Source organism: Lates calcarifer, linkage group LG15, assembly GCF_001640805.2.
Source record: "Lates calcarifer isolate ASB-BC8 linkage group LG15, TLL_Latcal_v3, whole genome shotgun sequence".
Classification (NCBI taxonomy): domain Eukaryota; kingdom Metazoa; phylum Chordata; class Actinopteri; family Centropomidae; genus Lates; species Lates calcarifer.
Window position 1 is genome coordinate 8893807 of NC_066847.1, and position 121896 is coordinate 9015702.

Below are 121896 nucleotides of genomic sequence, written 5' to 3' on the forward strand. Positions count from 1 at the left end.
ATGTATATATTTCTTACTCTAAGTTAAAAAGAAAAAAAAAGAATCCTTCTCTGATCTGTGTCATCGGAACAATTTATTGGTTTGAGCCTGTTTTTGACATGTAATCACTGTTTTTTTATGGTTTCTTTATGGTAACATTTGACTTGTCTCATTCAGTCAGCACTCACAGCTTAAGTCATTATTTTATAGATTACATCTCAGATAGATTACATTTTGACTGGAACAATGACAGGGTTTTAACATTTCAGTACATTGTAAGCAAACTCCTGCTTCATACTGAAGAATAAATACATTATGGTTATGTGCTTTTTTGAGCTGCAGGCACTGTGCTGATATAGTCATACAGTCATTATTTTTTGTATTAGTCAATTATATCCAATAGGGAAACACTGTTTTATTCCACTTCATTTCTCTATCAGCTAGAATTATTCTCTCTCTTACTTTTATTTTGGTAAAAGTTTGGGTCCATTAACTATTAGGTGAAAGTTTGCTCCTGTACCTCTGGTCAGATTGCACAGGTACACAAACACCTCTATATTTAGATATGCGTGAACATAGCACCTCACAGGTGTGTATTTCTCAGCACCTGTTACCTGACAGGTAAATTCAGATATGAGTGCTGAGGCTGTCTCCAGAAACAAATAATAATCTTTGCAATTTTTTTTACAAGGCACATTCAATGGGTAGAAAGCAATGATGGTGGAATTACTCAGATCCTTTCATAAAGTATTAGTCACAATACTAGATTTTAAAAATACTCAGTTACAAGTAAAAGTCCTGCTTGGTATTACTGGCAAAATGTACTTAAATTAGTGAAGGTTAAAGTACTCAGTATAGTTCAATCACAGAGCCCCCAAGGTCCCAAATTTACAGCATGACCTCATGTAAATCCCAGAGTAGCTCTGCACAACTCCAACTAATGAGTCACATAAATGAAAATAAAAAAGACAAATAAATCTGATTTACAAGAACTATGACATGTTTACACAACAAAGTTCATAAAACCTTCAAGTGAAGACATGGACTGCCTGTCCACCTCAAGATTTAACTGCTAGCCTTTACAGCTCAAGCCTTAGGTGTGGATGTTAGTATGCACACAGACTATTCTCAGTGGACTCTTTTCACCTGTCTGGATGTGCATAATGTATCATATTAAGTATAAGTCAATTTTGTAAGTAAAATGATACCTGTCACATCAATGTAGAGATGTAAAAGTATAAAATTTACCTTTGAAATATGGTGGGTAAGAAGTATAAAGTAGCATAGAAATACTCAAGTAAAGTACAAGTACCTAAAAACTGTACTTAAGTACAGTACTTGAGTAAATGTAGAATGCACTTTGACAAATGACACCAACTCAAAACAATGTGAATAAATACATGGCAGTGAGAACAAAATGAGTAAGTATTATTCATTATAATGAAAAAGTCTAATGATACAAGTTTGTTTGGAGAAGTAACTTCAGAATGACATGGGCCATATGTCACCATGATATCCTCTGGCTAGAACAGATATAATTCAGAATAATCAGTACACACTGGGCATATAAAGGTTACTCAAATGAAAAAAAAAAAAATCTACTTTTAACTAAACTATATTTATATTGTTCTGCAGTTCAGATGGTCTCAGAGTGACAAAATAATATATTTTATGTCTTTATATTCAGATACAAGAGATGGTGAAGTGATGATTCATTTAGATGTTTTTATAGAAGTACCTCTGTGTCCTTCTATGGGTGAATAAGAGCAACTTATGTTACATTTGATGTAAATAATTTTAACAGAGAGACAAGTTCACAGACTACAGTATATAATACTTCATATATATAACTCTTTATTTGTTGTACTTTTTCATCCCCAGTATGAAATATGGTGTTTGAACAGTTGAAAATGTTGGTTTGTCTGTCTGATGTGAAGGTTGAATGGTGGAGTTAATAGCTGGCCATTGTGTTGTGCAGCCAGTCAATCTGCACACACACCTAAAGATGGAAAGACATTAGTCAGTGTGTTGCAGTGTCACTACATCAAACAGTGTAATATTTTCTATATGTTATATTTTTAGTTGATGCTGTGAAATGTTACCTTGGAATAGATACCACGGCCATTCATATTATAACATCTTTGGGCCCAGGACACGACTCCCTGCAGCTCACCATTACACACAAGAGGACTGCCAGAGTCACCTTGAGAAGGAGAGAGAATTACTCACATTGTAAACATTTACATTACCATGCAACAAGGTCATACAATGAAGCAAATTTTAATTAGAGAGAAGTGAAAACATGTAGTCCACTTTGAAAATGTAGAACTAGAAAATAGCAGAGATGCAAACTGGGCAGGACTCCTTTCCTCCCTCCGGGTGCCCAGCACAGAATATGGTGTGGTCAGTCATACCAAGGTAGAAACAGTAGTCATCAGGCAGGATAAAGATGTCCACACACTGCAGTATAGTGTCAGGGATCAAGGTTTGTCTTCAAAATGTTACTCACTGGAGCTCATGCTGTTGCTCCAGCTAGATACTTTGCACATGGTGCCAACGGGGGCACAGCTGGTGGGCAGAGCCACGGGCTGCACGTACCAGTTCAGGGTGGCAGGCTTGCTCAGCTTGATCAGCATGATGTCATTGCTGTTGTTGTAGGAGTTGTAGAAGGGGTGGCGGATGACACGGGAGGCACGGATGAACTGCTCGGTTCCCTCATTGACCCCGATGATGTGCTCGCCCAGACGCACCTCCACACGGCTAAGAACAACAGAAAGGCAAAGGATAAATGCTAAAAATCAAATTTTTAGCTGTTTAACCCTCAGGAAAATAAGTCACACCTGTAATCTTGGAAAACAAGAGGACTGTGCTTACGACATGTAGCAGTGAGCAGCAGACACAACCCAGTTCTCACTGAGCAGGGCACCTCCACAGAAGTGGTAGCCAGAGTTCAGAAACACTTGATGGGGCTGAGAATGAGGTGTGCACTCATAGCCACCGACAATCTTGTCCTCTCCCGTGACAGATGTAAGACAGACAGGATGAGTTATTAGTGTCTTGCAGTAATGTAAATACACAAATGTAAACAAGATGTGAAAGTCAGTCAAGTGCTGTACCACACAAAGAACAAAGACCAGAGACCACATGTCTGCAGTTTGATCCTGTTAGTTCATCTGAAACCCTGTTTTATAGCAACTCCGAGCAGCCCGATTGGTTCAATTATTGCCAAATCAAAATAAATCAAAATAAAAACGCAAAACTTGAAATTGAAGCACTGACCGTCAGAAGTAAGTGGTTTATTCTAGGTGATCGACCTGTAAGTACAGGAGTCACAGGCTTGTGGTCCAGTAATATTCAACTCAATCAGGCTAAAACAGCTGGATTATTCACATAATGCCTGCCAGCATTAAAAGATCTAAGAGTACACCTTATCTACAACAAGCCATGTCATATTAAAATGAATCAAATCCACTCAGAGATCTGAATTTCTGAGTCTGAATAATTACTCTGCTGGAAAATAAAATGGGAAATTGCACTTAAGTACAGTACTGGAGTAAATGTACTTAGTTACAGTGTGCTACTGGTAGAAAGCACTTTGTTACAAGAACACTTAATATCTTATATGTATAATTAAAAGAAACAGAAGCGGGTAAAAAATGCTAGTGGAAGAGACAAATGACACCAACACAAGGCAATAAGAACAAGATGAGAATTAAAAAGTATTATTTTAAAAATGATTATACCACAGCCTAATGATATAAGTTTGTTTGGAGAGGTGACTTAAAAATTACATGGGCCATATGTCATCATGTCATCCTCTGACTAGAACAGATATAATTCAGAATAATCAATTCACACTGGGCATATAAAGGTTACCCTGATCAATCTAAAACTAAACTAAACTTATATTGTTCTGCAGTTCAGCTGGTCTCAGAGTGACAAAGTAATATATTTTATGAATTTATATGCTGTTACAAGAGATGGTGAAGTGATGATTCATTTAGATGTTTTACTGCTACTTTTAGTACTTCAGTGTCCTTAATATCAACTCAGGAGAAATGGGTGAATAAGAGCAACTTATGTTACATTTGGTGCATTAATTAGGCAAATAATTTTAACAGCAAGACAATAAGTTCACAGACTATATAATACTTCATATATATAACTCTTTATTTGTTGTGCTTTTTCATCCCCAGTATGAGATATGGTGTTTGAACAGTTGAAAATGTTGGTTTGTCTGTCTGATGTGGAGGTTGAATGGTGGAGTTAATAGCTGGCCATTGTGTTGTGCAGCCAGTCAATCTGCACACAGACCTGAAAATGGAACAACATTAGTTAGTGTATTGCGGTGTCACTACATTAAACAGTGTATAGTATATTTGCTATATGTTATGAAATGTTACCTTGGAGTAGACACCAGGGTGATCCTTCTCGGCACATCCGTAGCCCCAGGACACAACACCCTGCAGCTCACCATTGCACACGACGGGACCACCAGAGTCACCCTGAAAAGGAGAGAGAATTACTTACATTGTAAACATGTCGTCCACTTTGAAAGTGTAGAGATAAAAAATAGCAGAGATGCAAACCTGGCAGGAGTCCTTTCCTCCCTCGAGGTATCCAGCACAGAACATGGTGTTGTCAATCATGCCGGGGTAGGAATTGTTACAGTCCTCATCAGACAGGATGGGGATGTTCAGACACTGGAGCTTGTTACTGTCAGCAGCTGCAGCAAGAAAACAAAAGTGTGAAGTGGGGGTGGATTGTTAGAGATTGCAGGCAAATTATTTTAAAATGTACATGCAGACACAGTTTCAGGAATCTAGGTTTGTCTGAAGTAACTGACGCCACTCACTGGAGCTCATGGTGTTGCCCCAGCCAGAGACTTTGCACATGGTGCCAGCAGGGGCACAGCTGGTGGGCAGAGCCACAGGCTGCACGTACTGGTTGAGGGTGGCGGGCTTGCTCAGCTTGAGCAGCATAATGTCATTCTCAAGAGTGTAGCGGTTGAAGTAGGGGTGGCGGATGATACGAGAAGCACTGATGTACTGCTCGCTGGACTCAGAGACTCCAATGTTGTGCTCTCCCATACGCACCTCAATACGTCTGAAAGAGATAGAAGACAGTATATGCTTGTTTTCCACTTTACATTTTTTCCCCCATCAGGCGAATGAGTAAAATATGTAGAGGGCGCTTACGACATGTAGCAGTGAGCAGCAGACACAACCCAGTTCTCATTGACCAGGGAGCCTCCACAGAAGTGGTAGCCAGAGTTCAGAGACACTTGATGGGGCTGAGAATGAGGTGTGCACTCATAGCCACCGACAATCTTGTCCTCTTCCGTGGCAACTGAAAATAGATGTAAGACAGACAGGATGAGTTATTAGTGTCTTGCAGTAATGTAAATACACAGACACATATAAGACATAAAAGTCAGTCAAGTGCTGTACCACACTCACAGGCGGCTCCAATGAGCAGAACAAAGACCAGAGACCTCATGGCTGCAGTTTGATCCTATCACTTCATCTGAATCCCTGTTTTATAGCAACTCCAAGCAGGCTGATTGGTTCAATTATTGCCAATCAAAATAAAAATGCAAAACATGAAAGTGAGGTACTGATGACTAAACTTAGGTGGTTCATTCCAGGAGTCACAGTGACTCCATGCCAATATGGCTGGAACAGCTGGATTATTCACATAATGCCTGCCAGCAACAAGAGATCTAATCTACAACAAGCCTGTGTTATATTAAAATTAATCAAATCCATTCATAGATCTGAATATCTTTTCTTCAAGTCTGAATAATCAGCTGGAAAATAATACAGTAATTCATTGCATTTTTCTATTGCTGTATGACAGTCTATTATATTGCCACTGCTAAATGATAAATTGCCCATAAAGCGATTGTGCAATTAAAAAACAATTGAAACAGGGTCATTTCATCTATAAAAGTAAGGACAAATCATATTAAAAATCCAACCGTCAACTAAAAACATACTGTCTATGGTGGATTTTAAATGGATGTAGAATCTTCAGACTGTGATTTCTGAGGAGTCAAGAAGCTGTTCCTTTTACCGTCACTAATATCCATGAGATTCATGCATAATTATCAAACTGTGGCAGCTCAGTTGTAACATCTAAAAAAATCAGATACGTCTCAGGATAACTCAAACATCACCAACAGCAGATCTGCTCTGTATTTTAGGATATTGTGCAGTTGTTTGTAGGGCTGTTGTTTATTATGAAGCCAGGTATAAGTCTTTGTATTGATTTTAATTCTTCAATATCAGTTTTATTGTAACACAAATGGTTGACTCTGAATGCGTTTTTATTAGGTTATACTTTTAGGAATAAAATGGAAGTGTCAATTGTCAGTCACTTGAAAGAAGTGCCCAAATAAGTGACTGTTAATATAGTAAATGTGTAATTGAGTGATTTCATGTCTTGGTGTTGTTTGTCTCTTGTCACTTCCCTGAGTCAACTTTTTTGTTTAAGGTTTTCTATCTAAAGGCACATGGGTTGGTTTTCCTGTGAAAGCCACAATCAACAGCTGTGGCTGTGAACTGAGCCATCTGCAGAGCTGCAGCCATGTATGTGGAGCATACTCTGCAGCAATGTCACATGGATTTATTAGTTTAGAAAAAGTCATAGCAACACAAAACTGTGAACTAGCCAACGCAGATACCAAGAGAAATCATAGTTTTTCTTCCTCAGATAAGTGAACTAATTTGAAGGACATACTGTCAGTTATGCAATCAGAGATCAATCAATCCATGTTATATGAATAAATCTTTTAATATTAAATGAAGAAATTTGCAACATTAAATATTTAAATGCTTGTTTCCCTCATGCCCCCTTTTTAAGATTGCATTTAACTTTCTTCTTAAAATGTTTATGTGATACAATTTAAGATATACAGAATGTGAGTACAGCCCCACACAGCCAACAACATATTTGCTTTTCCAGTACCCCGAATTACTTTTTCCAGGATCCTGGAATCCTGGATCCTGATTGGTCAGAAATATCAGTGGGAGGTGTGTTCAGCAGGGAAAGAAGGCAGGTAACGTTCTATATAAACCAGGGGTCCAGGTGAAGCCTCTCATCGACAGGATCACACAGCAACCATGAGGTCTCTGGTCTTCGTTCTGCTCATCGGAGCTGCCTGTAAGCATTTGTGTTTCTACATGTATTTATTAGTTTTAATAAGTGGATGATAAAAACATTCACCTGTTTGTTGACTCTTTGGTCCTCTGTGTGTTTTCAGTTGCTACCGAGGACGACAAGATCGTCGGAGGGTATGAGTGCAAGCCCTACTCCCAGCCCCATCAGGTGTCTCTGAACTCTGGCTACCACTTCTGTGGAGGCTCCCTGGTCAGCGAGAACTGGGTTGTGTCTGCTGCTCACTGCTACAAGTCGTACGTCACTCCTTAATATCATAAAGACAATGTTTTTCATACAGGAATTAATGTGCTTTTAACAAGCATCATGAAACTCAGCTGCCAAAAATCCTCTCTTTCCACTCCAGCCGTGTGGAGGTGCGTCTGGGCGAGCACAACATCAGGGTCACTGAGGGAACCGAGCAGTTCATCAGCTCCTCCCGTGTCATCCGCCACCCCAACTACAGCTCCTACAACATCAACAATGACATCATGCTGATCAAGCTGAGCAAGCCTGCCACCCTCAACCAGTACGTGCAGCCCGTGGCTCTGCCCACCAGCTGTGCCCCCGCTGGCACCATGTGCAAAGTCTCTGGCTGGGGCAACACCATGAGCTCCAGTGAGTAACATCTGCACTTTTTTCAGGGCAACATTTTTTTCCTTTTTTAATTTGTGTTAAACCTTTTTTTTTTTTTTTAACCTTTTTCATCCATACTTTGTTTTACACATTGTAGCTGCTGACAGGAACAAGCTGCAGTGCCTGGACATCCCCATCCTGTCCGACAGGGACTGTGATAACTCCTACCCTGGAATGATCACCCAGGCCATGTTCTGCGCTGGATACCTGGAGGGAGGCAAGGACTCTTGCCAGGTATGTAATTCAAAGTTCAGGAATACAGCAACTATTGTATGAAATACTTGGTATGACTTGTAGAGTTTAACTGAACTTTTCTCTCTCTCAGGGTGACTCTGGTGGTCCCGTCGTGTGCAATGGTGAGCTGCAGGGTGTTGTGTCCTGGGGCTACGGATGTGCCGAGAAGGACCACCCTGGTGTCTACGCCAAGGTATAACTACGCTGTATATAACAAACAATATAGCCATTTGAATTTTAACTCTAACATTGTGTAGGCAAATTATATTTACTGCTGTCTGCCTGCACTAACAAACCTCTCTGTCTCTGTTCACAGGTCTGCATCTTCAACAACTGGCTGGAGAGGACCATGGCCAGCTATTAAGTCTGATCCTGCGACCACCATCTTACTCTGCTGCCTTTCTTCCATCATTCTGACTCCAGCATTGTTGTAGAGTTTTGAAAAATGTGCAGCCATTTTCCATCTGAATCAATAAAGTCTTACATCTTGACTTTCAAATTATGTTTCTCCGTTTTTGCATTCTTCCAACATCATGGTACACAAGTGACAAACATTGTCATGACAAAAATATGCTATACAATATGTTGCATGCAGTAGTTTAGAATGAAACTAATGTCTTGCACAGATAAACAGGCAATCTGAGGAAGAGCATTCATCATTTGTTACATAAATGACTTAAAGTTCATCCTTAAAGAGACACAGTATGCCACTTAAATGCTTATGATGCTTCAGCTAATGTTCAAATTAGTTTAAAAGCCTTGTGTCAGGTTTCTATTTGTTTTAATCAGAATTACCTAAACCCTTGTCAAACATAATCAACTTTGCAAACAGCCCATTACCTAAAGAGACTCAGATCAAGTCAATCCAATTTATTTATGGAGCAAACAGCACCACTGCAGGGAAATTAAAAAGATAAACAGACCAACAAGAATATATACAACATATAATAAAGACACTGTCGTGTTAATAATGGTGAGAGAACAATAAGGCAGAAAATGTCAGAAATATTTCCACTGACAAGCATCTGATGCAGACACAGAGCAGATAAAAAACACAGACTGAGTAACCACAGTGTGGACATAGAGACCAGATGACATAAATAGTTGTGGAAAAATACAAAGGAAATGATCACAACAGACAGAGACTGAGACTGTGATGCACTCTCAGTTAAAATGTGACAAATGTGATCATATCAAATTGAATTTAGTAGCATGTTTAGCAGCACAATAAATTACTGTATGTCATAAACTGAGTCAAAGTAAGAACATCAAACTGGATGTAACCAGTAATACTTCTTTTATTCCTTAACTTATTCTCTGCTGACAATGTTGTTTACATAAATTAGGCAAAAGAAAGTGTATATATTTAAATAGCTGCTCTAGGTAGGAGAGCTTTGCCTGCAGTTTTCATTTGTGAAGGCCAGAGTTACACAGTGAGTCAGTCTGTGAGAGGAGCTCCACCTGGCACAGCGACTGAGGCTGAGTCAAGGTCAGGATGCTGATTACAACCTGCACCAAACATACTGTACTGTACTCAAACCAGGCCAGAGCAGCAATGCATCAAACAACAATAATGCACACATTTTCATCAAAGAACTGCAAAATCCTTATACAAGAGTCCTATTAAAGCTATGAAAACCATACTTTGACAGAATTTTAGTATGGCACAGTTTTTTCCATCAGAACACACTAAGGGTTTTGATTGGTCAGCAGCACCAGGGGTGTTGCATAAGGTCAAGCAGTCAATAAAAACCAGCATAGGTTCAGGAAAATCTTTGCCATCTACTGTCAGCCAGTCATGAGGTCTCTGATCTTTGCTCTGCTCCTTGGAGCTGTGTGTAAGTATGGACCACATTTAGAAAACATCAAGATTTAGAGACCATCTTCAGGCTGCAAATCAATTACGTGACCACATTTTTTTTTCTCACAGTTGCAGCAGAGGATGATAAAATTGTTGGAGGGTACGAGTGCACGCCTCATTCTCAGCCCCATCAAGTGTCTCTGAACTCTGGCTACCACTTCTGTGGAGGCTCCCTGGTCAATGAGAACTGGGTGGTGTCTGCTGCTCACTGCTACAAATCGTGGGTGCTACTCAAACATCGCCTGCAGGGCTACAAAACTCCTCACAGAATTAACCCTTTCCATTCTCTGCAACTAACTGCTTCTCTTTCAGCAAAATGGACATCGTCCTCGGTGACCACAACCGCTGGTTCATGGATGGTAATGAACAGATCATTCCTGCAGCCCGTGTAATCCCTCACCCCAACTACGAGTCCTGGCTGATTAACAACGACATCATGCTGATCAAGCTGAGCGAGCCCGCCACCATCAACCAGTATGTGCAGCCTGTGGCTCTGCCCACCAGCTGTGCCCCTGCTGGCACCATGTGCACAGTATCTGGATGGGGTGTGACCATGAGCTCCTGTGAGTATCAAAACACTGTCTCAATGCAGGGTGTCTGTACGTCATTCCTTTTTTTTCACCCATTATTTGTCCTTTTGTCTCTGGTTCCATATCCCTATAGCTGCTGACAGTAACAGGCTGCAGTGTCTGGACATCCCCATCCTGTCTGATGAGGACTGTGATAACTCCTACCCTGGGATGATCACTGAGGCCATGTTCTGTGCTGGATACCTGGAGGGAGGCAAGGACTCCTGCCAGGTTTGTGTCCTTGCTTTTGCAAAGTGGATAAAGCATTTATGTCTTTTGTAGTACCCTCAACACTAAGTTGAGACTTACACTTTTATATATGTGAAACTGCTTGGCTCTCCCTCCCTCTCTCAGGGTGACTCTGGTGGTCCTGTTGTGTGTAACGGGGAGCTGCAGGGTGTTGTGTCCTGGGGCTTTGGGTGTGCAGAGAAGAACCACCCTGGTGTCTATGCTAAGGTAAAAAAAAAAAAAAAAAAGTTTCCCACAGCAATCATTTATTTCTCTCTTATGACACAGAGATATTCTCGAATCCTGAGTGACATAGTTTCCAATATGCTTTTTCCATTTATTTCTCCCTCTCTCTTGCATCAGACCTGCATTTTCACAGACTGGCTGCAGAGTACCATGGCTACTTACTGAGCTCGGTTCAATCTCACCTCTGCCACAGCTGTCCCCACACTGCAAAATCCAGACTCAATGAAACTCTTGCTTGTTGAAATGGAGATTGAAAATAAAATAAATCTAACACCCAAAATTTTAGTTTGTTCCTTCATCTTGTATCACTCTGTCTCTCTGGTCTGCCTGGCAAACTGTCATGCAGAATAAAATGAGGGGAAAATGTACTTAATATTACTTTTATATTCTATAATTAAAAATCATGTTTTAACACAATGACACCATGTTGTAATAACAGTCCAACAACAGATAAAACAGGGCAAAATTATTTAAAAAATGTGTTAGACCTAAACAAAAATGTCTTTAGCAATCAGGAACCACAGAAAATAAAGAAGACCACATTATCTGCTGCACTGTAAACTGTGCTACAACACCTTTGTATTTAAAGATACACAAACAACGTCACAACGATATACAGGCATATGTAAGCTTTATAACTTCTTTTTAAGATTCATAATAACAATAAAATCTTGATGTTTGCTGTATCTGTTGGTTTTTTATCGCTCATAGCCGCGGTGAATTGAGCGGAACTGTTCTTCCCCTGTTCCATGACCAAGTCGGACAGATTTATCGACGCACCACCAATGTCAAACACAGCACTCTCCACATTGACATAACTGACCTGAGCCCTTGATCTTGTTTTGAGGTAACTGCCTAATTACCTACACAGAGGTTAGTTTGAGGAGTTTATACGCTGTTTACTCACCCGCTGTTGTAGTTTGGTTTCCGTTTCTTTGTCGCGGACTCTCGCCGAGGAATCTGACCGGACAAGATGCGCCTCACGCTGCAAATGTTGATCTCTCACGGCCGGGTGGCCCGGAAGATGGGTATGGGTCCACAGTCCCGGATCAACATGCTGCGGAACATTTTGACAGGACTGGTCCGACATGAGAGGATAGAGACCACGCTGGCCAGAGCAGATGAAGTTCGCTTCTATGCCGAAAAGGTAACTAGCTGGCCAGTAAGCGAATGTCACAGTATGTAATCTGTTCTAATTAGATAAACAAAGACAGCATAAACTTATACATACTTATACTTACTTATAAATACATATTTAGTTTCAAATGTAGGTGTTGTGAAGTATCAATTCAGTTAATGGTTACATAACAAGCAAAGGCAGATAATTTGAGCTGACTTCATTAACATGTACTGTTCTAAACAAAAAACTAAATCCACTGACTGCATGGTCTGCAAGTGAGTAAAATATATAAAGAATCAGAAACCACTAATAATACAACCTTTCAGATACACAAACAAAATTCAAAATAGACTTATCAATCTCATGGAGGAGGCCTCGGAACCCCTGAGACCTCCTGCTCAAAGTTTTAAGGTCCCTGGTCCTAGTGAGACAATCACAACTCCACACGACAGCCTGATTTTGCTCTGTCCAAAATCCGTCCCACAATGCCTTCTTCTATCTGCACTCATCAAGATTATTTTTGTATGAAAGCAGTCTCATGTGTAACATATTCAGATTTTAGTTGCTCTCTCCTGCACACGTAATAAGTCTGATTGCATGTGTTTTCTTGTTTGGTTTTTCCCAGTTGATCGACTACGCCAAAAAGGGAGACACAGATGAGAAGGCGATGAAAATGGCCAGTTTTTGGCTGACGGTATGTGTCTGCAGTTTCTCAGCTGTGTGAACTTACAAGCTCTGTTGTCCTGAATGTAAAACAGTTGTTGTGAAGTTGTTGTGTAGTTTGCATTTGTTTCTTCTCTTCAGGAAAAGGATCTGGTCCCAAAGCTCTTCAAGGTCCTTGCTCCGCGGTTTGAGACTCAGTCGAGTAGTTACACACGGATGGCACGCATTCCCAACAGAGCAAACCTGGACAGAGCCAAGATGGCCGTCCTGGAGTACAAAGGCAACCCCTTCCCACCTCTCTATCCTGTGAAAAAGGAGAATGAACTGACTCTCATCAACCAGCTGCTCAAAGGCTACAGAGAGGACAGGGCACAACAGCTTACTTCAAAATCATAATTCATACCATTGGTGTTGGATGAATGGTCACTGAAGTTTGATGGTTGGCTGTACTACAGAGTCACTTGCAGATTGTGCCCTATAGAGACTGATGTGTTTCTTCACCAGAAGAACATTTCAAAAATTACAGAAGTCAAGTACAGTTCTGTGTGAGAACATTTGTGTTTAATTATGTGTTAATAAATGTGATTTCGTAACAGAAATAAACAGATTTTCACTTTATGTTCTTGAACCCTAAATTATCCAGGTTTGTCCTGTTGATCAGCTAACAAAAGGAAAAAAATGTGTTAAATAGTGCTTTTTCTTAAGTTTTAGCAAATATCAGGACATCTGTACTCAGTTGATTCAATTTCTGACATATCTGAGATTAACAGCACCAAAATTCACACCTGTTGCAAGCTAAAGGACCAATTTGTACTTTTCACAATCACTACATAGCCAGCATTAGCATTAACAGCTGTTTACTTACCAGTCTAGAAGAAATGTTGCAAGTTCAGCATCAAGCTTAATCTCTTCCAGCTGCCTGCAGGGGTGGAAAGTGACCTCTACTAAAGTTAGCATGCTGACCAGCTAGCCCATCTTGTCACTTTCCAATAGCGACTCGCTGTGGCGTCCAGACTGCCCTGAAGAAGTAGTGTTGCTCAGAGGGTGTATTCTAACCTTGTATTAGTGATGATGGTCACTCGTTAAATTGCTTAGCAACCATCACCACCACCTGCTCCAGGCAAAATACCATGTTTGGTGGCAGAAAAAATAACACATAGCCCCTTTAAAGGTAATGGGATTTTTTTCACAGCAAACATTTTGACTTGTTACACAATAAGAAGCACAGGTGTTACTAATAAGATTAACAGTGATGCTGTCAGTGTGACAGTGAACCAGCACGCACAATACCAGGACCTTGAAAATGAAGGGATTGAGTAAAATTCCACTATCGTTTATTTTATTATTGACACCTGTGCTTTTCCTACTGTGACATGTCAGAATGTCTTCAGTGGGAAAAGCCCTGAAAACTTCTATGTCATTTTGTTCTTGCAAACCAGTACATAAACCCTGAAATGAGCAGTGCTAGTTTTGTGAAGCTTATGTTTATTTTTGAAAAAGGGATATTTTGACTTGTAGCAGAAAAATCACAGGTAACTTCACTGCAAGTTACCTGTGATTTAATGTTGTTAACTACACCTCTGCTGTTCTCTCAGTGAACACCATCTGGATCTGCACGTCTGTAAAAAAAAAAAAAAAAAAAAAAAAAAAAAGTCTTAAAAATTACTGAACCGAATTCCCTCAAAAAGAAAAAAAAATGCCACAGAAGGTATTAAAGTCTTAAATTTCATCTATGAATATTTTTTCTCGCCTGCCTCAGACACTAACATTACCTTTTTTAAAATGTGGTTGTGGGCTGTCAGGAGACGTTATACACCTCTAAGCTAAAAGTGGGATTGTTGTGACAGGGAATGGTGCTGCATGAGACTGTTTAATCCCTTTTTTGTGTGTGTGGAGTTTTAAGTCAGCACCATCAGACCTGTAGCAAATACTGTCACTACTGCTAACTGCAGCAGCTAGGAAGCTCTTTGACTCTTAATGGGCTAGGGACAATTGCAGCAACATTTTTAATTACCAGTGATTATTTTCTAATTGGTTAATCCATGCATAAAATTTCAACTATTTATCTGGGTCCAGGTCATGTTAATTGATTAATTTGATTACTGGGACCTATTGTTATATACAGCTGGGAAGTGCTGTCATTCTTTCTGTCATTCTTTGACCTAATGATTGAGAAAAAGGCGTTCCAATGTGTTCTATGGTGAATAGGTCTTAAAAAGTCTTTATCATTCAATTTGGTGAACACTGCTGCTGAAACTTTTTACAAGTCAGTGTCTGCAGTGAAAAAGGTCTATTATGCTGCACTATATTGTACAATGTTTATGTTATTTTGTCATCCCGGTGGACAAATAATAGAGCTTTGAACAATATAATGCATTATAATACAAAACCACAAGCCAAGTCTCATCAAAACTGAAGTTGAAATAGATTTAGATTTAGAAGATAGCATTTATATATTATAGGACATCTGTATTGGATTGCATTAAATTTCATGATATTAGATGGAAAAGGACTTATGGGATAAAATAATTTACAAGTTGATCACAAAAGGAATCCAATACATCACAAATTGTTTCCAAGCAATGTAAGAAGTTTGAACTCTTCCTTTTAAAAACTGAGGCAGCGATTAGGCTGAAAGCCATTTGTAAATTTAGACTCTTACTGGAGAACAAGTATAGACAGGAACAGTTTGTTGTGACTCTGCACTTCAGCAGTCACAGACCGGGATACTGGCAGTGACTGTGAAATAATTAGGCTAGCCTACATCAGATTGTGACCAGCCTGGAGTCTGTCCCTGTGGTGTTTTACTTTAATGGCCTCTTGTAATGAGAACAGATTCTAAATATGATTTACAGATATTAGATTTACCCTTTTGGACACATGCCCTTGTCCAAACTGGAACACAAAAACTCTCATTTATTAATACAGGAGGCTAATAATACATACACCAACTAAGGCCTCTAATAAAACCATATTTTTTATTATTTTGGCAAAAAGTGTATATGTACAGCATATTTAGAATTGTCATTTGACACCATTAAAATGCATCTGAACAGTGCTTCAGTGATGTGCTCTTAACCAGATCGCTCTGAGTAGCCTAAAAGCTGTGCTGTTTTCTGTCATGCATACATAATCTCTTTTCTTCAAGTTCCCTCCCCCAAAGTGTGTGTCTCAGTCCTGTAATTTAATGTCAATATCCACAAGGTTGAAGCAGTGATGCAGTGTATCAGTAAGCCTGTGTTAGTCGAGTCATCGAAGTGTCTGTTCAGTCAAGTCATGGCAACTGCAACAACAGGCAACAGCAGACAAAATGGCAGACATGCCAAATATAAACCAGACACATAATCAGAAAAAGCGACTAATACTCTAATTCAAGTATCATTCTGTTTCACAGACTACATTACACCTCTGACTACACTCTTACAAGTTACACACCACAGTCCTAACATCCTAAAGTACTCCATTACAGCAACATTTGCCACTGATAAATCTGTGGACTATTAGCTGAGTACCACTGATTTCATGAATCAGAAATAAATTGATGGTCAAGACAAAACAGCTGAATTTGTTAGTGTCCTCTCACTGATTTTTTTTTTTCTCTTTTTTCAGTTTCTGAATTACAGGAAGCTGGTGGGAAACTCTGTTTCAATGACATTCTTACATAAATTATCATCGTCAGTAATTCAATGTTAAATTACGTCGACTAAGTGTGATACGTTCTCTAAAATGTCCGCTTGACATTTTCAGACCGTATATACAGGTGTATGCGTCTGGAATACTACTGGATGTGGTGTGAATACAGGTTTCAAAGCAGTCTTATAAGGTGACATCATCACGAATAAACAGACTAAGACCAGGAACATTAAAGTGCTCCATGCAGGACAGACAAAATGTACAGTTGTGTTGCTGTTTTCACAGTTTCATCTACAAGGCTTCTTTTTTTTTGTCATAGCTCAATGTTAGGGGATATAAAACTAGTAATATTTGTTCAGCTTTTCGTACAGCTTAAACATTCAGGTGCGAAAAGCAGACAAATACAATATTCATGTTTCAGGTACTAGACAGAGGTGAGGATGAAGTTACTCGTATTTTTTAAAAAAAGGACGCCTCCTGTTCTTTAAATCATGGATGTGTTGCAGATGGGAGCTGAAGACAGTTTGACAAAGGTGTACTATAGTTTTCCAGTAACTTGAAAATCACCCCTGTCCTTGTGCTGTATTGCATCAGTACATTCACCAACGTCCGCATACACAGAAATGACATTTTTGAGCAGGCGTATTCTGCAGTCCAGTGAAAATTCTACAAAGACCAATATAGTATAATACTGGTTTTCATATAGTGTTTCGGACAGCACAAGAGAGTTTTGTTTGGAATAATAATCAACAGAATTTACCCTGTCAAAAATATACCAAAGCCTATTGTATGTATTTACAAAAGTATAGATTTCAATACACACAATAAGCAAATATTGTATGATCACATGGAGTACACATATCAGCTTTTTGGACAGGAAATACGATACAAACATGCGTGTTTTTTACGAGTACCTAGAAGTGCCCACAGTAAACGTGACATTTTACATTTACACATCAGCATATCAATCCAGAATAACCAGCTGCAATGAAGGCATATTAGAATATAAATTAACCCAACAAACTCCATATAGAGTAAATACTGTATCTATGCTTTATCAAAATGTGCCAAACATAAAAAAAAGTTTTTTTTTAATCACATTAATTTGAGAAATGAGATGGGATGAGATTTTTCAATGGTCACAGCACCAACTGGAATTTAATGACTTGGAAAAAAACCATGAAAACAAATTTCCTTCTTTGAAATAAAACTATATATAGTGGTAGCTCTCTCCAGTTTTAGCTATTTACAAACTCATCCGGGCACACCATCAATGCCTCATGAATATTTGAATAAAAGTATTTCAAGAATTTTGTTCATTTCCGCATCGTGCACAGCTATCATTCTATTGCTCTGGCTACATCCACTTTGTCATCTTTCTCCCTGTGTGCCTTTTACTGGTCAGCATCAAATATTTATTGCTTCTTTATTCTTTAACAAGCTCAGCACTCCTATCTCACAGCCCCCCCCCCCCCCCCCCCCAAAACTCCATTCCGTTTATTTCCATTCACAGGTGAAAAAGGGACCTTTAGGGATTCGCTTTTCTGATAATTTCTCTTCTTCGTCCGTTTGAACTTTTTTTTTTTTTGGCTGTCCCTTTTGTCTTTAAACAGAGTCACCTTGATTTCTTCTTTTACTTTACTTTGTATTGTCATTCTGTCCATTACCTTCATTGCCTTCCCCCATCTCCTGACCTCTGTCCCGTCTTTCTTTCCATCTCATGCCTTCGTTCCGAACCCCCCTCCTCCTCCGCTCTGCATGCTGAAATATTCGGTGAAAGAGGGGAGCCGGGGCGGCAGCGGGGGTGAGCGCGTGGCCGGGCGGGGGGGGATCGGAGGTGGGGGCAATATCGACGTCAAGTCAGCAGCGGTGGTGATGATCTTCTGCTCGCTGTTCCTCGGCACCTCCGGCCCTTTACGAGCCACCGTCTCCTCCACCGTCTTCACTGGATCCTGGAGGGAGGGAAGATGATAGTTTTGCACTTTTAACCTGATCTGATCCTCAGGATATAGGTAACGGGAATGTGCTGCCCTTGCCAGTAAGTGGGACCTTGACGACACTGTGTCAGTAACACCACACTATTCATCACATTTTCACAGCTTCCTCTTTAGCTGCCAAGGTTATATAGGTCAGGATAAATTACACAGATACTGGGTTTCCTGACCTCCAGGCCTCAACTGGTTCATTTACTTTATGCTCCACAAACAGCTCATACAGCTCACAGAACCAGAATCCACTGTCTTTTTTAACTTGCAGTGTGAAATATTTGTCTCCCCCTTCTGGCAGTGAGAGTAATTACACAAACACTTTCAACACGCAACTTTAAGTGTTTATCCTCTCTGACGATTGCTTTCTTTTTTAGACTGCACTCCTTCCTCTGAATGACAAGTTTATTTTTTATTTGGAGTATCAGTAGCTTTTCTTCGACACCTCCTTTCCGCATTAGACTCCACTGTATTCCTAGCTGCTATATCTTACTCCACCTCCATCGCTATGGTTACTCCCTTCTTCAGCTCTGGCAAACCAATCATTGCTGGTTGATGTAAAACAAATTGCTGGTGATGCACCAGTGTGGGAATGTCGCCACAGCCTGGGACTCACTGCTTACAGCACTAAGGTCCATGTGGTACGCGCCCTAACCATTCGGCTATCGGGTCAGAGTTTTTCAATCAGTATACATGTCACAAAATGGCAAATGTATGCAAAAATCCATTCGTCAATGTGGCAATTTATCTTGTACATCATCAGATGTATTGTTTTGTGCAACACAAGGATATTCAATTTAAACATAATGTACGACAAGGGAAAGCAGCAAATTTTCACATTTTTTCACGAGTTGAGTAGTTCAATAAAAAATACTTGCAAATGAATTTTCTACTGATTGACTAATTGACCAACCGCTGCAACTTCAACTCCAAGAATTATGTATAAAATAATCAAATTGTTTTTCAAAGCAATGAAATGTGTTCTTCTGTTGCATTACAGTAAATGACATAATAAAACCAACAATTTAGCAACTAGTTTAGTTAGTGCTTTGAATCATTCATTTGGCCAACTGAAATTGCTAAAAAGATGACTTAAGATCTCTAAGTATAATTCTGCTGATATTTGTGAAGTGATAACTGAGTTATCCCCCAGCTCCTGTTTTTAGTGGGAACATTGGTACAAACTATTAGAAACACATTCCTCCTAATGATTAATATTGTTCTTCAAAATCTATATCTCAGTTGTCAGGACTTGTCATAGCTGTAATTTGTTGTGATTCTTTTGTTTTTAATTTGTTATTACTGAATGTGCTGCAAACCATGAATTTCACCAAAACCTGCAGTTCTTAAACCCTCTGACCTCAATGTTTTGAAACACACTATTTTATACTTATATAAATCTCTCCCATCTTGGAGAGCAAAAGATAAATTTGTTTTATCTGACATTTTTCAATTTGGCCTCAGACCACATTAGAGCACAGAGACTGCTGTGATAACAGCTGAATTTAACCTTCAGACCAATTTCTGCAAAACAATAAGAAAGTAGATTTACTGTGTTCTTTCACTAAATAACCCCAGTTCAACAGACTGGAAGTAATCAACTGCAGCTACACTTCCTTCACTTAAATAAAGACAAGGCAGAGAACATTCTGTCCAACAACAAAGAGAAGAGACCCTTATTTCCTACCTTGATTTCAGGGCTATAAAGACTAAAGGCCAAGTTTAAAATTATGGCGTTTTAATGGACTTTTTTTTTTTCCTAAAGCAGCCGCACTCGTACCTGGTATTGCCAGTGTCTTCGAATTAGACTGCAGCAAGTCTGCAGTAAATGCATCAATTCTGCTGCCTAACAAGAACCAAGAGAACAAAACACATAACTACTGTTTACACTGACTTTCCCTTAGTCAGAGAATTGATTCCTGAGAGCTGGATTATAAAACACATAATGGCTTTGGAACAGCAGAATTGACTTCTTTCATTCCTAAGACACTTTCAAATGCAACTTAAAAACTTGTTTTCTTCACAGCACTTTTATTTTATGATATTTTATTGCCACGTAGCTTCATGAATTTTCATGGTCTTTTCATGGTCTACTTTTTATCCAATAAACACAATTGTCATGCATTCTGTCAACATTGTGCCATGTATTTGGGTTTACCCTTCATGTTGTATTACCCCTGCTAGTTTCTGCACATTTTATCAGTGTAGTTGAGGATCCAGAGCTCTTCTTCTGTCAGTATGAAAAAGCAGCTTGCACAGATTTGAAAGTTCCCTGAACTAGAAAATTCATCATGGCGAACACAATGTCTTAATTTGGTCTTGTCAAAGTTTCTATTTAATCGTTATTTCTTTGTGCCGGAGTGTTTTCATAACAGCGCGTGTGCATGTGTTAGGCTGTGCTTACTGTCATTCACTCGACGCCCACAGGAAGAGATGGAAGTTTCTGCCAAGAAATAATCCCTATAAACATGTCCCCCTACAAACTGTATTGTTACACTGATACCTTCTAATTTGAGGCTTTGTTAGATGAGACAACAGTTAATTTCAAGCTAGGTTTGACACAGGGAGGTTTGCATTTTAAAAGCAACAAAAAAAAATGTGTACAACTTAGATGAATCTAATTACATACAGTAAGCACTGCAAAATGATTGGGGGGAAGCATAAAGTGAATATAGACACAGGGTGCGTGAGCTATAATTCTCATTTTCAAGTCTCACTTCAGTAGCTTCAGTCAAGGATATCAACCATGCATCCAAATACATGTATATATTAAGGTAAGACTCACTGATTGGATAGAGAAGAGTTCGGTGAAGTTTGGTTGAGAGTCTCCCAGGAAGGAGCTGTTTCCGTAAGCATGATGGGGGAAACTCTCAGCCCCCTCACCCCCTTTCGGACTGGACAGCAGGATCCCGATCTGGGATGTCCGAACATGGTATGGGAAGTTCTTATTGGCTGCTGAAGGGCGTGTGATAATCTAAGGAACAAAAAGATAAATAAAGATATGATGATTTCTGCTGATTTTTACATATATAGTCTCTATCTAACACACAGCCAGGGTATATGAGGTCCAAGTGAGAAGCTGGGCAATGCATGCACTGAGCAGGAATATAAAAGGAAATTTGTCTGAGTGGTACGGGCCATTAGTAAAGAAAAATGTGTCGAAGGTGAGGAAGAGGTAGATAATGATGTGTGCAAGAGACAATCAGTATGAGGCAGTTATGACTCAAGGATAGTGAATAATGTATGACTGACAGTGGCAATAATGACTCTTGAATAATGTGAACTATGTAGAAGTGCAAGGGTCTGCATAAGCGCGTGTGTGTGCGCCTGTGTGTGTTTGTGTGTGCGCATGCAGTACGAACGAGGAAGACGATGTGAGCGTAGAGGTGGATGCCGAGCTGAATGCCGTTGACGATCTTCTCCCGGGCCCACCGAGGAATCCCATAGTTGGCGATCAGAGCCATAACGGGCACTGCGAAAAACCTGAGTAAGACAAGAGAGTAGATTTAGGATAAAGATGTGGAGGAACCGAATTAAAGGAAAAGATGAGAATAGAGTTTGATGGTGAAAGAAAGAGAGCAGGAAAAGTAGAAGCATAAGCGCAAGGAGAGATAAAGATGGGAGGAGGCATAGATAATGAGGCGGGAGATAGTGGTAGCAATGAGAGGGAAATGCAGAGATAATATTAGTCTTTGTAATCTACCCTTCATTTCAGGCTCATGCTATTATACACAGAGTGAGAGGCAGAGAAGCTGAGCAGTGTATATAGAAGGGTGTTTTCACAAAACTACTACTGCTACTTTCCAGTACAAAGCTTTACACTGTTTATCACACTTACATGGCAGTAATAAATGATTCTTATAGAAGAGATCTCATCAGCTGAGTAAAAATAGGTATTTTCCTCTAGCAATCATTCACTCAAGTACAATTATCTACAGTGCAAGTAGAGTACAGATTTAGGGCACACAGTGCTGTAGAAGGGTAATGTAAAATAAACAACTTTTCATTCCAGGACCGCTAAAGCATCAGCTATCTTGTGCACATTTTTTTTTACAAAGCAGCATAAATTATTCAAATTGAAGAGACCTCAAACAGAGAAATGTGTGTTTTTCTACTCCTGCAATCTCTGGCTCAGGTGCTATTTTCTGCAGCGAGGGCAGAGTGGGAAAGAAGCTGTGCCGGTCTCACCATAGTGTGTATGTGGTGAAGAAAGGGATGTAGAAAGGCTGCTTCTCTGGGTAGTGTTTCAGAGAGACCAACACGGCGTAGCAGAACCACACGTAAGCCAGCAGCTGCAGGCCCATTAGTCCGTAACCTGCGGGGCTGTCGTAGGCGTACAGCACTTCACCTGGGTCAAAGAACTGGCACAGGGACATAAGAAGTTAGGCCAATGAATAAACACACACACACACACATATTAAACAAGGTAAACTTTTACACTAAGTAGAAAATAAGCATCTATTGGCTTGGCTTCACATTGTTGTCTGTGCCCTATTTACTAAGATGAATTGCTCATGGTTCAGTTGATGCACTGCAATGACCGAGCCAAAGCTTGGCTTGTAGCATTCTGTGTGAATCTTTGACATTGACACTTCTCCACAACTAGGTCATCGGCATGTGTGCAACTTTGTGGGTGTGTGTGTGACGTGTGTGCCTGCATCTGCGGACACTAGATTGCATTTCACAGTCCAGTGACTGGATAGCGTTGGCCATACAGGGTTACCCTTGCTACATAATGCATAGGTCTGAAGGCTCGGTGTGGAGCTTCTTGGGATCTGACCAGACAACCACAGCCCATCAGATTTTCTGACTGCAGGCCTAGTAGCAGGAACACTCTCCAAGTCTTCATTTCAGTTTCCCATTGTAACCTAGTTTGGCATATTTTTAGCAGGAGCTCCCCTGAGTTGTGAGCCCTTTAATAGCAGGGACCATGTAAGAGGGCAGGCGGCAGATAAATTACACTGCTTCAGATCCACATATTGCAGTGAGAGAGATGGCTATAGGCTCCAGCATTAAATATAGCACAGATACTTCTGCTGCACTATTCCCTCTGGGTCATTACCATGCTGTATTCAAAGACTGTAATCCACTGTCCCTAAATGTACCATCATTACATCTGACTGTGCTGCAGCCTCTGCAGTATGCAGAGATGTATGTAACTGTAGCACCCTGAAGTATGTTATTAATTCATAAGCATATGTGCATCAACACCATAGCTGGTGAAATCTGCTTCCATCTTCATATACAGAACACAGAGACACAGCATAATTAATGAGAGAGAAGATCTCAGAGGATGCTGATCAGTAAGTTGAACTTTCCAAACCAGGGAAACCCTAAAGATACAATCACTGATCCAAAATTTATTATCTCAGGTACAGTAGTAAGTATTGCAATTCTCTGTAGTCGTGTTTGTTGGAAGTTGCTTGGTTGTTTTTGCCAGGATCCATAATTTGTAACTCATCAAGGAGTTTCTCCATTTTTTTTCTCCTTACAATCGACTTGATGCATACTCATAATTAGCTATGTATCAGTGTAATGGGTGACTTGACAGAAAAAGCTATTAGAGCCCATGTTGATCTGTGGGCCCCAACTCTTCCATGAATATTTATGAGATTATTAAAAAAAACCAAAGAGAGCAATAATACAGTATGAGCGCAGATACTGTGTCTAAAGTCTTGCACCCAGTCATCTTGGGCATAATTCAGACGATGCTTTCAAGTCACAACTGAAGAGGCAGAACTTGGAAGTGTTCACATGTTTCACTAGTTGAGATATGAATTAAAACTGAAAAGTAACTGAACTGAATAAACTTTGCTTTAGTGTACAGATGATTTTATTAGTGTGAAAATTGGAGTTGCCACTAGATTATTTTCACTGCTGCTAACTCTGTCAATTATTTAGCCCAATTAAGAGATTAATCTTTGTCTGTGAAGTGTCAGAAAATGGAGAAAAATGCAAATCACAATTGGCTGGAGTCCACACTGATGTCTTCAGATTGTTTGTTCTGTCTATTCAATGTTTCAAAACCAAAACTGAATTTTCATAATATACAAAAAATACATAGAAAAGCAGCAAATCTTCACATCTCAGAAGCTGCAATCAGTCAATGTTTGGCTTTGAACAATTGATGATGAAAACCGAGTTGAAAAACAGAACATTTAGATTTTCCATTCACGTATTCCCTGCCTCCTACAATCAACGAGCTTCTAGTTCTTGCTGCTTGTATTTTTTTTTTTTAATCTAAGAGGCACATTTACTTTCCAAGTTGGCAGCTCCTACCTGCAGAAAATTCAAAACGAATGTAGCATACTTGTTGTGGCTGTTAGTGAGGAATGGTGTTCAGTGTTGACTGGAATAGTCGATAAATCAATACATATGACATGCATTTGATAACTGATTGATTAATATTTTAAATCATGTATTCATTTATAGGATCAATTATTAAAATAAATTAACAAAAATGCAAAACATTGTCTTGTTACTGCTTCTAAAATACACAGACTTTTTCTTCTCTTTTATGTCATTGTAAATTGAATATCTTTGGAGTTTGCGGGTGTCACATTAGGCTCAGATAATTTGTGATTTACAATTTTCAAAAGTTTTTGACATTCATAAAAGGAAAAAATACTGATAGTTTAATCAAAAATTAAAACAATCACTACTTGCAGCAGTGATGAGTATAGCGCAATGTGGGTAATGTATTGTGTGTGTGTGTGTGTGTGTGTGTGTCTTCGGTGTGTAGCTACCTCAGCTTCGTAGATGAAGAGAATGACATAGGTGATTGTGTAGACTGTCATATAGATGCTCAGCTTTACCGACCCACTGTGACTGATCCTCGCCCTGACACATAGATAAACCAAGAGGGTCAGAGGCTGCACACAAGTTAGAGGAAGATAAGACACACTTAAAGACACATGTATGGGGAAGGAAGGATACAGGGGCACATAGAAAAACAAAAAAGCATCCATTTGGTTTTTTTACACGCAAGCACAGACAGCTTAATCTAAAAGCAGCTATGCAACACCACACAGCACAAAGGAATTGTGTGCTCAAATCTGAGCCTTATAAATATAAAATGGCTGCAGACTCATGGACAGCAGGCTTTGAATAAGGCTGTCCACACTCACAAAAACAGAAATGAATGCTTCATTATTTGCACTCAACAAATAGAAGCATTTCAGCATTGAGCCTTCATCAGCATTTCAAACATCTTTTTGCCCAGAGTAATTCATCAGCACACACACCAGAGAAACATATCAAAGATGCTGGATAGTGATCTCCAAACTGTCGACTTATCAGTCACTGCAGATAAACAGCCATACTTTAAGCTTGATGGTAATGCAGTTTTAGGTTTATTTACTGGGCTTTTAAGAGGGTTTAATAAGTCCAAGGAATCACAGAATCTTCTGAACCCAGGAGGATGTAATCCTAGAGCTGGAAAAGTCAGCTTAAATCTTGCAAGCTCAGTTTTCACTTCATGAGTTCATGAATTCAATTGAACCTGAAGCAGGTCCACTCTTCAAACTATGAGCAGTGGTTGAGATGATGACTCACCACCACTCAAACTCAAAACCTTGTGAACTGCAATTTAACAAGCTGTTGATTGTGCACTGCACGGCCCTTTCCTCACATAAAAACTGATTCAGACAGCAACTTCTGGGAATATATTTGCAGAAATTTAACAGTGTTTCAAGAGCAGCTGGCATGTTATTTTTCCCCCAGTCTGAGAACTAGAGTTTGAATCTTGAATTGGAGAATAAGACAGAGCAATGACAGCCGGGTGAGTGTGGGGCAGTCAGGTGTAGGATGTATACATGCTGATGTTCCAGCTAAGGAGAGCACTCGTAAATCATCTGTTGTGTGGTCTATCTGAAATGAGGCCTGTCCCGAGCAAATGTCCACCAAGCTGTGCCAGATAAAAGTGAGTGAACTGAAAATTTATCAGCTGGTTTTGTAGGGCAAAGGTCATCCTTTAACTGACATAAAAACAACAAACAACAACCAAGTTCAGCAGCATCCATCTGTCACATCCCTCACATGTGGCAGGTGTTCATCTACAAAATCACAGCCAGCGTACTAACTGATTCTTTTTTTTTAACTGACACTTAACATTGTCATGTCATGAAACCGGGTTATGATTGTGACAGCGAGACCTGATAGTGAGAGACAGTGGCAGCATAAACACACCCGCACAAGGTCACAGACTTGCATGAACACAAATACATTTAGGCTCAAACAAAATACATGTATCATGTACACACAAGCCACAAAAAACAGCAAACCCCCCACCTGGTGACAGTGAAACCTTTGCCCAACAATATGAGCATCAGGAGGAACACCAAGAAACTGACGGAGAACAGTAATTTCCCTGGAGACAGACAGAGATGGAGAGAGACAGAATGTGAGAAAGAAGACAGAGGGGGTAATTAGGTTGTGGTTTCCGAATCTGTAATATCAGAGGGGAGAGATAAAATCAGGTCGCCACACACATATGTGCGCGCAAACACACACACACACACACACAGTTGCACAAAATCATATGCGATCCAGAGTATGCCCGCCAAACCAGCTATTACAGCTCTTCACTTGCACACACATCCATCATCGTCCACTCATTCATTCCGCTCAGGCTGCAAGTGATTTTCCAGCGCAGAGGCAGTGTCAGTCAGTCAGTCAGTCAGTCAGTGGCCAATTCAGGAGAAGAACTCACCAAGTATTTTCAGGCTGCCATTGCCAACTCCATCTCCCGCATACAGGCCCCAGTAGACACAATGGAACAACAGGCTGAGCACTGCCAAATGCAAAAGATGCAGGGAGGAGAGAAATAGGAAAATAAGAGAAGGGGGGAATGGGATGGGATGGGAGAGGAAGAGGAGAGAGAGATGAAAGAGAGAGGAAGTAAAGAAAAGATAAAGAACAAAGGAGAAAGAGAGATGATAACGCAGAAAGTGAAAGAGCGGAGGGGTGGGGAGGGATGGAGAGGGGGTGTGGGGTATGGAGAGAATTGGGGAGAAGAAGAGTGAGGAATTGATAAGAGGAGATGAAAAAGGAGCAGAAGGCTTGACAGAAGTGGGAGGAGAGGGAGAAGGGGAATTTAGGGGTGGCAGGAGAATCGAGAACGGATTTGCAGAGGGGACAAGCGAGCGAGAAGGAAGAAAGCGAGATAAGGGGGGAGGAGGAAAAAAGGAGAGGATAGGATGAGAAGAGTGAGGGGGTGTTCGTCAGTGACAGCATGCTCCACTGAACACTGTGGCACAGCACGGCTGTTTGCAATAGTTCCTATTCAGAGGCTAATAAGGGTGATAATATCTCAGCTCTTGAAGTGGGGATTAAGGTATGAGATGCTGCAGCCATGCGAGAGGCTCATTGTCATCTTGTGTGTGTGTGGCATAATGTGTGTGTTACAGCATGTGTGTGTGTGTGTGTGTGTGTGTGTGTGTGTGTGTGTGTTCAGGACAGAAGCTCTCACCCTCCACACCTGCCGCCGTCATAAACATTTTGTAGGTTGTGTGAAGAAGCTGTCTTCCCTTCAGATTGTCTGCAGGGGGAAAAAAATAAGAATGAGATAGAGGTGATGGAGGTGTGTGTATGCGTGTGTGTGTGTTGGTGGGGATGGAGATAAAAAGGATGGAGATATGCTAACAGATGGCGAAGTAGAGCGAGAGAGGTGCAACAGAGTGAGAGACAGAGAGAAGAAAGGAAAGAACAAGGGAACGGGCCAGATAAATGGAGGGAGCAACTATTAGTATGCATCCATCTTGTGATGCCTGTCCGTCTCTAGATGAAGCCGTATACATCCTCTGTGCTCTCTATCCCTAATCTGAGAGGAAGTATTTTTAATGTGTATTTAAGCAGGCAATTTTACTGCGAAAACACTCCCACAATCAGCAGAGGCCCAGGGGAAAATTTACAGGGGGAAGAAGGGTCATAAACATTCACACACACACTCACAGCTGCCCTGTATAGCCACAGGCTTGGCCAGTCTAGTGCTGCTGGATCCCCCTGTGACTTCCTCGAAGGTACTATGTCTATTGAAGGAGCATTTCTCCCAAAAAATGAAAATTATATTATTTTCTACTGACTTCAATGTTTTATAAGCTTTTAAATCTTTTTTTTCCCACCTTTATTCGGACAGGACAGTGGAGATAAGACAGGAAACAGGGAGAGAGAGCAGGGGAATGACACACAGTACAGGTCCAGCCGAGCCGGGAGTCGATCCGGGGACCAGCTGCTTGGGGCACATGAGCCCATGTGGTACACGCCCCAACCATTCGGCTATGGGGGCAACCCCTTAAATCTTTCTTTTTGCATATACCTGCATATATATTTGACATATTGTTTTATATCACTTGGGTAGAGGTAACTTTAAAAGTTCCTTGGAGCTTTTTTCTCTATTTGTACAGCACTTTCCTGTGTTATTTTTATGTCCTTTGTTTGATTTGACTCATGCAAATGTATAAAACTCAAACCAAATAAAATTCAAATTTCCATGTCAGTGTGCTTTCAAATGAAGCTGGCAGAGTCGACGTACACATGGTGAATAAGATACAACAGTTCATTCAAAAGCATTCATCCAACCTGCATAAAATCACCATAAGATTTCAGCAGAATCCAAGACTCAAAAGATGAATTTGCACCTCATTACATAGGCTCATTTCTCTGCAGTATGGCAAGCAAAGCGAAGGACACAGTTCCCCTATACCTCTCCATTTAAATAACAGCACACAGAAATCCAACCAGTGCACTATAGACACACCTAGACAGGTGGGGTCATTTTTTTGGAGGCATTTAACTACAAAACACTTGGATGACCATGCTGGAGTTAATTGACTCTACAACATGGACTTGAAGTCTTTAAAAAGTTTAGAAAAATTAAAACTATCACAATAACTGGGCAAAAACATCTTGCTCTAGAAAATGCTGTGATTCGAGCAAAGACTCTAGAACAGCTTCAAAATGGAGTTTGTTTTTTTTTTTTTTTAGATTGTTTTGTTTCAGCTTACTCCTAACTGTATCTAGTCATGCAGATAACTTTGGTTTTACTAGCCCTTTGAGATTTCTGCTTCAACACTAAAACAATGAAGGTGAAGATATTTTTGTTTGTGATGCTCCCAGCATTAAAACTACATTAAAATTAATGGAACAGCAACATCTCTTTCCAGAAGATACTGTACAACAGAAACAGAGTCCGCATTACTATTGATAATCCATAGTCTTCTGTTTTTATTGAAGCTATTGAAGAAATTGTTCCTATAAAAACAGTGTATATGCTGCTGTTGAATTTTTCAGCATCTTTTCAATGCTGTGGGCAGCACAAACAAAATTCTGTTCACTCCCTATTCTGTTGTGGTGGTTGCAGAAATCTCTGAGAAATAGATCTCAGTTTGGACTAATGAATCCAAAACTATTTACCAGGTGAGACACTGGACCATTAGAGCAGTGATTTCCAACCCGAGGCTCAGGACCCCCCCGATGGTGTCTGAAAATACATTTAAGAGGTCAAAAGATCATTTAATGGATGGGAAAGAACTTTTTTTGGGGGGGGGTCTCTTGTCCAACTGCTCATAAGCTATCTCCTTATTATGGCCATATCTTGTGATGTGGGGTCAAAAGGAGGCCATAGTTTAATTTTGAGAAGTTACAAATCAAAAAGTTAGAGAACCATGACACTAGAGATAAGTAAGAGAACATATTTTTAGTAATTTAAGTGAACCACATTTTAACAGTTGGGAAAATGAAAGATAACCTGTATGGCTACATGGGAAAACTTTACATGAAGCACGCTTGGAATAGGCTTTCATTTGAGATTAAGTCATTCCTTGGGGCTCATGTGCTTAACTGCTGCAGGTTATTTCTGCTGTGACCTTCGAGCTCGCTTCACTAACTTTAAGGCTGCCTCTACCTTCTCCATTCAACCGTTCACACCTTTACATGAAAACCGGACCTGGCTCTTGCCATCCTCTCACTCCTGCATCTCTGTCGCTCGTGCTCTGTTCTGACAAACTCCCGGACCCAGGAGAAAATGGGCACATGCTCTACCTTTACTTCTCTGAGGAAACATGAGAACTTACTCCTTTCCCATCAAGAAAACATGGAGATTTTATAGCAGATCTGAAGAAAAGGGCACTTAATGACTGCTGGAGGCTTTGAAAGTCAGAATAAACTGGCTCATAGGGGAAGATGGAGAAAGAGAGATATAGATACAGAGAAGACAGTACTTACATGCGAAGTAGCAGGAGAGGAGAAACACCATGGAGAATATGACCAGGAACGTGATGTCTGTCTCCAAGATTCCTATGAATAGGGGGGTAAAGGAAGAAGGAGAAGAAAAAAATTTTAATGAGAGCAAGATGGAAAAGGTGGGAAAAGAATAAACAAGAGTAGAAGAGAGAAGGAGGAATCAAAATCAGACAGTAAAGGAGTCAATAAGGTTCAGAAAATATCAAGGTGAAGAAGAGAGGGGACAATTAGGGACCAAAAAAAAGGATAAAGATGAAAAATCCAGAGAGGCAGGTACGTGATGAGGATGTTGGATTAGTTAAGAAACAGAGAGAGTTATACTAGAAACGGGGGGGGCCACTGGAGATGTAGGAATAATTCATTTAGAAGCTACTTGGGTCTCTTCTTCTTTTCATCCCTTCCTTGCAGTTCATCTATCATCATTAATTCATTCAGCCATCCCTTCATTATTGTAATTTGTTCAGTTCAGTGTGCTTTATTGGCCGTGCTAAGTGGTGTTGGCTTGTGCCATCAGCGATTCATTCCATAATCTTTCTCTTTCTGTCTAATCACTCTTACCGAACTCATCTGCAGAGAAATGCTTCGTCCAGAAAGACAGGCCATTGGTCAGTTTCATCTCGTACTCTAGCTGCAAGCCATCGCCCTGGAAGAGAGTGTTGGGGGGTGGGGGGCAAGACAAGGTAGACAGGGAAAGAGTGAGAGAGAGACAAAAACAAACAAACCAAAAAAAAAAAAAGATGATAGCTGGACCAGCACTTCATGGTTAAACTCCATGAAATTCAGAGTGCTCCTCCATATTTTGACATTGAAGGAATTTAACTGGAGCAGGGTAATACTGACGAAATCGCATATCACAACATCTTAAAATCTACACATAAATATTAATACATTTAAGAGGTGTTGACTATCAACACTGGCAGATTCATAGAATATTTACACATGAGAATAATTTCATGAGGGAAATAAGTCCAACTGAAATTAAACTGCATGTTCATTTTCTGCTACAGCTTATGCATCTGCTCTGTAAATCATGTGTGGTATGTTCTGCTTGAGAAAAATGTACTGTATATTTTATATATTTTGGTTTCATGATGGCATTCCCCATCTTTGCATTTATCTGTTGGAATACCATTTGTTCCTACACAGATGGTAGAACTTCTGGGTTTTGTTTGAAATGTTTTGGTACTAATACAACAGTGGAATCTAAAACCAAAACCAAAAGAAAAGGTTTCCATTACTGTGGTCTACCTGCTAACACATAAAGCAAAAATCATTTCTTGCTATTTAACAAGAAAGATCTCAAATATTAAATGTTGTCTAAACAGCCACTGAAGAACATTGCAGAAAAAGCTAAAATTGTAATTTAAATCTGTATGTATATAAATGAACAGGGAGAACACACGAATGAATCAACATTACAAAATGTAACAGGAGATAAGAAGCTAGCTTTTGGCACATGACAGTTCCTGATACTCACTGTTACTTGGTATCACAAAAGTGTTGAGGTTCAGTACCCTGTCCTATTAGTATGGTTGATATGATGACTAAGCAAGCAGAAGCCTTTATGGTTCGTCACTTAGAAAGATAGCACGCAATAAATAATACCGCCATTAAGACCAGAAAAACAAAAATCTAAGTTGTACCACTAAATTAAGAAAATTAAAATCCATGTTCAAATGGCAACACCCAGAAACCATGTAGCATATCTGCACAACCACAATGAAAAACATCTTGCTCACTTGCTGCTGTGAAGTGCTTAGCTCAGTGATTCATCACTTCTTGCAGCAGAAATTTTCCACTGATGTCCATTCTTCACACCAGATTGACATGTGAGAGAACAGGGTGAATTTACAGCATCTGACTTCAGTGCAGGATTGCTCTTTTTTGTTGCAGCACAATGTTGTGATATAGTTTGATGAGATGGGTGTATTATAGCAAAGCAAGTATCTAGCCTAGCACAGCTTTCAGTTTAAATGATATAGTGCAGATTTTTTCCACCTTTTCCTGTTACAGGAGGAGGGAAAAAAATTTGAATCGTCCTTGGAGACAGATGCTCTGTTGGTTTAGCTGCTCAGTGTAATTGTGCCATATAGTCACTCAGTCTCCAAACTGGCCTCGAAGTGCCTCAGGATCCCCCAGGTATCTGGAGGAAGTTAGTGGAGAAAAAAAAAGGAATCTAGGCTGCTCTGCCTACTGTGCTGCCAATGTGAAGATGACCCAGATTAACAGCAAGGATGGATGGATGATCATATCCATAGAAACTGTTTTCTCTGATTTAATGAGGAGTTTTCTCATATTTAATTATTAATACTTATTGTGACAGACTTATCAATTATTTGTTAGGCTTATTACAGTTATGTATTGCTCTGACATAATTGTTCTTCATTGCAATGTTATGGAGACCACAGAGAGAATATTTGGGAATGTAAACACGCAGAAAATGAATACTGTGGAGAAGATGAACATACCTGTGCAGTAAACCACTGTTGGGATGATGTTAATTTTTAGCTGTCACATGAATGAAAAAAGTGTCGAACTAAAGAGAATTTGGGGGGTGAGAAAAAAAGAGGGATGGGGAGCTGAGAACAAGAGAGAGGGGACAGAGATGGGTTGACAATCAGAGCACAGAGAGCTCATTTCACACACACAAGTTCAAAGCCGATGGAGTTTGCGCTTGTTGCGGTGGAGCGAGGGAAAAGAGAGAGGGAGGAAAAAAGGACTTTGATTTCATTTGGCAGCCTGAGACTCCATCTCACTCGCTCTATCAAAAAGGGCGAAAAGCATGGAGCGTTCACTGCCACAAAAATCAATACAGACACAAAGAGCAGGGAGTCTGAGATAAAGAGCGTGATAGATGTTGGGGGGGGTTAAAAAAGCAGGTAGCAAGAAAACCATAATGAAGAGAAAGGAGCAAATGCAAAGAGGGTTAGAGGGAGAGGGATGCAGGGAAGAAGTGGAACTTCACATCTGGACTCCTGTCTCAGTGGGACAGACCGGGAGTCACTGGATGATTTGAGGGGTTACTTGATAGGTTTCAGGTGTAAAAAGCATTCACCTCTGATATGCTGCTCTGATACATCAAATACTGAAGTTACTCTCACAAAAACATCTGTGCAGTTTTGTACATCACACGCTCCCCCGGGCTGCTGTTAGCTGCATTTAAAAGGATTTCAGAGTCTTTCGAGAGCATGGATCTTGTCTATGGAATATAAGTGTTTGGTTATAGTTTACAGTTGAGTGTTTCTCTAAAAATAGAAAGTGCACAGCTACAGTATGTGCACATGAACATCTTGCCTAGATGTGACTGTTGCGGCATTCCAAAATCACTGCATTGGAATCAAGGCAGTAGAGGTCAAGATATACTGAATTTTAGTCACTTCAAAGCCACATTTTACAGATTTTGTAACACTAACCCTGACAAGTAAATTGACCCTGTCCTGTAAATTAGGTGAAGTGTCTCTTTAATATGCTACCATGACAGCCTCAACTCTTCTGGGATGGTGTCCCACAGGATTTTAGAACCTGGCTACAGGGATTTGCTCCCACCCGCAGAAGTATTAGTGAGATCAGGCACCGATGTTGGGGCGACATGCCTGGTTCACAGCTGGCGCTCCAGCTCATACTGAAATCCTTTGTTAAGGTTGAAGTCAGAGCTCTGTGCAGACCAGTCAAAACTCTTAATAACAAACTCAGAAAACCATTTCTAAGAAGAACCACACTTTGTGCATGTGTGTCAATCACCTAAGATATAAATATTTGCTGTAAACAATATCAAACTTCCTTAATTTGAACTAAGGGGCCCACCCCCCCCCCCAAAAAAAAACTGCCCCCAAGCAGAAGTTCAACAGAAAAATAATCAGCAACTAGCGAAAATGGCGAATACTCCCTCACTCCAGCAAACTAGCAGAATCACTACCATAAAAACAGCACTTTGAGTTCACACTGTGAGCAATACAATCTACAAATCATCAGGCCTGTTCATTTCCTATAAAGGTGAATATATCTTCCAAAAGACTGCTAACATTGTCAAATATTGCTGTTATTATTTCTTATTTATTACACTAAAGAAGTGCAACGCTTCAAGTCCAAACTGGCTCTCCATCTGGCACAGAAGGATACGATAAGGATCCTTCTCCTGTACGTGACTATGCTGGGAGTCTTTATGAGAAATACAGATTGCATTTTTGTTTGATGGACACCTGGACAGAGCACAGTAGATGTGGGTGTGTGTTTCTACACTGTTTGCTCTATAAAAGATGAATCACCTGGCTGAGTTGACAGCTGAGAAATTTTTGGCCATTTTAGTGGCCCGTGCCCATTAACAGCCAGTCTAATTTCAGCTCTTCCTCGGTTCCCTACTGGGGTAATTTTGTTTCATTAACAGCAGTTCTGTTCGGCATAATAAAGCAGTTGTTGATTACAGCCATTCAGAGCTTTCCCTTCCATCTCTTCTGTTTGAAAGACCACGAGGATAAACGCCTCATAAACTAAAGCTCAGACAACAGTCGCTGGGGTCGATGCAATGAAACCATGTTATTGAGTTGTTCCATTTTCTGTTTATTTTCAATTAATGGTTTTTAATTAGTTCTCAACTTCTATTAAGGTAATGCATCAAAAGGCTTTTATGAAAGGCAATACAAGAGAAATATTTGCTATGTGCCTGTTTAGAACTTTGTAGCTCTGTGCTGATACACAGATATAATTAGAGCTTGGCTGTGCACTACAATAAATGTATGACAAGGAACGTTTTTAAAAGTTTTAAAACTGAAATGCTACGTATCCATAAACATCTATGTCTCATGCAGGAGAAGATTCGAGGCTGCTAATTTTAGTGAACTTTGGTTACTCTGACAATTTACTTGCTTGAAAAGCCTTCATCCTGACTGCCAGAGGTCCTCTGCTCTGTAATTTGCAATGACCTGAATTTTATTTATAATGACTGTTTCCCTGATGAAATAATGATTATTTGCAGCCTTGAGGTTTCCTGCTATAATTAATCAAGTGAAATTGCCTGGAAATGTTAAATAATGATCAGCCTCATATTTCGCCATTTCATGCAGGCGAGTCCACATCTGGGGAGCAGACATCCTCTGGTTTTAAGGGCTTATGAGCAGATATAGATTTAGACCCACTTCAGTACAGGTAAAGACTGAAATGTAAAGTACATGAAAGGAGAGTTGGATAAGATAGAGACAGGAACAAAGAGGGGAAAATGTAGTAGCAGATAAAAGTGAGGGTGCCAGGAGAAATGCATGGAATAAGCAGAAGGCAAAGGAAATGAGACCAGTGAGATGGCAAGATGGAGAGGAAAAACACAATTAGAGACAGGCTGACAGACAGAAGCAGGAGACAGAGAAGTAAATAGATATGAAATGGCGTGGAGCGCGTCACAGCTTTTTGACAGAGAGTTGAAAGAGAGCGGGATGCAGCCAAAGATTGTGAGCGACAGAGGTGGGAAAGATGGAGAGGTGTGAAAGCGAAAGGGAAGTGAGAAGGCGAACAACGAGAGACGAGGGGTGGAAATTGGCTGCGGGGTGCAGCATGCATACGTCCCCGGGAGCAGAAACAAGCTTTTATACTTGAGTCCAACAGCATTAGGCAGCGTGTCCATCAGCGGACGCTGGCGTGACACTAAACCACACTCCGCAGGAAACATCCGTTCTAATCATATCCCGCTTCAGCTAGCACTCGCAAGCGACAGCATGAAAAACAAACCTACATTTTAAAAAAAATGCAGGGGCATGACTGCTCACACACAAAAACAAATATACACTGAATCATGACCAGGGGCGTGACACTGATGTACCTCAGACTGTGACACTGATAGGCAGGCAGGTGCACTGTGATAAACATTCAGGAGATATTCTTACTTATTCACCCTTCTCCTCACCTACTTTCAAAAACATAAAAACAATGCACACATAGAAAACCAACAACAACACAGACACAAGTATTCCTGGGATTCGTCCTTGACTGAAGCCCTCAGTGTAGGAGGATGTATCATCACTGAGCAGAGCTATCATTATACAGGCTCATGATTTCTTCACCAAGTGCCCCAGTCCAGACTAACATCAACAAACAATACCGCACCTACCTCTCTGCTCGTTTTCTCCCGGCACACCATTAGCACAACACTGAGCCCCATTATAAAACAACACAATGCGTAAAAGTCCCTCAAGCTAGCTAATCAATAGGCTTCAGTAGAGCCCTTGTAAGGCATGTTTAGCACAGTTTAAGCAGAGAGTTCCACATTAAGGGTCTGTGTGCTTTTGTGCAGAAATGCTACATTATGGGGGAGATAAAGTATTTTACTGTGTCCAGAGGAAATTCAGAGACAGATGTACAGACACAAGATCAGCTGTAACATATAATGACCTTAGGGGACAGAGATGTAAGTGGTAAGTTAGTGTTATATGCAAAATTACATTTGGATTCTGATGATCTGCAACATATAGGAGCATTTAATAATCATAAGTAGAGTTTAAGTTTTCTAAATTCTATGTTTTATGAAAGTATCTATCTATCATAAATCACAGGGTTAAATTTCCTTGCAGACTTATATTTTGCCTATTAGATTACTTTACTTCTAGAATCTAAATCGTAGCCTGGTGCAAAACCCTCAAATGGAAAAGCACATACTGGGACAAAAATTATGCTCAAGTTGATTTAAAATTTATAAGGAGCCAGCACAAAAAGTAGCCTTAAAACATCCAGTGTTTTCACTGAGCCTTCTTCAGGGTATGCTGGGTATATTCTCGCCTGAGTTTTCCCATTTTAATATCTGATGCTGCTGCTTGCACCTGAAATCTGTTTGAGGGTTTTTTTTTTTTTGCTTGACTGCAAAAACTTGATGATTTCAAATGCTAAAATAGCTTCTTCTTTTGACATTTAAACTTAATTTCATTAAATGTATAAATATCTATATATCTATGACTAAGTACATAACTTGTTTTGCATTACCCCCAAAGGAGTATTTATCATCAGATTTGATGGATAGATGATGATGATGATGATGACGACGACAGTGATGATGTTTGTTTATCTCAAGCTGAGCAGAACACAAGCATGTGACTATGTGGGCGTGTTGAGCCCTCTCGATAACAGGGGCGCATTGCCATGGTAACCGCCCGGTGGTACACCTGCCCTTGTAGAGAGGAAGAGCCAGTTGGGTCAGAGGTCAGCGCTTACCCCACACTTGCTGAGAGCGATGTACCACCATCTCTCCCTCACCGAGCGGAAACTACGGCCGCCCACGCAGCTCAGGACCTCCTCGTTCCCATCTCCCTCCACCTGAGAGAGAAGAAATGCAGGGAGGGAGGGGGTGGGGCAGTGCACACAGAGGATGCTGTTATCCAAAAAGGCAAGACGCGTTTTGCCTCAGAGACACTGAATTATCACAAAAGAGTGGGAGCCTGATATATCAAGATATGAACATATTTCACACCCCAATATAGCCTGAAATGTGGCAACAAGATCCACTAGCCGCCACAACAACAGAGTCATGCTGGCAATCACACTTCCTAATGTGATAAACAAACACGTTGTGTTGCTTATTGAAAAAGAGATAAAAGGATTTAAAAAAAAAAAAAAAAGGTGTTACAGGAGAGAAATATCTTTTAAACCTTTCTGGTTGGCTGGGATGTATCATCAACAGTGGAAATACATGTATCAGTAAAATGCTATGAAAACACATTATAGGCCATTAGCTCTCACTCCCTGTCTGTGTCTCTGTGTGTTGTTTTCCATTTTTTTTTTTTTGTTGCCATTTTTGCATTACAAAACAATATGGAGCAGGAGAGATGAAAACAAGATAAAAAGGAATAATATGATATACTGTAACAGACATGCATCACAACACAGAGAGGTCAGAGGTCACTTTTAGTATGATTATATTTATATATATATATATATATATATATATATATATATATATATATATATATATATATATATGTGTGTGTATAAGATTGTGTTGGACTGTGATTCTCGCTCAGGGACACTTTGGCAGGGTGGATGCTGCTCAGTTCAGTTGTATTTATGCGTGTTCAGTCTTACCACACAGCCTGACCAGGTGTAGCGTGTGGTGAGGTTGATGACCTGGTTGTTCTCGGGCCTCAGCACCGCCTCCTTCTGGTAGCAGTTCTGATGGGGCGAAAGACATGGCAAACTCAAAATCAGATCATGCGCACGAACACACGCATAGGGGCTATGTTTAATCAGAATGTAATTGAAATTGTGTCTGCATCATCTTTTGGTCTATTGTAGCTGCTGTAATTAAAATTGATAATTTTTTGTCTCTTCAGTGATGGATTTCTCCCTCTGTGACCACTGAATATTAGAACAAAATGATGAGTCTAGAGTGAAGGCCATGCTATTTGATTCTGGGAAACTGATACCGGAATCTGCAAGATACAGTATTTGGTCACTGTTATTCTTCAACTTGCCAGACCATTTCAGCATGGATTTTCCTATAATATACTACGTATTATACAACAAAACACTTCATAACCGTATTAACTGTTCTAACCATTTTTTAATTCAGAAACTTGGCTAACTTTAATAAGAAACAGTTACATCCAATGCTGTGCATTGATAAAGACACAGGCTTTAAAATGGGTGAGTGGAAGATACGTACGTCTGTCTAATAAATGATTGTATCATACATTATTCAATAGTTGTGAAAGCAATGTAATGTTCATTTTAATGACTATATCATGTTATATCCCACAGTACTGGGGCATGCACTCACCAGATGAGCACTTTATTAGGAACACAGTCTGAGACAACTGCTTTATGACATGGTGCATTACTATGCTGGAAGAAGGTAAACTGTGGCTATAAAGGGACGCACATGGTCAGCAACAATACTCAGAGAGGCTGTGGTGTTCATACAATGACTGATTGGTACTAAGGGGCCTAAACTGTGCCAAGAAAACATTCCCTACACCATTACACCACCAGCCTGGATTGTTGACACAAGGCAGGTTGGGGCCATGGATTCATGCTGTTGACACCAAATTCTGACACCACCATCTGCGTACCTCAGCAGATATCCAGATTCATCAGACCAGGCTTTGTTTTTCCAGTCTTTAACTGTCCAGGTTTGACGAGTCTGTGCCCACTACAGCCTCAGATTTCTGTTCTTGGCTGATAGGAGTGGAACCCGACATGGTCTTCTGCTGTTGTGCATTCTGAGATGCTTTTCTGCTCACCACCGTTGTAAAGAGTGGTTATCTTATAGTTACTATCCGTCTAGCTAGTTACTGTAGCCTTTCTGTCACTGGATGTTTTTTTGTCTTTCACGCCCATTGTGAGTAAACTAAGAATAAAGACTGTTGTGCGTGAAAATCCCAGGAGATGAGCAGTTTCATAAAAACTCAGACCAGCCGTCTGGCATCAACAATCATACCACGGTCAAAATCACTGAGATCCCATCCTGGTGTTTGATGTGAACATTAATTGAAACTCCAGACCTGTACCTGCATGGTTTTATGCTCTGCACTGCTGCCAAATGATTGGCTGACTGGATGAATAAGCAGGTATATACATGTGATCCCAATAAAGAGTTTGGTGAGTGTACATGCAAATACAGCACACTAAGAGTTCATGCATGCTCCTCTTACAGCTAAGGGATAGGCCAATATTACATTAATCCACTCTCTGTAAAATAAAAGTATTAGATCTCAGACCTAATACTTAAAATTATGGACTTAACCAGATGTTAACTGTACACTGACTGTACAGACAGTGGCTGGAAGAACGAGTCTGTGAACCCAGCAAATGTAGGAATTACTCTAAGTGCATACAGTGCAGTCAGCTAAATATGTGGAAAGAGCTGCATTCCCTATTGTTTTGTCTTTGCGCTCCAGCAGATTGGATTTGAAATAAAACAATGAATATGACTGCTGACTTTCAGCTTTAAGGGTACTTTTGGGTGTTCACAATTATATTGGGTGAACAGTAAAGGAATCATAGCCCCTTTTACACATCAACTCAACTAATTTGAACAATGCAGCAGGACAAAAACAGAGCTGCAATACCTACAATGTTCACCCAGTATGGATGAAAAATATCCTCAAACCAAGGCTGACAGTAAGGACTTTATTCCGTTAATCACTGTTTGAGTGCTGGGCCAAAACAACAAAACATGTCACTGTCCAAATACTTCAGTCTTTACAATAAATGGTAGCATTACCAGTTTCAGACCCAAAAACTAGACATTTATCTGCAGAAAATCTTCCTCATGCTGTCATTTCCTGTGGTGCAGCTTCAGTTCAGACAGAACTCTCTAGTGTCTCACTTTGTGCACACAATATGGATCGCAACATTCTTGATCACTGCATGTATCATCAATAATATATCATTTCAGGAACTGAAAAAGACAGTTTGTTTTATTCTCAGCAGCAGGAACTGCGAGTGATCTTTTAGTTCATGTTAAAATGCGAAAATTAACAAAATTGGAGTCACAGGGCTTTTTCATTACCACAGTGACATGCAAATTAGTAAATGGAGCTGTATTTCTCTTTAATAATGGCTTGTCAAAAGACATGATGCAGAGGGTGTTAGTATCTCACCTTTTCAGGCCTCTTGTACACAGCTGGCCACTGAGAACTGTCATCAAAATAGAGCAATATATTCTGACAGCAGCGAGACTGCACAGAGGAGAGACAGGGAGAGAGAGAGAGAGAGAGAGAGAAAGAAAAAGATTAGGAGAAAGGCTGGGGTGGGATGTGCATAGATTAGAGAGGAGGCAGCGAGACGGTTTGAGATTTAAACGACAAAAACTGTTTCCAAAGTCTGCAGGCTAAAACTGTAAAGCAAGGCATGGGTAAAGGAACAAAACAGACACATAGAAAGATGGAACGGAGAAGAGCAAAAGGCAGAGGAGGGGATGGAAAAAGAGAATGAGGCTGGTACAACAGGAACAGCCAGAGGAAAAAAAGGAGAGAAAGGGTGATGGCATTGGTTTAGATGAGGTAAGAGGAAAAAAAGAAAGGAAGAGAGAAAGAAAGTCAAGAGAGTCAAGTAAAGAAAGAAAGGACGATGAAAAAAGAAATGTAAAATGCTTCTGAAGTAAGAGAGGAAAGTGTGAGCACACTGCACAAAAAAGAGATGACAAATACAAACACACATAAAATGTAATAGCCTTACCTTAGGATAGCGGAACCGGAAGTCCAGACGTCCAAAATCGGTGAGAAAGCAGAAGCGGGTGAGGAAAACCCAGTCCTGCATTGAAGGAAGAAGAGGGAGGCAAAAAGTGAAACAAATATACAATTAAAATTCATTAAGCGACGTGGAGACAAGATTAAGAGTCTACAGCCATACAAGAGGCTGTGTGAGGCTGTAATTGGTCACAGTGGTGCTTTGAGCTAAATGCTGATGTCAGCATGCTAGTATGCTCACAACAACAATGCTAACATGCTGATGTTTACCAGATATAACTTTTACCATGTTAACCATTGTAGTTTAGCATGAGATGTGACAAATTCAACCTGAGGCCAGTTTCACAAAGATATTTGAACCAGGTCTGTAGTGTCAGGTCAGTCTTCATTTAGATCTCAGTCTAATGCAAGTTGAACAGTTTCACAAAAATAAAAACTGGCATATTTTAAGGCTAAAAACTTAGCCTCCCTGTCCCCGGAGTTATGTTGCCATGGTAACAATCAGTGACACCTGCTGACCAGTGGTACAAAAAAAGAGCAGCACATAGCTCATAAACATGGGTTTGTTATCCGTATTGTGAAGCAAGTATGTTTTAGAGGCCACTGTAACCTGCTGGATAAATACAGCTGGGAGAACATTGTCAGTTTATTTCATTTACCCAAGGAAAAGAGCTAAGCAATTAATAGAGGTACTAAGCCTGAGCCTTACTGCATTAAGAAGCCAAAACATTTATGATCTGCGTTGAGATGTTATACTACTTCTCTATGTAAACTGTGACTTGGATTCTTCCATAAACATTTTCTGGTGAAGAGAAAGGAACTTAGCTGTTAGATTTGGTTTCTCGGTCAGCCATGGTTTGGCTATTTTAGGTGGTCAAGAGCTAAGCAGCTTTGCACAATGGATTAATTTAGATGTCTGTCTGAAGTGTGACTGACAACCAAAATGTAACAACAACCCATCCATGTTGAGATATTTGTATCTGGATCAAAGCAGAACTGAACTGACTGACCGCAACAACAACAGACCAACAGACGACCCTAGCTGGGCTAAAAAAGGAGAGGTTGTGAGGAAACATATGGTAGTAAAGCATGTAGGGGAGGGAAAGGGAGCCAAAGGGAAGAGAAGAAAGATAATACAAGTTGGAGAGGACATAAAGAGAGCAATAAAAAAGAGAAAGAGAGGGGAGGGGGGAGGGGGAGCTGAAAAAGAAAGGAAGAGTTTCATTGGAGTTTAAGAAGAGGTGGAGAAACAGTAGAAAAGAGATTTAGGTGGAAAAGAAAAAAGAAGAAACGTGGAGAGGAGATAGGTGGTGCCAAGAGGGTAAACCTTTACAGAGGGTAAACAGAGAGGGCATTAAAGGGCTCTTGAGCACATTAATAAGCAAGAGAGGTGGGGAAGGAGATGCAAAAAAACTATCCATTCTTAATATTATTCAGCCATAAGCTTGGCAGCATGAGACCGGATAATAGTGCTGATGGTGTACTTCACTGAGCTTACATAAGGCACTGCAGCAGCTTCGGCATGGCAGATCAGGCAGTGGTGGTCTAATATATATATATATATATATATATATGTCAAATACACACACACACATCTTTGGTATGCACACACATAGACACACCATACAGCTGTGGGCAGACACATTCTGTAGATATGGATCATAGTGCTGAACACAGCACTAACACCACATCACTTATATGCTGTTTACAGACACTTTTCTTTATCTGGAGGACTGCCCAGTTTGAGTGGGCCCTACTGAGGCAGCCAGGGGAGATGAAGAGTTTCAAACCAAAATGAGACATCAAATCTTGAAGTAGTAACAGCTAGTCTTACTAAATTAGTAAAACAAATGACAGAAATAAACAGTTTTGATCAGAAATATAGCAGTAGAGACAGACCAGGGCTGGATTCAAATCTAAAATGTTTTATTTTACAGACACAAGTAATTCATGGTCAGTCTATAGCGCTTAGTTAAGTACTTAGTCATCTAAGTGACAATTGCAAGTCTTATTTACATTGCGGTATGAATGAGTAACTCAAGGTTAGAGCTGGGCAATGCTGCACAGTCAAATATCACAACATACAATATCTGTTTAGTACCAACCTAAACAATGTTTATATCCCTTTTTCATTTAACAAAGTAACCAAACTTCATAAATACATCAGTGTTGCTTATTTTCTCAACATAAGCAGCTAAACAAGAACTTTGCCTGAAGGAAAGAGTTTAAAATGAACAAGGTTTTCTGAGGTTCAATTTGATTGTGAAAACTAAACAAGACCATGAATCTCATTGTGTTCACATAAGTGTTCACTACCAACTTTCAATACTTGTACTGAGGTGCTAGTGTAATGCCTGAGTTTTGGAAGCAACCCCTTTTTTCCAGGACCATAGTTTAATGACTAAACGTGGGTTTGCACAGAATCCTTCACTTAAAAACATATCCTGAAACTTCTAATCCTAAACAAGATGCTGTTTACTTAGATCTATCTCTCTATTAGAAAATAAAAAAATCTGATTAAAGTAAACAAAACTAACAATCTCACCAGGCATTCATTACCAACTTTTAATACTTTACACTAGAGCTGAAACAGTTAGTCAATAAACAAATTAGTCAATCGACTGAGAAGTAATCTGCGGCTATTTTGGCGATGGTTTAATCGTGTTGGCCCAGCTCACAACTGTAATAATGGCTTGGTGTATGACTACAATACCTAATCCTTACTGGAAATACTGACACACAGTAGGTATTCATTTATCATTTCACAGAATAGTCAGGTGAAAAGCTGAATTACTCTGCAGCAATGTAGCTTTTAAGAACAGGAAAACACAATCACACATATAAATACCAACATCCCAGATGATGTAGTCTCTCATATCCTGATTCGATATTATATTGAGTTCTACTTCAGGTAAGATATACTCTAAAATCAATTGTACTTTTCAAGTGGATCCAAAACATGACCACAACTGCACTGATGTTTGACTGTTTCACATTTCAGCCTCTTCAACCAAAGCACAGTTATCCTCTTCCTTATTAAAAGTGGCCTTAAGGTTGGTTGTTATGAACTCTTGATCTCCAACCAACCAACAAAACTCCCCATGCACCATTATACTGTAATTACCTCTGCCCTGCGTTCTCTCTACATAAACAAGCACAGTAATTTCTGTGCTGAGAAATAAAGTGCAACCAGAGCAGCGTAGCGTGGCCAGCACTGCTGCCTCCATATATCACAGCAAACAAAACCGCAGCCATATTTCAGCCGCTGCCAGGCAGCTTCAGCCCCTGGAGCCTCTGGGTTATAATTCATGGCAAACTCCAAAAGTCACTGAAGCCCGAGACTCACTCACTCCCTCCTCTGTGCGTCGTCCCGGGTGACGCTTAAGGCTGTAACCACGACAACCAGGGCAGCAGAGGGAAGCACTGACCCTGGTTGAAAACCCTGGAGAGAGGGAGAGAGGGGTGGTCTAGTTGGGATAGTGGAATGGAGAGGGGAGGGGGGTATCATCTAACTCCCCACAGGAGGGACTGTGAAAGACCCCCTTGTTGAACAAACAAACAAACACACACACACACACACACAAAGAGCATATGTCATGCACTTTTACAGGATGCCATGGCTGGTTTGAAGCACACATTCATACCCACACTCATCCACACACCACTTCACACAAACACACATCGCACCAAACCACCACCACCAGCCACCCCCCCATCCCTTCCACTATTGTCATAGCAACCACAGCATGCCTTCGTTTGCAGCTGCTAATAGACATCAAAACATACAAACACTAAACGCCTCTCATACACTCGTCCTTCAAATCATCAACTCAATACTCCAGAAGTAGTGCTCAGCTCTGACTGACACAGGTGTTGAAAGCAGATCATTAGTTTGCTATATGAGCAAATTTTTTGAGCCTCAATCACACACACAAACGCAATTGAAAACCAATGACAACTAACCAGAAGTTCAACCAATCACTCAGCCAACAGTGTCTGTAAAGGGCCACACAGTACTGCAATTAAAATGGACTGACATGTCAGAAATGAGCCAACATGGGAAAGAAAATACACTACATAACCAAAACATATATGGACACTCAAACATTATGAGTAAATTTAATTCCTGGGGCAAAGGCATTATTATCTTGCTACAACAGCCTCCACTCTTCAAGGAAGGCTCTCCGTGAGATTTCAGAACCTGGTTGTGGGGATTTTCTCCCAGTCAGCCACAGGAGCATTAGTGAGGTCAGGCACAGATGTTGGGCGATAAGACCCGGCTCACAGTTGGCGGTTCAATTCGTCCCACAAGGTGTTTAATAGGGTTGTGGTCAAGGCTCTATCAAGTATTTCCTCAGAAGAAAAAAAAACATCAAGCTGACATGGCTTTTTGTAGCGAGCAGTTAGTGAGAGGTGAAACCATTTGAGATAGTTGTTGAGATATGTTTTCAAAAATGCGAAAATGTAAAAGATTCTCTGGTTCCAGGGAGGAGGATTTGCTGCTTCCCTTCTCCTAATCTGATAGTAAATTGGTTTTGAAGTGTTGGTCAGACAAAACAAGCATCACCTTTCGCTTAAAAGGTGTGATTCTTACTTTCACTGTTTTCTGGCAGTTTCACAAAAGAAGAAACTATCAGGAGATGTGTGTAAATGAACTGGCAGATTTATGGATGATGGAAATAATCATTGCTAGCAGCCCCACAGAATAAAACCCAAGTTTTTGCACAATAGACATTTGACGTAAATAGTATATTTAGCTTAAAGGTAGACGGCTGAGTCCGACAAGGCCATTACTGCATCAGCGGGCTTGTACAGAGTTTAAGAGCTGTTAGCACAATTCACCACCTGGGTCAAGCTATTCCACCAAACACAGCTACCGAACCAAGCAACCACTACTCAGGCCAGTGCAGCTCAGCGTGTGTGTGTGTGTGTGTGTGTGTGGAGAGAGCAGAAAAGAGACTGAGCCCTGGAGAATAGCAACAGTAGATGAGGTGTCTACCTTAATCCCCTTTTAGTCTTCTTATTTCCCCATGGCCACTGCATTGTGATGCAGAGTCACTCAGCCACCTCCCCAAGTGTGAGCGCGCTTGTTCACGTGCGTATGTGTCTGTGTGTGTGTACGTACACCCCATTAATCAAGTGCTATTCCTTGATGCAGTATCCGGTCAATTTAGCATCTCACAGTCTCATTCTCTTTGTCTCTCTCTCTTTCTTTCTCTCTCTCTTTCCTTTTTTTCCCCCCTTTCTCCCACATAGTTTCTGTCCTTTCTTCTCTGTAGCTTTCTGTCATTTTCTCTACACCCCTGTTTGCTTGCTAAGCCTCATTAACAATTAATTATCAATCAGCTAGTCAAGTCACCCCTGGACCGCTGGGCTTCTCAATGATTCATTAGTCAGGGTTACACAACGCTGCAACTCATAAACACACTCACGCACCGACACACACTCAAAACACACTCAAGCTCTGTCCCTCTCTGTCTCTCTGGGTGATTCACATGAGTACACACAGACTCCATAGACATGCAGGTACACATACACACACCTACACATTAAAGGAAGCATATGGATGCATGTAAACACTCCCTAAGATGGACACACCTGCAGGTGTGCACACGCGCGCGCACACACACACACACACACACAAACACACATGGTGCCTGTATCTAATCACAAAGTCCTCATTAAAAAGAGATGCAGGAAAACTGATTGAGTTGGAAATTTCACACGTACAGGGTTCCCAGAATTTACTGCAATGTCAACCTGAAGGACTTTTCAGTGACTTTCAAAGTCTTTGTTGAAAATCAAGAATTCAGAACCGATATATTTTCATGACATTAATTAAAACAACACATAACATACTAGGCCTCTTTATACTTCACAATCCTATTAAGTCCAGATCTTGGTGAAATCCTTCATTTCAAAACTGCTGTCATATCAACCCCAAAATTCATCAGTGTTTTTCCTCAGGATGTGAGGTGTTGATATTAGCATGGAGAAAGGCCCAGAGAGCTGGAGTAGGCTGATGAATGTTGGTGCTAGATTTTTTGATTAGAAAACGAACTTTCAAGGGCATCTGTTCATTTTCATTAATTTTCAGAACGACAAAAGTTTAAAGACCTTTCAGGTCTAATCCGCAAGTCTTCATTAACTGAAGAAACCAAAGACATTTTAACCTGTCTACAGTCACAGGAGAGAGCAGAACACTAGGGCTGGATGATTAAATCTTTTTAATATCAAAATCATGACATGAAGGTATTCATTTTTCAAACTTAAAGCTGCAGTTTTGACAGTAAATTATTTACTTAAAAGCTCCTTAACAAGCTGAGGAACCTAAGTTTAAGCTGGCAACAGGTGATTTCATTAGCTATAATGACAACTGTCAGCTCTGTCTGTTGGCCATACATCACGTAGGAAACCATTGGCTATTGCCTGGTTAAAAGATTCTCTGTATGCTGTCATTTATGGTTAATAAATATGACCTACTAGGTGGGCTTAGGTTCTCTGTAGACCACAGTTTACTTAAAGGCTGACATTGCTTTGACTGACCTGAAAACTCTCAGATGACCTCAACAACAAGCAACAACATTAATTAATTATTATCATTAATCCATTCATGTTGAAACAAGATAAATTTGTGATTAAGCTTGATACAATATGTATTTTATTTAATACTTTATAGACCAAAACTACAGGCCTGTAATTTAATTTACTAGAAAAAGATAGCAAAGAATAGCAAATCCCTCAGTGCTGTTGGAAACTGAGGTTTGACACCTGTAACAGCCAGTCTGTGGGCTGTGAAAATGTAACTAAGCAACACTTCAGCCCAGCCTAAGGTCAGACGAGGACCGTGCTCTTGTAAATGTTCAACATCGGTCTGCTACAAACTCATTGACACAGGAGACACAGGGTGTGGATTTACTGCCATGCTCAGGGGTCCTGTACTGTTGGCTGTTAAACAAGGGGACAGCTTTTTATTTCTTTCCCTCTTCACATTTCTCCAGCTGGATTCAAAACAGTGACCTTCTTCTGACCTTAAGCCTTCAACACTACCACCCCTCAAAGGGGTCATTTTATCAGAGTCTCCACACGCCACAAGCCACTCGGGCTAATGTACACATGGCCCCTGCCCGAATGTAGCAGTTGACCAGCCAGCCGCACCACTGCATTCGGATAAACTTGGCTTGTCTCTCTACATTTCTCCAGCTTCTCCACAGTTTTCAACATTTCACATCTCCCAGTGTGGTAAATTTCATTTGTGAATTTACAGCTCTGCTTTCACCTCTGCAAACACTGATACAGCTACAGCGTCATGGGACTGAAGCAGAGTGTTTTTGTGTGTGAGTGCCTGGTTTACTGTATGTGTGTGAATGTGAGAGAGGATGTGGAGTGGAGTTAGTGGGTGACCTTGGGGCAGGATTGCACAAGCAAGACTGATGGTGCGTTAAACTGTACACACATTCATGCTCACACACACACACACATAATATCAATATGTCAAGCCCTGTGTTGCCTGATGTCACTCAAAATGCCCTGTTGTTTTGCATAGGCTGTCAAATGATCGCTGACTGGTTCAATAGCACAGGAGTAAGGACAGAAAACCGACCACAAAGTTCAAGAACAAAATTTAAAAAGTGCAAGTGACTCAACTTTGCTTAATTCATTTCCTCTTATTTGTCCAACAAGCAATTTAAAGACATCACCTGACATTTTACGGACCAAACAATTGACCAATCAATCAAGAAAATAATCAGGAGAGTAAGAGATAATGAAAATAATCATTAGTTGCAGCCCTGCTGTGCGATGCTTATTTATGTAAAGCCTCTTTTATTTAAAGCCTTACATAACAAGACAGGTTGACTTATTCTGTTCTTATTTACAGCAGAGGGCTAGAACAGTAGAAGCTCCTCTTGTCAAGAAATTGAGTCTCTCTCTCTCTCTTTCATACACACACACACACTTTCACACCAACACTTGGAAGTTGCCCAGCGCAACCTATTGCCGGCCACTGAGCAGCTCCACTGGAGCAGGTGCAGATTCAGTGCTGCGTTCAAGGGCATCTCAATAGCCGTGATGGATGGATGAGTGCTCCTTGTTCAATTCGTCTATTTTGATCCTGTTCGTCATTCCATTGATTCAAACTGGTGACTTCAATCTCTCAGTTCATGGCACATTTTGAAATTTACTGTAGTCAGAGCTCAGGGAATGTGAACACAACAAGTCAGCAAGCGAGCTAGAGAGAAAATTAAAGCTCACTGGCTCAAACTGCCCATTGTCTGATTCTGTTCTTTGCTTCTTGGAAGAGCGAGGTATGGTACTGGACAGGAAATGTGATACACTGGGACTCCTTAGCAAAGTATTCCAACATTTTGGGTTTTTTTTTTTTTTCACTGCCAAGTCGCATTTTGGCAAGACATGAAAATCTGTGATACATGAAACACCTGAGTACACATGGCTGATGAAGAATATTTATCCTGTGTTTCACTAGAGGGAACACGCATTTACAGCAGGACCTTCCCTCACGCTGTGAACTGAGCTGCACAGTGCAACAAAATAGTCCCCTGTTGTTGGTCACCGAGCGGCTCCACTCCGGCAACAGGAGATTTCAGTTCCCGAGGGTGCATGCTCGTGTTGGAGCTGAAATGACTGCCTGACTAACCGATCGATAAAAAATTAATCAACAATTTTAGAATTCATTTAACAAGCATTTATCAAGCAAGCAAGCAAGTTCCAGCTTCTCAGCTGTGAAGATGTGAATTGTCAGGCAAAAACAACACATTTTCACATCAGCTTGGGCTCTGTTTTGGCATTATGCATTCCTTCTTAGGTTTGTATGGTCTAACTTACAGTAATTTTCTTCACCTGTTTTAGAAACTCCAGGGACACCTGACCTCACAGAGTTAAGGGTCAAATGTTTCTCCTGTTGTTTTAGAGAGGTACATACTCAGTTTCTGCAGAAATCCCAAATTATAAAAACCTTCTTAACAACAATAAATAGCTTGATCTAAAGCTGGTTTGATAGTGTTGTTTTAGTGGCTACTTTGTCTGCATAGTGGCCTGAAATCCCAACAAAATGGTAGACAGTCCTACAGCACTACTCCTGTATGTCAAAACTCCCACAAACTCGTGAGAATATAAACCAGAGATGTGGAACAGCAGGTGGTAGCCTCCTGAATTACAAACGGCCCGGAGCTATACATCTGCCCGGCTGCACAGTTAACATTTTAACTCGAGGATCTTGTCAGGGCAGCGATGATGTCGATGCTGATCTGTCTGAAAACAGACGCAAAAACCCCTGACCGGGCTGGACTGAGCACAGCTTCCCCTCAAGGATCACCACCGCCGAATCTACCGCTGCGCGCCACAAGCCATATGACGCACACCTGTAACGGGTCCTCTAATGATAAACAGAAATAACCACCGCTGATTTACATTTAAACCTTGACAACAAACATCATGCACGTCAAGCTGGATTTAGACTAAAGATGAGTAATCACTACCGGGGGCTTGGATGTTAGCCGTGGTGGACTCGTGGGATGCCGCTTTCCGCGGCTACAATGATGCCAAACACTATCATAACGAGGGGAAAATATACGCCACAGATGACACGCACGCAGATGGCGCGCAATTGCAAGGCAGAACAGAGGTGAGCGTGTTTCATATGGCGGCACTAAACAGCCATGTGAATAACCGAGGCAACTTAGCGGTGAATTGGTTGTAGCCTCTTCGTCTACCCATGGAACAGTCCACCACCACGGAGACACCTGCGTGCGGATACGCAGTCGAGTCCGTTCCCCCTGCTGCTACCAGTCTGTGGCGGTGTCACTGTCGCAAGTGGTAACAAATTAAAGAGGTAAAGCAAAAACAAGCAGCGCTCACCTCTTTGGTGTTGACGATGCCTTTCACGTATTTCCCGAGGACTGAATCCACGAAGAGGACGCTGGACAGCACGACCAGGCACAGTAGTCTTTCCCCGACCCTCACCTCCATCTTTCTCTCTCCCCTGCTGTCGCTCGTCTGTAAGTCCGGGCTCCCTGAAGCCTGTCTCTGAGCGGGAGCGCGCACGGAGGAACGGCTCGAGCGGAGGAGCGCGAGGGAGAAGGTAAGAGAGAAAGAGAGATAGGGAGGGAGAGAAACCGGGCGCGTGCCCCCCTCCGGCAGTTGAAGCTGGATGGTGGATAGATGGTGATGGTGTGTGGTTGTTTGGGGGGAGGAGGGGGTACAGAGCGCGCGCGCCCGGTTCCGCTCGTGCTTTGAGAATGCGACACGTCCACACATTAAAAATGCCACTGCTGATTGCAATCATGTTTTCATTAGAGGTCACACACCTCTAATGAAGTAGCACTGAGACAGATGATGCCTGGCCTCCTGGCTCAAATTATTATATCACATCAGCAGGATATATATCAACAGGAGCAGGATATAATAGGATACACTGCTGCTGAATTTCCCTGAAAATGTGACATTTTTAACACTGCCTGCAGAACAGTGAAGTACTCAGATTTTTAAATTAAGTAAAATTAGTAGGCGATTAGCACAATGTAAAATCTAAGTATAATTACTGAATTAAAAACTTTCCACAATTAAAATTATATAAATATCAATAAATGTATTTTAAGTAAAATAAATATGGATTTCTCTTATGTAGATGTTGTACCCAGTCAAAGAGGAGAAAATTTACTGCTGGTTAGTTTAATCCACACAAAGCTTTGATAGGATCATTAAAGGTTTTTTATGTTAAACCTTTATAGTAGTTGCATGGATGTAGTAAAGTGAAGAGCACAATACCTGCCTCTGAAATGCAGACAGAAGTAGCAACAAATTGAAATTCTCAAGTAAAAGCCGAGTAGCTCAAAATATAAAGCACTCATCTACCTTCTGCTTTTATATAGAGAAATTATGATGAATTGATATTTTGGCAGAGAATTCTCTGCATTGTGTATTTCTGAATTTGATCTGACGCTTTATATGTTTAACAAAAGGTTGCCTTTTTATTGACCTTTCCTTTGGTCCAGAGTGAATAAAGACATTGGTGAAATTAAGTTAAGAGTTTTTGGTATTCACATGCAGTCATAAATCATAATCATGATTTATCCAACTCCATTAGAAATACCAAGAATATCTGGTCAGATAGATTGAATTGTAATCTGTATTTCTTACTCTCTGTGACTTTGAATTAACCTTTTGTCTGACTAGTGCAAAGAAACGGTTAATTCATGAGCTTGGACCCAACAGCTTGTTCATGAGAGAATATATTTATTTAGATAAAAGTTAACAAAAGAAGAATCCAGCCTACTCATGGCATATCAGATACAACACTCTAGTATGAAACCTGCAGAGAAAATGCAGTCAAAAATCAATCTGCAATCGATCTGGTTAACAAATCTGAAAGTAAAACTATCTACATGAATTATATAATGTTTAATACACATTCTTTTTTGAATTCACAGGTTTGCACTTGTGGTGTGGTGGAAAATAAAAATTAAAAAATTAAAAAAAAACAACAAGTAAACTTAAAACAACTTTGTTTCCAGTCTATGGCTTGTTTTTGTTTTTAAAGGCTAATTATATTCTACATCAAAACTGCATTTTATAGTGCGGAGCAATTTGCATATGGAGTGCAGACAGGCTACAACACTGCAGAGCACCTGCATTTTCAATAATACCATATACAGTGAACACTAAACAGCTAGGACAGTACATTTGTTCAAGACTCTTGACTTCAGTCTTTGGTTCTGCTTAAAACTAACCATAAATGAAAGATGTCTAACTGATACACTAAAAGCATTTTTCTCCTTAGGACATATTTTTGAGAGGTGGTTGAGGTCAGTCTAACACACCGATACATTTGCAAAATAATTCAGCATCAAAGAAACCCTGTTAAATCTGCTTTAAAAACAAGTTTTGCAATATATAAGTTGGTATGCTAACTATGAAGTCCAACCTTGAGGTGATCCAAACACATTGCACAACAAGAATTGACATAGCCACATAAAGCACTGATAGTGTGATGCTGGTGTCTAACTGCATAGCTTGTAAATGTTGACCTAATGGTTGAACCGACTGGCTCATGTTTGCAGCAGCGTTGCATTTTGCATTGCACTTCATCAAAAATCAGCCTGGGGCAAAGAAAATCTCTGCTGAGAGGAGCTTTCGAAGAGTAAACCTGTAGAGGTATGTTGCACAACCTAATAATTGAACAACCAAAAAAAAGCAATATTACACTGAACCACTAAAATTAGTTTGTACTCACAAGAACAATTTGGGATTATAAAGATGCTCTGTGGATTATCCACACACAGTGAAGCAGCGGCACTAATTGAAACAATACTGAATCAAACATTTCAGATCACAGTTACAGGCAGCACATATGAAGCATAGGTGGAACAACAATAATGTCAAGAATGGGAGAACTAAACATAACACTTACTCACTCTCTGCAAACTCATCTGTCCAAAACACCAAATAGGCCCTCTGGTCCATCACTTGCACTCAGTTTAGCCTGATGCATCAGTGGTCATCAAGGGTAAGAGGCATGTGAAGGTCAAAACACAGCAAATGAATAAATATGACACAACTCTTTGACATTTTGTTGTAGCTCATGTAATTTATACAACTGCTGGGCTTCAAAGGCGGAGGAGTTTTCAGCATTGATGAAGTCAAGCCCATGTATATTAACAAAAACTGTTGTGCCATGGAGGTTGCTCTGAAGAGATGATTAATGCTATGAATAATCTCTCAACTGTAAAGTGCCAACCCTGTCTTAATGTGAACACGCGACACAAACAAAGAGGACGTGCCCGTGTGTGAGCTCATGTTTCTCACACACTGAGAGACTAGTGTGATCATGTGAATGAGCGCACACACACTCAGGCACCATATAACAGAGACATGTATACAAGCTCAAGCCTAAAATACACTTCACGGATTGACAAACCAACTACTGCAAAAGTGCAGAGTGAGCATAAACAGTGGCTAGTAAAGCAAGTGCAAACTTCTGAGAGAATGAGTGTATTACTTCCCGCCTCTTCATGGCTGTGGTTCTCTCCATCAATCTGACTAAAAATATTGCAGTAAGTAGTCTGAGCTGACAGAACTTAGCATGGTCTAATCCTGTAGCATGACTTTGCTGCTGAAAATCCTGCTCTTCTATGGGTGGGGAGGATTTTTGCACTCCAAGCTTCAGCTAAATCCTATTCATCACACAGCATCCCTCTCTACAGACCTGGCAACCCCAGCCCAGGCAAGGGCAGGACAGTGCCAGCATTGTTGGCATCTATATTTAGTTGGACCTGATAGAGGGACTGACCCTCTGAAGGGCATTTTTGTGCACTTCAAAGTGCTTCAGTGGCATCTTGCTCAGAGGAGTGTCCTCAGGTTATCGAAAACAAAGTCAACCCCAAATGTAATGGTGGGGAGCAAAAAAGAAATACAAAATATGGACTGCCGGCCACTTTTAGTGGGCCAAATACAAGTTCAGTGGCTTTTACACAGCACTCCGACAAACTATTTTCTTGGTCAGTGTCCTCGAGCTTTGCCTAAAAGCCTCTGATTTGTGGAAACAGGTTGTCAGGTAGGAAATCCCCTGGCCTGAGAGAAGTGGTACTTTGACACACTGCGTACTGTGCAGAGAAGTAGAGTAGTGAGCAATAACGCCTGGCGAGGAACTGGGACAACCTGAGAGGAAATCAGTGCAGTGAAGTTTAAAATATGTATTGATAGCTGAAGGCAGGGCTTTTTGCTTGCCTCTTTCAGACATCTCAGAGCTATGATTGTTGTTGAGGCTCTTTAAATACTTGAGATGGGACTCAGGTTTTCAAGCATGTACTAGTGTTCAAAAAATAATGCATCTCAGTGCATCTCCACAAATTTCATTTAGTAATCAATAAAATGCAATCATTGCATTAGTAATATCAGCACTACAAAAAAACATCAGGAAGCACCTAGAGAGGACAATGTGTCCCTGTGTAATATTCCACATTTATGCTATCTCTGTGCATTACCAAGAGTAGAACATAAGTTTAATTGGAAAGTCCTGGTATGTTGGATCAGCTGTGGCTAAGGAGGCAGAGGTAAATATTGAACACATTCAAAAAATGTGGAATAAACAGCATAAGATTACATTAAACAAATAATATAGTGCATAAATCAACAAACAAACCTGTCATGATTCAGGGATTATACTGCAGCAACAGAAAAAAAGATATAAATAACAAAAGTAATACTACTGTATAGGGTTAATAATATGATTAAAAACTGCCACAGAATCTCAAGAAACAAGTAAATCAGTTTTGAGCCTTTCAGTCTGTTGTGTTTTAGCTTGGTAATTCTATTTGGGAGAGAGTCAACAGAGTTACTATCCACAAAGTAAGCTGTATTGACTGCCAAACTGCCGTAATGGAGAACACAATGTGGAGTTATTAAGTGTGATTTAGAGTGGCTCCCTAAAGGACAAGTGGCCATTTTGATAAGGATGACTCCATACAGAAGCATATAGTGTGCCTACCACCATCTGATTAGGGCCTCAAATGACTGCCTTGGCCTAGATGAATCACCCATTCAGGCCTCGTCTCAAGAATCTTCTGCGCTGCTTTATGCCCGAGCCTCCGCAGCCTAACGGCAACTCTGTTAAGTATGTGTGCTGCATGCGTGGGTGAGTGTTGGTCTTTGATCTAAGTAGCTGCTAAATTACCATTTTATTCTTAAACATGACTGTCTTTTGTGGGCGTGTACGTTTTGTCTGCCAAATTTGCATCGGTGCATGATGGTGCACAGACAAGTGGCAAGAATTGTTAAGCAGAGGAAGTTACAATTCTGTCTCTCAAAAACTGGGCATTCTCTAAGACTGCCCTCTCCCCCCTTTTCTGCTTTTTAGGATGCTTTCTCTCTTTTCCTTGTATAGGCACTGCACTGCCTAAATTTGTCTGACTTTCATTTACTCTCTTGCTTCACTCCTCGGGTGAACAGCAGTCCTTCTTTTTTTATCTAACCTTATTTAAGCCCCAATACCACCAGCGTCAGTGTTATTCTGGGCTGCCACAGCAACTAAGCCCTCCCCATCAGCAATTTTAGCCCCTCTCCCGACAGCTAACTCCCTTCCCTCAATGGGGCCAGCAAAAAGAGGAGCGACCTCCCCAGAAGAGGCCGGCACGCCCCTATCGGTCCTTTCCAGCTTTCGGTGCTTGCGTGGCTCCGGGGGCGTGTCCTCCTGAGTGAAGACGGCGCGAATTCTCTCCACGCACACATTGGCAGCTTCCCTCGTCTCCCTGGAGAGCTGTGATAGGCTGAGGAAGCCATGGGGGAGGTCGTCCACCACACACAGAGTGACAGGCTGGTCTATGCTCCTCAAACGCTTGGCAAACATCACAGAGTCATCCAGCATGGGGTCTAACGCACAAGCCTGGGGGGGGGCGAGAGGGTGGGAAGGGGTAGGAATGGTGAAAAGCAAATTAGGATTCCCTTCAGACATGTCAAGAATCTTAATTAAGGGATGAAGAAAAGGAAGCCAAGCGTCCCGGCCTCTTTTGTCCCTGCTTTCTTTACATTCTCGCTGACTCACTCCAGCCACTTTAAAATCAGTACCTCATTTTCATATTAACACCCTTTTCACAAGAGAGAGCAGGCTTCAACTTCACCCATCTCTTCCATCACACTCCATCTCCACTGGCTGCAGTGTATAGTCCTGGGTACTCTGGATCTCTTATCATCTTGAAGTTGCTTTGTTTTCCCACTCCAACCTCTTCTCCACCTCCCTTGTCTTCGCCATGATAAACAAACCTAATTTTGGTCTGCTCTTGCCTGCTTTGACAATATATCTGCAAAGTTTAAAACTTGTTTAGCTGACATGTGAACAATCAGCTTTCTCATATAGGATCATACCTGCAGCTGAATATAGACAAGCAGTGACTCAAAAGCTCTTCAGTATGCTGACTGATAGCTTATCTAATACACAAGTTGAGTGAGCAACATTTGACCTGGTGGAGTGTCATCTGCTGGTTCTTCTTACCACTATATGTACAGGTGGCAGGCCTTTCAGCATGCTATCAGGGGCCAGCAGAGGTGAGCAGAAAGGGTCCTTGACCACCGGAGAGCTCTGCACCCTCATCTCAGCTAGCTGCTCTGAGCGCAGTGGCTCAAACCCCAGGGGGAACTCCCTGGGGTGTTCCAGCTCCAATCCCTCCTCTCCAGCAGGGGGTGGTATGGCCACTGAAGACAGGTCGCTAGAAATGGAAGGATCCGCATCCTTGGATAGGAAGAAATTCACATCTTCTGGCTATGTGACAGAAGGGACAAGAAATTATTCAGGGGAGGTCAGACAGCACCAAGTGCTTAAGGGAGAATGTAATGTCACGGAAATAAGAAATAAGAGGAAATAAGGCATAAAATATTTGACAGGCACATTTGGTTATATATATATATATATATATATATATATATATATACACACACACACACACACACACACATACACACACACACACACACACACACACACACACACACACACACACACACACACACACACACACACACACACAAAAAACACTTTGTCCTTGTGAAAATCTCCTAAAAACCTTGGCTCAGTGCCTGAGAGTCTTGGCTGAACAATCCCTATTTCAAAGTAGAAAAGCATATTTAAAATCTTACGTCACCTCCGCTTGCTATTTTTCCCAAGCCAGCCACTAATCTAGCCTGCGTGTATGAAAATAACATGCAAGGATAATCTGTAATACCTTGCCAGTACCCACACAAACCAAAAAGTTTTGATATTCAGTCAGCATTTTACAGCCAAATCTGTTTATGAGGGGTAGGTGACATAATCTCAGCTGAGTTCATTGAGGTGAAACATGAACATCACTGCAGGGCAGACAGCATTGTATGATACAGGGCCAAAATCTCTCTATGCTAACAGAATGCCTGACCTCTTAAAAAAAGCTGCAACTATATGCTAAATCCTTTTAAGTCAAGATGTATGAAAGCAGAGATAACCTAATTATAGACGGGGTGCTGGTGTGAGTTTTCTTCACTGCAATGGTGCAATAATCATAATCGAATTACAAACCTTCAATTTAATCACAGGGCAAATTCCTACAAAAACCCTAGTGTGCTTTTAAGTTAGCTATTTAATAGTGTTAACTTCTTCTGGATAAGAGCATCAACTGAGAAGCATGTTAATCTCAATGTAAACATGCTCAAGCATGACATACTGTGCGCTCAGAGAGCAACGGTGCACTGTGCGAAGTGGAACTGTGGGATCCCAAGTCCTGGCAAGTCTGACTCTTAACAGATAATTTCCTGGTGGGGAACTCTGAGGGCTCTGCGGGTACAGGGGGGTCAGCGTGAGGGGAAGAGATGGATGCCTCTGAAATGCTCTTCCTCACTGCGTCTAAGAGAGAGAGCGAGAAAAAGAGAGAGAGAGAGAGTGTAAAATTTTGCAGGTGACATTTTGCAAAACAAAAATTAAGGGTGTCAGAGGAAAAAAAATGTTGAACATTAACCATGTAATTTATAAAGTGTATGAAGAATTGAGAGGGTCCGTCTAATTCACTTGAGGCCAATAACAGCTGGAGGACATAGGAAAAAAAACACAGAAGTGCATCACATTTACTTATTCTAGTGTTTCCACTCATCGTACGTCCTCTGGTTGACAGCCAACAGTTAAAAGCCTAAAATGCAAATTGGCATATAACAGGAACAAGAGCAGAGAAGTGGGTGGCGGAAATTCAAATAGTGCTGTCATGGTGATATCATCCGCCCGCCCCGAGCCGTCAAAACACAGCTGTAAGAGTCGTCATGGCTGGTCTCTTCACAAAGAGCTACCGATCTCCCATCTCTTTAATAATGAACCATCTCAGTACCATGATGGCCTTTTAATAATGTACACCCACTGATGACATTCTCATTAGTTTGGGCTTGTGAGCTGCAGGGGTGTTACCCAGCCAAGGGGACACCGGGGAAATTACGATTCGCCACCTGATTTACAGTGGCTACAATTAACAATTACCGTCAGAGCCCTGCTGCTGGTGAACTGATATGAATGCCACCACAGGATTGTTCTGCAACAGGGTGGGATAAAGTGATAATTGGTTAGTTGAATGCTGAATAAAAGGGATCCATGTCAATGACCTCCTCCATATGGGGTGTAACTGAACTTTGGGGCAGTTGATGTTATTGCGCTCGGCTTATTTAAATAAATTGGCTTAATGAACACACTGAAAACGTGGGCGGTACACACCCTCCCACCCATCCCTGAGTGATATGATTTGTACTTTCAGCAGATGGATATAATCCAAGACACTGGCAGATTGTATCTATAGAAAACTTTGAACATAATAACTGCGAAGCAAAACACATTTATGCCACCCACATCTTGTCTAATGTTCCCACCTGACTGCACATGCATGCACAAACACACCCACACCCACACCCACACACACACAGTCACAGAAGGTGGCATACCAGTAGCTCCTGGTGGCGTTTCTGCAGCTGTGCTGGGGGAGGGGGAGGCTCTGTTGGGATCCAGCAGAGAGTGGATCCAGTTGGAGGCTCCCTGTCGGAAATCTCGCAGCAGCAGCGCTGTGTCTCTCCTCACCAGGCTCAGTGTGCTAACTTTCTCTACCTGCTTCTCAGTCTGCGGCTCATTGCCTGGGGAAGGAGACATAAAGGAAGAGTTAGGAGGCAAAGATAGATGTGAGAGAGTGTGTTTGTTATCCTTGAATAAGCATGACTGAGAAACAACAGAGAAGATGGAAAAGCAATAATAGGAAAGCTGTAACAGTAGAGTAAAGAAACCACAGACGGAGTGGATTCAATACTACCACCCAGCAATTTGTATTATAGATAGCAACACTCAGTGATGACAGGAGTGAATAGAAAATGATTAGTGCTTTAGTTCAGTTATTGAAAAGAGACTCATGATAGACAATATCTCTGTGTCAGACTTTGGCATAGCTGGTATATTACTGCAGTCCTCCTAAATTCTCATTCTGTGACACTTGAAAGAGTTTATCCAGCAATTTACATGCATTAACAGCAATAACACAAAAACCAACAATAAGGTTTTAAGTGGAATTGTTACTTTACTCTGGGGCATTTTTATGGTATAAAATAAAGCACTGGAAGCTTTTTGTCATTTATAAAACTTCAAAAATTCAAAATATTTTTATACTATTATTATGAGATCCAAGAAAGTGAAACTATTTTATGATTAATACAATAGTTTATAACGGCCTTAAAGCTAAGAAATGGAAATGAATTGCAGAACGGATTAGTTGACATTATTTCAATTTTTCCAGTCAATTTATTGGTTTAGTCATTTATCAAGTAAAGGTATTAAAAATGTTCTTGTTACAGCTTCAAAATGCCAAATGTTGCTTGCTTTTCACATCATTATAAACTGAATATCAGTGTATTGTATTTTAGCTGTTGACCAGACTTTGAAGACATCAGTTTGGACTCATTTATGCTACACAAATAGTTGTCATCATTATTACTGTTAACAATCCCACAACTAGTCTAGACCGTCATGTAAGAAGCATGTGTGATGTGGAGCAGCAGATGGCAGAGACATGCAGAGGTGCTTGAAAATAAGAAAATGGAGGAAAATATATCTAAACTTAATTCTCAACTTCAGTCAGAAAAAAAAAGGCTGGCTTGATTTCTTTTGAGAAAAAACACACACACACAAACTCCTACCTGCGTAGGCGCTGAGACACCTGGAGAGCACACTGAGTGGCAGCAGGGGATCCATAAGTGTTAGCAGACGGGAGGGCGATGCGTAGGCAGTCAGCAGGGTAGCCGGGTAGGCTGCCACAATGCCATCTGGCATTCGCACACCAAAGGCAGCAGCACGCAATGATGTCGTCACACACAAATTGCCTCCCGCACTGTCTCCAGCTAGACATATTTTCTCTCCAGTCCATCCTGGAGAGATAAAAATGGAATGTTGAATAAAGAGGAGAAAGAATGGGGGAAAGAAAAAAGAATTCAAAGGGAAAAATGTAAAAATGGAACACAAATTAAGGAGACATGAAAAAAAAAGTATTTTTCTGCATCTATGAGAAATCCACAGAGCTGCAACACACATATCAAGTAACAGTATCTTTTCTCCACCGTATTACAGCTGAATATGTGGCTGCTGTGAGGGGGTGTTGTCTTTTTGACTGCCTCATGGCTGTGACACTGTCGTCTTGTACTACAACATTAACATACTGCACTACATTCACTGTTAATTTGACATACTGTGCTCCAGCGGTCGGATGTAGCCCAAACCGACCAGATGTTTTTTGTTTTCTGCCTGAATATTGAGCATCACAGCAATTTGTGTGAGACTGCAGGGCAACAGGTACGGTGCAAGACATCATGCTGAAGCATGATTACTTTGAGAGTGATAAATGAATCCTCTTGAGAGATAGAGGGAATTGGTAAACATAGGTGAGGATTTACAGAAGCAGTTCACAGGACACCTTCACCCTGAAATAGGTTTTACCCCTCTGTTGTGCCTGCTCATTAAATCTAATAAACATCTTTCTTTTCTTTTATCTGCCAAAGGTATATACCATTTCTACTGCATATACATTCCCCCTGACTATAAGAAGTAAACAGTAAGTGTAAAGGGTAGATAAAGGCCAGCATATAAACAATGTATAAACAAACAAACAAACTGTGAGATGTGCTGATACCTAGTAGGTGGTGGTTTCTCAGAGCCCAGCAGTAGGCATAGAAACACTCCTCCAGGGCCCTTGGGAAGGGTGCCTCAGGAGCCAGAGAGTAGTCCACTGACAATATGGGAACACCGAGGTCCTGGGACCAACTCTTCAGATAGGGCTGCACAAGACAGAAAACAGGAGGATGTGGAGGGGTGAATTTATGAATGGAAAAACACTCAGTTTCATGGTGAATATATTATATGTTGTTAAATTTATGAGAAACAAAAGCAGCCACAATAAAACACAGAGGCAGGGAGACAGAGAGAAAGAGAAATGTGGTGGGAATGAGACACGTGGGGGTGAACATTAAGAAGCAAGGATAAAAAAGTTTAGAAAATTATGTGTCCCTGTGATGTCATCTGTCTGCTTTCTGGCTTATTGTCTAGACAAAAGGAGAATGAGCGCTGCCCTCACAGTCACCTCCATTTCCTCTCTTCTCATATGGTAATAACAAAGGTTCCCACATGTCCTAGTTTGCAAAGCATGAAGGAAAAAGACAAGGGGATAGTGTGGATTTACAGAGATTGTCAACAAAAACAAACTCACCGTGAGAATACTGTGTTTCTCTTTTTCTTGTTGCTACAGTCAGGTTAAGTGTTTGCTATTCTCATGCCAATCTAAGGCAAGTGCTTTACTTGACATCCGCAATGCAGTGACCTTGAAATGTGAGAACGGCATCAAAACTTCCACAAAGCATTATTCCTTTCCTTCTCTATCTTTGTCCTCTCCCAACACCTTTTTGACTGGCTATGACAGAGCTGGTGGTGAAAGCAACAGCCCTCCATTCATACTACCAGAAAAAGCACAGCATGTGTATGTTTGTATGTCGCCTCACCAACCACTGATTCAATATGAAAAAAAAAAACAAAGTAGCAGCCCCAGCAGTCAGCTGTGCTGTGTTAAAGCCCTATGTGTCACAATAAATCTTAGAGTGAGACCGCTGACAAGTGAATGTGTATACAGTTCAAGCACTGTTCAGGTCAGGCAGTGTGGGTTTGTTGAAATCAGCAAAGGTACTGCTGAGGTGTGTGTGTGCATGTGTGTTCAACTGAGTGTGAACAACAGTCACTGTTGCCAGTCTGCAATGAGTGTCAACATGTGCCTGAGTCCATGAGCAGGTCTGTCACTCAGGCAGTTCATGGCCCACCAGGCAGAGTAGGGGTACGTGTGTGTTTTTGTTGGGAAGGGACCAAGGCTGCTTAATTTTACATGACTCAGGAAACTCTTCTTATATACACACATCCTATTCACAAAGAAAAAAACACACACAAACACAAACACTTCAGAGGGTCCCAGATCTGTTCTCTAAGCAGGAATTAATGGGACCTGCTTTCCCACTCATTCTCAGACAGGCAGAGCAGTTAATCTGCAAGCTTATACCTCTGCTGTCCAAACACTTAGTGTGTGTGTGTGTGTGTGTGTGTGGTCAGTGCCCAAGCTGCTAAATGCACAGATGTCAGGACATTCATCCTGTGATCTCAGAATCACTGGGGACAGAGAGCACCAAAGGCTCCTGCCACTGAAGTCGAACTCTCCATCTCACCCAGAGGATAGGACAGGACAGATAGGATCAAGGAAGGGGTACAGCAGAAGGAGATATGAGGAGTACAGGGGACAACACCGGTCTCTGCCCTCAGAGAAACCTTCCATTTTTCTGTTCTTTCTTCCTTGGCCTTGCCTGAGGAATTGAGCGAGCAGGCGGCTCCAAGTAAAAAAAAGAAGGCAGGCAAGTATGTGTTGCCCAAATAAGTTAGGAAGGAGATGTGGAAAAGGACACTAAGTGAACAAAAAGGATTTTGTGAGATATCAGAAAGACTGAGAGGGAGGATGTAACAAAAAAGTAGAGGCCAAAAGAAGAGAGAAGGATAGTCTGACAAGTCTTGCATTAGTGCCCGGGGTAATCTTTCTCTGTGGGGTTGTACAATTCTCCGTTAATTCAACATGACAGCCCTGCTCACCCCCTTCCCTGATTGCTCCTTCTCATCCTCTGGTTGCTATGCAGCTGCAGATCAAGGATGCCCATGTCTTGGTGATTTCACAGAGGCCTGTCTTGCAGTAGCTATAAGCAACCTGATGCCACATAAAGATTGCACACAGCCACATATGACCACATTAGCGTAAGATGATTAGAGATAGGTGGGGCCTCAAATCATGTTTGAGATGAAGTAAGCCGGTTGATTGCTTCCTAAGGCTACCATTTCTTACACTGTCACTTCTGTAAACTTCTGATAAATCTGGTTCACAAAACAAGTACTTTGCAGAGTGATGACAAGAAAGATCAACAGCTTTTTTCACAGAGATTGTCCATGTGAGACGTGTTCTTGCCTACTGAAAAATACTCAAAGGCTGGCACATGCTTAGAGCGTGCCAGTGGTACTGGAGCATGCAGGAGGAATGATAGAAACGTCATCAACACAGCCATTCACTCACTGTGAATTCTCCAGACAATGATTGGATCTTTACACATCAGCTCAATAAGACATTACAGACTTTATATCATGGAGTTGGCAGGGTCAAGTTTAATGTTAAGCACCTATGTGTGCTATTGTCCCTTTTTCCATCACAGTAATCTAGAAATCAAACCCAGGACATGGGCTGCTCCTCTAAAAGGAAAAAAAAGGGGTGAGCATAAAGTGAATGACAGGATTTATGTGAAAGAGCCAGCTTTGTGTGCACCTTACCAGTACAGCATGGAAGGAGGGCAAAGTGCCTCTGTTAAGTTTTCAGGGATTAATTACAAAATAATTAGTTTAACGGCTCATTACCTACCACACAATTGACAGAGGAAGAGACTCAGACTGGTAACCCCTGTGCTCCTCTGCCGTCAACTAGTGTCTGTCTCTTCATCACTTTAATTAGTTGGGGTTCAATTACAATTACTTTGAGATAACACAACCAGAAATTGAAGTATTGAAGGAATGAGGTGGTGAACTTAGCTGAATGACCTCTGTGGACATAATGGCTCAAATTCTGAAAAAAACAGCATCTGAGCCAGGTGTCTAATGGCAGAGGTGCAGTCTTGTCAACATTTAGCTGCAAGGTTCACCATGACACATTATACTGCCGCTTCCTGCATTTTACAAGTGCTCCATAATGAATATCAAATACAGTCACTCAGATGTGATAAAGGAAAGAGAAGAGTCTTTTGGAGTTTCTCCTGAAAAATAAAACCAATCGCACTGCTCTTCTAGTCAGAGTACGGAAACTTTAGTGAGCTAGATTCAGTTGGAGAGAACCATCTCACCTCATGGGACTTGGAGGTCTGAGCCACAAAGCCTCCCCCATGGAAATGGACCAGCAAGCAGGGAGAAGAGGGGAGACGCTTGGTCTTCAACCCCAATGACAGAGAGATGGCACCCCCCTCAGATCGGGAGAGAGACAGCAGAGTTTCACTGTCCTGGAAAGGGGAAGAAAGAGAATTATTATTTCAGAAGCTAAACTAACAGACAAACAACCATGGTCTATTGTTCAGGTCTAATATTCCAAAAACATCAGATGATGACAGATAGTGATGTTTGCCTCACTCAGAGGCACTGTCTGTACACTGTCTGTGTACACTGCAAACAAAGCCTTTTTTCCATTGTTAATATATTTTATTGCTAGTGTTAGCAACAGGGCTCCTTTGAGAGAGGGATTAACTAGCTGTTCTGCAGCAGCTTGCTGCCAGCCCTTCCTGCGCCTGCATGAACGCACACTAATTCCCATTCATTAACAGAAACAAGGAGGGAGGGAAGCTGTGGCTAAGAGGAAGGGTTTCTGCTGATGCAGGCTTGTATTTTGTGACATTAAAAAGGACACTGTTGTTTTGTTGGAGCAAGATCAATGGATGAAAGTGTTTGCTGATAACATGTCTGGTTAAGTGCCAGTCCACAAAAAAGGAGGAGAACAAGCTTGGATTGGAGAGAGAGAGTCTCCTGAGAGAATTAGGGTGGGAGACAGAGTAGAAAAAGAGAGAGTGATACCTATGACAGAGAAATAAAGAGTGAGAGATAATGAAGGGGATTAAATCCATAGGGATGCTTCAAAGCTGTCGTTTACTTGAGCAGCTTGGAGAAATACCAGATATCCTAAAATACTGTTAGATTATTTTTAAGAATTTGTACAACTGGTATATTCAAGGTTGTTTAAAAAGGAAAACTGTCACAAACTAGGTCACACAACAAATGCTTAATACTTAGAAAGGCTACAAGGAAGTGGTGTGAAACAAGTACGAGAGCTATTCAGGTTTAACGTAAAATTTGAAATTATAAGGCTTTTTTTACTGTGACACTGTAGTGTAAACTGAATAATGATTTAAGTACCTGTCCTTCACGTAAGTCATAAGAGATGAGCCTCATCTGAACCGGAGCAGTGCCAATGTGCGCTGATGGTGGAGCTATAGTGACAGATGCTCTGTGGTTGGCCGCCAGGGGAAGGTCAAAGGGCACAGGGGGCACAGAAAGAGCCCGGTTCACCTTAACTTGAGTGGATGTCATACTGGCGAGACTCTGGCGGGAGAAAGATGATGGAGAAAAAGAGAGAAAAAAAGAGAGCGAGATGGAGATTCAGACAGAAAGACACAGAGGCAGAGAGAGTGCAAGTTACAGAGCGAGTCAGGTCACTGGAGAGAAAGAGAAACCGGATGAATAAATCATGAACTCCATTGAATAAATTGAATTCCACTCTATTATTACTAACAGCCTGTAGGCCAAAATGCATAATGATAGAAAGGTACTTTTACCAGAAGAAAGTAAAATATCCCTGATACAGTTTTAAAATTAAAAACAGGGCAGTGCACTTGTCTGTGCACATGGGTTAGCAATGACAGGATGAGAAGATTACAGATGTCTAAGGAGCGTGTTTGTCCATGAGTGTTAAGAAAAGCATTAACAGTCTACTCACAGACAGGACCTCTGTCTCAGTAATGTTCCAGAAGGTCTTCCAGAAATGAACATCCAGGTTCTGGGTGATACGTTCAAATTCTGCCCCTCTCAATTCTGGGTCGATGGCGTACTTCCCTGAGGTAAAGAAAGAGCTGGCTGCTACACCTGGGGAAGGCAGGAAGGACGACAAAATGAGAAGGGTATATAAAAGGGGTAGAAGACACCAGAGACCGGATAAAGTGAGAAGAGAAATGGTAGAGTAGAGTTCAAAGAAAAGAGGAATGTGTATAATTGAGGAGGTGGTGAAAATGGGAAGGAAAAGTGATTTGTAAAGACAAAGACAAGTTCAGAATAACGGGGATGAGAACAAAGATGTCACAAAGACAGACAGTAGGATGGAGGGCAGGAATGAGGAAACATTAAAGTTGCAGTGGCTGGACCCTAGCACATAAAACAAAACATCGGAAACATAAACTCACTGAGACAGCCAAAGAAGGACGGTGAAAGGATTGAAGAAAAGAAAAAGTGGAAACAGAGCAACAACACAGCAAACTTCAGTGATGTGGCTACAACTGAGTTGTCAAACTCAACAGCGTGAGCTGGCTTTTATGTCCTCACAGCATTACAAGGATGTTTCAAGTCTACTGTGCTAGTGCCATGTTAAAGCAGAAGCATTTCATGGTATTACAATCAAATTCTACCCTGCTTTTAATGCTCTGCAATGAGTCAAGGATGGACAGTAAAAAAAAAGTTAAGGATCTGAATTGTTATAGCTCAGGCATCAATGCTTTGACTAAAATACAGATACAAGGCAGCTAATGCAGCTTATAGTGCTGTGTGCAGAAGATTTTAGGATAACAGGAGCTGTGGGATAAAAGCAGCTTCTTCATTAGTCATATAGGCTCTCAGTCCACTACAAAACACTACAATTAGGGGGCAGAGGGTTACAGTACACTCACCATATGGTGCAATACCTCCTGCCTCCACTGTGGTGCAGCACAGAGCACAAAAAAACCATGATAGTTGAACAATTCCTTTTTGAATTTTAAATATTTACGTGTATCTGTGTATGTGAGCATGGTGCAAATGTGTACACGATGGCACATGTTCTTCTATCTCTGCCTCTGTACATAACTGTGTGCATGTTCAAAGCATTCTCAAATATAGAAGAAGCACACCAGCTAGCCCTCAAGACTCCAAAAGGATGAAAGAGCATCTACAATCCAAACACACAACATCAAAAGGTACACAGTCAGGGGCCAAGGAGCAATGTAGAAGCATGGGCATGGATGAGTACGATCTATGAATGACAACGAAGTGGGTGGATGATGAGAGGGTGCAGCTGCAAACAAGATGATGCTGACCTATTCCTGACTGATGGCGCCTGTAGTTTTCTCCAAAGGCCACAAGGCCGATAGCGATGGTCTGGAGACAGGGCCGAATGGCTGGAGTGAACTGAAGGGAGGAGGGAGGATTCAGGGATAGACAAAAACAAAGACGGACTTTAAATTCTAATCCACTATCCATGGCTCACTAAAAAACAAGACACAGAATACAATTAAAACCACAATCACTCAACCAGAGAAAGTGAAACATTAATGATGGGATATCAGAATATCAGATGAGTCTTAAACATTATAAATTAATTCAGCCAGTACTAGGGAGGTTTCATCATTTTTTCCCCTGTGGGTTCATTTCGACCTCTGTCCGATAACGGTTCAGCTTCTCTCGTTAAACTCAACTAAGAACAGAGGCCATGGCTGTAAAGAGGAGCGTTCCCTCCATCTATACACCTCCTCTCCTCACTGCATTTTACTTGCAGGTTTGGGCAGCAAGAGTCTTTTATAGCCCTGCATTCCTTTCCTGGCTTTTACATGACCACTCTTGCTCTCTGTACAGGGTCAACTGCTATGTCAGCAGGGCAGTGACAAATAACTCCCAGAACAGGTCACTTCTTTTTCAAAAATAATCCATAGTTTTTGATTGACAGATTAGGGGAGACGTGTAGGGGGCTTCACTCTGTACTTATCAAACTCTAGTATAATAACAAATTTAAAGAAATATTTAGAATCTGCAGAATGTAATGTGGACAGTAACATGTAAGAGTGCCTTTGCCAGAACTGTAGATATGGGTACATTCAGTTGCTTGTCTGCATGTGTCGAGAGAGAGCTTTCGGTTGTTTTTCATTACCTTTTCTATTCTGCGAAATGATTTATTGCAGTAAATTAACATCCTCTCAACCCTCCATCTTCAGCAGATTCCTTTCTTCCCAGTGGCCTACTTTTGCATCACATAAAATCCTAGATTTTAACAATCAAGCATGAGGTCTTGTTACTTATAACCCTCCTCATTCCTCACTCTTCTCATTTTTTTATCTTTCCCACTCCATGCTGCTCCTCTCACCTGAAACCCCAGGCAACGGCCATAGAAGCACCCCTTGTGCATGGAGGAGTATTCGCGGACAAAGCTCTCGCTTAGGCCACTTTCATCGTGGAAAAAAAGGTTGCCATGGCTGTTGTCATGTAGCATACGTTGAGCCAGGTAGAGCAGGGCACGCAGCTGACACAGGGCATTGCAGTACGCCTCCATCTCCCCTGCATTGTGCGCTACTCGGAAAAAGATGCTGCGGCGGTTGGCAGTGATGTAGCGCCCCTTGTGGATGATGTGGAGAAGGCAGCAACGCACCACCTAAAAAAAGTATGGAGAATATCTCAAAAAGATTTTGAGGAAAATTGGTGAGGATTTTGGCAAAATGCGATATCTATAATTTGAAAATATTCCACCATTGTCATGAAATCAATAGAATTATATGTACCTATATGATATGTATCTTAGGAATAATGCATGATGAACTTCAGGTCTTTTATGAAAATGGATATGTAGCATTTAAAATTATAACAAAGCAAATCATGTTCTTTAATTGTGCAATCATTAACAAGTCATGTCTTCTGGGTCTGCTTATGTTATAATTAAGATTAGGGTGGTAAGCCGGAAGGGAAAAAAAAAATGATGTGTGATAGCATGCCTGAAAGCGAGCATATGAAAAGCTTGCCGCTTCACCAGGGTGTTACAGATTACTCAGAGTAGCACTGTGGGGATGAGAAGGATTAAAAATGTGGAACTCAAGAGGCCAGAAAACAGAGCAGCATTCATTTGCTGCTCTGCTAGACTCATTCAGTTGTGGTGGGCTGCAGCCACTGAAGGTCATGATGTTTCATCAATAAGTGTAAAAGATAAAGTACAATGGGTACAGTAGTGGTAGATATTCTGCAGCTGGAGGAATTTATCTATCCTGATTTGCAACATAAAATCAATCTGTAAAACAAATGGACTGACCTTGGAACAAAGCGATATCAAGGCAAAGAGGTGCTGGTGAGTAGTTTCCCACAGTGTGGAGAGAATATTGATAAGAATGTATTGCAGTATGGGGGCTTATTATTCTCAGAGCTGCACTGAGTTGAAATGAGCTCTCATGATCATACACACACACACACACACACACAGACCTGAGGATATCCCATAGCCTACCTTGACCAGCGAGCGATAGCCATTAGCAGGTATGTGTGGGTCAAAGTCAAAATGATGGTAAACTGCAGCAAAGCCAGAGATGACGGGCTCCAGACTGCGAGCGTGCTCCTGGATCAGCTTCATGGCATCCACCAGTCGCCGAGCCGCATCACCCTGCGACCCCTTAGCCCCCCCTGAGAAGAAAGTGGCATTTTCTTCGCACACGCTGTAGAGGGCCGCAAACACTGCCTTGGTGTCCATCACTGGGAGAGATGAGACGGTGAAGAAAGGCAGAGGATGAAACAGAGGAAGACATTAGTTTTGTATGTGTGAGGATGCATAATTTTATCAATGTGATTATTATGTATTCCAGTAAAGAAACACTTTTCACCAAGGCATGTATCCTAACACCCTCCGATTATCTTGCTACTAATTACACCACCCCGCTGACCTCAAATGTACACATTTGTATAATCAAAGACATTCTATCATGCTGTACTTGTTAAAACCTGATTGTCAGATGGTATCCGGTCCTGCAAGCATAAAAAGGAGCACCCTGATCCCTATTCAACACCACACCCATATCTGTAATCAGCATGTAGACACTGTACCAAGTGGGATATCATTAGATATGTCCTACATAATGTTCTCTTACCCCTATTAACTAATCCCCCACAGCCTGGTGTATGAAAGCTCATTGATTGAAACGTGTTAAGCAAGCCTTGAAATTAAATGATGTAAATCCAGGCTAAGCAGCAAGAATCCACCAAGATTTAGGCAGACATGCATAGAACAGGAGGAGAGAGCAGAGCCCTTTGCTAACGTCATGCTGCTGGGAACAAATGTAGATTAGTCATACACTGACAAAAACACATAAACACACTCACATAAGAGTCCCAAAGGAAGGTATACAGCTGACAACACACAGCTGAGTGCGTTTATCAAGTGTACTCATATTTCTGCCCTAACGTGGCAAAACACAGATCCAGCGCTATGTCCCTGCTGGATTCCCACTGTTGTACTGAGCTCCTCTGTCGAGTCACCTGAGACCTCAGTTTCCACAACACCTAACTCCTTCGGCTAGCTGGTACTTACTGTATAGGGTGACTGGCGCAGTGAGAGACAGAGGAGAGTGAAGCAGGGACACATGGAGAATAAAACAAGAACAGAAACAGCAGTGCCTCCCAAGTGGACAGAGGGAAGGAAAATAATTTCTTTGTTATGGACTGTGCACATTTGGTCTTAATGGAGAAATAATGAATAATGTTAAGTTCAGAATTACTCTTTAAAAAAGACTCTGCTGCAAACTAATGAACAGCAAAATGACATCAGCCAGCCTCGGAATTAACTCACAACCATCCTAAAACTTTTGTTATATTATTCTTCAACTAAGGGTATGGCTACAAAGAGAAAAAACAGCACAGCGTTTTCCTCACAGATCCCTAAAGCGACATCTTGAGATGTGGAGTGAAGGTTGCCTATGCATGCTAAAAAGTGAATAGATTCCACCAGTGAAATATTGTTTTGAGGGTCAAAGAAATAATGGAGCCCTAATCGCACAATTATTCTGCTATTGCCTGCCATTCAGGAAGAGTAATAGGTGAGGCAATTTCAGTTTGCTGGAAGGAATCACAACCCCGACATCTGGGAAGAGACATTTATCAGCCAGACGACTTCTAGCGCGCACGCGCGTGCACACACACACACACACACACACACACACAGCATCAAAAATCTCTCCAGTTGCCCATCTTCTCATTTTCCCGTCTTGTCTTTCCCTCTCACTCCACTTCTCTTTCAGAAAGAGCTTTTACTTACCATGCCTTAAAAAATAAAGACGTCCCTCTATAGGCACATTTTTCAATTTTCAAAGCTGATTTGCCACAGTTAAAAATTAGCAATGGATAATTGAATTCCACCATACAGATTTCCTGCAAAATGTTTTGGGGTTGGCCAATCTCTACACTGTCCGTCCTAGCATTTAGCACTGCTACTGTCTTAGATTATGCTAAAAAAAAAATCAAAAAAAAAAAACTAGCCAAAACCAGTGAGGCATGTTGCCTGGCTAAACACACCCAACATGAAACCCAAATATTACATAACTGAGCCCTTTAACAAAAACAAAATCAATGAGACACTTACTTCGATTCCCGTGCTTGTTTCTGTCACACACCAAATTGTTATAATTATCTCCTCACACTAAACCTTTTGTGTATATCTGTGTGTGATGCTGCCATCAAGCCTGTGGTGAATATCCCAATGAATTTAGGAGGCCTTCCTTGGCCATGGGGTATATTAGATACAGACTGAGACAAATCTGCAGAGCCAAAAGAAGGGACTACAACAAAGCAGCAGTACAGTGCTGATAGGTTTTTCATTACAATATCAAGTTCTATCCATTCCTCAGGCTTAATGAACCATGTGAAAGGAATACTGTATCTGACATTAGCTTGTCCCATGACTTCAAGAGAATCTCCATGCCAAAACAGAATTTACATTGTGCTATTCAAATGAAATTTGGTTTGCAGTCTACAAATACAGCCAGCTGTCTCCCTAAGCTGCCTCTGAGTATCAAGACTTGAATTTGTGATCTCTGGTGACAGTTTTTGAGTTTGATTCATTGTAAATTAACAGTAGGAGTTGTTTCCTTATTAACTGTCTGAAAAAGCTTAAGGAATTGTGTCTACATGACACCACTGTAGTTTGACTCTCTGCAGTCCATCTTTGAGAAACTTCCAAACAAAATTAAGCTGTACAGGATTGTGAAAATATTATTACTTATATTTTTGGGTGGATCTTAGCTTGCCTGATTCATAAGGAATGTGGTGTAACGGGAGTGACGGATCAGGCAGACACAAAATGCATAAACTGGGAGGTTGTATACACTTATCTGATGTTATGAAAACATTAATGATACACATGTATCATACAGATCAATGAAGAAAGCCCACAGTACTAAAATAATACAACAGTTAACAACAAAACACACACATACAATTCTGGGATTGTTGCTCCATCTCAGGATTTGGCAAAGAGCCCGGGCATTACACAGACACCGTGAATGTTCTGAACTTGACGACACATGAATAGTTACTTAATGTGTGGCAACTCAACTCATTACGTCAGCGTAAAACTGGAAAAACCAAGAGACAGCACAAAGAACATCTATAAATACATATTCATCAGTCATAAACACAATCACAGCAGTGTAGCCTCAGGGGACCGCAGTGAGCGCTTTGGTCAAGCAGTCACCCAAATGCCATGCTGCAGGACCAGCTATAGCAGTCAAATCAGATTGGGCGCAAAGCCAAAATTAAAATTACATTGCTTAATTAGAGCTGGGGGTACAATTCTCTCAGCTAGGCAAACCAATAGGCCTTATGTTGACAGAGTAAGCTAGGCGTGAACTTTATGTACCTCTGGATCAGCATAAGCCGCTCTAAAACTTGCTTAATGATAATGAAGCCAGCACACATTACACCCCTCTCTAACTGCTGGGAGTATATCACATGCAAATATGATGCAAATGAACACAGCTATGTGAGCCAGTACCAAATTATCAAGAGCTCACTCAGAGTTCAAACATGCCATGCCCCAGCAAAGACTTTGTTTAATAAAAGAGAGCACCTTCAACTAGAGAAATAATGAAGCTGTCACTACACTTTAGCCAGGACAGGTGTTAATATACCATCTATGGTACAACTATGCATCACCTTCTCATCAGATCACCTTTTGTCCACCAGCAACTGTTGTTATTTACATAATCATCTCTGCTGGGACAGGGGTGTCAGTACTTTACTAACTACTGACTCAGTAGGGTGGCAAAACTTTTGCACATGCCATATTACAGACTATGCTAATTTTTATTCCATAAAATCTACAAAATCTGTCATTACCCCCAAATTTTCTGCATCATCCATTACTGTCTCACTGAAACAAGTGGTCACTGTAAGCCCATTGTAACCACTATGTTGTACCTAGTCTCTCCACATTAAAAATAGATGAGAGTGGGTATTAATAAGTCATGTACAACAGCCAACACCACTGACATTACGGACACTAATGACTCCCGTGGGGCCTATAACAGTGTCAACTGAGGGTTTGTATAAAAATACCTGCAGGCTGCCTCTGGCATAGCATGTAATTGATGGTATAGACTAACTATTGATAGGCTGGAAGAGAAAAAAGGAAAAGTGTTTACCAGCTTCTGAGTTCAAGGCTCTGTCCTTGTTTGTCTCCTCTCTTCCACGAAAGCAATGAGAGCATGGAGAAAAAGAGATACAGAATGAGAGAAAGAGAGGGAGGGAGGGGTAGCAGGGAGCACAGAGAAAAGGTCTTCCGATTGGTTTTGTTCTCCCTCTGTCTGTCTGTCGCTCTCTTGTCCCTACGATGCTCTTCCCCTGTCAGCCTCTGTATGCCAGCCTGTCATACCGATTCTACTCAGAGGCAATGTGTTGTCCTTTTGTCTCCTCTCCCTCATCCCTCCTGTGCCTCTTTTAAAAGCGAAGGGAGGATATCAACAACCCTGGCCCAGTTAACTTTCTCCCTGTGACAGTGGGCTATCTTGCTATTGGCTGCTCAGCTTGCAACCCCCTGTGATCTTCAACCTAATTGGCAGATCACAACAGACACTGACAGAGACATAAGTATGAGCTTATGGGATGATAACAATATTTCAATTGTAGCTTTTTCCTTTAATTGCGTCTTGGGTGCTCCATTCTATTTTTAGATAACAAAAACAAATGTGAAAAAAAGCAGTAAAAATCAATAATTATCAATCAATCTACTGAATAAAAGTTAATTAAATTATCATTTGGGCTTTAACATTTAAGAATAATGAATACACTTGTTACCACAGCCCAAAACAACACTGTAATGTTTTAATTTTCCCTGACCAGCATTCGAAAAACAAATGACAATCAATAGGTTTGATTAATCAACTAATGATTTCATCAGTAATTACTATGATTACATTAAGTCATGAAACATTAAACCTGCAAAACAGGTCCTGCCTCTGTAATACCTCTGAACATAAATTTTTGGTTGTTTACGGAGCAGAAACGAGCTGCATGTGCCTGCTCTTGTGAAATACCAGTGTTTGGCAACAAATACAGAGCGTGGACAATGCATGCACACACCAAGATAAAGGATGAGAATGTAATTCAGAGATTACTTCCTAGGGAGAATATGACCTTAGTTTAGACTTCTTGTCTGATATCACAGTTGGTCCAATAAAACTGGAATGAAAACATGAACCCTCACCCACTCACAGAAATGCAGAGACACGTAGACATACCCAGAGGACCCTGAGTGTCACAGAAAAATTCTGTTTTTTTTTTTTGTTGCTTTTGTTATTGCTGTTGTTAGGTGATTCCATTATCCCACTTGTTGCTTTTTTGCTTGTTTATCTGGAGCCTTATTCCATTTTAAATATCCTGACATGTCACAAAAGGAAAAGCGCAGGTGTAAATAATCACATTAATGATCTGAATTCCATTTAGCCCCTTCAGTCCTGCTGTGATCCATGATGGCTCACTGTCACGCTGTCATAGCTACTGATTAGAATTTCAATCAATGCTTAATGTTATTAGTAACACCGGTGCGTTTCCTGCAAAGATGAGTCAAAGTGTCAGCTGTGAAAAAGGCTTATTAGCTAAGATAAACCCTGTAAACAAAACTCAGAGAAAGTTGGTGAAAATTGCAGGCCACGCTATGATTAAAATATCTAAGTACAGACAACTTTGGTTGAGGTGTGAGCTTTCTGACCGTACTTTCTGGTTTTTACCAAAGCAGTGGATGCTTACCATTACGGTTTTATCACTTCTGCTGTAAAGTGTAACTTCTATAAAAAGAGACACAAAGAAAGAGTTGTACCTTTTTCTGGAAAAACCTGTTTGTTTACATTTATGCCACAAATTATAGCCAGGCCTGTCTTTCCACTCTGAAAAGCCTACAGGAGCTGCTCTAATGGCATAGCATAATGTCTTTGAGCTTCTTCTTATTGTCAGTATGATTAACTGTGCTGATCTAGTCTGGGTCATTTCAAAGCCATGGCTCTCTTATGCTTTTCATTGTAAAACCTAAATAGACCCATTCTGGGGAAATGTGAAGTCAGGGTACTTTTTAGGTCCAAGGATATGAAAACACGCTGACTGTTCCTTGAAGTAGAGCGCACCATCACAGCATAATATCCTCATCTATCTATGCAATTAGAAAGTCTCAACATTTGTCTGACAGTGTTAAAGGTAAAATTCCACCATTTGTGCTTTTATACGTTTTTCTTCTTCAAGATATGGTATCTAGTCTGTTGTTTTGAACTTTGCCAGATATCTGATACTCTAAAAGTGTCATGTCTATAGGAGGCAGGCTTTATATAAATAGCAAACTGAGAATAGTCCACAGGCAAGAGGAAGCAGCAACAGCGGGGGCTCTGTAGTGTCGAGTTTAGGAAGGTTTGACCCTTCTCCCAATCAGAGCCAAACATACACACAAGGCCAAACTCAACAACAGGAAACTAGTAACAATGAGCCTCCACATCCCCTCCACATAGAGCATATAGGGCTTCCCTTCAGATCTGTGATATAACACCTTCAACAAAGAAGAAAATTAGAACCCTGATAATTAGATCTGATGAAACTGAGCATGTTGGGAACCTCACATAACAAGTAAGATTAGGTAAAACCTCTCCTAATCTCATTATATGGGCCTAAGGCTATTATAAACACACCATTCACAAATAGGCAGCTAAAATTATTTTATTAGTGTAGCAAGCTCACAGACAATGTGTAGTACATTGTTTAAGTCCTGACAAAGCGAAGGAAGCCTTTTGAAAGTAGTGGTGCTTTAGGACTGGTTGGATTTTTCCAGTTTACAGCGTGACAGTGGCCCAGTTAACAGAATAGAGCAACAGAGGGAGTTTGTTTAGTCATAACGGCAGATCCATAGTGCCTGCAGGCAGCATCCCGTTAAGTCTGCTACCTTCTTTCGCAGGCTGCACATTCGTCACCATCATGTGTCAGCCTGCTCTCATGTCACACAGCGTCATCGGTGACCCTATCAATACGCTTAATCAATTAATGCACAGTTGGCACAAAGCAACAACGAACACCCCAGCCCGCCTCCCTTCCATATGCTGCACTAAGAGGTTAATCCACTTGCAGTGCCCCCCCCCCCCCTTCCTCTATGTTTATGTTAGGAGTACCTGTCCAGGTGGGTCCAGTCAGTGTCAGCAGTCGAGACTAGGGGCACAGAGCGTGAAAAGTGAATATAAATCCAACGCGTGGTCACACAATCTCAAAATGCACTACAGCGATGACATTACTACCACTGCTACAACTAACGGTACACATACCGAAGCCGTGACCGGTGGATGCTCGTTACTATAGACATATCAGGGAATGAGGTTGTCCGGGGACTTCTTTTAGCAGCTCTTTTAAAGACTCTACGCACATATTTTCTCAGTACATCCTCGTTTTGTGTCAGCAATCATATGACCTATGCAGCTGAGACATACCCAGCGGCTTAAATCCTATTTGTTCATTTCGGCTATCAGAGGCCAGCTAACGCAGCTGCTAACGCACGCTAGCGGGAGGTGGCAGCACACGGGGGGAGAGGGGGTCAAAAGAGAGACGTTATTAAAGGGACATGGGAGGATGTGACGAAGCCGGCACGACACATAAAAACTCACCCACTGGACCCTCTTTGTGTTTGGACGAGCGTCTTCCATTCACACCTTTCTCCAATCTGCTATTTCCACCACTCTTCTTGTTCGACGCCATCTTCGCCCACTCTGTTTACGTACCGCCTCTCAAGTCTCTCCTACATACCTGCCTGGGAGCGTCCGCCCATGCCAAAAATGGAAGCCAATCAATGGCGGCGTCGCGGAACAGTAGCCAATCACGACACTCGAAAAAAAAAATCAATAAGCGCCCGCCCCGTTGTCCTGGTTTCACGACTTGGGACAGAAAAAGTGAGTTAAGTAGTCCATTCACCACAGATTACAAGGGTAATACCCCCCCCCACATAATTTATAGACGAATTTATCAGCTTTTTTTTTTTTAACACAACTTTATTATTTAAGCACTCACATGAATGGCAGAGAGCAAATAAATTGTGACACATCATGAAATCATTCAGAGTAATGCAAGAAATGGGCTACATTATAGATCTTTTAAATAAACATTAGAGAAACATCTCATCTCAAGGTCCACTCAGAATCTGTTTTGGTGCTTTCGATCACATCACATTGTTTTCCCCAGCAGATTAGTAATTGTCATTAAATCAAGGATGTTCAAAAAAAATTTTCTGGTAAACTTTGGCTTAAAAGTTGAGTTATAGCCTTAAAACAGCTACTGAGTGCAGGGTGATACATTTTGTTTGTCTGTTTGTTCAGCAATTTCAGAACTTGAAGAGGAGTTTACATTTTATTTTGATATGGATTTTTTTTTTTTTTTTTTTTTTTTTTTTGACTGAAATGAACACAACAGTTGAATGTATCAAACATTCAAACTCATTACAAACAACCTCAATATTTCTAAAATCCTCCCTACACCCACTGACTGAGTGGACTTTGTGGTGAGACTGTTTTGTCAAATGCTGTCTCCAAGATCAAAAATGAACTTTCAATCTCAAATGAATGAAGCTGATTGAATAATATGTTGTCAGACGCTAAAAGTCTAACTGCAGGCTATATATTAAAAAACAGCATGAGTCTGATATTTAGATATCACACACTTAAATTTAAGCTCTCAAAACAGACAAACAGACTCAACACTCTCCCTTCCCTTTCTCTTTCTCTCCCCTCTCCTTCAAGGTTTCTCCAGCTGGATCTCTTCTTCCTCCTCCATAATGTTACAGACATCCTGGTACGGGCCCAGTGCCTGGGACCGCTCGATCTGATCATATGTGGTGCAACAGTCGTCCAGATTTAGTCCCTGGATGTGTGAGATAAGAAAGATGGAAATCAAATAAACACAGAAAAATCAATGAAACCAACTATTGGACCAGACTATTCATGTTAAATTGATTAGTGGCACAAGATAATATATCTTCCATTTGACTCAGAAATGATGTGACTCATTTAAAGTTCACCTGATATATGTTTTCCTCTTCCTTCTTCATTTTCTTTTTCTCTATTTCATGTACTTTCTTTGACTGTGGGGTGGGAACAGAAGTTAGTTAATCTGTGTAATGGCGCAACTTCCTGTCAACCAACAGCAGGAAACATTTTGAGATATTCATCAGAGAAACTTATAACTGTATTCCGAAGAAACAGTCAAACCAGGTCTGTTTCATGGATCGTTCATATGAGTCATGAGGCAATACCACTATTGAGAAATGTTGAAGATTAACAGTGCCATGGGTCAGAGGTCAATAACGGATCACTGTGCAGTCATTTCCAGTCAGTCATATTAAAATGTGAGCTACAGACCTTGCAGAGAAGGGTGGCAGAAGGCAGTACCACACACAGTAACAGCAAGATTCCCTCAGCTGTCAGGATGCCATTTTTGGTGCTTTCACTGAAGTTAAGTGTCTTCTCCAGTGGCTCTAGGCACAGAGACAGGGTTCAGAGGTGAAACAAACTGAACAACAGCTGTTTCTTTAGCTATTCATATACAAGCACTAACTTGTTTTTGTAGCAAGTGAGAAGAAGCTGGAGCATATAGAAGGGAACCAGGCTAACTGGACTTACATGGGGATTTATTACAAGGTTGATTGTTATGTTAGATAACTGTGCTATTTAGTGTAAGGAAGACAGTCTAACATATAAAACAGATGAATAAACAACTGGTGGTAATGGTGGTGTTGTAAACTAATGCAAGTTATCTCACACATAATCCCCAGATGAGTTGAGTGGTTGTTTTACATTTCCTCATCTACCATCTTTATTTAATGAGATTATGATGTAAAGTGGTATTTCAGTGTGAAAAATGCCTCTACACATTAGCTTGATTGCAACTTGTTCTAATCTCGGTGCTATTTAAATTAAATGACTAGGCAGCAGGCTGTAATGAGACCATCCTGATGATGCAAAGATTATCTGAGCTATGATATACAGGGATGCTGCCACTCACACAGTTCTTATATTGACTAAGGTTAACAGGATTTATGGCTTACGAGGTGTTAACAGTGCTTAGAGCTCATTTGACTCCAGGTCTCCATTTTAAAAACACATGCACACACACACATACACACTGGTATTTCTGAATGGTATGTACTGCAAATAGGACCCCACCACCACCATACATACAAAAACACTCACTGTAGACCTGCAGGTAGGTGCCATGAGAGAGGATGCTGTTGCCAGTAGTGGTCAGCGAACACTGGTACAGCCCAGAATCATTCAGCTGGACTGCCTTGAGGGTTAGTACGCCACACGATTCATCGAATTTTTGAATTTTGTGTATAATCACAAGGTCTGAGGCATTCACAGGGATTGGAATCATGTTGCGGTTGCTATGTTGAAAGACCCATGCAGGCGTCCCTGGCTTATCTTTGGTGATGTAGCAGCAGTTCAGAATAGCTTCCTGAGAGAGCGGCACACTTACAAAGGGCACGTCCGCCATTAAAGTCACCGGAGTAATACCCACTGTGAAGGAAATTTGTTCATTAATTTTAACTTAATTTAATATTTGTCAAATTATTCATCATGACTTCATATAATGTAATAGCATAATGTGTATTAAAGTATTTACAGTGAACATACAAGGTCTTAAAGTTGATTAAATTATAAAAATGAATAAAATGAGCTTTAAATGTACAACATAATTAAGCAAAATTAACAGAGCAAAATGCAACAGGTTAACCCAGCCATCTGCTCTGACAGGAGATGTGGTTCATTGAAGCAGAGCTCAAAAGAGCTAAATGTGGGGGGAAAAAAAACACAAAAAATTATATAGTATAAATATTTATACTTATACGCATATACTGGACTGACACGTAGGAATGCCCAATTATCCCCAACAGGTAATTGTATCTATTCAAATATAAACACTTTCACCCAAATAAGACTATTGCAGATAGTGTAATGTCTTAAAAAATTGATCTGACTTACCCACAAAGCTGCAGAAAACAAAGATTGTAGCAATCACCATTTCCCCCCCCCCACAAATGTTCAATCCAAGAGTAAAAACTACTGAAATAAGATAAAATTCTTTACACAATGTTCCAGTCTTCACCACTGCTGTGATAACGCACTGGTGTTCTGTTTTTCTCTCAGTCAGGATTTACGCTTGAATGACTGTGACTGTCTCACATTTGCATTAAAGGTTATATTTGCATTTAAAGAATACATTACGCATTTACATTTCTGAGAGATATATCTCCATTTATCGGTCTATATTCATCCAAGATAGACAGACATGCCATGAGTATGTTTTCATATCTACTGTATATTTATAAAAGGATATAGAGATACAGGGTATGGTTATGTATCAACATAAGAGAATCCTAGTACAATCGATATGGAGACACTGTCTTTATATGTACCAATGAAGTCAAATCCAACAATTCTTGAAGCCCTAACCATTAGCTCAGAAGTTATTATAAAATTTAAACTCCGATAACTATATAAAATGACAAAGCAGGTATTTATTTCCCCGATTTATTAAAAAAAAAAAAAATTAAGAATTACAAAACGTACCACAATTTTCCTTAAGTATACATCATTAAAGAGCCTCTTACACAATAAAAATCAAAACCCAAATACACAGTATAGTTCTTGCATATTCATTGTTTATAGATAGACAAAATGGCAGATGCCTGGATGACAAGAAGCAGTGTCTTTTTCTATACAGGGCACTGGCTGGTAGAGTTGGTGGAGGGCTCAAATCCTATTGCTGTAATGGAGATGGACACAAAAACAGTGTGTGGGAGGCTGGAGCCCCCAACCTTGAAACCAACCAATCAGAATCATGGGATGATCCCTCAACGCTAATTAGTCATTTGGTCATCGTCTGTCACTGTCTGAGATCCTCCATGAGAGACAGTCCACCAAAACAACAAGTGATTGTGTTTGTAGACTCAAGAGCCCTTTATGAATCAAACAACTTGATGGTCAGAACAAGGCACCACTCTATAAATACATTTTCTATACATCTATGTATTTGTATATAGAATACATGAGGAAAAGCATCTGGAGGAGAGAGAGAGCAAGGAGTGCCTGTAGCAGTTGTCCAGCTGGTGAAGAGTGAAGGCATCACTTTAAGCTGGTGTTGACGTGGTTTCACCTGCTGACCGCTGCAGTTTAACTGTTAAAAAATCCCTGGTTGAGATTATCTCTTTAAATGAATCCCATTGGTAAGATGGATAGCCACAGCACAGCGTGGGTTTGCACATATGCCGTGGTTACAACATTTGCATAATCGTTGAATTTGTTCATGCATAGACAAGTTACAGACATGTCCTGTCTCTCTCACCATTATAACCAAATGCATAGTAGATAATTACAACTTTCTTAGAAAAATAATGAAAGAAAAGGGTAACAACAAAAAGTTTCCCCACCTGTTTAAGTACATCAAATGAAATAAACAACATGGAAAAACTGTGCATAGGGAAAAGGTGATCATGCTATCACAAGAGGTGAGCGTGTTATCAAGAGGTGTATATAGCTAAAAAGCTTAATAAACACAAAGAGAGGGAGCTAATTTATCTAAGTTATACCTTCTCTACATTTTTCTCCTTCAAGATAACAGTTATGTACATTTTCTACGAGGAAAACACGGGAAAGTTGGCAGTAAGGTTCGAACACAAACTTATATAATTTAGCAACTTCTGATGCTCCAGTGGCTAATGGCACTGTCATTTACATAATTTCATACTGAGGTTCAGTAGGGTCTGACGGGGCATTTGTTGTTGTGGCAGCAATGACGAGAATGCATTTCAGGAAGTGATCATGATTACAGTACTGCTAAGCGTGACACTGGAATGAGACTAGTCTTCCTTCCTCCAAACCTTCAATGTTTCCTTTGTATCTTCATCTGGCTTCATTGTCTTGTTGTTTTGTCCTTTTTCTGCAGCTGGAACAGGTCCCATGTGTCCACTTTAGCACTCGAGGTGTTAAAAGTGCTGTATATGGGTCAGAAGCACAACAGCTTGTGACAGTCACGCCAGCTTTTCCTCACACTGACAGACCCACACGGATACTGAAGAAAATGTTTCCATTAATTATGTGCGGATGAAAGTCACTGAAGCATATGAAAGAATTCACAGATCTACAGATTCTGTTTGGTCATATAGCAAGAGCAGTCCTCTTGTTCATTCATTAAAGATTCAAAAATATGGTATTTTTATTGCTGACCGATTCTTCATTCATGTCCGTGTGCTTTTGAAATCCCTTTACCTAAGTTGGCATATAGCTAGAGTTTGGGGAGAGGAAAAGCAGCTGCTGAGTGCCAGGCTGCACTGCTGCGCCATCACCCTTGCATCAGCAAGTGACATGCTAGTATACAGATGAAACATGTCATTAAGAAAATTACAGCTTGTATGAGGATCTAGCGGCGCTTTGTTATGTCTTTGGTCCTGTGTGCACGGCCACAGTTATGCCACTACTCAGATATCATATCATCATAATCAGAATTACAATCAACTGCTAAATAAAATACAAAGACAGAGCTCATTTTGATACAAATACTGCTACCTGGGAAGATTTTTTCACTACTAACGTGAATTTAATGTAATATAATTTATAACCCCATCTTGAGTCCGTGTTTTACATCAGGAGCTGTGAACCCTATCTGGGGAAATTTGAGGCTACAGAAATGATCCTGGCACTGAACAACCTTTGTCAACACTTCTGTAGCTCTGGGCCTTCAGTGTTTGCAGGTGTATATGCATGTGTGTGTGTGTGTTGACATTTTTCTCCAGTACAGTAAGTGCAAATCCTAATCTCATGTTTACTACACATCTTCTCACAACCGTCTGGTTTAAGCCGGGGTTCAAGTAAGCAACAATAACCTCGAAACTCGCTTCCTGTCCCTACATCTGTCTTCTTTCACTTCTCAACCTTGATCTTTGTTACACATCCTAGGTTTGCCTTCTTCTTCTGTTTTGTCTTTTCTCTATCGCACTGCTATATCTGTTTGGCCCAGTGCTGTAACAGTTTTACTCAGGTGAGGCAACTCACTGTCTTAACAGAACTAACAGAGGAATAAATAAAAGCAGTACATACAAACAAGTATCAATTATTAACAGCATGATTACCTATAGTGCCACTATTTATAAATGTTTGAATGTGACTTAATTACAGTAAGAACCCTCCAACAAGCACGTCCTTAATTAAAAACTTTGTAACACACATACACACACTGTCTTGCATGCATTTTTCTCAATAATGAAGGCTGCCTACATGAAGCCCAGTGTGGATTCAACTTGTTCTAATCAGAAAAAAGTGCATCTCTGTAGTACTTTGGCATAGACCAGAAATAACTCCATATATCAGCAGTAGTATTTCAATATATCTTCAAAAGCTACATTGGCCCCTTAAGGCCTGGTTCCACCTGGTATAGCTGAATTGGCAAGCAAACATAGGAGTTCTTCATTACTGTGCAATCTGCTATAGGCAACAATGTAAATTATTTTGTAGAGTGCATGTCATTGGTGTGCATATGTGTGTTACAGCAGATTGCAATCTCTACATTTTGTTAGGCAGCATCTCCCTCACAGAAAAAATCTTGCTTTTTTTTTTTGGCACCCCTCTGCAAAGATGACTTCCAACTCAAAAGTAGGATGTCCACCAAGCATGCACGCAAACAGACACCACATACACATGCACACACCTCCCACGCTCCATCACTGAACCACTGCACTGAGCACAAAGCCCTCCCTCCCCTCCGTCAGGCAGAAAAACCTCCTGCTTGGCTGCAAACAGCTGTGATACAAACATATAAGGCAGCAAGGGTCCAGGCATGACTTATGAAAGTTTAGGAATTTCCAGGGAAACCTCTGAAAGTCACTCTTGCACTCCAAACCAGCACCAGTAGAAATCTAAAGAGAAGAAAAGACGAGGACAGGGTTAAATGTACTGTAATAACATATAGAGTTTAAGAGACTGATGATGACGAGGCCTTAATTTCCACTGGTAATTGGGAGATATGTCCCCCTCCCTTTTCAAAATCCTGTTTGTCCCTCATACTTTTATGGGGATCAATTTGAATTATTCACTTAAATCTCTCACGGCAGAGCCACAAAATGCAGATGAGTTGCAAGTGAGTTCCAGACATTTTTCCCTGAGCTATGGAGGTTGCATGGACCAAATGCAGCCTGACAGGGAGCCTGCAGACACTCCTCAACAAACTCCTTACAACTCCAGTGCATGTAAAAGACTTAATTTGATAGTTAATGATGATACTTGATCAGATAATTAAATTACACTTTAGCCTCACTTTCAAGCTATACAGTTGTCTCACCTAGTGGCCAGCAGGGGGTGTGATGGTGTCTCACTGGAAGTTACCTCCCTCCAGTGAGAATTTGGAAAGGGCCTCCTGCAGCCTGTGGTGCGCCTCTTCTACAGTCTACAACACACAAAATCAATATCACCTTAGGAACTGAGGGGATACACACATACACGGACACAGACATACACACACACATACACAAACATAGAACCCAACCTCCTCCTCTTAACATCCTCTCTTCGTCTCCCTTGCTGCTTCTGTGACACATCCCATTGCAAGTGCTGGACATAATAGCCATTTTCAGAGAAGTCCAATTTCACAATGCAATTTTCAACCAAGCAATAACAGCAGTGGTTAAATGGTTTTCTATTCTCTAGTTTCTCTTTGGTGCTATTTTGGCCCCATTTGTCCAGAGTATACTACAGCTTGCTCCTTACTTAAGTTATCCTCAGTGAAAGCCTCGAAGCCCAACTCTGCGTTTCTTTCCAGTCAGCTTCCATCTTTTGTTATGTCTCTCATCTTTATCTGCCCCTGTCATACTACTCCCTGCTCCCTGCTTGCAGTTTCTCTCTATATTCTCAGCTATCTCTCTCTGTCTCTGTTCACCTCCCCTCACCTGTAATCTCTTTATTTGTTCCTCCAGACTGAGGAGCCTCCTGCACACTTCCTCCATCCTCTCCTGGGACAACACCAGGGGCGCACTGATGCTCCTCTCCTCCTCTCCTTTCGTCCCTGCTCCTTCTTTTTCACAAGTGTTATCGTTCTCCTCCTCTGCTCCCATGTCTGGGGTCTGGCTTTCTTCTGTGGACAGAAAGACTTGTTTTATGCTTTTTTGTCAGTTAGACCAAAATCTGACCAGTAAAAGTGATATATAACATTAGTAAAATCTTGAATTGTAAAAGCTTATTTAAAAGTTAAAAACATTGGCATTTTAAAAAAATCTGCTTATGAACTAATAATTATAAGGACAATCAAAAATATTTTCACATCTATCAAGGCGAAGGAGCCACACAGCTAAAGGTGCTAACAAAGGAAAATATGACTTTGAAAGAAACAGTTCAATAATTTTGGAATTACACATATTCGCTTGTCTTGCCAAGAATAAGATGAAAAGATCGATACCACACATGCCCATATCTGTTGGTCAATTATGAAGCTATAGCTAGTAGGACTAGCTTAGCTTAGCATGGAAGCTAGGGGCAGGGGGAAACACCATGCTTGGCTCTGTTTAAAGTTCACTAATTAGCGGTTCATATTATGTTTGTCTTATCTGTGCAAAAAAACAAAGAAGTAAAAACAAAGTAAAAACAACAAGTTGCAGTTTTACAGAGGTTATCTACCAGGCTATGTCTTGTTTTTTGGATAAAAGAAACAAGTTAAACCATGTCTGCCTTTGTTTCTCCCTCCTCTTATATTCAAGTTGTCTCAACTAACTCTTGGCAATAAAGCAATAAGTATATTTCTCACAGTGTCAAACTATTCCTTTAAAAACACAGTAGCCTACCTGTTAATTGACAACTATCCATTTCTTGACTGGGCCTCTGTGATTGGTCCTCCCCGTTTTCTTCATCAGGCTGTGAGTCTTCTGATAGGCTTATGCTTCCAATCAACAGCCTTTTCAGCGACATGACTAACAGATAAGACAGAATCAGTAGTTTCATTAGGAGGACAATTCAAAATGGAGAGACAAGATGGACAGTTATGAAAAAAAAACATCTACAGAAGTGCAAGGAAAACCCTCATTCACCTTCATCCAAAGCACAGTTGCCAACCTTCTCCTGATCGCTGTTAGAGTGGCCTATCAAGTCGAAGCCTTTGTCTGACAGGAAATCAATCAGCCTGTGCCTGGGGTCTGAAGATTTGTCATCCGTCAAGCTGTCCTTATCTCGATCTACAGACAGACACAAGGCTTAACTTTGGCTCCAGCTTTCAGAAATGTGTTACAATAACAAAATTGTGCTGTTTATTAAGTGTTCGGCTGATAACGCTCTGCAGTCTCACCACTGCTGCTTTTCAAACCTCCATTCTCAGTCGGGCTCAAAGGGGCAGTCAGCCTGACGGGGGAGAAAATGAGAAAAGAAATGAGATATTCTGAGATGGGTGAACTTTGGCAGGAGATGAATACAGCTTGCTCTCTTAACACACGAGTAAACATGCACACACACACACACATATTGACACATACGCGGAGGGACTGAAGGGAGGTCCTCCACTTCCAGGAGGCAGCGTCAACTTCATGGGTGCTCCGCTCTTCTTCAGGTCATCCACGGCTGTCTTTATCACTTCAGTCCAGCTATAAACAACATAAAAATAAGATTACAATTCATTCTTCTTCTGAAACAAATATGATTAATCTGTGTATTTCTCTTTGATGCTCACGTTTTCCTCTCTCCAACAGTCTGAGCCACGAGTTCATAGATCTGAGCACCGCTGTCCCAGGTAAATATCACGTAGAAGGCCTTTCGATCTGACAGACCAGACAAAAACAACAAGGCTGAGTGATACTGATTACACAGTGGAAGTGACCTTGCATAATATTTACTGTGGTGCATGGCTAACCTGTGGCCACCTCGCGGAGAAAGACAGAGTCTAGCTTGATAATGGGGCTCAGCATCTGCTTGCCCTCCTGCACAGCAATGTTGCTCTTGCTCTGGCATTTGAGGACCATCTTGTCATCCTGCTTCTGTAGAAGCACCAGCAGGTCCCCAAGCAGCACACACTGCACCTCTGAGAGACAGGGAGGAGAAGAGTCAGACAGAGGAAAAGATAGCAGAGGACAAGATGGAAAAGACAGAAAGAGAGCTCTCTGCTATCTGTTTTCTCAATTTCTCATAGTTTTTAATGCATCTGGCTTCATTACTGTAGATTGTTTTGTTTTTTTTTAAGAATTTATATCTATTTGTTAATGTATTTATTGCCATTTCCATACATAGTTTATAAAGCCATAGCCTTTTCTGTTTTTTTTTTGTGATCAACTGTGGTTTTACTCTCTTCCCCTATCTACCGTGTGTGCATCTGTTTGTGACAAGTGTACTAAGCTTCTGTATATAATTGCCCTCACAGGGTTAAATAAAGTTGTATTATAACGAAGTGAGGTTAAAGTTATTGAATTGAAATGGTTATGAAAAAGGAAGTCAAGGGGCCTGTGAGATCTCACAAAAGTCCCTTCAGTGCAGCTGGGTTTCCATTCATAGCAATTTGAAAACAAAAAAGGGAAATGACAGCTTACAATAATTTTCTGAATATCCCAAAAATAAACCCTTGTTCTAATAGATTTTTTGCAGAAAGCTAAGTGCATCTTAGTAAATAGTAGTAAATATTAAATAATAGTAAATAGTAAATATTAGTGAGCTTGACATGACTGGTCCAATAAATTGTTGAAAAAAGGTTCCATAAATTTTTTAATGTTTGTGAAATTTGTTCTTGTTTCTGCAGCATTGCTGGGAAAGCATGTATTTACCAATTCCTTTCTCTTTTGTGACTTTCCAGGTTAGAGGACCTTCATAGAGCATCCTCTTCTGAGTCAGATCAATATTCTAGAGAAGAGAAAAAGTAAAATAATGAGAAACAAAAATGTCAGCTAAAACCTGTAAAGTGCAACAGATTGTGCAAACAAACTTTGTTGAAAGAACCTTACCTTATATTCAGTATAAAGCTCATTACTTGGTTTGAGCCCTGATGTGTCCAATCTACGCTGGTAGTCCTTAAGAGTCTGGGAACAGAGACAAAGATTAGGGGATCAGACAGAGGACAGGCAGCACAGCTCTGAAGTAGAAGTTGTCTTAACAACCAGAGACCTTCAGAGGTCTCAGAATGAATTTACCAGACTCCAATTGGTGCTCAATCACTACATAACAGTGTGTTGAGTGATGGATTGTGTGTTTCTCACCAATAGGTTCTCCATCACTTTGACCTCCTCATTGACATGGTTGAGGATCTTTCTGCAGCACTCTGCGCTCTGCTGGATCTTCTCCTTCTCTGTCGGGTCATCTGTGGAGAGAAAAGAGAAAACACAGAGTTGAGGAAAATACGGCTTTCACAGCAGAGCCCAAACAAAAGCCATAAATCATGAGTGTACATGAGAATCTGGGACAGACAGTAATGGATTGTTCAAATGTTTTGCTTGTGTGTTTGAGTTAGTTGTGCAAATATTGTCCACATTTATCCTGTGTTCTGCTTTAGACTGGGACATATGATTAAAACATTATAATACTATTCTGCATTTTAACCTAATAATGTGTCATTTATTCTTCAGAAGGACTCTTAACAGATCCTGTGTTTTTCAGACAAACCCAGATACATTTAGCTGTGGGCAATAAGGTTATATATACCATGAAACAATGCAAATTTGTGTGTAAATTTGTAGATTTTGCCATACTGCTTAAACTTAATGTCTGTGGATGTATTAAACCATTGTGGGCAATGCTGCAAATTGATGAGCAGGACTGCTTTAAGGTAGTATTAGCTTGATTTGTCAAGTCATATGTCATTTAATTTGCTGGAATAACAGATATTCTTGTCAGCTTATTTTCTTGTATTCCTCCCCCAAAAAACAAAAAATTGTATTAAAATATATAGTACATCCATATCATGATGTAAAATAAAATATAATGCTATAAGAGGATTTGCTCCATTTTGCCCTGTCAATACTGAAAACAGTCTCAAAAGTTTGCTTACAAATATGCCAGGAGCATACCGACATCCACACAAAAGTGAGTTACAAATGGGCTTAAGATGCAGACACACCTGTGTTCTTGGCAATATTCTCCAGCAGCAATGGGTACTTGGTCAGTCTCTGCATCTCTATAGGAATGATGTCCTTGAGTTGCAGCCTGCGGCACTGGGGCTTACTCTCTGCCTCCTGAGATTAAAACACACATACAGAATCAGAATGAGTGAGCACACATATGGGACTGCTTATGTCCTTGCATCTGCGAGTGCATCCATGTGTGCCTTTCTGTTAAACCTTTAAGAATTTATTTTTGAGTTGTGTGTGCGTGTGTGTGTGCGTGCATGCATGTTAACCTGTATGAAGGAGTTGAAGCGTGGCTCTTTCTTCTGCCTGCTCTTGATCTGGTCCAAGGCCCACGACTGGTGACTGCAGAACCGGGCTGTCAATTTCTGGAACCACTCCCCCTCTGTACCACCAAACTGGAACACATACACAAAACGCTACATTCAGACACTGCACTGTGCTAGCCAGAAGTAAATAATGAGAGGAATAAAGATATGGGCAGAGGGAAAAAGAGCTGGGAAAGATACAGAGTAAAGAATGATAACGAATATAACGGTGTTGCTGTTATAACCAATATTTTACTTCCATAGATAAACAGCTTTCAGTGTTTGTTAAAACAACAAAATCAGATCTGGCACAGTCACTGCCAGATTATGTTGTGAATTATATTGTCTCCCTGAAATTAACATGAACACTGAGAGAAAAGAGAAAAGGGATGATATAAAGAGACTCACCCTGTTCAGCACTGTGGTGCTGATTAATTTGACTATGAAGTTGTCATCCAAACGCAGTTTCTTCAGGTTCTCATAGAAGTTATCTGGATTCACAGTCAGAGACAAACAAATAAACCAACAGTCACAAAAGCATTAATGAAGGCTGAATTCTGCAACACTGCACTCTGTGGACTTGAAAAAATATGTCAATAAGGATATTTTTTGTGAGTGATGTGATTTTTATTTATTTTATTTTTGATATTTGTATTATTCTCAACTCTGCACCCAGTTATAGACTGTTCAAACAGACTGGTACACGCAGTTATCTTTATCCCTGGCAACAAACACACAACTGCATCAAGCAGCTTCACATAAATGTTTGCTTGTTGCATGGTGGGTAAGTGTAAACTTCATGTGTCTGACTCTGGAAGGATACAAACACAAGGTAAAAGGGCAGCACTCACAGTGCATCTCAATGATCTCGTCCAAGTTGGGCAAGATGGCAGCAAGTTCAGTGGAGGTCAGGAGCTCTTCTTTCTCCAGAGGCTTAGAAAAGACCGTCTGAAGAACACTCAGCATTCGCACATGGGCATGTTCTGTTGCAAACAACTCTGAGAGGGGAAAGAGAGTGGGAACAGTATGAGCAAAGATCTTGCGGCCTATACTGCAAACCTCATTTTATCTGCACATCTGTTGTCTTCATCTCTCCTCTCCTCACCATTGATGACCTCCTGTCTCTTGGTCTCCTTCTTGGAGAGGCTGGACAGAGCTTCAGGGGAGGCCAGCTCCCTCCAGTTGGGTGGGTCCTGCTCTAATTCCAGGAGGCGCGGGTCCATCTCCTCCATCTGTGGGGAGGGGCTGGTCGGGGAGTGGCCAGGCCCTTCAGGAACTAAGACTGGTCCGTCAAAACTGAAGGATGAAGGAAGTAGTAGAAGAATTAGTTTAGATTGGTAACTTCAACTCAAACCAAGCATGACCCAAGTGGTTATCAAGTGATAAACACACATTAGATAATATAAGGAAAGCTAGCAGGTATCTAGTGGACGAGCTTTCTATCACTGTCCTGCTGTCATTCCTACAATATGTTTACAATATCAAGAAGAACCTCACATTAACAGATGCTAACAACTTCATGTTAAGATTAATATTGTTTAGCGAAATGAGCCAGATGACTAGCTATGATAGCTTACAATAACAAATAGTAAGTAATGATTTAGGTTAAACCAAACCTTAAAGTGCTTCAGAGTAAAAAATTAAAACGCTCAAGTACAAAATCCATGTTTTGTGTTACAAAGTAATCATCGCATGATTCACTTCTTATTATGATATTAATGAATCAACTTAAATCCACACCATCACTATAATTTTATGTGTTGAATTTCTTCTCTTTTTGTTGCTATACCACTTTTGTACTGTATTTGCACACAGCCAGCTCTCCACTGGGCCTCCATGATGACAGGAGCTGTCATCATTAGGATTTATATAAAGCAGCTGCACCGCTTCTAAGACCATACAATGAAATACAGCTTCACTGTGATAAAGCAAAAATAATGGCAGAGAAATATACTGAAATATTTGAATGAACTCTATTGGCTTACTCAGGATCCTTTACTGTTTTGAGATGTTCCCCCTCTGAGTCCTGACGTTTTCAGTCAAGTGACGACAAGTAAACCCTTAATAAAGGGCTGCACTTCATGTTTACCAAATGGTCAATATTGACCTAACTCAATAATCATTCCCCTACAGAGCTAAGTGTCTGACAGCACACTGAGAATGAGAGCACTGTTTAACCGTAACTCACTCCCTGTTGGTCACAGTACAGGTCAACTATTAGCGACAGATCCATCTGACAGTCGATAGTGAGTCAGTAAACCTGTCAGCCAGATTGATTCATTTCACAGGAGACAACAAACACATGCCCTTTAGAAATAACTTTCACTTATTAACATTAACTGCCACTCATTTATAAAAAAAACAGTTTATGTATGCCTCCAAAGCGATTTACCTGATGATTCTGAATGAGCCAGGTACATTTCATCCATTAATAATATTCTCATTATTACCAATCATTTTGTTTAACTGCTTTCTGGTTATCTCTGGACCACTGCACTGACTCTGTAATGTCTTTCAGTTATTGGCATCCTGTCTGTCCCTGTTGTGCATCTCTCCAGCCAGAGGCTTTAAGAGGGGGTTTGTCCATCTTACGGATGGAGGTGCTGGGGGGTGAGCGGGGCAGGTGTTGTAGGCGTGGAAGGCGGCTGGAGGTCCACATCACTACGGGAGCGGGACTGTTTGGCCCGGGAAGAGCCGCGGCGGCGAGACGAGTGCCGGTCCACACGTGCACTCTCGCTACGAGTCACTTTCCTACTGTAGGGAGGGAAGTTGGGAGAGGATGGGGAGAGGGATGAGAGAAGATAGGGACAGAGCAGAGGGAAGGAGGAATTGGAATAGAAAAAGGAGGAGGGGACAAGTGCAAAAAAGGACAGATGGGTAGGAGGACAAAGAGAAAATAAGAACAGAGGTGTGGAAGGGGGAAACAAAGAGATACCACAGAGAGAAAAGAGGAGATGCCAAAAGGCGATGATAATAAAACATTGTTGAAGGAAGGGACAGTAGAAAGGAAAGTATTCAAATCGTATGCAGAAAGTGAGGACAGACGTTTACGTCGTACATTAGTGGAGGATTTACACAAAAGTAGTTGTTCAAAAAGGAAAAAGAAAAATCACAACAAAAAATGGAGAGAGAGAAAATCAATGACAGGTAAATATGCATGACATCTGACATGCATATATTAGTTAGACAATGAAACATGTAGAGTTTGCTTCATATTCTATAGACATGGTAGCACTGGAATGCCAACAATTTTTACACTTCCTTATGAGTTACTGGGATCCAATCTACAACAGTATGTTAAAAAGGTAGCCATGCATTGCTTCTACTGTATGTACCAAAAGTTTGAATAGTCATTTATCATCTCCAACTTCACACAACGTGCATAGACATCCACTAAACATAATCCAACACATCTCAACAATCAAGCTAATTCTAAGTCCTTCACAAGCACGTTCAAATACTTAGCCATGTAGTGTGTTTGTGTTATGTATCAGAAAAGGAGCACAGGGCTCAATGTGTGGTCTGTATGCATGACAGTGTGTTTGCATATGTGTGATATATGATCAGTATAAGGCCTGAAGCATGTCCGTGACTCTGTCAAGGCGCTGACACCCACCTTGTCTTCCGTCTGCAAAAACACGGGACACCACAGTGTTACACACCCACCTTTATACAACTACTGTCAGCCACAGAAACAACCACAACATGCAAATGCACACCCCCAACATAGTATTTTCCAGTCAAATTTTTAAAACCACTATCCAGACAATCATGCCAGATACGACGCCAAAGACCCACTGGCACAACACGTAACCACACACACTGTGGAGAAAAGCAGGACAAAGGACGGGCCCTGGCCACAACAGATGCAGACACTTTGAAAAGCACATGGGACGAGCAGCAAAAATAAACTATAAATATTTTTCACTTTTGACTATTAACTAAATAACAGCATAGCGGTTTACAAGATTTAGAAGCACATAAGATTAGCTACAAGAAAAAGCTACTAAATGTCACATTTTTTATATGTTGGCTAAAATATCTGACTTAAATACCAAACCTGTTTACTGGGTAGAAAGCTTCAGTGTGAAAAGGTTCATCTATAATCAGTGATGTATAAAAGTAACAACTACAAATGTCTCAGCCTAGAAGAAATCACCAGTGTGTTACCAACGTATACCTGAATCCAATTTTAAAAAAAACACAAGAATTGCACAAACAACATCTATGTGCCACAAAAACTGAAATGAAGCTCTGTAGTAAATATTAGGAGATGCACAACAGGACACACACACAAAAGAAGACAAAATAGTATTAGGAAGAGAGCACAAGTGCCATTGTGAGGGAGAAAAAGGAGAAAGAGCGTTGAGGGAGAGGGAAGGCAAAAGGGCTGGAGGGGAAGACCGGGTCCGAGTTCACCTGGTAAGGGTCCTTTCCAAAAAACTGCAGGTTCTGTTAGCTAGCGAGGCGACGGGCAGCATGACAAAAAGCTAGCACACAGCAGGGACAGACCACTGGGGGAGTTTTACCACGCTCCCTCAGCCTGAGCATTTCAGACACGTTTAGCCTCCCCCACTTTACCCCCTTGGCTCTATACAGTCTTTACGTTGAACACCTCTCATACAATCTAATTATAATCTGATTACAATCGCTAATCCTCTCATCACTAGACTGCAGTTATGATCTCACTCCCTAGATGCTACTCTCTTTATTACCGCCTCCATCCTTCTCACCTGTCTTTCACCAGGTTCTCCTCTACGGGAGCTTCGCTGGGGGAGATGGGGTCCCCAGCGGTCAGCGTACCTTCCAGCCCAACAGGGGACACATCACCCCCATCTGGCAGGGTTGGAGGCTCTGAGAGATTAGAGGAGGAGGCAAAAGAACATATGATCTGTTATGTATTGCAGTTTATTCTGTTAAAAATTAGTTGGTGCTTTCATCCAGTAAATAAACAATTGTATATCTATAAAGTAGAAATGAAGTTTATACATTTACACAAGATATTTACATGACTTACATGACATCACTTCAGATGCTGATACCACATTGTGAAATACAATTTTCAGTAATTAAATAATGTGTTTTCCCATTTTTCCTGCCCTGACATTTTCAGTTTGCATTTTTTTTAGTTATTTCTTTAATTTTGATTTAAATAGGTTTAAACACTGTGCTTACTAAAAGCTCACAGAGAAGTAACAGGAACTGCTGTCAAAATACAGCTGCCCCATCAGTTTATCAATGGATTATAATTAAAGACTGAAAAAATCTATGATTCTCCAGTGGCACACTTCAGACTTCATACTACACAGTCAAATCAATGAGCTAGCTTACCATCGCAGTGTGTAGACTCAGGGCTGTTGGTGGTGGTGATGTTGTTGCCTGAGCTGTCGCTGACCTCTAGACCAGGAAGGGAGGCGGAGCCTCCGCTGGAACCAGACTTCCTGCTTCCTGGGATGGAAGGGACTGCAGGGTCGGTCAAGGAGCCTCTGCCAGGGGCTGGACCCTTACGCTCCTGATTCACTTTCTCCTTGTCCGCTGGAGAGGGGGAAGAACGTGATAGAAATTTAGAGGACCTCAACTACAGGCAACTCAGATGCAGAAAAACGAAAGCACTTCAGGCAGTAATAAAAGGGACAGAGACTATGTGAGATAAACAAAACAGACAAGATGAGTATGGTGCAATCAGGGCTTCTGCAGTAAATGAAAGGGTTAGTTAGAAAACATCCACCCAGCATCAACCCTGTGTGTTAACTAAGTGTGCATGTGTGATGTTTTCTGGTGATTACAAACTACATAATACATCCAATTCTTCAAACAACCACCCTGAAACATGGAATCAACTTAACAATGCCCCACCCCTCCCAGTTTGATTTGGGACATGCAGACATGCGTATGGGTTGATTAGTAAAGATGTGACCATTCTACAGATAAAAGAGGGGTTGGGAACTCTGGACGACTAGTACCTTCAGCCTCCATTTTAGGTTTGACCTCAGCTGTAACAGGAAAGAAGGGCAGGACAACATGTTCTCATATCCAGACCATTCATGGACAAAAATATGTAAAGATACTACATACAGTTATTTTAAATGTCACTATAATACATAATTACAAATATTTGAATAATACATAAATGGAGAAACTGTAATACTTTCAAAAATCATTCAGAAACAATCAGAAATAGAAATACTAGATACAGCAACAACAATGCAATGTGTAACAAAAGCAAATACATACTGTTGCCTGCAATCCAGCTGGGGATGCCAGGAAACACCCCTCTGGGTTTGGCCTTTGTGGATTCATCCTTCTTATTCTGGAAAATAACACAGGTAGGGAGAAAGAAAGAAGGTCAAATCAAAAAGACGTCAAATCTAAGGGCTGCAAAAAAACAGGTGCTGCTCCACAAAGGTTTAATGAGGACAGTGCAGAGCGTTTATTGATCTGTCTGAGTACTGTTTTATTTATTCCTTTGGTTTCCCTAAACAGGAAATGGATGTTTACCTTCACCAGTTGTCTCCTGAAGAAGCCTCCTCTGGACTTCTTGCTGTCAACTGCCCTGGTTTTAACCCCAAGGTGCTTCATATAGAAGGCCACCGCTGAAAAGATGGATTGGCTACAACAGAAGTTGGAGAGATGTGTTAATTAATAATACTGAATACTGCTTGTTGTGTTAATGTGCATTTGTTAATGTTCTGTTTTGGAGGATTTTTTCAGGAATAAATAAAGCTTATAAGTTCTTAGTAATGCTTGATACGGTACATTTCATGTTACAGTTTGCAGTAAAGTGCAAAACTGCTGCAGTGTTTGCATAGTCTCTAGATGGTAATACTAAGAGACTTGGACAAAATGAAGAGTGCAAATGAGGGAAGAAAGTGAGGAAGAAAAGGAGGATGGACAGATGTATGGAGGGGAAGAGGGAGGTGGAGAGTTGAAGATGTCCAGAAAGGGAGGAGGAGGAGGAGTTGAAAAGTGTGGGGAGGAGAGAAAATAAGACAAAGGAGGAGTTGAGGAGAAATAAGAGGAGTTGGGAGTGGGGGAAGAAAGACTAAGGGAGGAGCCTCTGGGGATGTGCACACAACAAAAGTACAAGTGTCTCTCATCACCAGTCACTGCACAGTTTTACAGTGTGTGAATACATTGACAATTCAACATCAAGAACTTAAATCACAGAGGAACAGAACTCTTGAGAGAAAAGTGTAAAAAAAAAATGCATGACAAGGTTTACCAATTTATATACAACACATTAATAAAGAAAAAGACACTTTAAGAACTTATCTCAGTCACTGTAACTGAGTGTGGTGACAATTTTTGAAAAAGGAACAGAGCTAATAATTTGAGTGTTTTCACTAGAGCATCTCAGCCAAAAGAACTGTCGTAATGAGTATTTGATGCACTTCAGCCAGAGTGTAAAAATGTTGTGGTTTGACCACACCCAGATGCAGAAAAAGCACTGGAGATCAAATGAGCTCATGTGCACAAATACCCATTCAAAACAAAAATGTTCATGCAAATATTCTAAACTTCATTTAGAAAAAAAGAAATAACTCACCATTTTTCCTCGTCTGAGACAATTGTCGGTCTGAAAGAAAAGAGAAAAATGTCAGTGACACTCTTTCTGCAGCAGGGAAAACAAAAGCAGCGTTACCTTACAGCATCAAGCTCACCTCTTCCTTTTAAGTAGCATTTTTCCTTTCTCTTGCTCGACTGATTATTAACTGTGTTTTGGGCCGGTGGAATCTGAAGTGGCTAAGCTTTTCCTGATCCAACTCAAAGCTGACTGTAATGTTATTGTGTTCAGAGCAGATGCTATGGAACATATTCTAAAATTTGCAAAAAAAAAAAACAAAAAAAAAAAGAAATCAAAAAAGAAGTGAGAGATGCATCAAAAGCTGCACCTCTGCCCGCTCTAAAAATTTAAAAAACAACTTGTGCTCTCGAAGATTTACAAATAATTCAAACTGCTGTCTCCAGACTGTCTAAAACTTTATCTGCTCTGGTTTGTCTTGCTTGGTAAGCTGTCTGCAAAGGGGCTCCAATCTCAAGAAATGCTCCAACGCAGCGGAAATGTCTATTTAACCATGTTTTTGTCTGATGCAACATGCAGGCAAGACTGGAAATTGGATACTCATGTTTTGCTATGAACATAAAGGGTGGGAGGGGTTTCCCCAGGATTTCCCTGCATAATCCAATCAAATGGTGTGGTTGCCTTGTTCTCATCCGCAGATAGTCCAATGAGAAACAGATGGGGGCGAGGTCACTGTGTTGTGGTTTGGTGAGGAAGGGGGTGTGTGTGGGGGTTACTGGGTGCAAAAGTGTGGGAGAATGTAAGAGAGTGAGGGGAATAGAGAGATGATTGTCAGGGGGGATGAATGGAGTAAACTGAATGAATCGTTTGTGCATTGGAGATAGAGATCCAACTGTGTGATAGTAACTGAGAGCGTCAAAAGCTGAATTATCATGTCTTTGATACAGATGCTTTGCAGGCTTTTAGTGTCTTCTCAACTGACAGCGTGGTTATATCCACAGGACGAGCACTGCTTGTGCACAGTGTATCTCCTTTCATTTCTGTTGTTCACTTTTTTCCTCCTCTCTTCTGACAAGATGAAGTTAGACAGTCTTCTGCCCTCTCCCTGGCCCCCTCTCCCTCTCGGTCTGACTCACTTCTTGTAGAGGATAACACATTGTAGTTGGCCACGGGGTCAAGGATAGATTAACTTTCCCCTAGATCTCTTGCTTTCTTTCTTTAACTGTGTCCAGAGAAGGAGCTATCCTGCATCGATAACCCTCTGGCCCTTTCTCACCCACTCCCCACATCCGATGTGCAACCCCTAAACCATCCACTGCCGCTGCCACCCCCTCCTCCTCCCTCCAGATTGGCAAAATGCCAGGGGAGAGCCTTCCTGCCAGCGTGGCACTGCTGACTCCATCTTTTCCTCTCTGCCTCTTCATTTCTTTCTTGTTCTATTGTGCTCTCTTCCAATCACTTCAGCTCTCTAGTCCAGTGAACATGATTTTCTCCATCTCCCTTTGTATTTGTCTTTGTATTAGATTGGTTACGTGCACGGCTGATGTTGACTATGCCCACTATAGAGCTTTGCAGAAAGTGAAGTGCCAACTTCAGAGGGAGTAGATCTGATTTTAAACTGTTTTGACAGACCAGTCATGTTCCTGGCTTAAAGCATCGAGCAGCAGGTAATAGAGAGAAGACTTTTTTCCCCCACTGTCCAATTACTGTTTGAAAGTTTTCTTTTAATAATATCCTCACGACAACTGTGTTGTTGTTTTCTTTTGTGTGAAAATTGCATTTCATTTTCTTTTTTGGTCACTTGTCAAATTTGCCAGATATTTGCTATTCTTGAAAAGCGATGGAAACATAAACAGGAATGCACACAAAGGACTTCGAGTTCCTCGTTTAGTTCCTTAGCTAGCTCCTTATTATTAGCTCCATAGTTGGAGCTAAAAGGTAAATATTGTGGACATGGATCATGTCATGATACTATTGCTTTATGTCATGTTTTTTTTTAAACTCAATCAATTTAATATGTGTGAAATCATGTTTTTTCTGTTGGTTAGGTTAAACAAATTGTTCCAAATACCAAATGATATCAGTACACATTAGTTACTGTCACTAGGAAACCAGTTTGAGGCACAAATCAAATCTGTAGCAAAGTCAGGCCACTTTGTTGTTGCTTTTGGGAACAGAACCGTTAACTTCATGTACTAAAGTAATCTAAAAAAAAAATCCCAAATCCAAATCGAACTGATATAAACTGCTATATGGATTATCATGTTTCCACAAAATTAAAATGTAACTTTAGCAGTGTAGACAACAGATTTTTAACCAGTGACCTCGGCTCTTACGGCTCTTACTCTTACCTCTGCTCTTTTACTACAGCAGTTTCCTCTTTTTTGTACTGACTACTCAACAAAGTGCTGATCCAAGTTTTGGAGTTACTCCAACTGTCAGTTACATTACAGTGCCTATGCAGAAAATGAATTTCACTTTTACTTTGGGAACCCTGGACACTGAAAATAACTCCTTTTACTTTACGATATTATTGTAAACAATAATTATTGTAAACAGTAACTCAACCAGGATCTACACAAACTTTTCTTAGTAGAGTTGCAAGAAGCAGAAACAAGCACTCACTGTGTCTCAGACATCTTGTCCAGCAGGTTCTCAGCCACAGACTTCTCCTTCATCTCCATCGGGATGCGGTCGGTGGGATAGTGGCTCTCCACGTCGATCAGCTCAGCCTCGTTGGGGGTCATACCCATCATCCTCTTCTGCCTGTGCAAGACAAAAGCAGGGGGAAGCAGCAGTTTGACACATTTGTCAAAAATAATACTGAAAGCAGAGGGTTGTCAATGCATGTTTTCCCATGAATCACTAAATATGGCTATTCATAACAGGTCCAGGTCCATTTAGGGTGGCTGCTAATCTCAGATTAGATCATTTTTCTTTGCATCTAAATCTACGGCAGCCCATTTAAAAGTCCTTTTGTTAAGGTTAAAAAAAAATTATGCATAAGCATCACAACAAGGTGCTATTGAAAAATAAAGTGAGAGATAAAAATGACCTTTTCTTGTGGTCATACTACTGCTTTAAAAAGCCTTCCAACAGCGACAAATATACAGTATATGTGCTTTTAATTGTGAAGGTGCCAAAGGAAGTCTTGACTAATTGTTGCTTTGCATACAAGGAAGGTACTTAGATATTAACAGATAAAGTTGTTGTCTGGATGTACATTTGAGGCATCTTTTCTGCACACAGTGAACTGGTAAATTGAGAAGCCTGCAGATTCTTACTGCAGTAAACTTCTAATAACACAAATCATTAAGATAAGCAGTGTCTTTTAATGTTAAGATTAGGTAGCAGGTAAATCATGGTTATGAATGCATGCATAGAAACATTCACCAGTAGCTTTCTCTGGGATAAATTTCTCCTCTAAAACAAGTTTTACCTCGGTCTGTCACTCTGCCTTGAAGTTATGAAATGAAACTAAAAACCACTGAACCACTTTGCACAATTGCCAAAAGTCATGTACAATTTGTAATTAATGGGTTACCGTCTTGTTGTCTGGTATTCTGATTTCCTATTAACCACAATTATAAACAGAAAAATGTGATTTTGATTTAAAGTGAGCTTGCTTGCTGGTTGACTGATTTGAACATCACCTGAAGTCTTCCAGCTGTTTGGCTACTTCCGGAGCCTGCAGGAACTGAACCTCCTGAGCGTATCGTTTTTGGACATCCTCAGGGAGCAAATCTGGACGGGTTCGGTCTTAGAGAAAGCAGACCGGGATTAAAATCAGAAGTACTGATACAAACAGGGAAACTGAGTGGGGTTGAGGGGTGGATATATGTTCAAGAATATGTGATGGCTTTAAGTAAATATACCACAGGAAATTACTTACCCAACTCATAGGATATATTAGATGGCATTGCCACTCTGAGAATCTGTAATGTGGGACAAAAGACCAAAAAAATTTACATTTGAAGCTTATATAATGTATGAAGTATTTAAAACTTTTAACATCTAGATTTGTCTTTGTTTCGCTCTATATGTATTGTTTCTTTGACCCAGAAAAATCAGTGAAGAATCCAAGTGATGCAGTAGCTAAATATCACCACAAGGGGTCATTTGAACACTAGAAATAAAAATAAAAAAACACATAACCAAGAGAAAAAAAAAAACGATATTCCAAATGGGAGATACATAGCTCTGACACTGACATGAAAATAACCACATGGGCTGACTTTAAGTCAAAGTTTACAAAAGAGATGGGGTTAAAAAAGAGAGAGAGAGGGTGAGGGAAGATGATTTCTTCTAAAGGGCTTTCCCACGATCCTGACAGGAAGCTGTGGGGTCAGACAGACACAAGGAGAGAGTGCAGAGCAAGCCAACTCAGCTGACAGACATGCACAGTGCATGAGCTTTGAGGAGGAAATTATAACAAAGGAGTGACAAGGGCCAGGTGTGCAAGGAGAGGTGATGGAAAAAGACAGACACTAAGAGAGTGTAGCATAGACTACAGACAGAGCAAACCAAGCTGAACACACAGCTGTACACTAATAAATAAACTATGTGCACATAATGGCCTGGTCTCCTAACTTACAGACAACAGCTGATTATATCAGATTTCTGTTGATACGATACTATGAAAGAAAAATATAATATCGATGTTGCAAGAGCTGCTATATTTTTCTAAATTGGTTTTGAGATAATGCACAATATTAAACACTAGAAGGAAAGAATCTCAAAAAAAAGAGAACAAGCCACAAAAAAGTCTATAAGGAGATTTCATTACTATAGGATTGACCGATGGCTTTTAAAGCTGAAAACCATGCAAACATTAATATGATAAGTCAAGTTATATGGCATCTTTAACATCTGCTCAGGTAATTACTATAAAGTAATGAGTCCAAACAGTGCTGCAGGGTCTTCACTGATATAAAAAGTTTGCATCCTACCCAAAAGAGGAGCTGCGAGTGCACATTAAACACAAACCACAGAAATGACCCAAGTTCACTTTTTAAGAAAATTGAGTCATATCCTGTGAGGTTATCAGACTAACAGTGTGGTTGCCTCATACTGCATACATTAAGCAGTAATGTCATTCATAAACTTCGATTAATGCATGTGTCTCACTATCAGTGTGACATCCCTCCCTCTCTGCCTGCTCCTGAGAGGTTTTGTGTGTGTTTGGTCATACACTATACTCTTTAACACATGTCTGACTGACATAACTATGTTTATTTTACCTTAGGTTTATAATAAATCTAATGTGTTTACACTTTATTCATGTGCTTTTTTTGTTTTCTTCTCTGGCTTTGGCCCAACAAACAATGGTGACAATCAGGTTCCTCACTATTTCTCATTATCCACTTAAACGTTGTATATAGACAATATCTTACAGGATGCAGTGTAGTGAGCTACTTACTGCACCCTTGTCCAAGAAGGTGTTGTAGAACTCCACAAATTGCTTCTTGGTCTCTTTGGCACTGAGGGTCTTGAAGAGGTCAGCATGGAGGTAACACAGCTGTGAGAAGAGAATCAGTGAGTGCTGATGAATTTCAACAGCTTTTCTATGCTGATATAGCATTGCATATGCAATGCATTGCAAGGTTTCTGTGCTATCTTTAAGCGTACAAATACCTGAATATTCAAGATCATGTACACTCAGTAGGGACAGCTAAAGAAACTGTTTGAGGGGTTGATTCAATTGTATGATCATTTTAGAGGCTGTACTTTGTGCTGTTGATTAACTGTATTGAATTATACAAAGAGGTGTGTCTGTTGTTTAGTCTACCCTCAATTTAAATAATTTAACTTCATTTCACCTGATACAGTTAAATGTCATGATGCTGACATAAATCATCAAATCACTAAGACTAATTGACAACATTAATCAAAATGACAATATCACATAAATTGTTGAATATTTTGTCATGTCAGTCACAATACGGTACAGACATCAACCTCAACACTACTTCTATTAAACACAATAATAATTGCCTTCTATGTGGGATCTTGGCCAACTACAAATAAGAGAGTAGCAGACTAAGCAAGCAGCCATTCACTCAACAACACTGACTCTGATTTCTGTGTAAACCCAACAGTCAACACTGATGTCGTGACCAACTTCTATTCTCCACATGGACAAATGTGAGGATAAAGGAGAACGAGGGAGAGGGTGAGGGTGAGGGAGGGCATCATGGCTACAGGAGGTTGTAACAGTACCTGGGTTAGGTCACAGTGTCTGCATGCAGAACAAAAGGGGAAAGGACAGGCATGCTTTATATGAGCACTGATACACATGTAGTCACACACGCAAAAGGGGTCAGGTCTTGAAATGTACACTTTTGTCTAAAAAAAAAAAAAAAAAAACACTAACACAGTAAATTCTCATAGGATGTATGGTTTTCACACAAGCTAAGCTGCATGCTGCATTGACTTTTATTATTAATTGATGTCTATCAGATGCAAAGCTTTTGTATTTGTAGTAGAGTCTCATTTACATGAAATCAAGCACTCTGTATTCACATGTAAACTACTTGACTGATCACAGGCACTTGTTTTGAGGACACTGCAATTATCCTGTTGGCTGGCTGAGGGCAAAGCTTTGTCACTATACAGAAAACCTGCAATGCTAATGGTAATACCTGTTCTACATTTAGCTGCTTTAGTTTACACTGGGACTTCTTTAGAACCTGTCTGACTGCTCATCTCACTAACTCTAATGGACTGTTGAGCAGCTGAGCTGCCATTACCCCATATCTCACTTTGTGAATCAAACGTTCTCATAACCAAAGGCAGTGATGGCCAAAATGATGGAAATTCGACACAGGTTGCAATAATGAAAGTGATTTTCATTTAAAATGTTGATAACCAGTGATGAACAATTATTTACAATCAAATAATAAACATTTCAAATCCTGAGCAAATTCATCTAAATTATTACTACTTACTGTTTACTGTTTATTTTTTTATTCTATTCTCTATACCTGTTTGCAAGCAGTTGCTGTTGTTGTTTGCAAACTGTCCTGTGTGCTGCTTCTGTCTGTATAAGCTGCTGGAAACTTAATTTCCCTGAGGGAGCCATCCCAAGGGATCAATAAAGTCTAGTCTAAGTCTAAGTCTAAGTCTAAGTATTGCACCCAATCAATATACTGGAGCACAGTATCAGTGCCTATAGTCTCCAATACTGACCTTACTAAAATTATTTAGCATATAAAGTTAAACATAATGAAAAATTCCCATTTCATATTCCAAGAACCTAAAGTCAAATCTTAAATTGTCTTATTCATTCTGGCCTCCTGACAAAAAAAACAAAACAAAATTCAATTGTCGTCAGTTGTGTGTTAAAAATATACTACTGATTAATTGTGTGTACTACTAATTGTGTACCTACACACACTAATACAAACACATTCAACACTTGGATTATAGGAGTTGTAGTTCTCACCACAGGAGCAGGGTCGAACTGTAGGAACACATGTTGCATAAAGACCAGCAGGTGGGTCGGCCGCTCCTTCAGCTGCTCTATGTTGTTAAAGTACTGGTCATCCACCACCTGAGAGAGGCCAACAGAAAGGGAGACAGCAGGAGAGAACATGCAAAGAGAGAGTGGGCAAAAAATTTAATTGAGAGATGATAATAAAATTAAAATGACATAAAACTACATAAAATTATATTCAGTTGCCATGAGTCACTCTTATTTTCACTCACATCGTTCAAATCATTCTCGAAATCCTCATCCTCAGCCCCGATGATGCTCATGGCTGGGTTAGAGCACTGAGCCCCAAACACACCCTGCTATGGAGATGGAGACAGAGAGAGAGAAAGAGAGGGAGGGAGAGAGGAAGAGACAGAGAGAGAGAAAGAGAGAGAGAGATGGAGGAAGAAAACAAGACAATTAGCAAACATTATGTGCTATACTTTGAACTGGTAGGCTATCTCCCTTTGACATCCTGAGCCCCCGCTGAGCAGAGCCAGACATAAAGCCAGATTAAAGTTTAGACAAAGTGAACTTTCCCAGTGAAAAATAACATCAAGCGGAAAGAGGGAAAACGTCCCAGCATCCAACCCGGCCTAGTAGAGAGAGAGAGGGGGGGGGGCTTGGCGTATCATATGGTCCTTGAAATAAGTAGGATCCCATTCATACGAGGCAAGGGAATATAAAGCTTCAGCTACAGGTAAAGAATGCCAACTTATTTACTACATTCAAAAAAATGACTTAAGCTATAATATGGGCAACTGCTGACAAATCACTGCCTGTGTTCAGTAAACCTTACTCTCTCTTTAAATAGATCACAAGGCTACTGGGAATGGGACACTGATAATGAGTTGATAATGAAGCAATTAAAAAGCTAATTTGGCCAAATAATGTTGAGTATTTTATTAAGTTCAGTGTCCTCTGTGCAAAGCTGAAGTCCTCTTCCCCCCAGACAGACTAAAATATTTAGTTTAGATGTTGAACTCAAGGGGAGACATGATTCAATAAGTAACATGCAGTACATATTCTCTCTGACATTTGGCCAAATTTTCCTTGTGGAAATTGTTTTTCAGACTAGTGTTGGGTTGAGTAATACACTCAGAGGAAAACTCTCCTCTAGCTGCCATGACATAAACCCTCCAGGGGTCTAAAAATGTAACTTAACTGATCTGAAATTAAAGGCTTATGCCAATCCTTACCTTTGAAATCCATGAATGGGGGAAAAAATGCATCGGAATGAGTGACCAATTTATCCTCACCCCTCACACCCCACACCACTTCCCCTGCACGCAAACACACCCAAAAAACACAAACAACACATAGCCCTTGTATTCAGTCCTCTGAAGGCTGCAGACCCAGAGCCGCCACTGGGGAACACCCAAATGCGCACACAGACACACACACACACACACACACACGCACACACATCAAAAGACCCACCAGCTAGACTGTACAACATTTACCATTGTCCAGCGCTAGGTGCGTACAGAGGGCAGAGTGTGAGAACAGAGCCAGAGAGGTGTAAGGTGAGTGGAGATAATGAGAGGAAAAGTCCCTGAAGAAAACGTTGAGAAATAGTTAGTGAAGTTTTTAAGAGCAAGATTTCAGACTTATTCTAAAAACTTATGAATTTTGTTCTATTACAATGTCATTATTCAGTATAGGGATGGGTGATATGACAGTAAAAGTAACCTGAGCACCTCGAGCATCCAATCATTTTTAACCACCGTATTTTACAGCCTGTCTTGATTTATTTTGTCCTGTGTTTCACTGTCAGTGGTGGTCTGTTTTGACTTGATGTTCTAATGTGCTTTTTGCTTTTAGGTTGTAAAGCAAACATTTATTGTTATTATCATTTTATATGAAGAAAGAAAATAAGAAAATAATGTATAAGAGATTTTCTATATCATTAATGCTATAGTGGCTGTATAATTATATTTTAATGTGCATCAATATAGCAACATAAAATATAGAGGAAGCGGAAGATTTTACCCATATCACCCAACCTTTATGTGTATTTCTACCATGTTCTCTGGATGTGTTTTCCTCTAAAATAATGTGCAGGAATAATAATAGATTCGGTTTGATTAGATTTGCTGATGTTTTTGTACACATTTGCATGTGAATGTGTGGCCTGCACAGCCACACATTCATGATAAATCACTTAGCGGTTAACGTTTATAAGGAAATGTGACTGTGTACACGACCACAATTCGATTTACTGGCTACAGTGTACGTGTACAGTGGTGGGCGGAACGGCTGACAAATGCTTTGAGTTCAAGGTGAGTTCTAGTACAGAGAGAGAAACAGAGCTGTTGGTTGGGGAGAAAGAGAGGGGGACAGAGAGACACAGAGAGGGAGAATGTGTTCATTCATGGCCATACCCAGTGGGCTGAGGGTTGAGAAAGGCCAGTGCTGAAGCAACATGCGTAGGAGGGGTTAGCTAAACAGAGAGACACAGGACTGTCAGGGCCATGAACGCACATCTGCATGGACACACACAAACCTCTTTGTCACACACACATTCAAACACCCAGCCACCAAGCACCTTACCAAAGTGAAACTTCCAAAGCCACCTTACCCAGACAACAGAGAAGTTGTTATGTCACCATGACAACCACAGCTACAAATGACAAATGCTGCAAAAGCAGATCTAGTCATTTCCTGGTGCAAAGATAAAATGCAACCACCTGCTTTATTTATTCTGTGTTATCTGTTAACATATGTAAAGTGAGTTTTATCTATGAAGAGCAAAAGTGATAAATTGGTGATAAAGGGTTTCACAAACTTCAAACAGTCCAAAATCTCAAAATATTCATTTTACAATAATGTAAGACCAAGAAAAATAAATAGAATAGTCTAATTTTAGATCCTAGAAAACTGATCCTTTTAAAAACACTGCTGTTACTGTTGCACTAGTGATCTCAGCATCTTCAGCCTCCTTATTACAGGAGATGCTGTAGCCAATCCCTTGTTATTGTTATGTCTTGGTTGATATTGGAGTAACTGTAACACATGTTCATACTCTGAGAGGTAAATTGGAGTAGGCAGGGGGAAGCTAATTATGGTTACTAAGATGGAAGTAGGGAAGGTCAGCTCCGCTCTGAATTTAAAGAGCATGGGATTATAGAGGAGCCTCCTCTGCCCAGTAGGAGCCAAGTGGTGCATTCCAGCATATGGCACAGTTCAGACAACAGATGGAGACTGTCTGTGAGTTTCAACAGTAACCAGACCCTCTTCCCTTCACCTCCATTAGTACATGATAGCTGGCATAAGCTCCAAACTATGAGGGTGCTTCCTGGTTGATACAGACGTGGCTGAGGGGGAAGGAAAAGACCCCCGGTATATTATATACTATTTGAACAGAATGCCCCCAGAAGTGCAGAGATCAGCTCTGGTGCTCCTAGGGTAGGCAGCTGCCCACCACCCACCCTCTTGACTCCCTCCCATCACATTCCAGGACTAACTAAGTGTCAGGTGGCATCAATCTGATGATAGCCATCAAGCGTACGTGCCTTTGTGTGTGTGTGTGGGTTAAGACTGAGCACGTATGTGGGAGGGGGCCATTCCTATGTGATTGTAGGGAGCTGCCCGGTGGACGTACGTGTGTTTGTGTGTGTGTTCTATGACAACTGGTCTTTACAGCAGCATTCCTCTCCATCCCTGACCAGGCCGAGGTCTAATACTATACATAGGAAATTGGAAAAAACTGCACCTGTTTCATGATTCAAACAAAGTAGCAGCACAGTTCAGCATTTCATATTTCCACCAGGCCACTAAGAGGTTACACACTGCAGCCTAATAATAACTGAGTCACTGTTACATCAGATCTTGTGCAAACCCCACATCCGCTGCGAGACCATTTAAACAATTAGCTGTTTTAGTGAAATCCCTCTGGCCAAGAAGAGAGGAGGAGTCACAATGCGACCTCACCCCAAAGTGGGCATCTTCAGTGTCCATGCTGCAATCGAAGGAGACCACACCTGTCAAACAAGCTCCTGTAATAACATGACGGTGACTGTCAGAGAGGGAGTGTGTTAGAGCTGTTTGTTAGAGTTTGTTGTCACTGGATCAGGACCAGGGCAAAAGATGCAAGGCTTATTCATGCAGGTATTTCTCAATGACAAACAGTGGTGCCGTTGACACTACAACGTGTAATGACAGAAGTTGTGCTGAAACCATTTTTGTGAACCAACCAGAGCACAACATTCATAATGAACAGTGAGTACTCATCCAGCTTATTGGTGCACACAGAGAATCCACACAGGTGAAGAGCTCACCCCAGTGGTAAAGAAAAGTATCCAGACAGGTGTTCTAGATAGTATTGATGCACCTCTAGTATCATGCTTACATACAGGTACATACACCCAGCAGATTTCCAGACAACTAGACTGTCAACACCTGATCACATAGTCTGAGCTACACTCACCTCTGGGTTGAGCAGAGATTCAGTATCAAGAGAACAACTCAAAGTTATAAACTTATCTTTTCACCATTAAATCCTCATTCCTTTAGACTTATCATACATTATGATACTGGTCATTTATATATAATGCCATTACATTCCAAGTGAAATAACAACATTGTTGAGTGAAGACTTCAACACCCAATGAAAACCATGTTTTTGTTGACCTCCCATGGTTTGACGACCTTGTTGCAGTGGAGTTACAGGTACAGCACAATTTGTGGTCTGTTTGTACAATAAATAAATTCTGGGTGTGGTCAGAGGTGAAACAGGGCTAAAACAAGTTAAGTCTTTAAAGGCCATTAGAAGTAGTGATGGCTAGAATTCAAAATTTTGGTGCCTTGACGGTTAGTGTCAAAAAATAAACTGTGGCAGATTAGTGTCATTTAAAAGATGCTGTAATCATGTACCACGTCTACACACAATGGCTTTAAATTTGATTAATATGTTAATTTCATATATCAACATGAAAGTTAAAAATGTTTGTACCAACAATCCAAACAATGTGCCATACAAGATTTGCTGTCATGGTGTATAAACTGCCAACTGAGTCCATATCTTCCCATACTGAAAAGGCTAAAATTAGAGCTTCATTACTATATGCACCTGGCCACAGAACCCATTGTATGATTATAGGTCATTGCTCTCTTATTACACTCAGTCACAATGGGCTGTGTCCTGTCCTCTATATGCTATGAGGGCAGCATCTGAAAATAGTCCAGCACCTAATGGCTATAGCTTGCTGTGTTTGCACTCCCGTTTATCTGGCTCTCTCATCAGGCCTCAGCCTCGTTAGCAGTGACTGGGGGATTCCTAACAGCACCACTGCTCCTCCAGCTGCTGCTCCCTGAGGCGCCTGAGCAAAAAAGAAGGGGGGAAAAGAAAAAACTTGGGGAGTGGAAGGTGGCAAATGGAGAGGCACACAGACAGGAAGTAGGTGTAATTTCCTCAGGAAGCTATCAGAGCCATTTCCTGTATGACCTATCAGATGAAAAGAGGGAGAGAGAAAGAGAAAGCAAAGCAGAGAGAAGGAGAGAATGACAGAGAGTGAGAATGGGAGAAAAAAATAAAGAGCCCGCAAGTGTTTCCGTAAGAAACATGACAGAAAAAAAACTGCATGAAACAAACCTCCTGTGCCACTAGCTCTATGTTCACATGGGAACCAGAAAAGGAAGTTAATGCTCAGCAAGAACAAAACCCAGTGATGAACAAATGAGGAACAGAGAGTTCACGAGAGAAGAGTGCGAACAGGAGAGGATGGCCTGTACCAGGGTTTTACGTGCACTTTTTGCAGACTGCACTTGCACTTTGATGCCCTACAGATGACTCCATATGTTTGATTGCTCAACATTTTGGTGCACTAATGAATCCAAAACAAATGAAAGGTCTCTTTCTCTACATTAACTTGCAGGACTTCTAGGACTGGCAAACATGACTGTGGCTGCAAGCACTAACCTACATGAACCCTATAGACTAAACAGAGAAAAAAAAGCAAGGGGCTTAGTGAGAAGGGAGGTAGACGAGAGGGAGGAGGAGGGGAGGTACGTGGAGAAGAAATTAAAAGACGGGGCACACTGCAGCAGGAAATGAAGAACAAGGCAGCAACAGTGGAAAGAAAGAAAAAACAGCCAGTGGAAAAAGAGAAACTCTGGAAAGTCTAACAAGCACATAAGCATCCAGAAACTGTGTTCGAGCACAGAGCTACACCTGAAAGCTTACAACCTATGCATCTGCTTCCAAAATACAACACACATAAACAAGCACATACACACTGGATGCTTTCAACCTTGACCAAATGGTTTTGGCTGCAGCTAGCAGAATTGACAGTGAGCTAGTACTTCAGTGAAAACAGACACAGAGGCATCTCCCACTATAGAGCATGTGTGTGAGTGTATACGTCTTTATATTTAACTCACAGCATGCTGTTACGAGAGGGTGTATGTGTGTGCAGTAAAGTAAGCATTGCCTAAATGTGCATGCACAGAATGTGTGTGTGTGTGTGTGTGTGTGTGTGTGTGTGTGTGTGTTAACAGGCTGGAGGGTGGCAACAGGATTTGAGCAGGACCTTAGGTGTAAAATGTCAAAGTTAATTCAGTGTAATAAAGGAAAATGAGCCACATTTAGTGAAAGGTAGGATGGCATACTCTTATGGTAGAGCTAAAAGCCTAGTGTGCAATAAATAATAATTAGAATAGGAGTAGAAATAAGAATCATAAAAAAGACAAATAAAGGATAAGAATTAAAAGAATAGAAAAGAAATCAAATTTTGCATGTATGTAAGAATTAAAATGTGTGTGTCTTGGGACTGTGTGTAGGTGGGCTATACAATTACCCAGTATATTGAACTGTAAAATGCACATACTTTACAACCGTAAGCCAATTCTGATAAAATACTGCACCAGTTGAGTGCAAAATTTAGATGCATAAGGAAAGTGTTAAGATTCCCCACTATACAAAAATAGTGGGTTCATTCATTTTTGAACCTTTAATTCCGCCAGTTTATTGCAACAATAAAATTACCCGACTGGATTAGCCATTAACATTTACAGCTGTTTACTTACCAGTCTTGAGAAAACACTGTGAGTTCAGCATCAAACTTTCCAGGTAAGTATTTTTTTCTACTACAGTTAGCAAGTTAACCAGCTAGCCCTGTCCTGTCTCATCTTGTAATAACACTTTTCAGAAGTAACTAGTTCACTGTAGTGTCCAGTCTGCCCTCAGTCCAACATGAGAGGATGAAGAAGTAGCGCTGTATTCTAACCTCTTGTCTTGTAAATGCAATTGATGGCTGAAGCTCTTAGTGACTAAACAACTATACTGTGTAGTGATAGCAGAAACTCACATATAGCATCTTTAAAAGTAACAGCTTAACCTAACAAACAGCACAAGCGCCTTAGAGTATTTACAAACACCAGCTTGATTATAAACAAGACCCTTATCAACTCACAGAAACAAGATATTTTCAGATAACAAGGCCTGTGACTGAATGTCTGCATGTTTGTTCAATGAGATAAAAGAGCAACAGAACAGTGGTCTGAACATTACAGAGGGTACGTTATCCCAGAAATCTTGTCACCGCACTGACAGCAAGCAAACAGAATGGAACAGGGTGCACTGTGAGATACTTAAGATAGTGCAGCAGGGTGTGTGTACAAGGGAAATGACATCAGTGTATATGTGAGAGAGGGAGTGGCTCAGTGGTGAAGATGTAAGAACATGACCTATCAAACATTTTTTTCTTTCTTTCCTTCACCACCACATCCCCCCTCTCTTCTACCATTCCTACTTTGTGTATGTTTCATTTCTCTGGGTCTTGCATTCTCCTTCCTCTCTCTCTCTCTCTCTCTCTCTCAACCTCCCTCCTTCCTCTCTTCCACCTACAGCCTAAAATAAAGCGGCCCCTTGTACAATCGCTCCAAGACAGCCGGTGCATTCATGGCCGGCAGACAAGGGCCAATTATGTAATTTAACGACCATTACGTAGTGGCTAAAATAAGATTATGGCCAATAGCAGCAAGGAAACACAGGCAGGTCTTTTCAATGGTTCACAGGATCCTACCTTACATGTTCTTCATTTTTTCTACTGCAAGTCCAGAAGGAAACATACTGTTGGAAACTTACTTCTGGATTTTCCTGATTTCAAAAACGATTCTCTGCACTATTGTCACATCTCCTGAGAGTTTTACTGCACTGACCTTTTCTTGATATGATTTTACTTGAAGAAAACTGCTGCAAAGAATCATTGACCTTCTCTCTGTATGATTTCAGTTGAGTAGACATTGCTCTCAGAGGTTTTTAATGATGCTGAACAGCCCCATCCCCCCAAAAAAATCCCAGTGCGAGACTCCCCAGAGTCTGTTAAGATTATAAAGATGATGTGAAACAAGGTATCCCATAAAACATGCTACTGCCAAGCCTCCTCTCTTCTTCATGTACACACAGTGGTGCATATTCACCGAGGCGTAACACACCCTCTCTTCATTTTCTCATCTCTCCTTAGAGCCAAAGTACACTTCACTCTCCTGCTCCAACAAACTGCCACCCCCAGCCTGACCCACCCCCCTCCATTCTCTCGTTCTCTCTCCATGTCCCCATATAGAGGTCACTGGCTTCATGGAAACATTTGATAGGCCGGGGCCAATCGACTGGCATGGATTGGCAGTTCAGAGTGAACCTCCAGCTTGGCCTAACTGCTTCCATGTGTGAATCTGTGTGTGTGTGTATGTCGAGATGGAGCAGTAATTGCTACGACCAAGCACAGAGACCTCTGATTAGCATTTGGGACAAAAAAACTGTTCCTCATTCATTTACAAGTATGTTGTGTTTGTGTATTAGTGCACCCAGTGTTGATTTGCATCTGATTTTAAGACGATACCAAACAAAGCAGTAATACCAAGGCGCATGCTGAATATTTCTGGAAGGAATTTAGCCTGCCCAGAATCAAAGCTGAGGCTAACACTGCCAAAAATGCCTCTGTTCTTGCACACAAGCACACCTTGGTTCATGATACTAACCTCATGCCAGTGGTTTCCAATCCAGATAACATTCTGTCCCTCTCTTTCTCAGGATAGACCTATTATCCCAGACTGCTTTCTGTACTGGCCATAATCAATGTTTTAACTCAAATTTAAAGGCATATCTACAATGAAATAATGACCCAGACTTTAATTTGCTAAGATTCAAGATAAGCCAAACAATAGAGCTGATAACTTTCATGTTTAAGTGTGCAGCCCAGATATAAGTTAAAGGAGTACTCTACTGACTTGACATCACACTTCTATAACACTGTGGGACTCACGATGGACAGTTTTTAAATATGATTAAAAGTGAGGGAACATAACCACAGATATCAATAATTAATTTTTCACCTATAAGACTAAAACATGTTTTAAGAACCCTTATTTTTTGTTTTTAGGACTTAATGTGGATTACAGTTGATTAAGAGCAAAAAAAAGACCTGAGCCACTTGAAAATCTGTCATCATTACACATTTAAAAAAAACATAAACATTACCACAAACAGTTATGGACTGCTGCAACTGAACAGAGCACTGTGGTCCAATTTAAGAGTCAGTTTCAGGAGAGATAGAGCAGAAAAGTCTGCACAATAATTCATCTGATCCTACTGTTTGTTTCTAAGATGTGGACAAGCACAAATTCAAATTAATTGCACTGATTTGATTAATAGCCCAGCCGTTTACCACACTCTCTTTCCTCTTCCTTGTCAGACTATTGTCAACATCACCCAAACTGCAACATGACCACTGACAGTTTGGTTGAAGATCAGGATGTGTTGCGCTAGTAGCAGCCTTGAGTCACTAACCTCAAGCAGAGATGAAATGGTGAATCAGAAACCTTCACCTTCACCTCCAATATTTTTTTTATTTCCAACTTGCAGTAAGTTGACTCAAGTGACATTACAGGGGACAATTTGTCAGATTTGGCACAGCTCTACAAAAGACCAGGAGAGTGAATATAAATAGAGAGTGAAATATATACAGCACAGTAACAGTACAACTGATGCATCTCAGAGATGAATCAATTGACTAAATAATCATCAGCACTTCAGTGAATCACTTCAGTAATTTTTAAGCAACTACTCTCTTACTCTTCTATGAGAGTAAACCAATTATCTTTGCTAGCTGAACAAAACAAAGCACTGATATATGTCAACTCTGGCTTTGGTAATGATGATGATGACCATTTTCCTTACTTTCAAAAATTTTATAAACCAATCAATTGTTAGTTGCAGCCCTTGTACACTTATCAGTATCAGAAAATGACTGCTTTAAAAATAGGCTCTACCTAACAGGAGAGCTATGAAAATTATTTTCGGTATGCCACTCTGATATGATGCATTAATTATGTGTCAACGCGCCTCACAAGATGTTCACAAGCACTGTGCAATAACTAAACCATCTAAGGATAGAAGGTGTTGTATGTTGTGCAGAGTGTAATTAGCCAAAAGTAATTAAAATAAAACTGACTTTACATGTAACTTGAAGCTGTTCTTATCTTCTAGAAAATTAGGTCTGCTAGTTTTCATTATTAACAAATCTATCCATTATTTTCTCTCCATTAATTGTGTAGTTTATGAAATTTCAATGTCCAGAACTAAAATGGCCAGGATAGCCAATTTACTCTCATTTAAGACGAAGACAAACAATTAATTGATTATCAGAAAAGAAAGCACATATACTTGAGAAGAACATAGTAATAAATGAGGACAGTTACTAATAAAGCAGAATCTGGACCAAACATCAGAGTTAGAGTAAAATAATAGGAAAACTTTACTGGTGGAAACTAGACGAGTGGTGGAACAGCATTTACTCAAAAGAAAACGATACATATCTGTATTATTCAAAATGACAGTGGAAATTGTGTAATTGCAAAAGTGCCATTATCTTGTATCCTGTACCGTTACAACACTTATTACAATTTGACAAATACAAGATTCCTTTTTTGTTTGTGAAGGCCTGAGTGGTGACATACACACTGTCTGCACACACTCTGTCAGACTGGAGGACCTTTCACCCCACCATACCCCCCATCTTTCACTCCTCAAGAGTAAACATCATCTATGGAGTCTGGTCTTGCTTTTTCCACTCTGACCCTCAAATGAAAGAGCTCATTCTCCGTTTCCCCTCTCACTCACACACTCCCCATCACACACATCAGCTTTCCAGTCGTCCCTCTGACTCACACTTGGGACAAATGGATGTAACTCTTTCCACTTTCTACCTTTTTTTCAGTGCGTGTGGAACAAGCTGCTGCAGCCCAGGTTGTACTTGAACAGAACACTCACGCAGCACTCGCACTCACACTCACACAAAGATTGGCTGCATTCATTTTAGTCATTCAATTTTTTGTGTGTGTGTGTGGGGGGGGGGGTCACCGCTGCACACACATGACTCACATGTCTCACATATGCACACACTTTGACCACACACACTGACTGTGAGCAGGAAGCCTTGTTTAGTTTGACTGCAGAGTGTGAAGCTGTCCTGACTGACAGCGGAGAGATGACAGAGATTGGCAGGTGAATACATAAAGCTCTTTGTGTTAAGATCAAATACCTGTGAGCTAGATTAACTTCAAAACCACTGTGCTGTGAATGGGCTGACACCTAACGACTACTGAACAGTTTATGATTTACATTTACAACAAATCAATGTTTTGTCTGCATTAAAACACTCAGTCATCTCAGTCAAAGGACAAGTCAGTACAAATTGTAGGATTGTAGGATTACGTTCTTAAAGGGGTATTCCACCAACTGTACACATACTGTTAGGTCTTATATGACTCTGGAGGAAATTTTCCAATGCCTGAGAAAATTATCCTAATGATATCATGGTGATGTCATCAGGGTTATCCCATCTTGGGCTCGGAGACAACTAATTTAGAACAGAAAACTGTGTTAAAAACTGTGAATGTCGGGTTTTAAAGACATGGGCATTTACCAGGAAAAGAGGGATCTGATAAAGGACACTACTGAGCTGCAGTATGGGAAATATAGGATCAAATGTTGTTGGTGGTCAACCCATATTACAGACTATATGTCCGGATATCCAAAACTTAATGGAGGCGCAGTACTAAATCACTGAGGAACCCCTTTAAAGTAGAGTAGAAACCCCCTTATCATTACATCCCTTCATACTGGCCCTAGGTAAAGCGGAAGAAATCTTATCATAATAACAATATAATTATAGTGCAATATACTCATTAGTGTAAGTTCAATGCCAAATAACGCTACTAGTAATTGTCAGTGCACTTAGCCCCTCTTAGGCAGTGTCTTAAGGGACTCTGTTTTTATCATATAGTACAAATTACGTACTATACAGTGCCCTCAAAAAATCCCCTCAGTGGAACACAGGTGTTCATAGAACTACTTTCTCCTACAATCATGAGACATATCTGTCACAGATGACGTAAAATGATAATCATCAGTGTCCAAATTCTCAGTGTAGAGCTCACTGCTGGGTGTCTATTACACAGAGAGTAGAGAGGGAGTCAGTTCAGACACGCCTTAGCTTTTCTAAGACCTGACACTGTAACAGTTTAGCAAATACAGGAGCAAGCTACATGAAATTCAGCCATCACTACATCTGTCATTTACACATGCTTTTCCTACAGTGACATATCAAAGGCCAACTGATGTCTGTTTTAGTATTGTTATGTCTGTCTCTCATGCAAAAGAAGTTTCCAACCTCATTGTGACTTACATAACATATACAGCATTCTCCAAAAATTCACTTGAAAAGCCAGTTAGAGATAAAATAACCAGATGGGAATGTCTGTTTGAGGGTAATCCAATGCAAATGGCCAACAACAGTCACAGATATTAAGGAAATAGAGATGGTATGTTTTCTCAATATATTGATTAAAGGTTTGGTCTAGAAAACATAAGACAAAAAAATAAAAACATAAGTGACCTAAAGTTGATTTCCTCCCACAAACAAACAGTGACACCACATAGTGGGTCACCTTGCTCAGTGCTGAGATTACCTGTGGTTTCAGGCGCACTACGGCATAACCACCTATCTATGCACTCCCACACAGGCAAACTATTGTAACTTCACCCCACCTCACCCGCTGAGCTCATTCAGGTGGAATCAGTAGATTTCCCTGCAAACCCACAGAGAGAAGATGAGCAGTCCAGTCTGCTCTGTCTCTCATTATCTGCTGCCTGTGTGTCAATCTAACTGCAGCCAGAGAAGAATACCTGTGTTCCCTTTGAAGTCCAAGCCTGACTACAGTAAATTATTAGCTTGCCTTCAACACAGCTCCAGGCCCTTAGGACACCCCCCGGCTGTTCCACTGTGGGTGCCATTACCTGTCACTCCAGTAGCTGGGTATCTCTCATAGATGCTAACAACGACTGTTACATCTCGCCAGGGCACTATCCAAGTTTATCTTCCCCTACCCTCTGTGAGACAGTGGATGTGGGTGAGTTTGTGTAGGCCTACAACAATAGAGAGAGAGTGAGAGACAGGGAGGGAGAGAGCGGCACAGCAACTCAGATTAAATAGCCAACATTCCTTTAAAAGGAAGAGAAGGTAGCCTTTGGGCTCCAGACAAGCCTGCACTTGTAAAACGTGGGGAGAGAGAGATGACAAGTGCAGTGCTCCTCTAGTCTAGCAGAGCGTAACAGGAAGTGGCAAGGCCCTGCTTCACATGGGGCCTCTGGGGTGCAGCGACTGGCTGTGAGCGTGTCACAGTCTCTGAAAACCGCCAGCTGCAACGCCCTTAACACACACACACACACACACACACACACACACACACACACACACACACACAGCACTGTCTGATAATTTGTAAACTTAATCGTTATTAGCACTCAATGGAAACATGAGTTTGCCTAGGCAGAGCTCAGATTAAAACTGTTAGAGGAGTGAAAGTCATATAGGCACGAATAAGACAAAACTAGCCGAGCAATCTAGCAAAAAAAAACGAAACAAAACAAAAAAAAACAAAAAAAACAAAACTTGTTGTTCTTTGATGAGTGATTTATGAAAACATCACGGCTTACTGGCAAGCACAACCCACACTGTTCCAGCCCCCAATCTTTAGTTAATGACAGCATTGAGATAATGAAGCTGAACTAGACGTACAGTAATTGCAGTTTCCCGTGAGCCCAGGAAACTCGTCTATTCTGCACAGGCAATGTCCTCTGTTTCACAAGGCAAAATCATCATGGGTAATCAATTAAATACAGACACTAATTATTGAACACTGTCTGCACTGACATCCTCCCCTTGCTCTATATGCTCTGTAGGGGCTGATCTGATGAGTGAGTGGTATAGGAACAAGAGGAGGGGAGAGAGAAAACCAGGAGGGACTCCTGTCATACTCTGCAGCAGGACTGTAGCCTTAATTCATGTTGTGCAAAAACAATGTTGACAAATGAATAAGAGGAAAACAAAAGGGCTTGATTACCCAAGTCTGTAATCACATTGCCAGGTGCCCCTGTTTAAAATGGGAAGAGTTGAAAACAACAAAAAAAGACACTCAAGAGGGCAAAATACAACCAGCCTCATACTCTATACCTGTATTTTCCTTGTGAGAAACAACCACTGCACTCCTGTGATAAATTTCAGAAAGATTCTCTTGCAAAGAAGATAAAAATACATAAAATTTCACAAGGTCACCGGCTATAAACTCTCCACTGACTACCAATGACACAGCATAACTCCCTTTGGGCATATTAAAGTGATTTGTAGTTTGGGATAAGACCTAAACGAGTCAAGTCGTAAAATCCTAGATGGCTTTGCCAGAAAATACAAACGGTCCAACTCTGCTACCTGAAGTTGTTATACCCACCTAACTGCTAACTCCGTACTTCTGACTCATGATTCAAGTTTCCCTATACATCCGCGGTTTGTTCCTGTGCTACATTAATTAGCCGAAGTGTTGAATAAAAACGTTAATAGATCGTTTCTTTTCTTTAATCTGAGTAGGGTGATATGTCGTGCAGCCAGGCGAGCACAGCATTCCTCTATGTGGACTCTACCGTGTGCTGCTCGGGCTGTTGGAGGTGCGGGGAGGGGGGCGGCTGGATAAAGCCATTTCTCTCGGTGAAACAAATATCCACGCCGACTTGAAATACATCAAGCAAAGCCATAAAAGTTCAGTCTCTTTATAATGTTAGTCTACAAAGTGTTAAAATGATGTACTCACCCTTAAATTCAGAGAAAACGACAGGCAAAGCGTCTAATAGGTTTCCTGTTCGAAAGTTGCCGTGTGTCAGTGGGAAAAAAAACATTGTACGCGGAAGTATACAGAGAAAAAAAACGTTCAGCAGACGGGGTTTAGAAAACACAGATTTTGCGTTTCAAAAATTATCGAGTACAGTGTGGCCGATATCACTTAAAAATTGCAATAATGTAACTTCTTGTTTACGTGTGTTTTACGGGTTGACTGTCAATTAAAAAAAGAAAAGAAGTAAACCGTCTCTCCGGGTTGTTTCCGCACAGTGTTACACAGTAACCCGTCCCCACTGAGTTCACACTGTGCCACAATGAGCATTAAGTATTTTATAATTAGGCCATTGTCTGTTTGTGATTTATATTTGGTTAAGCGATATATTAGCCTTTTACGAATGTATAGCTAATTAAGTTATTTAAGTTGTTTACACTCTACAGAACAACAATGCAGTCAGTTTTTTTTTATTGATTCTCAAATAATTACTAGC

General features: G+C 40.8%; 9 protein-coding genes across 19 annotated transcripts in view; 3 read left to right on the forward strand and 6 right to left on the reverse strand.

Moving 5' to 3' along the window:
* Positions 1-3140, reverse strand: part of LOC108880714 (trypsin-2) — a 4914-nt gene extending 1774 nt beyond the window's left edge. Inside the window, exons 1-2 of the mRNA XM_051075981.1 lie at positions 2854-3140; positions 2489-2739 (exon numbers count right to left, since the gene is read on the reverse strand). Of these exons, the coding sequence (XP_050931938.1) occupies positions 2489-2739; positions 2854-3125 (523 nt within the window). The 5' untranslated portion in view covers positions 3126-3140. The remainder of the gene's footprint in view (positions 1-2488; positions 2740-2853) is intronic.
* Positions 1-8506, forward strand: part of LOC108880720 (uncharacterized) — a 15277-nt gene extending 6771 nt beyond the window's left edge. The window contains exons 7-15 of the mRNA XM_051076395.1: positions 2512-2756; positions 4858-4919; positions 5146-5283; positions 7061-7143; positions 7244-7394; positions 7505-7755; positions 7871-8007; positions 8099-8200; positions 8324-8506. Of these exons, the coding sequence (XP_050932352.1) occupies positions 2512-2756; positions 4858-4919; positions 5146-5283; positions 7061-7143; positions 7244-7394; positions 7505-7755; positions 7871-8007; positions 8099-8200; positions 8324-8371 (1217 nt within the window). The 3' untranslated portion in view covers positions 8372-8506. The remainder of the gene's footprint in view (positions 1-2511; positions 2757-4857; positions 4920-5145; positions 5284-7060; positions 7144-7243; positions 7395-7504; positions 7756-7870; positions 8008-8098; positions 8201-8323) is intronic.
* On the reverse strand, positions 4132-5606 carry LOC127138934 (trypsin-1). Its single transcript, XM_018672374.2, has 6 exons — positions 5439-5606; positions 5178-5328; positions 4835-5085; positions 4569-4705; positions 4383-4484; positions 4132-4293 (listed from the first exon to the last, which is right to left on the reverse strand). The coding sequence occupies exons 1-6, from the start codon at positions 5476-5478 to the stop codon at positions 4246-4248; spliced, it is 729 nt and encodes a 242-aa protein (XP_018527890.1). The 5' UTR covers positions 5479-5606; the 3' UTR covers positions 4132-4245.
* A 1239-nt stretch (positions 8507-9745) lies between the features above and the next one.
* Positions 9746-11191, forward strand: LOC108880718 (trypsin-2-like). The gene is made up of 6 exons (XM_018672384.2): positions 9746-9845; positions 9938-10088; positions 10181-10431; positions 10532-10668; positions 10792-10893; positions 11029-11191. The coding sequence occupies exons 1-6, from the start codon at positions 9806-9808 to the stop codon at positions 11074-11076; spliced, it is 729 nt and encodes a 242-aa protein (XP_018527900.1). The 5' UTR covers positions 9746-9805; the 3' UTR covers positions 11077-11191.
* Positions 11192-11666: 475 nt separating this feature from the next.
* Positions 11667-13312, forward strand: mrpl17 (mitochondrial ribosomal protein L17). The gene is made up of 3 exons (XM_018672394.2): positions 11667-12058; positions 12657-12725; positions 12836-13312. The coding sequence occupies exons 1-3, from the start codon at positions 11885-11887 to the stop codon at positions 13088-13090; spliced, it is 498 nt and encodes a 165-aa protein (XP_018527910.1). The 5' UTR covers positions 11667-11884; the 3' UTR covers positions 13091-13312.
* A 2341-nt stretch (positions 13313-15653) lies between these two features.
* tmem145 (transmembrane protein 145) lies at positions 15654-51972 on the reverse strand. 2 transcript variants are annotated; one of them, XM_018672364.2, is made up of 15 exons: positions 51591-51971; positions 41704-41778; positions 41127-41204; positions 38608-38694; positions 37741-37842; positions 31111-31195; positions 30535-30606; positions 27782-27850; positions 27023-27103; positions 26602-26680; positions 25059-25152; positions 22501-22673; positions 21675-21795; positions 21098-21286; positions 15654-18279 (listed from the first exon to the last, which is right to left on the reverse strand). In XM_018672364.2, exons 1-15 carry the CDS (start codon positions 51699-51701, stop codon positions 18046-18048), a joined length of 1650 nt encoding a protein of 549 aa, XP_018527880.1. In that variant the 5' UTR covers positions 51702-51971; the 3' UTR covers positions 15654-18045. The 2 variants fall into 2 exon arrangements, with proteins under 2 accessions (XP_018527880.1, XP_050931948.1); XM_051075991.1 differs by lacking the exon at positions 41127-41204 and having other exon boundaries at positions 51591-51972.
* Positions 51973-52947: 975 nt separating this feature from the next.
* lipeb (lipase, hormone-sensitive b) lies at positions 52948-78628 on the reverse strand. Of its 3 annotated transcripts, XM_018672452.2 has the most exons (14): positions 78477-78573; positions 74991-75031; positions 70811-71052; positions 69686-69970; positions 68646-68736; positions 67301-67446; positions 66721-66906; positions 65664-65816; positions 62393-62537; positions 61407-61634; positions 60171-60356; positions 58919-59097; positions 57718-57984; positions 52948-57111 (listed from the first exon to the last, which is right to left on the reverse strand). In XM_018672452.2, the coding sequence occupies exons 3-14, from the start codon at positions 71048-71050 to the stop codon at positions 56707-56709; spliced, it is 2511 nt and encodes an 836-aa protein (XP_018527968.1). In that variant the 5' UTR covers positions 71051-71052; positions 74991-75031; positions 78477-78573; the 3' UTR covers positions 52948-56706. The 3 variants fall into 3 exon arrangements, with proteins under 3 accessions (XP_018527968.1, XP_018527967.1, XP_050931946.1); XM_018672451.2 differs by lacking the exon at positions 74991-75031 and having other exon boundaries at positions 78477-78628; XM_051075989.1 differs by lacking the exon at positions 78477-78573 and having other exon boundaries at positions 74991-75300.
* Positions 78629-78882: 254 nt separating this feature from the next.
* cd79a (CD79a molecule, immunoglobulin-associated alpha) lies at positions 78883-82012 on the reverse strand. The gene is made up of 5 exons (XM_018672435.2): positions 81843-82012; positions 81051-81377; positions 80220-80335; positions 79880-79942; positions 78883-79722 (listed from the first exon to the last, which is right to left on the reverse strand). Exons 1-5 carry the CDS (start codon positions 81880-81882, stop codon positions 79597-79599), a joined length of 672 nt encoding a protein of 223 aa, XP_018527951.1. The 5' UTR covers positions 81883-82012; the 3' UTR covers positions 78883-79596.
* Positions 82013-82377: 365 nt separating this feature from the next.
* On the reverse strand, positions 82378-121668 carry arhgef1b (Rho guanine nucleotide exchange factor (GEF) 1b). Of its 8 annotated transcripts, none has more exons than XM_018672430.2 (32): positions 121383-121668; positions 106472-106558; positions 106209-106316; positions 104184-104282; positions 102657-102699; positions 102418-102523; positions 101390-101530; positions 98789-98818; positions 97741-97852; positions 97477-97552; positions 97206-97235; positions 96574-96777; positions 95976-96096; positions 94859-94870; positions 93835-93996; positions 92348-92538; positions 92094-92240; positions 91651-91733; positions 91207-91332; positions 90928-91042; positions 90071-90171; positions 89819-89893; positions 89642-89717; positions 88741-88908; positions 88561-88648; positions 88367-88474; positions 88183-88235; positions 87929-88072; positions 87686-87811; positions 86798-86979; positions 86194-86298; positions 82378-85771 (listed from the first exon to the last, which is right to left on the reverse strand). In XM_018672430.2, exons 2-31 carry the CDS (start codon positions 106520-106522, stop codon positions 86224-86226), a joined length of 3153 nt encoding a protein of 1050 aa, XP_018527946.1. In that variant the 5' UTR covers positions 106523-106558; positions 121383-121668; the 3' UTR covers positions 82378-85771; positions 86194-86223. The 8 variants fall into 8 exon arrangements, with proteins under 8 accessions (XP_018527946.1, XP_018527942.1, XP_018527945.1 ...); XM_018672426.2 differs by having other exon boundaries at positions 86798-86982; positions 106472-106555; positions 121383-121666; XM_018672429.2 differs by having other exon boundaries at positions 86798-86982; positions 93835-93993; positions 121383-121666.
* Positions 121669-121896: the final 228 nt, after the last annotated feature.

What these genes read in the sequence shown, in the direction of transcription:
- LOC127138934 (XM_018672374.2), bottom strand. Translation starts at nt 5,478, where the DNA reads ATGAGGTCTCTGGTCTTTGTTCTGCTCATTGGAGCCGCCT. An exon ending in GCTGCTCACTGCTACATGTC is followed by an intron (nt 5,086 to 5,177) that starts GTAAGCGCCCTC and finishes TATCTCTTTCAG; the next exon opens with ACGTATTGAGGTGCGTATGG. An exon ending in GGGCAACACCATGAGCTCCA is followed by an intron (nt 4,706 to 4,834) that starts GTGAGTGGCGTC and finishes TTCTTGCTGCAG; the next exon opens with CTGCTGACAGTAACAAGCTC.
- cd79a (XM_018672435.2), bottom strand. Translation starts at nt 81,882, where the DNA reads ATGGTGATTGCTACAATCTTTGTTTTCTGCAGCTTTGTGG. An exon ending in TGTTTTCTGCAGCTTTGTGG is followed by an intron (nt 81,378 to 81,842) that starts GTAAGTCAGATC and finishes TTTCCTTCACAG; the next exon opens with TGGGTATTACTCCGGTGACT. An exon ending in CACCTACCTGCAGGTCTACA is followed by an intron (nt 80,336 to 81,050) that starts GTGAGTGTTTTT and finishes CTCTGTGCCTAG; the next exon opens with AGCCACTGGAGAAGACACTT.
- tmem145 (XM_018672364.2), bottom strand. Translation starts at nt 51,701, where the DNA reads ATGGAGGTGAGGGTCGGGGAAAGACTACTGTGCCTGGTCGTGCTGTCC. An exon ending in TTCACCACATACACACTATG is followed by an intron (nt 21,796 to 22,500) that starts GTGAGACCGGCA and finishes TGTCTTACTCAG; the next exon opens with GTTTTTCGCAGTGCCCGTTA. An exon ending in ACGCTCACATCGTCTTCCTC is followed by an intron (nt 21,287 to 21,674) that starts GTTCGTACTGCA and finishes TTTGTTCCTTAG; the next exon opens with ATTATCACACGCCCTTCAGC.
- LOC108880718 (XM_018672384.2), top strand. Translation starts at nt 9,806, where the DNA reads ATGAGGTCTCTGATCTTTGCTCTGCTCCTTGGAGCTGTGT. An exon ending in TCTGCTCCTTGGAGCTGTGT is followed by an intron (nt 9,846 to 9,937) that starts GTAAGTATGGAC and finishes TTTTTCTCACAG; the next exon opens with TTGCAGCAGAGGATGATAAA. An exon ending in GCTGCTCACTGCTACAAATC is followed by an intron (nt 10,089 to 10,180) that starts GTGGGTGCTACT and finishes CTTCTCTTTCAG; the next exon opens with CAAAATGGACATCGTCCTCG.
- lipeb (XM_018672451.2), bottom strand. Translation starts at nt 78,567, where the DNA reads ATGGCGTCGAACAAGAAGAGTGGTGGAAATAGCAGATTGGAGAAAGGT. An exon ending in AGACCTCCAAGTCCCATGAG is followed by an intron (nt 62,538 to 65,663) that starts GTGAGATGGTTC and finishes TGTCTTGTGCAG; the next exon opens with CCCTATCTGAAGAGTTGGTC. An exon ending in GTGTCTCAGCGCCTACGCAG is followed by an intron (nt 60,357 to 61,406) that starts GTAGGAGTTTGT and finishes CTCCTTCCCCAG; the next exon opens with GCAATGAGCCGCAGACTGAG.
- arhgef1b (XM_018672426.2), bottom strand. Translation starts at nt 106,522, where the DNA reads ATGAGCATCATCGGGGCTGAGGATGAGGATTTCGAGAATGATTTGAAC. An exon ending in TGAGTCTACACACTGCGATG is followed by an intron (nt 96,097 to 96,573) that starts GTAAGCTAGCTC and finishes CTAATCTCTCAG; the next exon opens with AGCCTCCAACCCTGCCAGAT. An exon ending in CACAAAAGAGAAAGGAATTG is followed by an intron (nt 88,909 to 89,641) that starts GTAAATACATGC and finishes CCTGTCTCTCAG; the next exon opens with AGGTGCAGTGTGTGCTGCTT.
- mrpl17 (XM_018672394.2), top strand. Translation starts at nt 11,885, where the DNA reads ATGCGCCTCACGCTGCAAATGTTGATCTCTCACGGCCGGGTGGCCCGG. An exon ending in TTCGCTTCTATGCCGAAAAG is followed by an intron (nt 12,059 to 12,656) that starts GTAACTAGCTGG and finishes GGTTTTTCCCAG; the next exon opens with TTGATCGACTACGCCAAAAA. An exon ending in TGGCCAGTTTTTGGCTGACG is followed by an intron (nt 12,726 to 12,835) that starts GTATGTGTCTGC and finishes TCTTCTCTTCAG; the next exon opens with GAAAAGGATCTGGTCCCAAA.